Below are 144,179 nucleotides of genomic sequence, written 5' to 3' on the forward strand. Positions count from 1 at the left end.
TAATTATACGACCAGAGAAGGCTTTCAGCCAGTCACAGGAAGAAGAAAAATAAAAGATAATACCGAGAATCAACCTTGAAATCCATATTGACGCTGTGCCTAATCACATCTCTCATGTTCTGCACATACCACTCCTCCAAACAATTGTTCATTTTCAGTCATTGCCCTTGAACAATCTTTCCATCTTTTGTTCATCCATTTCCTGCATTATTTTGCTGGAACATCCTTGAAGGCAGCACTACAGAACTTCAAGATTTGTCAAAAGACAGGGGGGAAAGTGTCTCCTTAAAAAGAAAAGAGAAAAGCGTGATATTGCAATTCTCAAGTTTTCTCTGTCTCCTAGACAAATGATAAGCTTTACCCTGTAGTGGTTGGTGTGGGTTTGGGGTTTTTTTAAGCCACATTGCTTCACTTTTGGTCTAGTGATTCTTAAGTCTGCAAGTGGAAGGCTTGTTCACCTTGATTTTACAAAGCACTTAGTTTTGGGTATTAAATCCAAATAAGGATATTATTTATTTATTTATTTATTTATTTATGGTGAAATACCTCATGGGCTTTATGGCTGAGCAGAAATGTATGCTTTTTGGCAGCATTCTAGCCACTGCAGCATCTGTTCTGTTCAATCCGTTTTGAATGAAACTCCCTTAAGCTCAGTTCACTCACGTAAATAGCATGAATGGCATGTTGAGATTGCTACACAAGGCTATGCTGCCTATTTATTACTTATTTGAAGGATTTTTAGCTCACAAGGCAAGGGAGGCTCCCAGACCAGTTCAAAGTGAACAGTAATGAGACAGTACTTGCCCCCGTGGTTTCCATTCAAAAGGCATGACATGAAAGGGAAACTGATTGGAAGGGAGAAGGGGATGGGGAGCAAATTCAGGAACTTAGTTTTTAATTACAAAAAGATTATTCATATTGGTCAACAACAAAGATATGTATGTGCATATTACACTCCCACCCACACACATATATATATATATGTATGTATAGAATGGTCTGTAAAGAGTTATCAGAAAGGATATAAATAGCCATCACAAATCCTTGTACAATATGCAGTCTAATCATACATGTGCTTGTGTGGAGCAGTTCCCCTCAGTGATTTTTCACACCATTGGATTGTTTGGTGGTTAGCGTTTGATGGTGACATGAAAAATGCAAAAATAATTTTTTTGGGGGGGTGAAGAGCCTGAACAGTTTCACATGCTGGGCTACCTTACTTTTTCAATATCTTCTTGTTTGCATCAGGCCTGAGTCCAATTTATTAATATATCCTGTTGGCTTTATCACTGCCTTTCAGTTTGGGCAGGGTACTCTTACAGTTCTTTGATTCCAGTTTCCCCTCTTTTCCATCTTACACTAAATTCAATTTAAGCAGATGAAGTGCCTATAAGCTGGCTACTTTGAAGTCTGTAGAAGAAGCAGTGAGGTGGTAAACTTCAAACAAAAGAAGTGTAGACTGGACTGGAAGAAAGTTTTGTCTATAAATGTGCAGTAATAGAAGAAACCGCCTTGGATGCTGTCATATCACCTCCTTGGAGATTATTTAAATAAGCAATTGGGCATTTATCTGGGGGTGCTGTAGGCCTAGATAGACCATTCTCAGGACAAGGAACTGGACTGTTATTTCAACTTGAGACAGGAAGGGGGTCAAATAAGAAGCATCACTTTACCTACAATGATTTATATTCTGAGGCAGCCACATTTTCTAACAGTCCCTTTGGAAATACCGGACCCATTTTGTTCATATTGCTAGTGTCAGACCTCTGTACTAGAGAGATATGGTCAGATAAGGCAAGTGTGTGCAGCTTCTTTCAGCAATCTAATAAACCAAAATTGATGCTTTAATAAGACAATTGTCCTTGCATCTGCTTACAGCAGAGGAAGTGGTGAGCTAAAGTCTCAGAGTAAATCCTATTAACTCAGTCTGAGAGCTTTAGGGGCTTAGGTAGGGAATGTTAACCTGTGTGTTTATTCTGCTAATCGCATTCATCGCACAACTAGTAATCAGCAGTTTAGTCACATACATTTCATTGGAGCTGTCAAAACTACCATGCAGCAGGCCTGGGAGATGCAAGGCACAAAGCAATGCAGCTTTTTAAAACTATGGTGCAATATTTCTTTCCATCAGTATGCATAGAAAGTTTTACCACACCTGTCTTTCCAAAAGTGGAGGGGAAAACATCTTGCAGGATAGCCAGTAATAAAATCCTCTTATCTAATTAAAGTATCTACTATGTATTTTGGAAAGTTGTTTGTCTCTTCTCTCTGCATTTGGACACCTCTTAAGATACCTTCACAAAATCTTGCATGATGGTCCCTGTGGTCAAGGAGCAAGTTTTCATCTGTTTGGATACAATTGGGTGCCATTTGGAATCAAGATAGCAATCTGAACCTTACCAAAAATAAATAAAAATGGTTTCTTGGAATTCCTGAGCAGCTCTGGGTATGATGCTGCTAGTTTTAAATAAAGAATCCTACTGGCAATGTACCATTTCCTGCTGGAGTAATACATTTCATCAGACCAAAGTGTTCAAAGCAAACAGTTAAAGCAGGATGAAACCCATTTTTAAGGATCCAGTGTTGAATTGTCAACCACCTGCACTGCTTTGAGAACAAGGAGGGAGATCTGGGCATGCTGCATTTATTTTAATTGTCATTTATGTGGCTGTACCTGTATAAAAGGATTAGGATTGTATTTTAAGTTCCTTAGACGAAAGCTGGCAGAAAGTGGCCACGCTCCAAAATCCTGCCTACATGCTGTGACAAGGAATACACAATATAAATATTGTTTTATACATAGAATATTATGGCCTGTTGAGATTTGCACTGTGAGGATTTGTTTGTGTTTTACTGTTCTGTAATGGAGTCTTGAGCCAGTTAAAAGTAGTACAGAGAAACTGAAGAAAATTGATAGGTTCCCCCCCCCTTTGCACATACCCTGATCCTTCTTCACAAAATATAGGTGCAAAGTGCTCTTTTCTTTTTTCTGTTTTAGGATTGGGTTTCCATACCTCTAAATATAACGTTGCAAAACCCAAATCATGTATATAGTACAAACTGAATTTGTTCTTTTGTGTTTCCCAGTTTTGTGGCACATAAAAAGTTTTTCTTATGTAGTGGGGTTTTTTTATGAGGGCAGTGTCTGCTTTTCTTGTTCTTTCTTTTTTAGGGTTACTGTAAGATTAATTTATGTATGAGTTGCTAATAGATACCCCCCAAAATGATGATTTCTTGGTTGTTAGATCTCCACTAAAATTGAGATTTTCGTATTGCCTTACCAACTTTCTAAACTCAGTTGTGTGTAGCAAATAAAATCTCAAAGCACGCCAGACATTCAAAGCTCTCCTACTGTGTGCTTGCTGAGATGGTCGAATTTCCCCACTACAAATGGCAGTGATGTTCTTGGGAACAGGAAGGATTGGGACAAAAAGAGAGCAACACCACCTCTTGAGACCTATTAGAAGTAGAACATGCCATAGGCATGAACCGCACTTTGTCCAGGTGAAACACATAAGTCAGGAATCAGAATACAAGGCCCCCAGCTCAGAAACTCGCTGTGCCGAAGTGATAGCCACCAAATAAACTCTTAAAGGGCAAGTTAATCAGCAGACAGGAAGCCCTGGGCTCAAAGGAAGCACCAGTAAAAAAAGATACTGTTTCTAAGATTGCAATTATAGAGCTTTGATGACTGAACACATCATCTGTGTCAGCAGCCGTTGAAGGTGGAAGTCAAAACGTTTTGTTAATAACATTATAAATATTCTGTTTCGTTAGTCACTGGTGTGTGTGTGTCTTTTTAATAGGAATTCCCAAAACAGCTTGTAACAATGGTAATTCAAAACCAAACATTAATAACAAATGTTTTTTTTAAAAAAACAAACCAACGCATACAACACAGATATTCTCAAAGTAAGCAGTAAATATAACTGAACTCTCAGCAACTCATTGTCCAAACGCATGGCAGAAAAGTTAAGCTCTTATTGTTAATCCATCTCAACCCCCCCCCCAAGCCTCTTCTGGTTGCATAGTCCTGGGGTTTCTCTTGCTTAATCCAGTGAGTGCCCCACTTTCAGCAACTGCTGTAGTGAATCCACCACCATCTGTCTCCCTTCTTACACCTCATAAAGCACTATTGGCAGAATAGGAGTGCAGAAATTGTGGGCAACACAGGAGTGGAATGATCAGGGTCTAAGGCTCCTTGGCATCAAAGATTGTGTACTTGTACATGGATCTTAAAAGAGAAGTACCAGCACTTGGGGTCCATCATTCTAGAAACATTACTTCTTCAGACCTAGCTTTTATCTATAATCATTAGATTTCAATGTAATGTATTTTAAAATCCTTATTATGAGCAGACTTATTGTTAGGCAGGTGCTGAAATATGATAACTGCATGATAAAACATGTTTCACATTAACTGCATCTAGAGTTTGTGTTAAGGTCTTTACAATACCCCTCTTGTTTTATAGGCTCTCATTTTCCCATTGGAGTTGTGCCTCCCAGAACAAAGTCACCAACACCTGAATCTTCAACAATAGCTTCCTATGTGACGTTAAGGAAAACTAAGAAGATCGATCTAAGAACGGTATTTACTACTTTTGAATTGTATCCCTTGCTGCCTCCAGCTCTCCATCTGAATTGCACATCAACTCAGGGTATTGCACCAGTGCAACTGTGTGGCTACTCTTACACCAGCAGATGCCACCACTGCCCAACATGTAGTATAAGATCATCATGGCAATGCTCCTGCTTGGCACAATATTCAGAAGGACTGTGATGGGAAGACAGAGAACAATTTCATATAGTAGAGAAAAAGATTGACTTGTTGGATTGCCACCATCCGTCAAGTGTATGTTTTCCATAATGACCAGTGGGCTTCTGCATATTGTATATATGAGAACATCAACACCACCCTCTCACCCCCTGGATCCTTGGCCAAATACACAGGGATATGAATGCCTTACTGAAAAAGTGCAGCTGATTCATGATGAAATATGAAGAGCTAGTCTTTAAATAGCACAGCACCTATCTCTTCCCTGCCTCCTCTCCCCAGTCACATTTATCTGCAGCATCATTGATAGGCAGTAGACAAAAACCAACTTGCCTTACAAAATAGAGTGCTTTCACTCCATCAGTACAACCTCATTCTGTGAATCAGAGATGAGAGTTTGTTCAGCATTATTGTAATCAGTTCTAGTTCCATAAGGCTATTGGCGAGTTTTTTACATGATGCTCTTTGAATAGAGGCAGTGGTATTTTATGGAATTTATCACAGTGCAATGCATTCTGTGGATGGAAATCTTTGACATGGATTAAAAATTCTAGATTCACATTCTGTGTAGTTAACCTTGTTGCTTCAAATCATGCCAGTTTCTGTGTATTGGGAATAGCATGGTATATCCCATTGCAACAGCAGAGTAAAGGTGTCCCTCAAACATTGCTTCCTTTTTTAGAAGTGCTTTTTTTTTTACCATACATTTCTTTCCTTTCAAGGAGAGGCCAAGAAGTGCAGTAGAGCAGCTATGCTTGGCAGAAAGTGCTCGTCCCCGGATGACAGTGGAAGAGCAGATGGAAAGAATAAAGAGACATCAGCAGGCTTGTCTAAGAGAGAAGAAGAAAGGACTGAATATTATTGGTGTCTCAGATCTGTCCCCATCACAAAGCCCATCCCTTGTCAGAGAGAATCCTTTTAAGTTGTCTCAGGTATGCCACACGTTCATCCCCCCACAACCCTTGACAGACAGAAGCTCTTAGAGCCTCAGTTTATGGCTGAGGACTGACTTCTGTGCTGCCTCCAAAATCTGGAGAAGGATGTGGAAACAGATATTGTGAAGGAAGTTCTTTTGTCCAGTCAGGTGGAGCTTTTGTTCCTGTTGTGAGGGTAAGGAAAATGTTGGCCTGGAATGGAAACAGATAGTTTGTGTTTATATTAAGCCCCACTAATCCCAGAGGAGTGAGGGATATTGGAGACTCCTCATGGTCTTAGAGCAATCTTTCTCCCCAAGAAGATTAGCAGCTTCCTCCCTGCTTTTTGGAATGGACAGTAGCATCACTAAAAGATAGAGAGGTCTACTCTTTGGTTTTTAAAATGTGTTTTGAGCCGTTAGTCCGTGTGGACACATTTGGGGCACAGGAAAGGTACAGGCAATTGCAAGGTCCTGTGCTGCAGGTGTTTAGTGACCACCCATTATATCGGTACCTATGTGTCGTGTACAGGAGGAGTATCATGTAAGATAATAATAATAATAATAATAATAATAATAATAATAATAATAATAATAATAATAATAATAATATATTATTTATACCCCACCCATTTATACCACCCTCGCCCAATAATAATAATAATGATTTATTTGGGCGGCTTCCAAAAGAATATTAAAATATTGTGATACATTAAACATTATAAGCTGCCTTCAGATTTCTTCTAAAAGTCAGGGCTGCCTTCAGATTTCTTCTAAAAGTCTGGTAGTTGTTGTTCTCTTTGACATCTGATGTTTTCTACAAGGAAGTTAACAATCCGTGGGCCCCTCCAGACTGACGTTATATTGCGGGCATATTGTGCAATATGTTTTTGACACAATAATGGCGCTTTAATGGTAGATTTGTTTGGCGATGCCACGACATGCTACCACATTACTGCTGTCTGGAGGGGTTAGAGCACAACAGAAGTGGGACAAAAATAACCAGAACATTTTTGGTATAAAAAGTTACAGTATTTCAGCAGGAAGTTACAGAATATGCACTGAGTGCAAGCGAAGGAGTGTGACCACTCCAAAACCTTTGAAGGCACAAACAGTATTGAAGGCACCCAGACAGCCTCATGAGCACAAATCTTAGGAATGTGCTATAAAAATGATGTCCAGAGGGGCCCTGTTGTTTTGTTTCCTAACTAACCAGTGTCTTTATCATTGTACTGCCAGTTAGTTGCCTTGTTTGTTCACAATAAATCAAATATTCCCTGCAGAACCAAAGGAAGGATGATTTTGTTTGCATTACCAAGGAATTAGAGTATGCCATTAGAGGAAGTGATGCAGGCCAGAGCCATCAAAATTGTGCAGAAGACTCCCCTTGGATTAAAGATAATGATCGTCCAGAGGATAAGAATAATGATCATCCAAATGAACATCATGCTGGTTTTATTACACAGGTACTGCTTTTTCCTGATCACAGAAATTTACTGGCATACAATGAGAAAATAAGGAACTGGGGTCAGAAAATATAGAAGCAAAACCTTCCCCACAAAGGCACCTCTAGAACTTGCTTAATTAGTTAGCTCTTATCTACATTTTTACCACTTTTCTAGTCTTCTTTCTCTTTTGCAGAGCATGCTTTCAAACTGAAATTATAGTTTGGGTTACTGCAAATCACTGAGCAAATGTTGGGTAAACAATGCAGAGTTCAGATAGTCTACAATTAACTAGGAGAAAGAGGGATGTGAAATCTCAAGGGTACACAAAAATAAAGATATTGTTGGCCAAACATATTTCAAAATATATTTCTTCCTTAGAGGCACTTAGAAAACACATCTCTGTGTTCTCTGCTCATGACACAGAGAACACAGTGATGTGCTTCTTAAATGCTCCTGAACAAAAGTGTTTTTAGCGTGTGTACCATTGAAACTTTACCTCCCTGTTTTTCTTTCCTTGGTGCCTCCTGGTTGTCCCAAACTTAATACTGCTTGTTCATTAGAGACAGCTTTAAAAAGTGCACCAACCTAAATGCAGGAGATTGAGTAACTGAAATTAAAAACAGAAAATAAAACTCTGCTATCTACACACCTCTTCAACTTAGGTACTTCAAATAGCTAACATTTATTATTCACTTTTATTTTTTACCCTCAGTTACCAAAAAATGAAGGTCAGCTGTCACCAGATGTCTTAGAGCCAAAGGAGGGGACTCCCTATGAGGCTTCTGAAAAGCTAAAAAAAGTAGAAGAGACACAAGATGCTGACTTCAGGTAAAGCAACTCTAACTTACTAGTAACAGCAGCTGTGTGGGGCTTTGCAGTAAAACCAGAAGTCATTGCAGTGATTCCATATCTGCAAATTTAGGGGGAGACTTTACCCCTGCATTCTATTTCTTTTCACTTCATAGGAGGGGATTGACAAACTAACAGTTACCCCCCCTTCACATCAGCCCTTGCTTTACCACTTCAGGTAGTTATTTCTGGGACCTGAAAATAAAGAACCGAGTGCTAATTGGTTGAAGCTATTAAATAATATAGGTTTCAAGAGCATTTTTTTTTAAATGTAAAATTGTCCAGTTTGTTTCTGGATCACTGCCGAACTTTTAAATAAAGGAATTAAAGTAGCTTCACAGCCATTAAAAACCAGCTGTGTTGGCCTTTTACCTAGCATGTGAAAGCTAACGTAAAAGTTCCTGTCTTCCAAAAGCTTTGAAATAGATTTTCCCATTTTGAAAACGTTAGCATGATAAAGTGGGACACGGTTGGCACTGTGGGTTAAACCACAGAGCCTAGGACTTGCCAATCAGAAGGTCGGTGGTTCGAATCCCCCTGATGGAGTGAGCGCCCGTTGCTCGGTCCCTACTCCTGCCAACCTAGCAGTTCGAAAGCACGTCAATGTGCAGATAGAGAATTAGGTACCGCTCCGGCAAGAAGGTAAACAGTGTTTCCATGTGCTGCTCTGGTTCGCCAGAAGCGGCTTAGTCATGCTGGCCACATGACCCGGAAGCTGTATGCCGGCTCCCTCGGCCAATAAAACGCGATGAGCGCCGCAACCCCAGAGTCGGTCACGACTGGACCTAATGGTCAGGGGTCCCTTTACCTTTGCCTTTTAACATGATAAAGGTGTCAAAATTTATTCCAAATTCATTCCACTTCCAGTTGGAAAACTACAAGGCTGGGATCGAAAGAAGCCCGTGCCTACTTGCAAAGCACTTTGGTGTATACCTAGGAGGCAGCCGCTCTTGACACATTGCAAGCCTTTCCACGAGAGCCCTGACCTTCGGAAATTATTTTGGGGTAGGAGGAGGGGATGCAAAGGGCTGAGTCACGAAAGGAAAGTGTGAGAATCTTGGTGAGCCTGCAGTCTTTTGGATCCCTGTCCAAGTCTTTAATGACCCAAAACCAAAAACAGTATAGTCACTCACCATTCAGAAGGTGTGACTAGCAAGTTGATTTGGTTTAGGGGTTGCCTAGTCCCGTGAATCTGACCGTGCTTTAAGATCATCTACAGAAGCTCCTCTAGGTGTCTTCACTGCAGAAATAAGTTTGCTGTCTTCAGGAAGACATAGCCCTCGTAGTGGCCATACCCAAATTGTGGAATGCTCTTCTGAAGGACACCCATCAGGCACTCAGGATAAATAAAATGAAAAAATACATAATCTGATTTCTTAGGTCTTATTTTAAAAATGCTATGTGTGTGTGAAGTAGAAAGCAGTATCCCCACTCATCTAGAAAAGCATAGATTCCGAGACTGGGTTACGTGATCTCATAATCCTATATACACCACAACTAGTATTTTTGTATTTTAGGCTTTTATTGAAGTGGTGTACAATATCAGTTAACCCAATTAGAAGTTAGAGGAAACTCTAAACTTAGATTGTTCGCCCCCAGCCTGAAGAACGAGGCCCCAGTTGCAAACCACAAACCTGAAAGCAGCACAGAAGAGAGTGAAGAAACCAGCATTCATGAGCAGGAGGATACTATTTCTTCGTTTGAGATGCCAGCACAGACGTCAAGAGGAAACTCAACAGCAGCAGGTTTGATTTAGGAAATGTAGACTGCCAAAATGTATTATAACAGCATGCACTATAGTTTTGCTTCTAATATTAAAAAAAAAATCAAAAGAAAATTTTGAAATAAAGCAAACATCTTAGATGTTTCTGTGGCCAGGCCAGAGATATCATAAGCATGCACTGGCAGAGGTTCGTAAGCACTGCTGCAGTGTTACAGCAGGCACCTAAAACACCAGTTAAGGGTTGGTCTTGGTAAATAATTTGGAACGTTCAATTACTAACCTTTGGGATAACGCTGGAAACTGCCTTTTGCCAATACAAAGTATTTGTGTGTCGGGCTCAGTACGGTCTGTTCTGCCTGGCAGTGGCTTTCTCTCCAGGGTCTCTCCCATCATCTGCCACCTCGTCTCTCAAAGTGGAGATGATGGGGATAGAACTTGGGATCTCTGAAAAGCATGTCCTCTGCCACAGAGCCACCAGTCTTGAGTTTTATGCCTTTGTTCTTAGGATACAAGAAATGGCACCTTTCTGACCCAAACACAAGGCTTCCTACCACCTCTTAGAAAATAATGTACAGGAATCATGTCTGTGTGGTTAGCATCAAACTCTTTCTCTCCTGTGCCCTCAAGCCCCCCATGTGCTGTCAAAATCAGTGCCTGTGTGTTGAGTGACACACACCCCAGATAATATTTTGCGGATGCTAAAACCCAGTGAAAACTCATAGGCAGTTGATTCGGGACAGAGCCTAACTTTTAAAGAAAATTAGAGATTCATGGAGGATAATTCTGTCAATGGCAGACCATCAGGGAAGAAGATGACTGAGCTAGATGGGGCTTTGATCTGATCCAGCTACAGGGTTGCTCTTCCATTAGGATTACTTCAGATTATGGATAATCACATTTTACAGAAGGTGGTCCCCATTATCTCTGTCCAGGTTCAAAAAGAAAACCCCACATTCTTTTCTTTCAGTGGCTTGTTTGCAATAAACCTCACTCAGCTTTTTTTTCCAGCTCTTCCAGCTTCTGCTGAAACGATTCACGGCTAACAAAACGGACCTACGGAAAGAAGATACTGTAAAGTCAATTTTATTAAATCTATGAAATTCATAGTTCTGATGCTTTTGGCCACAGAGCATCATTTTTTATCACTTCATGGAAAATGTTTATTCCAAGAGAGCTTTAAATGCCTCCCACGGTACCCTCAACAGTTTGGAGATAGTTCTTCTGACACCAGCCTGCTGCTACTATGACTTCCATCCACATCATTAAGGCTTCTTTTTCAAATGTGCGGCCTACAATCGGAACCTTCGCAAGTGGTTTTTCTCTGGTGTAAGGTTTTTTTATTTTAAAAAATTGAATTTAATTAAGTTTGCTTCCTTTTTAGCCTTTTTCATGGGTTGCTTTTACAGATCACCACTTAAACCTCAGTTATGCTTCTAAAAATGAATCATGTATTGTTTTCACCTTTTGATTTGTAAATGTTTTATGCCCTATTTAAAATGTGCCATTTATTATTATTATTATTGCCGAGTTAAGATGTGTTCTATTTCTGATCTGTAATTATTTCTCGGTCAAGTTGCAATGTCAGTTTCTCCCATACTGTCCTCAACATAGACATGAATGTTAGTGTTTACTTCTCTCTCTCTCTCTCTCTCTCTCTCTTACTTTAAACAAAAATGAAGGGTTATGAATCTTGAGGTACTGGGCTCTTCCTCTTTTGGAATAGGGTATGTACAGCAATAAGCAGGTATTCAGTTCCCAGTTAAGTTTGTGTACAAATGTAATTATGTTCATTGTGTATATATTATACAATGAGCACAACCAATGTAAGTATAAGAAGCCACTTACTATTGTTCAAATAAAAATGTTCATATCTCATTTCTTTTATATCATGTTATAAATAAATGTTCTTAAGTAATTGTGTGGATGTTATCTTCATCTGCAAGGAAACTTTTAACTAGAAGAAAGGACTTCTGCCTCTTAGAGATGTAGGCGATCAGTTTCATGAAGTCCAAATGAAGAACACATGATATGGGGCAGTTCCAGTCCACATTAGACTGAGAATAGAATCAGAGGATGAAGATTACTTTGGAATCATTAAGAAGTGTCACAAGGCTCCCTTCTTCATAACACAGTTTCCATGTCTAAAAGCAGAAGAGTAGCATTTATCGTATGGTTAAGCTCCATAGATTTAGAGATTTTGTGCATGACACTTAAATGGCTCAGTTAATCTTGATAAGGCCTTCATTTACAGATTGTATTATCAAAGTCCCTCTCCCTCAAATTAATGCATCCACAGTAAACATGACATTAATTATTTTGTTCTCACATTCTCATGTGAACTAAATCAAATCTTTATATTTTTTAATTATATTAAACAGTGGAAGTGTTTTATAAATCAGTACTGTATCTGCCACAGATATTCCCAGAACTACTAATTTCAGAATAGTTAGCCCTCTGTACATTGCAATAGGGAGTTTTATATGCTTCACTCTTCCCTTTAGTTTCCACTAATAGAGCACCACAAGTGCCAATCTTTCTGTTGAATGTGGCAACAATGGGAGTTTCTTTCCTAACATGAGTTGTTGTGCCGAGGCAGTTTTCACCTGAATCTTGTTTGGGGCACAAAGGGTTTCTTCCCCCTATGTGCTGGGGTCCCAGTGAAAATCAGGACCACTTCCTCCACCAGTTGAGGACTACATTTTAAAAAGTTGCTAATGGCACAATAAAGGTAACAGCTTTGGATAGGCCCTCAGTGTTAGTTCCGCTGGATATTTTACTGTCTCCTTTAATATGTGACATTGTACCAAGGACAGGAGGATGTCTTTCCAGAAGCATTTTTAAAAAATGTGTTTTATTTATAAGACACCAACTGAATTTTTTTAAAAAATATTGGTGGTGTGTAATAAGATAATTAAAGCATTATAAAATCATTAAATACAGAGCAAATGACCAGTACTGAATCAAACTAGTTTTCTTTAAAAAATCGCAAAACCAAAACATTTATAGCAGTTTGTGGGCAGAGCAAGAACACACAGTCAAAAGGGTAAAAATCAGTCTAGCTTTGAAAGTATAGTTTTCCATGAATATTTTTGGGACATTGGAAACAAAAGCATATGTCAAATTGACGCAATAGATTTCAAGGCTTTAGTGAAAGGCAATAAATAAGCTGACTCATCAAATATAAATGCTTGATAAAGAGAACAGGAATTGCAGGTGTTGGACTTTATCCAGATGCTGGAGATTACTTACTTACACACACACACACACACACACACACACACACACACACACACACTTTAAAACTCAAGGCCCATTTCAGTCCGTGGTTTAAGCACATCTACAGTAAGTATGCACTGAATTGAAATCAATGGAATTTTCACTAGATTGTGCTCCTGATAAGTATATTGTTGCAATAAATACAAAAACAGGAATAATTTGGCAAGGGGAATTATAATTAAGAGATTCTGATCTGAAGCCTCCTATTAAAGAGCTGTTGGCTTCTCTCCCAGAACTGTCTTCTTTGGAGCATTTTTACCTGGCAACACTAGAGGGCGAAGTGAAACAGCAAGGCTCCTTCCATTGGCTCACTGCCACAAACTGCCACCGGGAACTTCCAGTATCAGCTCCCTCTGGGACCTTCCCACCTAGCAAGAATTAATATCTGAATTTGCTTATCTTCCTGTTCCCTCCCCATTCTTTCTTTTTTAAAATTATGTCTATTGAATTAGAAGTCTGCAGGCAGGGCCCCTCCATTTCTATTTTTGTATAGTAATTTTAGGTATGTGCTTATAAACAAATAATGTAGTCTCTGGTGGCTAGTAATACTGTGTCATCCAAAGTGCTTCACTTATTATGTGAAGCAACATTTTAACAGCCACCCTGTAAAGTAGGTCAATCCTTTTCCCATACAGTGGTACCTCGGGTTACAGACGCTTCAGGTTATAGTAGGTTTCTGGTTCCCAGGGACACTCCCCGGATTTGCAAATCTGTCCCTGGACAAATTCCGTCCCCGGAATGTCCCCAGATTTACAAATCTGTCCCCGGGAAACGTGGCAGTGGCAGCCTCAGCAGCCCGGAGCCAGCCTGGTAGCGCAGTTGGCTCTGGCTGGCTTCAGGAGCTGCTCACTGCCGTGGCACCCACCATTTTTCCTCGCCGGAAGTCCCCATATGATGTGTCTTGTGCGCAACACTTAAGGTGGTGAGGCTTGAAGAGAGAAGGCCATGAGCAGAGATTGATCTTGCTACAAAAGTAGAGAGATAGAGAACAGTGCTGTGGAGATCTTACAGCTCAGGTGTTGCATAACTATTATATGGCATAACCTCCTGGGCAACGGCTGCCTGCCTGCGACTCTTGAGCCTCCCCCGATCTGTCAAAACAAAGGAGGAAGGGGGCAGGAGATAAAGGAAGGCTTGGGAGTCACAGGCAGGCAGCACGCCATTGCCCAGGAGAGGTGCAAGGCAAGTGGTTTCTCTTCCGGGCAAGGTGCAAAGCCCTTCTTACCCTGGGAAACAAAAATCCGCAGAGGTTTTAAAAAACTGGGCAACTGCGACTTCCGAGCCCCCCCCCCCCATCTCCTGCCCCCTTCCTCCTTTGTTTTGACTGTTGGGGGGGCTTGGGAGTCGTGGGCAGGCGTTGCCCAGTTTTTTAAAAACTCTGGGCATTTATGTTTCACAGGGTGCAAAAGAAGGGCTTTGCACCTTTATGCAATATGCATATGTGCTTGGGCCCAGGGTCTTTTGCCTCACCATCCTCACTACTGACTCCTTGTTGCTACTCAGCTTTTTTAAAAAGAAGTCTCCGGATTCATTGAAAAAAAACTGGTAACCATAGGTTACAGTCTCCGCTAACCCAGAAATAGTACCTCTGGTTAAGAACTTCAGGATGAGAACAGAAATCATGCGGTGGCTGCGCTGCGGCAGTGGGAGGCCCCATTAGCTAAAGTGGTACCTCAGGTTAAGAACAGTTTCAGGTTAAGAACGGACCTCCAGAATGAATTAAATTCTTAACCCGAGGTACCACTGTATTTCAGAGGCTTGGAGGGCTGTGAATGAGAAATTGCAGCTTGTCCGAGATCATGCAATCATAGCTGGAAAAGGTTGAATGGGAGGCTCTGTAGTTCATGACTTCCACTCTTGGCTGCAGTCCTCTGGCCAACTCCTCCAATGGAAAAATGATAAGTAATAGACAATGCATCACTGAATCGTCCAAATGAAGAAGTGAAGAATGATGACCGTCCCCTCTATTTCCAGGTTCTGAGTGCCTGTGCTTCTGTGCCCATAAAGGCACCGGGCATGGAGAGGTATCATGCAAACTAATAAATTGAGGGGCAGGGAAGACTGCGTAGAAGCAAAATAGATGCACTCAGTGAGGCAGAGGTGCATCTGGTATCCCAAACAGGGAGCACTCCACACTGCAACATTTTGTTGCAGGTTGCATTTGTAGTTAGTTAATGAATTCTAAGAGCAGGGTGCGATTGATTCCACTTAGCCAATTTAAATGAGGTTCTGCTGATCCCTTCGTCTTGATATCGGTCATCAGTTAATCCCGAGAAAAGCCGCTTCACTTGAATGAACTGTGGCCTTTTCTTGCAAAACTGCTGCCTTGGGTTCAGCATGGTTTGCGACCGTCTCGGTTTCTTTAAGCATTCTTAAAAGTCCCATGCTGATGCTCTCAAAAACAATTTACAGTGCTTTACGGTGAAAAAGTGCTGGCTTGTTGCTTCTGCACAGAAGCTGTCCCCTCCGCTTATTTCACCCGCTTGAAATGCCTTTTAGTGATCTTGAACATACCTACCGACTGTCGAGCCAGGCTTTGGAGAGTAAGAAAGCACCTACTCTGTGCATGCAAATACAGGATTGTCCTTACTGTAAGGAAGTGACTGACTGCTCCATTGGTTTCTGCACACCATCCACACAAGGAGAAGGGGGTTTTCTTTTCCAAATCAGCGACCCATTGGGATAGTGGGACACATGCTCTACAGATGTTCATGCTCTTCAAAATCAATTACATCTTCCATCTGGAGCCATTGTTCTGAGAAGGCTGGTGAACGTGCTCTTTTCATATCCCTCACACGAGCAAGGCCTCTTAATAAAAAGAAAGAAAGAAACCTCATTCCTTTTTTTAATAATTCTTTATTTTATTTGCTCAACACATAACAACAAAAGACAAATTACATCATAATAAGAATATCATCAGTCACACCTTACATAAATAATTAATATAAATTTCATAATCCATAAGCTGTAATGGTCTCTTCCTTTTAAGTCCGACGTCCCATCTACTCCATAAATCAAATTACCATTCTTTGCTGTCAATACATGTTATTGCTATTATCTCAAATCACTTCAGAATATGTTATATAACTAGTGAACGATATTGCTGGTATTATTCAAATGCTGCTACGGATTTTAAGTCAGCATTATTAATTTTCAAGTATATTTTAAATGCTTCCCATTTTGAAATATATTCTTTCCTTGGTTCTTTAATTTTTTGGATAGGCTAATTCAACATAGTCAATCATTTTTTGGACCCACTCTTGTCTTGAGGGAACTTTTTCACTTTTCCACATTGTGGCTATAAGAACCCTCACTGCCACCATTGCATAGAGAAAAATATCCTTAAATTTATTAGAAAAGTCTGTATCAATAATACACAATAAGTATGCCTCTGGTTTGAAGTTAAAGGAGATTCTTAACATCTTTTTTTGGCTAGCTTCTGAGGAGTTAGGTACCATCGGTGTTCCATTTTAAGGAAATTCTCCCTGATGGTATAACAGGTAGTAAATTTCCAATTGTTCCTCCAGAGATTTTCCCATTGGGACAATGTTATGACAGATCCAAAATCTTGTTACCACTCCCAGTCAAGGAGAGGTCTGTATGCCTTGGAGAGAGTTTTGCATTTTGAATTTAATACCTCGGATTCCAATCTGGAGATTTCGCTGGAAAAGCCCCTTTTAAAATCTAATTTAAATTTCTCAAACACTTGCTAATACTGAAACCAGTCTGTAATCATCTCTCTAAGGCTCCCCAGCAGGTTCCTCCCACCATTCCATGTGGTCCAACCAGTCCATAACAGAACCTGTGGCCCTTTGGATGGTGATGATAGACTACAGCTCCCATCATCCCTGGCCACTGGCCTTGCTGGCTGGGGCTGATGGGAGATGAAATTCAGCAATGTCTGGAAGGCCACAACTTCCCTACTCAGTTCTCCAGCAAGATCTGGGTGCTTTCTGTCAATCAACAGCTAGCACTGCTTGGTGGCACTATATAAACAGTAGATGTGGGAAGCATTTCTCCTGCAAAGCCTGTTTCACAAGATGCTGAGACCACCTTGTTTTTAAAATATTAGGAAAAGAAGACAAACCAAACACACAGTGTTTCTTATTTAAGGCTGTGGGTTAAACCATGGTCGGTGGTTCAAATCCCCACGACGGGGTGAGCTGCCGTTGCTCAGTCCCTGCTCCTGCCAACCTAGCAGTTCGAAAGCACGTCAAAGTGCAAGTAGATAAATAGGTACCACTCTGGCGGGAAGTTAAACAGCGTTTCTATGCACTGCTCTGGTTCGCCAGAAGCGGCTTAGTCATGCTGGCCACATGACCCGGAAGCTGTATGCCAGCTCCCTCGGCCAATAAAGCGAGATGAGCGCCACAACCCCAGTCAGCCACGACTGGACCTAATGGTAGGGGTCCCTTTACCTTTACCTTAAGCCGCTTAAAATTTTATTTTTTAAAAACTGGTGTACAACCAGTGCCATTTTTTATAGAAAAAGAGGTCTGGAGCTCACCATGAACTTCTCCCTTGTTCTCTTTGAATGGCAATGGAGCCCACCTGGAGCTCCAGCTGGTGAAGAAAAAAAAGCCCTGTGTACAACATGAGAACTATAAATAGTGTCCTTTTTAAAATGCATAAAGCCAGTAAAACAGATGTATAAAGGCATACCATAAAGCATCTTAATGGGGACTTAAATAAAAAAAAGGTGTGATCTTAGAGGGCAAGCAAATCCTGAGCAAAAAGGTGTGTCTTTACAGAAGCCACGGGTGGGAGGTTTTCCGTTTATTAAGGGAAATTCCCTTATTCCGAATAGGATTCCTCACAAGAAATGGGAAAAGTTGACAGCGGGGGGGGGGAGAGATGCTGCTTCATGTACGGAAAAAGGGGAAAAAGGGGCCTGCACTCTTCTATCCACATACCTGGGAGTAAGCCCCCCCCCCCTTGAATTCAGTGGGTCTTACCTTCCTGTAGCCATGTATTGGATTGCACTGGGGGTGGGGGATAAGATACTTTAGGTTGGAAAGGAATCCCCCATTGGAGCCAGTGACGAGGGGGCAAGCGAAGGCTGCCCCACAGTGCCATATCAAACTTTGCCCCCTCTGGCAGGCACTGCAAAGCTGCCTTCTCTGAAAGATGCAAAAACCCAGCCTTTCATTTGCACAAGTTGAAGGTCCCTCATTCCCGCCCCCCTCCTGCTCCTAACCAGGCTTCTTTAATTTCCTGCTTGCACACTCCTTAGGCTAGGAGGAAATTGAGCTGGATTTAGAGCCTCCGTTGCTCTAAATTTGGTACCCCGTGACTTTTTATACGTATTATTCTCTGGCTTGCCTTGCCAGTCCTTGGAAAGCTACTTTCCAGAAAGTTTTATTTGCAAGTTACGGTCTGCCGGTGACCCGTTGCACAGGAGATGCCCGTTTCCAGTTTGGGACACCAGGGAGATTAGCAGCACCAGAACCAAAGGTGGCGAAGTGATGGGGCGGCTGGAGTTCTGGAAGTGAGGGGGAGAGTTGTTGGTCCGTTGAAGAAATCGAAGCTGAAAGGGCCGTAAGGACGGAGGTTGGTTTTCAACAGCAATTGCAGCTGCTTCCTTCCAGCGCTCGGCTTCCGCCCCCCTTCTCCTCCTCCCTCCCCAACTGCTTTTTGTCCTCCCGCTGTTTCCTATTGTCCAGGAGTTTGAGAAATGAAAGCTGGTGATTGACAGGATGGCACCTTGCATAGGAATGGAGATTGGCTCCCAGGAGCTGCTCCAACAACAGCCTGAGGAGGCGGCACAATGGAACCCCAGAGGACTGTCAGCCAGGAACGCAAGCAGCTGACAAAAGAGGTTGTGTTTTGTCACTGCTCAGAAATAACCGTTTTGGAAGGAGGGCTGGGAAAGCGGGAAAGTGGATTTCTTCCTGCGCTCCTTTGACCCATTTTTGAACATTTTTGCTGGGGGTTTTTTTTAGAGGACACGTATCTGCCCAGGTTTTTTAATGGCAAGGTTTGTTGAGATAGGGACATGGGTGGCACTGTGGGTTGAACCACAGAGCCTAGGACTTGCCGATCAGAAGGTCAGTGGTTTGAATCCCCGCAACGGGGTGCGCTCCCGTTGCTCGGTCCCTGCTCCTGCCAACCTAGCAGTTCGAAAGCATGTCAAAGTGCAAGTAGATAAATAGGTACCACTCCGGCGGGAAAGTAAACGGCATTTCCATGCGCTGCTCTGGTTCGCCAGAAGCGGCTTAGTCATGCTGGCCACATGACCCAGAAGCTGTACGCCGGCTCCCTCACCCTATAAAGCAATATGAGCGCCGCAACCCCAGAGTTGGCCACGACTGGATCTAATGGTCAGGGGTCCCTTTACCTTGACTTTGTTGAGATAGGGCTGGCCCAGGACATTTTGCTATTGGGGCAGGGCCATAGCTCAGCAGTGTGCCTCACATGCAGATGCTCCCATCTCCAGGTAAGACCGGGAAAAGCTCCCTAGTCTGAAACCCTGAGAGCTGCTGCCAGTCAGTGTGGACAGTACTGAGCTAGTTGGACCAACGGCCTGTCTCAGCCTAAGGCAGCTTCCTCTGTTCCTAGCTGAGGCAACGGACAAGATACACACCCAGAAGGGAACTGAACTTAGCAGCCAAATCTTACTGCCATGAGCCCCAGAAGAGGCATGAAGTGAGAGGAGCAAAGACAGCCACGCAGGCGCAGTCTCTCATTGCTGGGGGGGGGGGGAGCTGAAGAGAAGGAGACTTCGATAGCTGTGAGGAACTTCAGTCTCCGCAACTGCTTCATAGGGGCAAGACTTATCAAAGAAGAGGAGTTGCCGTGCTCATTACACCCAACACTCCTGTGCAGATCCTGTTTTTTTCTAATAAAGAGTTAACTCCACTTCCTTCGTGTCACTTACTGGGGAGGTCTCACGAAACAAACCCGCTGGGGAAGTGCAGTGGAAAGTGTGAAGTATTGCTTGCTTTGATGAAGTGTCATCTAGCCTCCCCGCAAACAAGTCAGGATGAATTAAATAGTACAGTGGTATCTCGGGTTACATACGCTTCAGGTTACAGACTCTGCTAACCCAGAAATATTACCTCAGGTTAAGAACTTTGCTTCAGGATGAGAACAGAAATTGTGCTCCGGCGGCGCAGCAGCAGCAGGAGGCCCCCATTAGCTAAAGTGGTACCTCAGGTTAAGAACAGTTTCAGGTTAAGAACAGACCTCCGGAACGAATTAAGTACTTAACCCGAGGTACCACTGTATACCTACCCACAAACAAATCTAGAGGGGTGGTTAATCAACTGGACACTTGGAAGTGCCTCATTTTCAGCTATGCTCTTCAGCTGCGAATCCACCATATACTAAAAACACACAACTTTCCTCAAATAATCCTGGGAGCTGTAGTTTGTTAAGGGTGCTGGGAATTGTAGCTCTGTGGTGGCTAAACTACAGTTCCCAGGATTCTTGGGACAGGGCATGTGGTTTTAAATGTATGGTGTTTATGTGGTGAGCAGCTCTTCAGGTGGAGAAAATACTTCTAGAAAGGTGTTATGGAATAGCCCCACAATCCAGCTTTTGCAATAAAGATTGCAGTCTGTTCTGGGGAAGGATAGAGTTGGGCATGTTCAAGCAAGCTACAATACTTCCATTGACTGCTGCCTCATTGACTGTAAATCTTTGCAGTCTTTTGTCCCTTGTAAATTTAAAGTTAAAATAACATAAAATTCCTTCCAGAAATGTTAACCCATTATGCGTACAACAAAACTTCACTCCTCCCTTCCCCACAGTGACTAATCAAGAAGTTTTGATGACCTGAAGCTCCCACTAGAAAATATCTGTTAATCTCTTTCCCTTCCCTCTTTCTGGACAGCAGAATGAAGATGCATTTTTAGAAGCCATTTCTAGGAGATTTAGGACAAACTCCACTTTCCCGCCATCATTTATTATTATTTTTAACATCCAACAGCTATCAGAAAGAAGCATACTAAGAGGGTATTTTTAGGGCAATTTACCCTGCCTCAGACATCTTAAGCCATTTATCACACTGCCCAGATCCTGACAGCCATACGGGAGGAGGAGTATTTTGTCTTTCATTCTTAAGCCCATCTTGAGTCTAAAGGATTATTCATTTCACCTTACCAACTAGGAATCATCATAATCTGTTAAGAAACCTCACTCCTTCCTTTTCTCTCTCTCTCTCTTTCTACCCTATGCTCTTTGTCGTTCTGGGATAGAAGAGTCTGAACACATCAAAACACAGCCTCAGAGAAATAAGACCAGTGTCATGGACTGGCTGGACTCATAGGAATGGTGGGGGGCAGCAGCTCACAGCTCAGGTCTTTCCCAAGCAATCCGAGACTACATAGCCACTTCCACCCTTTTCCTCACCCTCCCGCCCTATAAGGTTTTTGTTCCTTGACCTTGCTATGGACCGCGGTTGGTCTCCATTGAGGGGCCTGGTAGGAATTTTTCCACTTGGCAAATTGGCACCAGCCACTTGGTTTTTGCCTACCTCGTAGCAAATCGTCACAACTTTCTTGGTGTTGGTGGTTAGGCATTGGTACAGTTCTGTAGATGGAAGAGGGGAGGTAGTGCCATCACCTACCCCGCATATTGAAGGGTAGTCCGATAAAGGATTCTGGGGGCGTGGCCCTGTCTGAAGCCTGGGGAGGTGAGGGCCTAAGGCACGCCCCCTAGCGGTGACCCCAGGGGAGTTCCTAGTTGATGTGCATCAGCAGGACTCCCCCTACTTTTGGTTAACCTTTCCCGGAATTCAAGCGGACAGGCTGAAGTCGGATATAGTCGGTTAGGACCAATGCCTAAGCCAATACCGCTCATCACCTGTAACCAATAAATTTGTGGCCTTGTTTAGCCCATTAACCTTAATAATTGTGTCATGTGTCACTATTTCCACTGGGGGGCGGGAACTCGTCACACAACTGCTTTTCCTCCTCCCACTTCATCCCTCTCCTGGTCCTTGGAAACCAGGGAGGAGGAGAGGTTGTTGAAGCAGGAGGGGAAGACACCCATGCCTCATCTGACTCATCTCTGCCTCTTGGCCTCCCTCCTCTCCTGCTTCCGCTTCTGCCTTTGATTCTGGACTTCTCTCTGCCACAGACTCTCCCAGCTCACTAAACCCTGTTACCTCTTCAGCTTCTGACACCTCCCCCTGAGTCTGCCCCCTCTTCTCCCTCTGACCACTCATTGCTGTCCCTCCCCAGGCCCTGAGCCTTCTTCCTTGGGGGTCCCCCAGCTGGTTCCTCCTACTTCTCAGTGTCCAACTAGTTTCTCACATCATGCAACTTGAATATCTATTTGCTGGGACAATTTATATGCTGCTTATATTTAAGCAAAACTCCCAGCGGTTTACAACATAGCTTTAAAGCATCTGAAATAAACCGCAAATACGCGAAATACCAAATACGGAAATAAACAGCAAATAACCAAATAATACCACAGATCAGACCTTTGCACGCTTGTCAGGGGTTCAGGAGCAGAGATGCAGAGAAGGGAGGAGACAGAGAGCGAGGGGGAGGAATACGAAGGAAGGATGAGTGGGGATGACGACCCGAGATCACCGAGCCTGTCCAGTGAGTCCGAGGATTCCCAGAAGGGAGCGCCAGCGGTCAGAGCAAGGGGGGAAAGCAGGGGGACACCCCAGGAAGAAGGGTCCAGAGAGGGATCAGAGAGCAGCAGTTGGAGATCGGGACCCACGTGCCCAGCCGGGAGCAGCGGGGAGAAAGGGGACCAGACATCGGGTTCCGGAGGCTTTCAGCAGGAGGGAGGGCATGAGTCAGGAGTAGTCACGCCCACCTCGGGGAGCGACGAAACGATCAAGAGGAAGGTAGAGAGTTGGGCGCGCGCGCCAAGTTCAAATGCAGCGGAAGCTGGCGCAGTAAGCAGCCCGGAGAGTGAGCCAGGTCCCAAAGCCCGCCGCAAGGAGGCGGAAGGGTCAGGGGGGTCCGCGTCAGAAGAGAGTAGGAAAGAAGAGACCCCGGGGGGCAGAAGGACCCAGAGACGGAAGGAAAGGCGCAGGAGGTGGAGCAAGGCTAGGGTATTAAGCTGGTGTGCTAGAGGCGGAGACTCAGACAGGTCTTCGCCGGTCTGACATAGAAGATGTAGGGCTGCACATTGCAGTTTGGAAATGGAACCTGTAACCCAATAAAGACTCTTTTAACGTGAACGCTGGCTAACGTGGTCCTATGTGAGCTGGGACTGGGTAGCAGCCCTGACAGTAAGACCCGTCTCAAACATAGCTTCGGACACCTGATACCTCGCAGCGGAGGCAGAAGCAGCGAGAGGAGAAAATTGGTGTTTGGGAGCAAGCTCACAAAGGTTGGCAGAGATGACGGAAGCAGAAAAAATTTCAGCGCTGCAACAGGCAGTGACCCAATTGAACGCAGAGGTACTGGCATCCAAGAAAAGGGAGCAGGATGCTGCGGCCGCCTACAGAGATCTCCACGCCAGGTTTGAAGCGTTGGTTAAGCAAGGGCAACCGGGACCCAGACCGGAGGGGGTTGGGTTGGCACGGAGAGCAGGAAGGCTTGTGGCTCACTTCGATGGGAATTTGCAACAGTACCCCAATTTTCGAGCAGACGTAATGTGCGCACTGCAACTGCTGGCAAAAGACTTTAGAGATGAGGAAGAGAAAGTGGGGTTTATACTATCCCATTTGCATGGGGATGCTAAAGCGTGGCTGCGCAATTTGTGGAGGGATAAAGATCCGGCGCTTCAGAGTGCAGATGCCTTTATCAAAGCGATGGATGCGTGCTTTTTATCTACCATTGACGTGGATCTTGCCCGACGGGAGATACATGGACTGAGACAAGGGAGGGCGAGCGTACAGCAGTATCACGCCCGCTTTTTTGCGCTGGTCAGTGCCTTGGAATGGGACCGGGATTCACCTCCAGTCAGAGACCTGTTCTGGGAGGGTCTGAGCAGTGCTGTTAAAGACGAAATTGCGAGGGGGGAGAGGCCCCGGAGCACGCAGGAGGTGGTCCAAAGGGCGCTGACTGTGGGGGTGAGGCTGGAAGAACGTCCATGGTGCAGAGACGAAGGACGTGGAGGGCGCGAAGCAGCGAGAAGTTTCTCTTTCGTTCCCAGGGAAGCTGCGCGTGCGCAATCCACACCTCCGCCAGGAGGGGGAGTGGAACCTATGGAGGTGGGAGGCGCCAGGGCTCAGTCAGCTACCAGAGCCCCTGCACCGGGAGCAGTCAAGACTAAGCCTCCTAGAGGGACCCGGAAGTGTTACATATGTGACAGCCCTCAACACATGGCGAGAGAGTGTCCCCAGAGGAACTCCAAGCACACTGCAGCCTCCGCAACGGTGGTAGCAGCCACGCAGCACAGCGAACCCCAGCAGGGAAACGACGATGTCTGGCTGGAGGCAGAGGCACTGGGGCCCAGCCAGACGAATCAGTGAAGCAGTCCCCAGCGATCTTGCAACCCACAGACCCCCTCCCACCCAAACCAGTAGTGCAGCTCACCGCATCTCTCCAGCTACCCGATGGCATCACTATAGACGTGCCACTTTCTGTGGATTCTGGAAGTAACGCAGACTTTATAGCGCAGGATTTTGTGGAGCAGCACGCTATACAGCTACTGCCTGCCACTCTGCCCCTACAAGTCGTCACAGTGGATGGCAGAGAGTTGCTGGGGGGGCAGGTGGTGAAGCAGACGCCGCCAATGGTGATGCGACTTGGTAACCACAGGGAAGTCATCAGTTTTAATGTCACCCGACTGTCGGACACACCCATTGTGTTGGGCATGAGTTGGCTGGACAGGCACAGTCCGACACTGGCTTGGTACCAGCGACAGCTGATCTTCGGCTCTTCTTATTGTGCCGAGCACTGCATCCTGCCAAGACAGGAGGGAGAGGAGGAGGAATCACAGCTGCAGTTGGGAATGTTGCAAGCAGTCCCCCACAAATACGCAGACTTTCTGGAGGTCTTCTGCGAGAAGGAGGCAGACAAGCTACCCCTCACAGGCAGTATGACTGCAAGATTGACCTCCTACCAGGGGCGACGCTGCTGAAAGGGAAGCTGTATTCCATGTCTGAGGACGAACTACAGGAACTCAAACAGTTCATAGATCACAATTTGGAGCGCGGTTTCATCCGGGAGTCCAAGGCAGTAGGGGGCAGTCCTGTTTTCTTCGTGAAGAAGAAAGACACGCCCCAAAAAAGACTTGTAGTTGATTTTCGCCTCTTGAACAAGATGACCAAGCCCTCTGATTTCCCCATGCCCAGGATTGACGACCTCCTAGCGACGGTGCGCAAGGGACGCGTGTTCACCAAGTTGGACCTGCGAGGGGCGTACAATCTCATCCGCATGAGGGAAGGCGATGAGTGGAAGACAGCCATGTTCACGCCTCTGGGCACCTACGAATACAGAGTGATGCCGTTTGGATTGCAAAACGGTTCTCACTGTTTTCAAGCTTTCATGCATCATGTGTTGGCGGGACTCCTCTACAAGAAGTGCGTCTGCTTCCTGGATGACATCCTGATATTCTCCGAATCGCAGCAAGCACATGACCAAGACGTTCGGGAGGTGCTGAAGAGGCTGCAGCAGCATAGACTGTACGCCAAACTGGAGAAGTGCCAGTTCGACACGACGGAGGTGGATTTCTTGGGCTACAAGTTGTCGGACAAGGGGCTAGCCATGGACAGCGCCAAGGTTCGCGCGGTGTTGGATTGGAAGAGCCCGCGCAACCGGAAGGAGGTCCAGCGGTTTGTGGGCTTCGCCAACTTCTATCGCAAGTTTATCAAGGGGTTCGCGATGCAGACGGCGGCTATTACGGACACGCTAAGCTCCAAGAAAAAGAAATTCATCTGGACGGAGCAGGCGGAGCAGTCCTTTCAGGCACTCAAGCGTCTCTTCGCGTCGGAAGAGCAACTGCTGCATATCGACCCCAGCAGACCGATGCGGGTAGAGACAGACGCGTCCGATAGAGCCGTGGGAGCTGTCCTGCTGCAGAGAGACCCGCAGGGGGTCTGGAGGCCGGGAGCGTTCTACTCCAGAAAGCTCAGTAAGTCGGAGCAGAACTACACCATCTGGGACAGGGAGTTGCTGGCCATTCATGCAGCGTTCAAAGCGTGGAGGCATTTCCTGATAGGCGCCAAGCACACAGTGCAAGTCTGCACGGACCACAAGAATCTGGAGCACTGGCGCACGGCGCAGTTCCTGAACCAGAGGCAGATACGTTGGGCAGAGTTCTTTGCTGACTTCGATTTCCGAATAGAGTACGTCCCAGGCGACACCAACATCATGGCGGATGCACTGTCCCGAAAACCGCAATACCTCGAAGAGGCGACGCCAGCGGCAGCCATGCACATCTTCGCGCCAACAGCGTGGGCGTGCGATTCAGCCACAGTAGACCTGGATGCGGTGCGGCGGGCGTTGCAGGACGACTCATTCGCGCAGGCGAAGATGGCCGAGGTGCACAAGGGCACGGCGAAGAGCGACGAGTTCCAGATACGAGACGGCTTGCTCTTACGTAAAGGGGCCATCTACGTACCGGGAGACGAACTTCGCGCCAAGGTACTGCAACAGTTGCACGACGCACCCACGGCCGGACACTTTGGCACAGAAAAAACGGTGGAATTAGTCGCAAGGGACTTTTGGTGGCCCAGACTGAGAGGGGAAGTCGCGGACTACGTCGCGAGGTGCGACACCTGCCAGAGGGCCAAGCCGGTGCACAAACCACCGGCGGGACTGCTGGAACCGCTGCAAACGCCGTTTGAACCGTGGGAGAGGGTGGCCCTGGACTTTGTCACGGATCTACCCAGCTCGAGAGGCAAGACAGCTGTACTAGTGGTGGTGGACTTGTTCACCAAGATGGCACATTTCATACCGTGTGCGAAGGTGGCCACGGCGGAACAAACAGCCAAACTGTTCATAGATCACGTGTTCAAAGTGCACGGGCTGCCGCGGTCTATACTGTCCGACCGCGGACGCCAGTTCATCTCGAATTTCTGGCAGAAGCTGATGGGCTTCCTGAACGTCAAGATCAACCTGACATCAGCGAGACACCCGCAGACCAACGGGCAAGCGGAGAGGGTCAATGCCATCATGCAGCAGTACCTGAGATGCTATGCCAATCAACAGCCTGCGACGTGGGTGGATTACCTGCCGCTCGCCGAGTTCGCCTACAACAACACGAAGCACGTGTCCACAGGGGTGACGCCGTTCTTTGCCAACAATGGGAGGAATCCCAGAACCTTCCCGGGACTGGAGAGAGTGGGGGAAGGGGAACAGAAGACGGCGGACGCTTTCGCGTCTGAGTTGCAGGAGGTCCACGATCAACTCCGACGGCAGCTGGAGCTAGCGAAGCACGCATACAAGGTGCAAGCTGACAAGCACAGGCGGGTTGGCGAAGAGATCCGAGTGGGAGACTGGGTCTGGTTGGCAGCCCACGCAGTGCCGACCAGATCGTTAGCCAAGAAGAAGTTGGGGCACAAGCAACTCGGTCCATACCAAGTCGAAGCACAGATCAACCCAGTAGCTTTCCGGCTGGTGCTGCCGGAGGGTTCCAGGATGCATCCGGTGTTCCACAGGTCGGTGCTCACTCCCTACAAGGCACCTCACAGATTCCAGGAACCAGGAACGGCACCGAGTCCGTCTCAGGAGCGGACGGAGGCGGGGAGATTGCCACAGCAGGACCCCATCAACGAAGTCACGGAGATTTTGGACTCCAGGTGGGGGGAAGAGGGAGTAGAATACCTCCTAGCCAGAGAGGGCACCCGGGCCAGTGCTAATAGCTGGGTGCCAGACTGTGCTTTGGAGGAACCCCTGCTCAAGGACGAGTTTCATGCCCTTTTCCCACACAGACCCATGCCAGCAGGCTTCTTCGACGACTGGTTGTTCACGCCCACACTTTCCTCCAGCACGTTCCATGGATTCGACTCGGACGGGGAGCCCGCACCGGGCACCCGTTCCCCAGAGGGGTCACCGGAGGGTTCGGCGTCAGACACCTCGTATCGGTGGGACGATCGACCAGAGGAGCAGTGGCGCCGGAGGTGGCTGGAGATGCCAGGTCGAGCGACCGACGCAGAGACTGACATGGACGTGTTCGGGGAGGATCTTGGGTTCAAGCACGGCGGCACTGAAATGGAGGCGGAGCAGATCAACGTTGACGAACGCGAGGAGGAAGACTCGGAGGTCTTCAGTTGGCGGCCAGCGACGGGGAGCGAACTGTATCCGGCATTCACTCCCGTGATGATGGAGCACCCAGCACCCACACCTGAAAGCGGGGAGGGGGGAAGGGGGGGCTTCGAGGGGGGGATGGATGTCAGGGGTTCAGGAGCAGAGATGCAGAGAAGGGAGGAGACAGAGAGCGAGGGGGAGGAATACGAAGGAAGGATGAGTGGGGATGACGACCCGAGATCACCGAGCCTGTCCAGTGAGTCCGAGGATTCCCAGAAGGGAGCGCCAGCGGTCAGAGCAAGGGGGGAAAGCAGGGGGACACCCCAGGAAGAAGGGTCCAGAGAGGGATCAGAGAGCAGCAGTTGGAGATCGGGACCCACGTGCCCAGCCGGGAGCAGCGGGGAGAAAGGGGACCAGACATCGGGTTCCGGAGGCTTTCAGCAGGAGGGAGGGCATGAGTCAGGAGTAGTCACGCCCACATCAGGGAGCGAGGAAACGGTCAAGAGGAAGGTAGAGAGTTGGGCGCGCGCGCCAAGTTCAAATGCAGCGGAAGCTGGCGCAGTAAGCAGCCCGGAGAGTGAGCCAGGTCCCAAAGCCCGCCGCAAGGAGGTGGAAGGGTCCGGGGGGTCAGCGTCAGAAGAGAGTAGGAAGGAGGAGACCCCGGGGGGCAGAAGGACCCAGAGACGGAAGGAAAGGCGCAGGAGGTGGAGCAAGGCTAGGGTATTAAGCTGGTGTGCTAGAGGCGGAGACTCAGACGGGTCTTCGCCGGTCTGACATAGAAGACGTAGGGCTGCACATTGCAGTTTGGAAATGGAACCTGTAACCCAATAAAGACTCTTTTAACGTGAACGCTGGCTAACGTGGTCCTATGTGAGCTGGGACTGGGTAGCAGCCCTGACAACGCTAAATTAAGGAACTCTGTTTCCCAAGGAATGCTGAGACCTCATAAAACCAGATGAAGGTTCAAGCTCAAAAGTAAAGGCGGCCACACAGACCTTAAGGCAGTATCAATAGAAGACAAGACATGTCTCCTAAGTTGGACAGACCCCAGAATCGGCAAAGGAAAATTAAACTGCAATTTTCATGTCAAAGCACAAAATACAATCATAGGCAAATTAAATAAGCTAAGGGAAACATTTGCAGCTAGGCAAAGGCATGGGAGAAATCAACAAGAAATAACCAACAGAATACTGAAGAAGTGTTTCCACCCCCATCATTCAGCCCGGACACTGAGGTCCAGCGCCGAGGTCCTTCTGGCGGTTCCCTCACTGCGAGAAGCAAGGTTACAGGGAACCAGGCAGAGGGCCTTCTCGGTGGTGGTGCCCACCCTGTGGAACGCCTTCCCATCAAATGTCAAGGAAATAAACAACTATCTGACATTTAGAAGACATCTGAAAGCAGCCCTGTTTAGGGAAGTTTTTAAAGACTGATGTTTTAATGTATTTTTAATCTTTTGTGGGAAGCTGCCCAGATGGGCAGCGTATAAATAATAAATAATTCATCATCATCATCATCATTATTTCTACATTCTTTAAAGCAGAATTAACAACCAAGCAGAGCATCCTCATTCGTATTGCTATATACAAACATTTTGTACAAGTATCAGCTACACAAAATGCCAGGAACTTTCACAGCAAACATAGTAAACGAATAAAAATATCCTGTGAACATCAGGAAGTCTCACTGGTTTACTGATGGAGCGTCAAGGTAACAAGTGAGTTAGGCAGCAGACCAAGGAGACCAGCACCTTTTTGGAGGAGAATAGCCATTGTTCAGGTAGAAAGGCAGCAGGGATGTTGGGGCAATTCAGTGTGATGTACATATGAACATACATGTATGAATGAATGAACATGCATGAATATCTGCCTCCTGGACAAAAGCTGCCATGGTGGTGGAGACTTGCTGCAGAACATCTAGGCATGTACCTTGGCATCCCCATCCAAAAAAACAGTTGCAGCCTCTTGAGCAGCTGCCTAAAAGCATCAGCAGTTTAATAAGACTCCAAGACAGAGCATGGGGCAGAGCAGCTGGAAAAATTCAGAGTTCATTACTTTGCAACTCTTCCTGGCTTAGCTCCTGCTAACAATTCCCTTGATTCTGAAGAGAGTATTTGTGGTAAAAAGATTTTTAAAAAGATTGCTTTTACAATGTCAGAGCAAAATTATGGAAAGAAGAATAGCTGCTATTTTTGAAAGCAAAGCATAATAAGAATGAAATCTTATACACGCTTAGCTGGGAGTGAGTCCTATTGAAATCAGCGGCGCTTATTCCTGAGCAGGCATGTCTAGCGATTGTGCTGTAAAATATCTTGGCATTGTTATACAAAAATGTGCTCTGAGGCTTTCCCCCTTTTCTCTCCTCAGAAAGAAGATCCTTAACAATTGTCCTCCTTCCCTCATGTAGAGCACCTATTAGCATTCACTATTTTTTCGTGTTATTGAACATGATTGTACAGAAACGCTATTGTGCGAACTTTCCCTAGATTGCTAAGGTTGCAGTGTAACTGATGCAGACTCCACATTTCCCTCCTTTAACAGAATATTTCGTTCTGTTCTTAACAGCTCCCAGATATTCGAGGTTTAAGCTCTTGGGGCAGTCCCGCTGCATTGGCCGACGTGTTGAATAAAATCCAAACCCGTCATGAGTTTTGCACAGTAATCTGTGTAGACAGAGCGAAGCTTCTGTGATGGAGGTCATGGGGAGTTCAAGGCTGCTGACAAGGGCCAATTTCAACAGGCTGGGGGGGGGGAACCTGACACCACTGAGACTCTGTACGGGATCCAATTAACGTGTAGGGGGTGATTGCTGCAGAACCACATGCAGCACAGAATATTCTAGAAGGCTCCACGTATATGGTGTAGAATGACCTATTTGTTGCACCAGCAAGAGACAGGAAAGAGAGTTGTCTGTAGGCGTTAGTATCAGTCTAGACAGGATATGTTCCATTTACCTGAGACCCTTTCAGCATAGAACGCCTCTGCTCAGAGACCTGTGCTGCTTCAAGGTCTTACTCTCAGTATACAAAGCCCATAACAACTTGGGACCAGTTTACTTGCAGGATCGCCTTACCCGCACATGTGCCAACGCAGCCACTCCGACCTATGGTACTGGCACTAACTAACATGGGTGGCGCTGTGGGTTAAACCACAGAGCCTAGGACTTGCCGATCAGAAGGTCGGCGGTTTGAATCCCCGCAACGGGGTGAGCTCCCGTTGTTTAGTCCCTGCTCCTGCCAACCTAGCAGTTTGAAAGCACGTCAAAGTGCAAGTAGATAAATAGGTACCGCTCCGGTGGGAAGGTAAACGGCATTTCCGTGTGCTGCTCTGGTTCGCCAGAAGCGGCTTAGTCATGCTGGCCACATGACGCAGAAGCTGTACGCTGGCTCCCTCGGCCAATAAAGCGAGATGAGCGCCACAACCCCAGAGTCGGTCACAACTGGACCTAATGGTCAGGGGTCCCTTTACCTTTAATGTGCCATGTAATACTTGTTCCACATTTGTAAGAAATTGATCTGGTCTTGCAGCACTCGCACTTTGGAACTTCCTGCCTATTGACATATACCCTCCAAGGGTCCCAATTTTCCAGGGACAATCCTGGAATTACAGAATTCGTCCCAGTTTCTGATTTGATCCCAGAATGTTCCGGTTCTCCTTTTTCCCCTCCCCTCCACATCTTGGATAACAGTTACAAGTGGTGGGTGTGTAGGTGCAAAAACAGAGTCCTGTTTATGCTGGAAATAATATGCCTGCACCCAATGGAGGAAATGGTGAAGCTGGCATATGAAGCCCTTCCTAATTCTGAAGGAAAAGGTCACCAATCCACCTTAGATTCTTTAATTGCAATGCTTCAGCAGCCGGCCATTTCTTAGGTAATGCGTGGAGAGCTTATTCCTTTATTGTAGATGGAGCCTTACATTGTGCACTCTCAAGTAAGTCCCATTGTATTCAATGGAGCTTACTCCCAGGCAACTGGATAAAGACTGTGCAGCCTTACACTGCCATCCTAAGCATTTTTACTCACTCCCACTGAGTTGAATAGGATTTACTCTCTAGTAAATTCCTAATAATTCTCACTGTTGTTGTTTGTTACCCACCTTTTTCTCTGATAGGGACTCAATGCAGCTTACAGCTAAAAAATCAATTCCATTTATCTGTTGAAGGTGTTGCACATGATCCTTTCCCTCACACATTTTTGATTTACAGCAATATTGTGAGGTAGGTTAGGGCGAGAGGTTGTAATTGGCTCCAGGTGACAGATTTATATGTGTGTATTACTACAGGTTAGTGCAGACCAGGAGTGGGAAACCCATGGCCCTCCAGATGTTGATGGACTCAAACTCCCATCAGCCTCAGCCAGCATGGTCAATCATGAGGGATGATGGGAGTTGTAGTCCAGCAACTTCTGGAGGGCGGCTGGCGCCCCCATCTCTGTTGTAGACAATACTGAGCTAGCTAGATGGATGGACCAATGGCCTGGCTCATGATAATGTTCCTGTGTTCAAATTTCATAGTTCTAATGGCATACTTCTCAGCTATTTCAAATCAGATTGTGCTGGCTTAGTTCTGCTCCACAGCTGCTGCTGCTGCTTGAAGTTTGTACAAGCAAAGTATCAGTTTCTGGCTTGTTTGTATTGAAACACACAAACCAGCTTTTAGAACAGCAGCTGCACACTTTCTGTCAGCCCCTCAGATGAGGGTAGCGTTGGTTTTAGGGCCACTGATGTCTCTGCCATCCTGGAGAATGGTTGAGTTTGCGACATCAACTCATTTTCAGGAATGAATTCATCGTGGGCTGCATATATTTGCTCCTTTCCTTTCAAAACTGGAAAAGTGTTTTTGAAAGCTGAACACTTACTCGGATTCCCCAGCTTGAAGCTCTACGCTAGGTTCACTTTCGCTGAGAACGGTTTTAAGATGCCCCAGTTGTTCTCTCTTGCTGGTGGATGTGGGAGAGAGGGAGCAATAAAGTATGATTTCTCCCTTGCCTCCAGCTAACCCCATGGAAGTGTATTTCTAGGGAGGTTGCCTTCCCATTCCAAATCTCTTCTTGTCTGGATGTTAACAATCACCATTGGTTCCACCTTCTTCCTTAACTCTGTCCTTCTCCACCAGCTGCTGCTCCCTTTCCTAAGAAGAGTGCTGTTGGCTGGGTCAGGCCAAAGGCACATGGAAGCCCTCAACTTCAGGATCCTGCAACCACAGCGGCCAAGCAGATGCCTAGAGGAAGCCCACAAGCAGGACCCTCAGCGCAACAGCACTGACCCTGTTCCTAAGTCCCAGCAACTACAGTCCCCATGATTCTTTGTTTAAAGTGGTATGGTGCTGCTTCAAGTGTATAGATGCCGCCCTCCCAAATGGGTGAGACTTTTCCTCTGCTGTCCCAATGGGCATGACTAGATGTAATGGGCTTGAGTGAAAGCAGAGCAGATTTTAGTAGAACATTAGGAAGAACCTCTTTACAGTAAGGGCAGTTCAACAATTAACCGGAGTGTGTGTGTGTGTGTGCTTTCCCTCGCTGGAAGTCTTCAAGCTGCACCTGGAGAACCCCGTTGGAAATGGCCTGTGGAGGAGTGGGATGGGTTGTCTAATCCAACTTGCTGCTTGCTGCAAGAAATTCAGAGCCTAGAGCATTCATCCCGTTAGGAGACACCCCATCCCGAAGCTGAAATTCTCAGAGTACTAGAACCAATCAATCCCTCTACCCAGGGAACTCAGGTGAAGAGGAGTTTGGATTTGATATCCCGCTTTATCACTACCCAAAGGAGTCTCAAAGCGGCTAACAATCTCCTTTCCCTTCCTCCCCCACAACAAACACTCTGTGAGGTGAGTGGGGCTGAGAGACTTCAAAGAAGTGTGACTGGCCCAAGGTCACCCAGCAGCTGCATGTGGAGGAGCGGAGACGCGAACCCGGTTCACCAGATTACGAGTCTATCGCTCTTAACCACTACACCACACTGACTGAAGACGGTTGGAATATCATTATTTTTATAGCATATGTCAGATTATGATGATTCTTCCCATCACCACCCCTGTTACATTTGCAAGAATAAAATGCATTAAAATAAAATAAAATCGAGGTGATCTTAATCCTAGTATTTTAAGTTTTGTATGTTTTGAAGTAGGGCCATGAATTCCCCACATTTTATCATTACCATTATTATTTATTACATTTCTTAGTTGCTTTACTCGCAACCAAAGAAACATACAGCCAATAACCTCCCCGACCGAATACATTACAACCAAGAGGAAAGAGATATGCACTTATTTATCATTTTACAGCGTGACCTTTCAGGTGTGTGTGTGTGTGTGGTTTTTTTAAAACAAACAAACAAACAAACAACCGCGCCGGGTATTAAATTGCATGAAATAAATAAATATTATATGAAACGAAAAAAAACCACAACTGCCTTGCGAGGAAGGCTGGGGCTCACACAGATACCCATATCCAGCTTCCCGGGGATTAAAGGGAGGGATTTGAACCCGGCTCCCTGCGCAGCCTCACTCTGAAGAGAGGCTCCAGCACGGACTCCCCCCCCCCTCGCCGCACCCCCGGTTCCATCTCAGCCAATCCCTTCGCCCGGCAAACCCCCCCGTCCTCCTCCCGCCCCCCCCGTCCTCCTGCGGTTGCGTCCTCGGAGCCCGCTTCGCGCTTTTGTCCGCAGGCGGCTGCCGTAGCGAGCGGGGCGCGCGCGTGCCTGGCGCCGCCACCACCACCACCGCCGCAGCGGAAGCTCCTCCCACTTCCCTTCCTCCTCCTCCTCCCTCCCCTCGCCCGCGGCGGCATCTGGCCGGTGAGTCGGTCCGTCAGTCCCGTCAGTGAGCGAGCGAGCGAGCGTCGGGCTGCGTAGGCGCGAGAGGAGAGCGGAGGGCCGAGCGACGCCGAGACTCCCGACGCGCCATGGCGGCCGAGCTGAGCGACATGGCGGAGCCTCCCCCGCTGGGGGTGCCGCCGCCGCCTCCTCCTCCCTCTTCATCGGGCGCTGAGGAGGCCGAGAGCGAAGCCTCCCCTTCGGCCGAGATGGAGGCCGAGCCGTCGCCGCCGCTGCTGCTGCTGCTGCCGCCGCCGCCTCAGCCCCTCCTGAGCGGCGGCGAAGGCGCGGAGAGCATGTCGGAGCCGAGCCCTCAGAGCGCCAGCCAGGCGGGCGACGGCGACGACGAGGACGAGGGCGACGACGAGGAGGACGAAGACGACGACGACGACGAGGCCGAGGCCGGCAGCAGCGCCGGGTCCTCCTCCTCCTCCAGCGGCTGCTGCAGCGACGAGACCCGCTCGCTCAGCCCCGGAGGCAGCGAGGCCGACGCCAAGGCCGGCCCGGGAGGAGGAGGAGCAGGAGGCGGAGGGAGCGCGGGCGGCGGCGACGGGCCCGGGGGCAGCGGAGGAGGCGGAGGCCCGGCAGTGGCCGGAGCGGCGGCTGGAGGCGGAGGCCCGAGCGGCGGCGGCGGGTGCAACAGCAGCTCCAGCGCGGGCGGCGGAGACGAAGGTTACAGCACCGGGAGCGGAGGAGGAGGAGGAAGCGGCGGCAGCAGCACCTGCAGCACCTCGTCGGCAGGCCGGAGGGGCAGCCTCGAGATCTCCTCCGACGGGGAGCCGCTCAGCCGCATGGACTCCGAAGACAGGTCGGTTGGCGGGGGGGGGGAGGGGGAGAGGGTGCGCCTGTTCTTCTCTCTCTCAAGTTTAGGGGGCCCCGGGGTGCAAATCATCACAGTGGGGACTCGTGGTAAAGGCCGGGGCAGGGTGTTGGTGTGTGCCCCAGTCTCTTGAAATGTTAATTTAGCCTTTAAAAATCCGCACGCAAACTCTTAAAAGCGGATTATGCCCCCGGCCCAACGCCAACCCTCGGCATCTTTTCGCTTCCTCCCCACCCCGCTCCATTTTTTGTGATGCCCCCTTCCAATCTGCATCGTCTCCCATCTTTGTTCCAGGTTCAAAAGCTCCAGAAGTTAAGTTGCTGCTGCTTCACTTGGCAGGACTTGCCCTTGGCCTGAGCATGGCTCCTCCATATTGGACAGGGAGGGGGCTTTTCACCCCCCCTCCTTTTCTTCCTAGGCATGTACAGCAGTGTTTCCCAAACTTGGGTCTCCAGCTGTTTTAGGACCACAGTTCCCATCATCCCTGACCACTACCCCAGCTTGCTAGGCATGATGAGAGTTGTAATCCAAAAACAGCTGGAGACCCAAGTTTGGGAAACACTGATGCAGAGTAATTCCTGCAAAAGGATTGCTACTTGCTGCCCCAGGTGTGTCAAAAGTATTAAAAGGTTTCATGTGTGCCCATAGTAAGGTAGCACCAACACCCTAAAACGCCTTTTCCTGTTCTTCCAAGGCAACTGGGACTTTATGTATTGCATATCCTCATCTGTCAGTGAGAGGAACTTTATTTGGTTTTTCTGTTTGTTGGGATGGTTGTGGCCTGTTACTACACAAATCCTCCTTTCCCCCATCTGGCTAGAAGCCAGGCCGCATATAATCCATTGCTGGTTTGGGAGGAGTTGGTTTAGAGAGCCTTAGACACTCATCTTGTTGTATTCTCCCCCCTCATTTTTTTCCAACTCCTACCTTTTTTACCACACCCTGTTCTAGCAAACATGGCTGTCTTAGCTCTGGAGCTTTTTACGTTTTTTTACACTCCTCTCTAAAGTCCTCCTCAAAAAGCAGCTTAGCTTGGGAAGTGGGGAATGGTTTGCACTGGTTCCTCTTCTCCTTTACTCGCCCTTTAAGGGAGCAGCAAACACCTAATTGTGTGTATCAGCTGTGTAACTAAGAAGCATATCTTGTAAAATTTACTAACACAAGTGGGTTTATGCAGCTTATGAAAACCCAGTTATGCTTCTGAACAAAAGGGTATGTGTGTAAGAAATGCTTATATTGGCACAACAAACTTCTGCATGACCAATGGTTCTTAGTTGTGTTCTCACAAGCGTATGCAGCAGATAGTTACAATCTGTTGGGATTCTGGGCGTTTCTTAGTAGGTACGTTGTTTTTTTATGATACTTGTCTATTAGTATATAGTTTGACATGATTAAAAATAAGTTGTTAAACTAGTCCTAGTGACTATACTATTTTAACTTGCACGTGCTTTTTATTTAGTCACTATTAAATGAATAGTAACTGAAGGCAGATCGATTTCATGAAACATGCAAGTTGCAGTGTTGGGCCAATATTTAAATTCTTAAGGCTAGTTCAGTTCCTAGGAGACAGTTGCTGACTAGAAGAAAACTTGAAGCTTATTAGATGCAAAATAGTTTGTATTTTTTAACAAAATACTCCTGAAATATTAAAGTTTGTTAAAAAAAGATTACTTGGCCCAAGTCCCTGCAAGCCAGAATTTGCTAGCCTCTAGACTACATCTATCACATATAAAATCACATTGAATTGTTGAGGAAAGGAGGAATTTATTATGAGATACTAAAGCTTATCTTAGATAATCATTTTTTAAAGTTTCTCCTGTTTCCCCAATCAATTAGTACATAGAAATTAAGTTAAGTGTCTTCTGTGAGTACAGGGATAGGTGCTTTTGCTCATCACTGGGGGTGCCTGCAGCAGGAAACCCCCTTTTTGTTGAGCTATATGGAGGCAGGGACATGGAAATCCTTGGGGGAAGTTGAAGTGTAAGCAAATTTTCCTTTTAATAGTTTTACAATATAAAATTCAAACTTAGTGTTTTCAATATTTATGAATTTTGCGGAGGAATCGTATTTATATTTACTCAAAAGTACAGCCCACTCTATTTAATGGTGAATATACCCCCTGGTTAGCTTGCATAGGACTGCTGCTTCAAAGCACAACTGCTTCAATGACATTGGTTTGAAAATTCCAAATTGTGGATATACCCAATAGTAGAGAAAAAGAGCACTACAAACTGCTGCCTAAGAACACACATCTTAGTTCTTGCTGTTTTGCACATTTCATTGTCACTTGAGATGTATATTTTTAGGACCTATCTTATTTCTGTGATGTACTTGTTTTAAACCATTTCCCACACTATGTTTCAATTGTTGTATCCCACCCTGGAACCCTTGGATGAAGGGTGGGTAATAAAATATAGTAGTAATACATAGAGCACATTTTGAATAAGTAAAACTGTGTCTCAAAAGCATTTTGCTATTCAAAAGGAAAATTATTTAATATTTCCCCCCAAATTTCCAGTTTTACCATTTGAAAAAAACTGAATGAAAGAAAAAGCCCTTGGGGAGGGGGCTTCCCACCTTCACATTTCTGTAAGTCAGAAATCTTTCAAAATTTACTCTTCACTACTTCAGATCTCTCTGATGGAAAATATAATGCATGATGTGCCCCTTAGTCTAAATAAGAGTGGATGGTAGCAGCTCTTTGGGGGCATTGTTGACTTACTGCTCAATACTGCATTTGGGAACACTTGTCTCTTCTTGCCACATTTGTGTGATAGCTCAGGACGGCTGAGGCACTACACCTGACCAATGCCATTAGTGGAGGCAATTTCCAGTATTGCCCAGGAATGGAGTTGCTGAAAGCAGAAGAGCATGTCCTATTTTGTTAACATTAATAATAGCTCGTCTTAAATACAGAACTTTAATATTGATCCCAAATACTAAAAATTGAGCCAAGTTAAATTCCATCATTATTTTTTCTAACTATTTTCATTTTGGTTAATGTTCTGATTATAAATATTATATTCTTCCCTGGGTGCTATGGAGTCAGCAGTTGCCTTTGGAAGTTTTTAATGCTGCATTTATCTAAAGTCAGCAATCTGTTTCAAGGTATAGATTTTTGTTTATAAGAAGCAGCTACTAAGTGGCCACTAAAATCTGCTAAAACAGCTTGCTTGTTTAATGTGTTTTAAACACACATTTATGACTTCATAAAAGCCCCATAGGGCAACAAGTCACATAATGAATGTTCAGCAGATTAAATATGCTTGGTGTACTCATCCCTGTCATTTGATGTTCCTCATATCCCTGTGCCTTTATACATGAGCCATTTTTGATGCAGCTGACAGCTAGGTGGGTTTTGCTTTATAACTGTGAGGAACCCAACATCAAAACAGCCGACCAAGATTGAATTCTTTAATGGTCTTCTTCAAGTATGATGCATTTAAAGGTGCTAGCACTTGATGTTTATATTTGTGTCAGCTTTACTGACATTCAGCAGCTCATCTTTATCCTGCACATACTCCAATCTTCATTGAACATATGCTGTAATAAAGTTAAAAAACTCCATGTGCTGTTCCATCCGTTTTTCCTCCTCTGTCTTTAACTTAAAGTTTTCTTTATGTTCTACAGTACAACAGTCGTACAGTTTGTTCGACTTCCAAAAATGTTCAATAGCCAAGGCGCGGCTTCCTATTGACTGCAGGAGCTTCCTGCAGTCAATCGGAAGCTGCGTCGGATGTTTGGGTTCCAAAGAACGTTTGCAAACCAGAGCGCTCACCTGCAGGTTTACGGCGTTCAGGAGCCAAAACGTTCAAGTCACAAGGCATTCGAGATCCAGCGTACAACTGTACAATGGTTACAGACTAGCAGATGGAGATGGCTGTAAAAATGAAGGCTTCTTCGTGTGTTTTATGTATGTATACTTCAAGTGCATCTACATGCATGTGTACATGCATGTACATGCACTTGAAAAAACCATTAAACTTTTTTGAAACTACAAATTAAAAACAACAAACCCAGATGCAGAGGGTATGTTATTAATGTAAGTAGCTTACACACATGCCTTCTGAGCTTCACTTGCTCTTCATTAATAATCTAATTTCCACTTCTAGATCTTTATGAAAGTTAACTTTATTATAGACATTGAATGTCTATAATAATGTATAGACTCTGATGTGTGGCAGCTTGGTGTCTCAGTATTTCAGATAAAAGTGGTATACATGGCTCTGAATCTTTTAGCCTTTATATGTGCCACAACCCCATCAAAAACAGCTTACCGTATTTTTTGCACCATAAAACTCACTTTTTTCCTCCTAGAAAGTAAGGGGAAATGTCTGTGCGTGTTATGGAGGGAATGCCTCCGGGTGGCATGCCTACGGATTTTCCTCCTCTAAAAACTACGTGCGTGTTATGCCGGGTGCGTGTTATAGAGCGAAAAATACGGTACTAAGTTTTGGGGGAACTTAGGTTATGCTGAAGTATAGCATGGAGTTCCCTGAAGCAATTCAGACTGCTGGAATAAGAATGAGAATCATTGGTTTGTATTCTCTGAACTAATCTTCCCTGTAGGCCCACATTACCTCTGGGCCTCCCTAAAACTTTTTGGTTTGAGCTGAATGTTTTCCTGTAAGTGAACTGATCCCAAGTACAAAAACATACCGTAACTTGGCACAACTGAGCTTGAAATGATTAGTTACCATAATCATTTGTAGAGGCTACTGTACTGACATTTCTCTATCTGTGGTTAAAATGGCATAGAATTCTTACCCATTGTATCTTCACAGTAATAAATGGCAATCATTGCCCCAGTGCATTCATGGAAGAGCTGGGAATGTATTTATACCTTAGTCGTTCTCATTCAAGGGCCTCCAGAGATGCCGCTGTTGCTCTCAGACCTTGTATGTAGCAAGAGTGGTCAAAAGTTCACATTCTCCCTTAGAAAAGACGTTGACTACATGAGTGGTGTCACATTTATTTTAAATAACTGTTTCCCTGATGCTACTGTTGTTTTCTCTGGAAAGAGGGAGTTGAGGAATCTACCATTTGGGGACCAGTGTTAGTCATGCAGCAAAAACATACGTTTTCTTAACAGTGAACAATGAATAAATTGCCTTTAAAATGTCAGGAATATAGATAATGAAGCAAGATACTTAAATAACGTACTTTTCTATGTATTAGATGAGGTGTTTTTTTACTCCAAATTTTACTCCAAAATAAAGTTTAAAATGGGTGGGGTTCGTCTTATATGTGGGTAGTACAGAGGGGGAATGGGCGATTGGTTGTATCCACCAACAGGATCTAGCGCTTGGGTGGGTGAATGGTGTCTGCTGCAAGGGCTGCTTTGTATTGGCTGCTGCTTTGTCAGTTGGGTGGATTATTTGTGGATGTGGCAAGGGCTGCTTTGGATTGGCTGCTGCTTCGGCAATTTGGCTTGCATTGCTTGCAATTGTTAGTGTTTGCCAGTTGGGTGAGTGATAGATGGTTCAGCATTCTCCCCACCACCACCACCCTTGCTCATTTTCTTAAATTTGAGGCCTCCCTAAATAAGGGGCATCTTATACATGGGGGCCTCTTATAGATGGAAAAGTACGGTATACTGAAGTAGAAAGTGTTTTTTTTTATATTTTAACTTCCATTATTAGGATCGGCTTTAGTTTTCAATGAAAATGTATACAGATTGGCCCGACATTTCCTACACCAAAGTATCTTTCTTGTGCTTCAAATTGTGCATTTGAAGAATCGGAACCTTAATTCATTTGATGATGAAGATTTAGCAAGGGAAGATAACTCATGTTTTATGTAGTTTTTGAATGCTTTTTCTTGTATGTTCAGAGGTACTGATATAAAGCAAATGATTCTGCCATATGTACTAATCCAAAAAACCCAAAGACCAATTAGCTAAGAGGAGCTAAGTATATACAGGAGCATAAAATAGATTTAAGACTAGAAGAACCTTGTCTCTTCAGTTTGTAAACCTGTGATTTTCACAGTTGTGTTCATTACTGCATGATAATGAATGATTAGAATCATGGAATTTTAGAGTTGGAAGGGACCACAAGGGCCATCTGGTTCAACTCTCTGCAATGCAGGAATCTTTTGCCCAATGTGGGGTTGGAACCCTTGACCCTGAGATTGAGTCTTATGATCTGCAAAACTGAGCTATCTGAGGATATGTAACAGCAATATGAGGGAAATTTGAGCGTTCTGAGGTTTACACATTTGTGATGAATATGTCTATGCATATGACCAGGTGGGGGAAAGTTTTGGGGCTTTTTTGATGACACATATGTGAAATGCACTTATATGTAAGAATCAGAACTGTCTAGTGAGTCAAACCCTCTGCAGTGCAGAAATCTTTCACCTACCATAGGGCTCAAACCCACGAACCTAAGAGTTTCATGCTCTACTAGCTAAGAAGTAATGTTCATCCTTGTTGAATCTACATTTGAGTGCTTGAGCAGAGTGACATGAATGTAAGCTGCTGTCTTACCAACCTTAATCCTTTTGGCTAACTGGTTTAGAGACTGTGGAGTGCAAAGGAGCTCTAGTGCCATCAGCTTGCAGCAACCTGATGTCTTCAACAGAGGCTGCTATTTCCTCAAACCTTGTTCCTTTCTCAGTAACATTTACTTTTAGCTTCACACTGTAAAAGCATCAATATAGACACACAGTTTCTGGAAAAGACCAGTGTGAAGTGAATTAAACATGTGCCACTCCTATGAATTATGTGACATGTATAGGAAAGGACAGAATGTTTTCTGTAATTTTGCGCTCTGCTTTGGAGAAGGGGGAAAGTGGCTGGAATTCTTCTTGCTGTTTTCTCCAATTCCTAAGAGCAAAGGGAGAACTGAAGGGAGAGCAGTGGTTGTCACTGGCCATGAATAAGCAAAATCCAAATTCATAGAGGCCTGCAAATGCTGCCAACAGTGTGGAGATGGTGGGAGGACAAATTCTCTGCTTCCCTCCAAAGGGAACATTCAGAGGAATGCAGAGACGATTGGCTGTTACCAAAGGAGGAGATAACTTTTTTCATTAGTGTACAAGTCAAGCTCCAAGATTTTCTTAACTCACTATCTGATTGTGTACATTATACCAGAAAAGACAAGTGATTGGAAACTTCACTCAGTTCAAAACCCAGCTGGGACTGGCTAATAGGGTTTCTAATCTCTACCCTGTCCTTGAACAGCTATCCTGAACTATTTGTCTGTTTCTGGGAACAGCTGAAACCAGAAATTTGGTGCTCACCTCTGAATTCTTAAATGGCTTGTGCCCTACATATCTATTGTGCTGCCTCCTTCCTCATGAACCTGCACAGGTCGTCTTCAAAGGCATTAATCCGAGACCCACATATCTTCTGAAGTTTGTTAGGTTGACTGGAGTTGTGGTGATCCTGGTTGTACTGTTGAGTTCCTCCATTTGTTTTCTTATATCGGGTTGAGTTTAATTGTATGCATTTTATGAGTTTTATTTGTTTACTGCCTTGGAAGTCTTAGAACTGAAGGGTCGCAGACAAGTTTGTCAATTGCTGTTTGGAGAGCTTTACTTAAAATGCAGTTAAATCTTTAAGTGGGGCCAAATGGGAATGGAATCCTGGAGTTAATTCTAATGCAGCTCCAAAACAGTCTTGTTTCTTTTTTCTTTCCTCCCTAATAACTTATTTTTGGTGTGCATTTGACCACTCCCTTGACATTTCATCTGGTTGTCATTTAAGCCCTGGACACCAGAAGAAAGTGAGCAGAACTCCCAAAGGATGGCTTTCAAGCGAAGCTCCTGAGCCTTGGGCTCTACAAAACTAGTGTGTGGAATATTATAGTTTAGCTGCTGTTATGCTATAAACTGCTGAGCTGACCCTTACCAGGGGGTGGGTGGGTACAGGGCAGTTTCTAAGTGTGAATTCGCAGCTGTGTTTGGGAAAGCTATTCCACTACTAGACTGAATTAAAACTCTTAGATAGATTATTTTATATGCTGCTTGTAAGCTACACCCTCCGCACATGTCCTATTATAGTACCAGTCTTAGCTCAGATTAGTGGGGAACTTAACCTGAGCTGTGCCCTGTCTTTGAGGGGCTCTGTCTGAGCAGTGACTAATGTCCAGGACTTGAGCTGGGGGGGGGGAGTACAATATGCCCTATGTGTTGTTGTTCATTGCCTTCTACATATGTTCCAAGGCGTTGTATGGAATCTGATACAACAGCAACTAATCAGCACAAATAAAACCAAAATGAATTTCAAACAATACAAAATGGACACATGTGCCAGAGACGAATTCATCCAGCTGGGCAAGCTTGTCAGAACAAACATGTCTTCAGTTGTTTTTTTTGAAAAAGCAGATAATGCCCCTGTTCTACAGAATGGGGCATCTACGCTGAAAACCGTACTTCAGGTTTTCATAGAAGGGCTACTAATATCTTTGGAACTTGAAGGAGTGTACTGACCTACTGGGTATGCAAAAGATACTGCAATCATTCAAATAAGCTGTTCCCAAGCTGTATAGGGCTGTATATGTTAGTATCAAAACTTTGAACTTGGCCTGGTAGCAAATTGGCAACCAGTGCAAATCTCTCAGACTCTCTAGATCCTTTTCATGTGTAGAACTGGCAAGCAAAGGGTCCCCATCTTATAATAGTGCAGCTGGTTCTTCCTGCCTAAGTGTAGAACCTGACATTTGTCCCTATTGAAATTCATTTGTTTGTTTGGGCTCAGTTCTCCAATTTGTTAAGGTCTCCTTGAATCCCAATTCTGTCTTCTGCGGCATTAGTTATCCCTCCCAGTTTGGTGTCATCTGCAGATTTGATGAGCATTCCCTTAGTTCAAGCATGGCCAAACTTGGCCCTCCAGCTGTTTGGGGACTACAACTACCATCATCCCTAGCTAACAGGAACAGCGGTCAGGGATGATGGGTATTGTAGTCCCAAAACAGCTGGAGGGCCAGGTTTGGCCATGCCTGCCTAAGTCATTTATAAAGACAAACTAGCAGCGGGCTCAGGACAGAATCCTGCGGCACCCCACTTGTTACTTTTTTCCAGGAGCATGTGGAACCAGCTACAAATCCACCTGAATCCTAGCAGACATCAATAATACAAAAAAAGTCCATACCTTTGTCAGCATTACAGTGATTGTGGGTGGATGGTAGAGCAGAAGTAGAGGTCTGTATGCTGCCCCTTGACCCCATTGGAGCATGTACAGAACTGGGCTGAGACCATATGATTCTTAGCATAGGCATATATTTTGTGAATCCCAAAATCTACATCAGCTTTGACTTAGTGCAATTCTGTGTTGGCTCCCCCTAACCGAGCCAAGATACACTTTGGTTGCAAATAGTTGTGTGTGTGCCCAATGGAAGGTTTGCATCTCAGGAATACTGTTCTATGAACAAATGCAGCCTGCATGTTGACCTCCAGGGCCGCTGGTGTAATAATCCATCTGTTAGATCTGAAGTGTGCCTTAGGGAAAGCTGCCCTGATCAAACACTTTAGTAAGGAAGGTTTAAAGGCGGAGGACAAAAATACTTAAAGGTTGTTTAGGTTTTTTGTATTTATCTGGCATTGTTTTGCAATGTTTTGTCTAATCAGCCGTCACAGCATTTATTTGATGAACACTACAGTCAGACCTCGGGTTGAAGTAACTTCAGGTCGAGCATTTTCAGGTTGCGCTCTGTGGCGACCCGGAAGTAACGGAGCTCAAAATGGCGTCATGCGCGGAAGCGGCAAATCGCGACCCACGCATACTCGGGTTTCGTTCGCTTCAGGATGCGAACGGGGCTCCGGAACGGATCCCGTTCGCATCCAGAGGTACCACTGTACAATGAATATTTTTGTATTTGTTTTTGACTGACCTAGCCATTACAATTTTAACAAATGCAATACAGGCCGATTTTTAGATGGCCGGCCTTTTCATTACATTTGCCAAAAGGGATTGCTAGTAATAATGATGAAATCTCATCCCTTGAAGGAATAAACTGCAGATCTTGAGTGCAGTGTGTTTCTTTCCTTTAATAGAATAAAATACAGTAGATGTAGCAATACTGTTTCGTATTTCTTATGTGTCCAAAATAAAGCAAGGTGTTATGTGACATAAAGAATAAAAGCAACAATCACCAAAACATGCCCCAATGCTTTTACAGTCTTGCATAGGGGGGTGGGGGGTGGGGAGAAGGTGCACAAGGGGTCACCTGCAGTGCAATCCTGTTTCTTTGTACTTGGAATTAAGCTCCATGGTGATAGTAGTGTTTACTCTCTGTTAAGTGTTTCTGCAATTTTAGTCCAGCCTAAGTTAAATTAATACTAATTCTGAAGTGCCTGGAATGGTATTTGGTTGCTTAGAGATACCTGTTGATGCAGCCTAGGATAGCATTAGCTTTCCCCTCCTGCTGCATCAACTGTTGACTCATGCTAAGCTACTGAGAACTCATAGATCCATTTCACATGTAGTACTGGCCATCTAGGTGTCCCCCCCATCTAATATTTGTGCAGCTAGTTCTTCCTTCCTGAGTGTAGAACTTTACATTTGTCTCTAGTGAAATTCATTTTGTTAGTTGGGGACCAGTTCTCCAATCTGCTAAGGTCATTTTGAATCCCGATTCTGTCTTCAACGGCATTAGCTATCTCTCCCAGTTTAGTGTCACCTGCAAGTTTGACAAGGTTCCCCTCAATACCTCCATCCAAGTAATTTATAAAGATGTTGAACAAAAATGGGCACGGGATAGAACCCTGCAGCACTCCACTTTTTACTTATTTCCCAGATGACAATGAACTGTTAGCGAGCACCCTTTGGGTACAGTCAGTCAACCAGCTACAAATCCACCTAACAGTTATCTCGTCCAGTCCACATTTTACTAGCTTCTTACAAGAATATCATTGGGGAATTTGTCAAAGCCTTACTTTGATACGCTAAGTCCACAGCATTCCCATGATTCGCCAAGCTTGTAACTAAAAAAATAAAATAAATAAATTAAGAGATCTGTCTGGCTTGACTTCTTTTTCAGAAACCTATGCTGGGTCTTAGTACAGGTGGTGAACATTTTAGGCATGTTCTAATGTTGTGTGATAACTGACATGTGGGTCCTTTTGGACCCAGAAGAGGGAAGAACTGGGAACTGGCCATTGCCTGCAATCACAGTCATTCTTTTCTATGTGCTCAAAGACTGAGCCAGTGTGCAGTTGTTTACATATTTCCAGAAATGGCTGTGATGTATATTATGTGTACATCAGTTTTTGTAAAGAATCCCAACAGTTTTTAGTAGCCTGTTGGAGACTGGCAGAGAAAGGGCAAACAATCTCATTTTCTGTGTTCAGAGGAGGGCTCCCTTCCTCTGGCAGCCCATTTTGTTTCTATGCTGGGCACAGTGGAGGGGCAGACTGCTCCATCCCTTCTCTGCCAACCCACCCACCTGCATGGAGTTCCTTTGTTACACTCCTGGTCTGTGTGAAGTAAAACAAGCAATGATCGTGGGTTTGCATGTAATGACAAGCCAAGGCTTGTGGTTTGCTAACTCCTGACATGGAGCCAGGGAGTAGTGAAATGGGGACTTTTGAGCACTTTTAATGGATCACAACTAGTTTTCGCCCATATTGAGTCAACCAACATTTGCCTCATTTATTTGTGTATTGAGATTTGTTAATTTGCGTGCTGGGATTTAGAGTGCTGTCATTTATGTTGAAATATAAATCTGCTTGAAAACACAAGAAGGTTCATAATTAACTCATTTCTCTCTCTCCCCCCTTCCTGTAGCATCAGCAGTACCATAATGGATGTAGACAGCACAATTTCCAGTGGACGTTCAACTCCAGTTATGATGAATGGACAAGGAGTTACAGCTTCATCAGGAAAAAGTATTGGTTATAACTGCTGTTGGGACCAGTGCCATTCTTGCTTCAACTCAAGCCCAGATCTGGCAGACCACATTCGCTCCATACATGTAGACGGCCAGCGAGGAGGGGTTGGTTTACTTTTTCATTGCTCTTCCATGATATTTGTACTGTGTGCATTGAGAGTTAATAACTGCTGCTGCTAAATAAAATGCCAATCGTTTTTGGAAGCCACCTGGTCCTCTAGTGGTCCAAATGCTGGATCTAGGAGCACCCCCAGATGACAGACCTCTTCCTTCAGAGGGAGTGCCATTTTGTCTAGAGCAGGCTGAAGTCCCAATTCCTGGAAATGCCATCCATCCATCAGCATTGCCTCCATCTTGCCTTTATTCAGCTTCCTGTCTTTTTGAGAGAGGTGGGGATTTTTATCACTCTCACTTTGGTTTGTAGAAAGTAAGAAACACTTACTGTTTCTTGCTGCCTCCAGACCACTGAACGAGAGAATTGGGGGAAGGGATATAAACTGACACTTGCCACTAGCAAGTAAGATTTGTAGATGTCTGAAGTTAAGAGATGAGTTATCTAATTTGGAATTTTGCAGCTTGATGAAGAGAAGGCAGGGAGCAGTGTCTAGGACTGGTTCTCTTTCAAGTTAGTTTGTGTTCCTTAATGTAGCTTTTCTTCTTTTGCATCAGCAGTTTAGATTTTGGTTTTGTAACTTGGAGTTTTGAGACGAGGCAACCTGTTTTTAACATACATATATAGAAGTGGAAGAATACATGAAAAGCAAAATACTCAATTTAAAAGAGGAAAAACAGCTGCCTTTATAACCTGAATAATTAAAGCATAGAATCCTTTTCTAGTGTAAGGCTGTTGGACTTCAGCTGCACCAATGGCAGGGGTCTCCACACAAACAAAATGGTAGCTATCTGCAGTTTCTATGATTGAACAAGGAGACTGTTATCAAATAGAAAAGAACGTTTCTCCCTAAATACACCCCAAGTATCCCACAGTTCTGTGAAATATACTGTAGCCCTTTCTCAGGACTGCTGTTAAGAATGTAAGTGCTGCCATTCTTCACCAGATCAGCAGTCTTACCTAACTGAAGCGGAATCCTGGTAAGTCTGAGAAGTTGTAGCTTGATGGTTTCTGGGTCTAGGAATTGTGTGTTCTTGGTGGAGTTCTGCCCCCACCCCAGGATCATCTTATAGCTATCAAGGTACTGCCTAAATATGGGCATACAGGTTTGTTCCGTATCCTTCATGGTAACCATCAACAGACCTGTGTTTGCTTAATTTAGTTCAGAGGTGGCTAATCAGCAGGCTGTATATGGCCTCCCAAAATTTGGCATACATATACATGTACACACACACTTGTGTGTGAATTTTTGACATACCTCTCCTGCAAGTCCCCTGCTGTTGATTCTGTGATGCTAAAAGGCTTTTGTGCTCTCTAAGGACTCCCCTCCCCCAGTTTCCTTTCTTAAAAGGGGAGGCACGTTCACTTTGATGTGGCCCTGAGAGTCTTGATTCCCTAGGCTCAAAAAAGGGTGATGATTATTACGTACCCTTCACTCTAGGGCTAGCCACCCATGATTTATATCTTTTTAAAGTTGTCCTTAATCCCATGATTTTTCACATAATAGCTAATTAAATTTTAGAGCTATATGGCCATCACAAATATTTGCTTCCTCTAATGATGAATATTTAGGATCCCTATGTTAATTTCTTGATTTTTATTTTTATATTCTTCCCATTTTTAAGGAGTTCATTCCATTTATCATGATTTAGCCATGTGGCTGCCACAAGTATTAGTCTCTTGCAACAAAAACCATCAATCCTGTGACACCTTAAATACTAATGATTTATTACGGCATCAGTTTTCATGAACTCAAGTTACCAAACTTCCTCAAAAGCCTTTCATAAGGAACTGAGTTGTATGCTGTCCATACATTGTTGGAACAGACTTAGCTTGTGCAGTGGGTCTCAGTCTTCATTTTGTCCCCCATGCAGCCCTTTGTGCACCCTCAAAATCAGCTCTAGAGGGTTTTACGTGTATTTTTAATAAAGCTGTTGATAGTGTACTGTGTTACTTCCTTGGATTGTGATTGTCCAGTCCTCAAACTAGAAATTGACTAGCATCCTTAGTCTTTATAACCTGCTGGTGGTTCTCTTCTGTTTGCATGTTTTCTGTTCTCTTAGCTCAAAAGTGGTTTTTTTAAAAAATGCATGTTCTTTCCCAACAGAAATCTGTCATGTTTTCTAACACCAAATTGAATTACAGCTGTAGAAAATCCTTAGAGGAAACAATTTCACACTTCACTTGAGAGTTTTAACAGTTGAACTGAGAGTGTGCTTGAGTTTGGATATTAAAATCATGCAATAGGTGAACATTCACCCTACCTTAATGGCTGTGTTTTCTTTTACTAGGTATTTGTTTGCTTATGGAAAGGCTGCAAAGTATATAACACCCCGTCAACAAGTCAGAGCTGGTTGCAGAGGCATATGCTGACGCACAGTGGTGACAAACCATTTAAGGTAAGATATCTTTTGGAATATTGTGGATAACTCCTAATCATCCTAATTGGTTAAATTTGGTGGCTGTCCATTGCCTGTGTCCTCAACAACTTCTGACCTCAGTTTGAGGGCTATCAACAACCAAATCCTCACCCCAGCCCATGATATTCTGAACCAGATCCTTCCGTCCATTTGATTCCATGAAAAGTTTCTATTTTGGTTCTATTTTGGTTTGGTTCAAGTAGAACCAATATCTCTTCTACAGTCTTAATTTCTCTTAAATTTAATTGCCCAGTTCTCCCTACGTAGTCCTATGCATGCAGTTCTGCCTGTGCAGATAGCCCTGAGGGTGGAAAAGACACATTTCTGAAGATCTTTATCCTTTTTTATTTCATGACTACATTTCCCAGTAGCTGTGTGTATCACTACCATGGGCACCACATGCAGCCACTCATTTGCAGCCTATCTAATCGGGCCACTTAACTCATGTGATTTTGCAGTTTGGGAATTATTCAGTCAGACTAGATTACTCAGATGCCGCTTCTAGAACAGGAATTGAACCCACTTTCAGACTTAATCTCATTCTCATTTAGATTAAGTGTTCAATTTAGGATAAGCGTACAATGGTGGGTTTTTTTTGTTTTTTTTTACAAAAATATTCTAAGAATGTAAAGATGTTTGTGTTTAGCTGTCTAACTTAAAGCGAGAGCTTTGTAAAAGGTAAATCTTAAATGCAGACACTCATCTTCACAAGTGACCATGTTTGGATGATCACATATTGGCTTGATAAGCAAAGAGAAGAACAAGTCTTTTGGCTACAGCCCATTTCCTCTTCTGTTCACATGAGCAAGTGAGCAAACCAAGAAGTCTTGCTTCCTGTTTAATTTGAACTGGGCAACTGTGGTTATGAATTCATGGTTTCATGAATTCATGGTTTGAAGTTGTCTTAATTGTTTGGCTTGATGTAGAGCTGCTAAATATAGTTTTCTGATTCACATGAAATGAGAAAGTATTCTTGAACTTCCTGGTATTTCTACTTTTTTTGGAATGTTTAGAATGTATATTTTTTCAAGTATTGACCCTCTTCAAGGTTTTCTTAATAGTGAAGTGGTACGAAAATGTGGTTGATGGAATTGTTGGCTTCCTCCACAAAGGGAGCAGTGAAGGAGCTATGTGCATGCCCACAAGATTCATTCATATTTGTGTTTTAAGCCAAAAGATTATTGTCCAAACCAATTTGGGGTGGTGTTTTATTAACCTTCAGGTCTAAAAACATCAATATCAAGTTTGGGAGGAGCAAAAATATGCTGCTGTAGGCTAAGGGCAGTATCCAGCTAAACAGTTTTGCTAGTTCAAGCACTTTGGGATGTACAATGGTGCTTCCCTTCCTTCTCCCCACATGCCCCCTGAATCTGTTCTGGAGGGTTGTTGGGAACCCATAACAGATTTTGGGGGAGGGGAAGTTCCTTTGCACAGCTGAAAATGCGTGTGCTAGGAAGGTTGGATGATACCCCAAAACTTTAACTAAGCTACAGGAAAATTCAGCTTAGCAAAACCTTCAGCCTTGATTTAGTTTTCAGTATAAAATGATTTTCAGTTAGTAGGTAGATAGCACATGCTATTGTGGCTTTCAACTTCTATCGTTGGGGTCCTCTGCTCAGGTTAAATAAACTTAGCTTGTGTGTGAGATGGTATATTAAACGCATATAAAGTTAGGAGCAGGTTAGGGTGTGGGAGCTGGTATAATACTAAGTATAATACTAGATTTGAAGTTCTCCTAACAATGTCACTTTTGGAACCCAAGCAGACAAAATTATATTTTGATAAACTGGGTTACAAAGTACATGCTTCTATTCAAAGAAAACATTTCAGCACAGATGAGAATTCAAAATATCCCTTACTGAAAAACCTTCAGGGAGTAGTAAGGATATGCGTAGCAGCTTTTACTTATCTACTGTATTGACGTTTTTTCTCAGCAGCTTGATGCTATTCAAGGGCAACATGCCCTCAACATCCTTGAACAGCAGACTGCTTGACGTAGTCTGTTCGCTCATACTGGTCTTTGTAATGTCTGCAATTTTTGATGCATATGGTTGGGGCTGGCTCATGTTGCTTCTTTGGAACATAACCACCTAATCCACTTTAACCACAGTACTCAATGAAATGTGTAGAAAGGAGCCTTAAATTGATTGTAATAAAATTTTCTTTAATAGTTAGTTTTCTTTAAGGTTTCTTCCTTGGTCAGGAGAACAAGTATTTTACCCATGTGAAATACTCATAGGAATGGGTGGTGGTTGTGTAGCTTGCAAGAAAATTGTCCCTTGCATGTGATGTGATTTCAGGATTTTTAAAATTAGAACAAGGTGTATGTTTGCATGGTATAATTGGAATGGATTGAGTGCTCGAGTATTTGGAGGTCAGCTTTGATTCAACTATCATTCCTTGTTAACGCACACAGATCTGCATTAGGGACATCCAGGGAAGAGGAAATTCTTTTTGAAATAAGCAGTTTTTAATATGTTGCCTGAATTTGTTGTTCCGTTGTTAAAGGAGCAGCACTGCAAAGTGAGAATGAATCGGTAGCTTCCTTATGATGCCTTAATTGAGCATTTCTGATTTTGTATTTCTTAGTGTGTCGTCGGAGGGTGCAATGCGAGCTTTGCGTCTCAGAGTGGGTTGGCTCGTCACGTGCCAACACATTTCAGCCAGCAGAATTCTTCAAAAGTTACCAACCAGCCAAAGGCTAAAGAAGAATCTCCTTCTAAAGCTGGAATGAACAAAAGAAGGAAGTTAAAGAACAAGCGGAGGCGCTCTTTACGTAAGCACATGAAACTTCGACTGTTCTGTAATAAGCAGCATAAAGAAACTTCGACTGTTCTGTAATAAGCAGCATAAACTTTAAAAACTCCCTTTCTTGACTACTTGTCCACTTTAGTTATTGATTTTTTGCTAGCCTATAAATTCCTTTGTTTTCAACTTTTGATTTAAGATCTTTTATGTAAGGTGCAGGGTGATAGAGATGCTTATATCAGCTGGTCCATTTCCACAACTCGGCCAGCCAGAATAGATGCAAGTACTTCACAGTAGAGGGGAACATTCTGTGGGCCTCCTGAAAAACAGAAGGGATCTGTTCTTTTCTGGACTCGGAGCAGTTATCTAAACTAATGTGTGTCTATAATCATAATATTGTCTAAGTCCAGAAATTGGGTGCACCACAGTTTCATAGATGGTAGCTGTACCACACTTTATGTGCTACTGACTTCACAGTAATTTGTTAGGTTTAAGGAGGTTGGATGTATGAAGGTTTTGGACCCTGCTCTCTTATAGGGCTGATGCCACACTATGTTGGGGAACATTTAACCACTGCTAAAAGACTGAGCCGCAAATAGATAAGGCCAGTGCTGATGTAAAGTTTAAGCATGGTTAAAACTAGCAAGAAGGGGGCATGGGGAATTCATTCTGGACAGGGAGCTGATGGTAGGGAGCACAATACTGTGCCTCCATGCTCTTGCTGTCTTAGCCATAGACAAAACAAGTTCACCATTGTGCCTGTACTAATCCATATTGTCAGTGATCTTCAAGGCATGTAAAACTCAATGGGAGGTGGGGAGAGCACTCCCAAACTCATGCACCTGAAGCCCAGTCTAAATACATTAACTGGTGGAAACCCTTCTGACTCACAGTAACCCAGCCTTCTGCCTTCTCATGCTCCCACTGTTGTTCCTGTCTCCCAGTGAGAGTGGCAAAACGAGAACCCTTGTGCTCTTGTGCCAAGGTGCAGGCCATACATAACCCGGGAAGGGAGGGAGATGAAGCAGCCTCAATCAGGAGAGTGCCATTGCATCCAAACACCTTCCAATCAGCTCCATCCATTCTTGTTTGGTTCATCTTCCTTTAAAAAACAAAAACAGAGCTAAGCTTGAATAAATGTTCTTATGGGCTCCTCCTTTATTCAGAATCCCAACATGGCTAATCTATTTTGGGAACTAATTTAAAACTATTACTTCAGAAATTAAAAACTAAAATGGCCCTTCTTCCTATTTGTGCTCCTTTCAACTTTCCCCGTTTTGATGTCCTCCAGGCATTTTTGAACTATAACTCCCATTGGCACAAGCCACAAACATGGCTGCACTGGCTAGAGTTGATGGGGGTCATGCTCAGTGACACCTGAAAGGGCACCCAGTTGGGGAAAGCTAGACCTAAATAATTGTAACATGGTCTCTGGACAAACTGTCAGGCTGTGGGGCCGGTTCATATGGGTATGTTTGGCATTCTTCACCTGCAGCTTCAAGTGATGATTTGCATGCATTAGCTGACCATCGCAAATCAGTGCCACAAGTAGGGTTTTCCTATCCCCTAATGTCAACGTAATTAATATATGTCAGCATTGGAACTGAGTTTGCACATTTGACTGAAAGCAGTATATATGTATATGCGATCAAACTCGTTAAATCAAGCATTTTTAAAAAGAAAAAGTGTATGTCATCCACTTTTACCAGCTGAATGTGATACACAATCAACTGCACCACTACATCGTGTTCCATCGTTTCTCCTTTACAGTATATTTTATTTATTGAAGGCATATCCTTCTCTTTCTCCCATGGCAGTCCAGGGTGGCAAGCAACAATAAATACCCCTTGAAACACTGTTTCTCAAACTAGGGTCCCAAGCTGTTGTTGGACTAAACATCCCATCATCCCTAGCTAGATGGGAGTTGCAGTCCAGCAACAGCTGGGGAGGGAAGTTTGAGAATCACTGCCTTAAAAAACAATTCCAATATAAGATGCAGACTGGGAAAGAGCTCAGCTTAAAAGTCTTGTTGTCCTCAGTAGGCACTGAAAAGACAGAGATGGCGCCTGTCTAGTACTTAAGGGGAGGGAATTCCCAGGGTGTGTGCCACAACACTAAAGGCCGGATTCCTACAATGTGTGGAACAGACCTCCTGATGAGATGGTATTGGCAGGAGGCCGTCGCCTGCAGTGTGCAGTGATCAGTTGGGTATATAAGGGGTGAGATGATCTTTCAGGTATCCTGGTCCCAAGCCATATACGGTTTTATACGCCAAAAGCAGCACCAGTGGCTAATCGGCAGCCAGTGCAATTCTTCAACCGTGGGGTAACTTGTCAGCGATATCCTGCTCCAGTGAACAGCTGAGCCACTGCATTTTGCACCAGCTGCAGCTTCTGGGCCAACCTCTAGCCCAAGTTTGGAGGCCACCGAAAGTACCCAGCCTTCTTTCCTCTTTTTTGTGTTTGACTTTAGATGAAACTTGATAGTGATGAATTAAACACCCTAAGACTTAAAAATTTAGGTTTACAAACATAGGAAAGTGCAGTTCTGTCCTCCTTTGCAGAAGAATTTTACCATTTTTTTCTGCTAGAATTTTAGTAATACTGAAACTACTATGGCTTATTTTCCGAAATGGAAGGTACTTTTTTAAATTTAATTATAATTTCAAGTGTTGCTTCTGTTGCAAACAAAACTGCAGAGTAAAGTTTGTTCCTATAGTTTCGATTAATTTCATTATACCAGTTTTGACTTCTTGGCATTGAACTATTGCATAGTTATGTTATATAAACCAGCAGTACTTGATGTGCAACACGGTTGAGAAAGCAAGCTTGCCACTCTTGCGGTTGTTGAAAATAAGAGGGAAGCTTGCTAAACAACAAGCTGTAGCTTGCTTTAAAAAAACTACAAGGTGATGAATAAGGGTTTAAAGCTACCTCTTTCAAAAAATCAAGGCTATCTCAAGCAAAAGGTTTAGAATTAGTTTCCAGTGTTTACATTAGTAGTATCCAGAGAATTGAAACTTGATTCCCCAGTTTTACGTCTTTGTTTCCCTTACTGTTGCAGTAAATGAGTCAGTAAATATATTTATGTGTTCGCTTGTATAGTGAATGTATAAAGTTGAATCAAATGTATTTTTTCCTTTTTCTTGCTGTAGATACCTTCATAACCCAATTACATAAGCAGTCACATGGATGTTTGCTTCCTTGAAAGTTTTTAAGCATATTTGCTCAGTCTTATTTCTGTCCTCAGATTCTCTTGTTCTCAGTACTAAGATTCAATTCAGAGGCCTGCTCTACCCCCTTCACACAATCTTCTTCACTTTCTTTTTGCAGTTTAGCACTGAGCATAATTGTAGTGCCTAAAATTGCTTGTCCTACCTCCAAACCAGAAGATGAAACTTCAGTTTGAATTGTGGTTTCTAATTGTCCGGGTGGTAAGCACTAATTATGGTTTACCGGTTTTGATGTCACAGCAAACTATGGTTGGAGCTAAACTTAAAAGTGGAGGGAAGAAGAGATGTGTGTGATTCCAGTTTCTGATTTCCCAGACCATGGTTTGGAGAACTGTTTTAATTTAGCTAAGACATTGGTACAGTCTGTTGAAGTAGAATATCAGTAGCAGTTGAACAGTGCTGAAGTAGTAATCTGCAGTTTTTATTCCATCTATTCAGAATATTTTCAATTTCTAGCATTTTAAGCAAACTAGCATAATGTGAGTGGAAGGTATTTTAGGCAGAACTTGCATAATTAAAAACACTCCTAGTGATGTAAAATTTTTATACATCTAAAATGAAATGTTCTGAAGATTTGGCAGTTAACATTATATATAGGTAAGAACTCATCTAAGTTTAATCTTAAACTGTTCTAAATTGCTTGTTTTTGAGGTATGTATATTTAAAGATTTGTCTAGATCTTTTAAGATTTCATTTCCCAAGGTTGCTCAAAAGTTTTCTCTTAGTCAGTCGAATACAATTATATGGTCCATAATAATAACTTTTAGTACAAAATGAATGAAAGCAAATAACACTGATTCGTATAGACTGCCAACTAATGATTTCGTAGGCCTAGAAGGATGTTGATTCTTCCTCAGCTAAAACTGTAAGTTTAAGGCTTGTTTTTATGAAAAGAACTGGCACATCCCGTATTTTTCCATGTATAAGCCTAGGTTTTTAAACCAAAAATTCAGGTTTAAAATTGGGGCTCGTCTGATACACTGGTAGTGCTGAGGGGTGTTTTCCTTAATTTGGAGTACAGAAAAATAGGGGGCGTCTTATACATGGGGGCATCTTATACACGGAAAAATATGGTACTTATTTTGCTTTTGTTTATGTGTATCATGTGATGTAGAAGACTTAGTTCACAGTATTCTGTTTTGTAAATTGTAAGATGCTTTAGGGGGGTGTTCTGTTTAAGCAACTATAATTTTCTTGGATGAATCTGCCGGTTTGTTGGTCACCTTTTTATTACAATATCATCTGAAATATATTATAAGATTCATTGCTAAGTTTGCCCCCAAAGCAGAGAGAATACTGGAATGTTACGCAAATCAGAATGTTGCTGGTTGTATATGTGATAAACCTGTTTTTTATTACTTTTGTTTTTGTTTTGCTTTGCTTTAAGTGGAATTTGGGATATGAATGACTTGTGCATCTTTGCTGATGTCTTTATTGTGCAAATTACAACTGTTCTGAGATTGGTCAATAACTTTTTCTTTTCTTTAAGAACTGATGCTGATTAGATATTGTTAACAAGATTCCACCAGGTGTAAATGATTAAGAATTTCCCCCCATCATAATGCTCATAAAATACATTGATTTTGCCTACTTTGCTTTCCTGCTTTTTAAGTTTATAATTCAAAAGGGCAGCCATCATATTAATTTTAATAGAGAAATTTAAATTTATATAATGCCCTACAGGCAAGGCTTGCATGTGAATAAAAACCTTTTGTACTGAGTATTTGGTTATTATTGCTCTTTTGAGTTAATATAGTTGAAGCAATTCTAGTATGACTTTGTTCTTCTGTAACCTTCTGAAAGAGTCTGTATATAAGACAGAACCTTCAGTTGAATGTACTATCCTGAAGAAATTGCTCATTTCCAAAGGTTGTCTCACTGCTACTTAAGTGCAGTTAAAGCGACTGCTTGTCTTCAGTTTATAAGCACCATTTTTCTTAGTATTGGTTGTCTTAAGTTTGGACAGAGTAGATTTAGAGAGAAGCACAGTTCAAATAGGATGACATCTATAAGATGCTTGCCCATCATAAAAGCAAGTGTATTGAACATTTCAGTTAGTTTAGGGAGTTGTTCCGAAGCTGATCAGAATTTAACTGGTAAACTTTGCTTCATGATAGAGTATGACCCTTGTAGCTTGAATATTTGAATACTTAACATGCTCTTCCATTAGTTCTGAAGGCTTTTTTCCTTTTTTTAGCAAGACCACATGACTTCTTTGATGCGCAGACTCTGGACGCCATACGACATCGAGCTATCTGCTTCAACCTTTCTGCTCACATAGAAAGTTTAGGAAAAGGCCACAGTGTCGTATTTCACAGTACTGTAAGTATTCTTCCGTACTTACCTTAATAAGATGTTCAGCTTTTAAACACTGCTTAGATATGTGCATGTCCACATGTTCATGGCAGATTACATTTTCACAGCATTTGCTCAAAATGTTCCTTATACAGGAATGGTAGTAAGACACTTTGCAGGAGGTTATATTTTGCTCTTCTTGACAGCAATCCTGTGAAATAGGTTAGGCCGAGAGGAACTGACTTGGACCCAAAGTCACTAAATGGGAGTCATGGCTAAATGAGATTTTGAACTTTGCTTTCTCAGGTCTCTAGGTTTCCTTCAAACCCAATTGCCTGTGATGTCTCAATTGGGCATACTATGGTTAATGCTAACCTCAGTTTGCCAAACTTGGACATCATAGAAACTATAGTCTTCTGTTATTGCTTGCATTTGAAGAGGGAAAGAAATTACAAAGTAGCAGTGGGACAAAGCTTTAGCTCTGTTCCCTGTGTTATACTGCTCCTGCTGGATGCTTATGAGTTCAGCTGTAACTTCTGCAGGGGGGAGCCTTTTTCTATTTGCCGAGGCACCTCTCCACCACACAGAATCCTGACCTTCCATTGCTCTAAATCACTCAGGAGTCTTCATGACTAGAAAAGGCTCCCATCACAGAAGTTGCAGCTGAGTCGTGAGTGAGCAGCCTGCATGAACCAGCCGGAGCATTGCAACAGTAGGGCTGTGGCTTCAATTACAGCAGTGCAGCCCTTTGTACCTCCTTTCCCTCTTCATGTGAGTTATTACTGAAGTGCTTGAGGTTAGAGGACATCTGGGAATGGAGGAGCTACGTGTGTGAGCCCTCAGCACGTTCCAAGCCTTCGGAACATGGAATAGAGCAGGGGTGGGGAATCGTTTTCAGTGAGGACTTCATTCCTTTGTTGACAAATTTACAGGGATTGCATGGCATTGGTGCATGGAGCACTGATCTCTATCCTGGCAAACGACAGATGTTTAGGCCAGGCACACCAACCTTCGGCCCTCCAGATGTTTTGGACTACAATTCCCATCATCCCTGACCACTGGTCCTGTTAGCTAGGGATCATGGGAGTTGTAGGGCAAAACATCTGGAGGGCCGCAGGTTGGGGATGCCTGGTTTAGGCAGTGAAGGTACCAAACTCACCTGCCCTGCAGTGGACATCATATGTTTTCATTAAAAACCTGGCTTATCTGAAAGGGATTTGCCAACACTGCAAGTCACATGATTTGTGTTTTTTGAGAAGCCCCGTGCAAAAGGCTTTGTAAGACTATGATCAGTTTGGGACTTGCAGAGCACTTTGAAACAGCTTTGTGGGCTCTACATTTCAGACTATTCAGGGAAAAAGGGGGTCACTTGGCGTCATTATGATGGCAAGTGATTGACAAGTCTACCTACCTGTCAAACTTGGCCCAGGTGAGGGTGGGGGAGATAACGATGGGGCCCACTAGCCAGGTCCCATTAACCAATGGTTTAAGGACACATTCTAGACTGGCAGAAGTACTTGAGGATGGCGCAGAGCATGGCTGGTGAGATGTGTGGGATGGGGAGACACATGTCCTGGGGAGAGTCTGGAGGGACACATTGAAAGGCTTTTAGAATGGCTGCATTTGACTCCTGGGTCTGAGGTTCCCTTCCCCTGATCAGAGCAGTAGCAGTTGCAAAGGAAACTTGGAGGTGCACCATGAGAAACTTGGGGGAAGGAATTATGTCAACCCCACTGCTGTTCAGCAGGGGCAGCAAGGATAACTGGGTCTAAGCCATATAACATACAGAATGACAGACTTCAAAATAAAAATAAAAATGCCAGCTCTTTTATAGTTTCTGCACTTGCATTTCTGCTCTTCTCCAGAAGAGGTCAGCAGAATTCCATTTACTTAGGTCAAATCTTAATTCCCAGCTGGAGCTGACCTTTTATAGATCTGTGCTTTTAAATTGAACAGTTTCTTTTGCATAGGAGAACTCCAGTTCTTCTTCATGATGTTTGTAGTCCCACCTTCCCCTTGAGCCAGTTCAGAGTCAATTCCAGGAACGTTCTAGAGCTTCATTAAAGGAGGTGATTCTTCTTCCACAAGAGTTTTGTGGCTGTCTCCCCATGCCTTCCCTCTCAATTCTGCACTCGTGCATCCCTTACAACCAGCAAGCTTTGGACAGAAATTTAAAAGGCAAACTGCATAAAAACATTGGGGATAAAAGCACGTAGTCTTGTGTTACCATTTCCTTGGTGCAGCAGTAGGAAAGCAAATGCAATACTGACATGTTACATGTCTTTTCAACTATTATTTTTCTGAGGAGATGCTGTCTAGCAGTGTCCCCTTACAGCAATAGAACTGTAGCGCTAGTAGGGACCACAAGGGTCATGTTCCTCTGTATTGTCTCATTTGTATCTAAGACTCCCATACATATATTGTATACAAACACAAACACCCCATATTGTGTTAATATTGTAATGCATTAGACTGGAGGCAGAAGCTAGTAGTGGTCCCCAGCACCACCATATTCACCCAGGAATTGGCTGCAATAATGTAATAAATAACTTCCTTGCCATTTTCAAGTTTGTAGTTAACATTAATTATAAAGAATATTTTCTGGTAAAAGGTTATAGAATTGTAGAGTTGGAAGGGACCCCTAGAGGAATCTAGTTCAACCCCACTGCAGTGCAGGAATCTCAGCTAAAGCATCCATGGCAGCTGGACATCCAGCCTCTGCTTAAAATCCTCCAAGGAAGTCCACAACCTCCTGAGGGAGTCTGTTCCACTGTTGAACAGTTCTTACAGTTAGAAAGTTCTTCCTGATGTTTAGTCAGAATTTCCTTTCTTGTAACATGAAGCCATTGGTTTGAGTGTTTACCCTCTGGAGCAGGAGAAAACGAGCTTGTTCCCTCTTCCATGTGTCAGCTCTTAAGATAACTCGAAAATGGCTATCATATCTCCTCTCCGTCTCTTCTTTCCCATGCTAAATGTACTCAATTCCCTCAACTGTTCCTCATGAGGTTTGATTTCCTGACACAGCTCTGTCCTCCCTTCCCTTTACCTATGTATTCCCCCCTGCAAGTATCTCACACAATGAAGAGACTTGAAAACAATACCAGGCCTCCAGATATTAAAAGTGTGTGCGAAGTCTATACTTCTGTGCTTATTGATTCAATTTGCCTAATTTATTCCAGTTGCACAGTATTGTTTGCAGAGTGATTAGACACTTTCCATGCATGGTCATGAGTGCCAGTCAACCAATTTTAGCCCAATAATTTTGACTGTTGTTTTTAGGTAATAGCTAAGAGAAAAGAGGAGTCTGGAAAGATAAAGCTGCTACTTCACTGGACACCAGAGGATATGTGAGTATGGGAGCAAGCCTATGCACAAGAAATGCCGCAAAGCAAGCCGGTGTAAGCTACACCAGATTCAAACTCCATTTAGCAGTGGGCTGGCTGCAGCTGCACTACTTAAGCTTGGCAGAGGCAAAAAAGAGTTCTATGCCATATTGCCAGTTCACGTGAACAGGCTTAGTTAGGATCCAGTCTGGTCCCTGTAGCACCCCTTTTTGGGGACTGAAAACTGGAAGCAGTTTAGAAATTAGCAAGCTATGCCAATGTCTCTTCAGCTGAGCTGAGGTTGGGGATGCCAACTTGAGCCAGAGATCTGCTACATCCTAAGTCTATCATCCCAGCAGATTTTGCTGTGGGATTGCTCATGCATGCATGCACTGAAGAGTCAACTGTATATTAGTGCATCTTCGTCCGTTGCTGTTTCGTGTGTTTTGCTATCATTATGAAAAACACTGGCCTGGGAAGATTGCAATTTCCTTACAATTCTCCTGACTTGTTGAAACTGCAATTCATTTTATATGCAATATTCTAAGCTATTTGTGCTTATTGCATGCAGGACAGCTTTTATTTCTGTTTAAAGCTAGTTTTTTGTGGTGTGCAAATGGAAGTATGGCCACTATGAGGAAGAGGCACTTCTTAAACCAAGAGTAGTTGCATTGGTTGTCTCATCATGATATACCGGTAAGTTGAATTATAATGGATGCTGATGGTTGAATCCATGCTCTTGCACAGGCTAGGATTTTCATTGCCAAAAGAAGTTAAAACATTTCTACTTTATGGCTTAGCATCTCAAAAACCTATGAGAGTCAAGTGCAGGATCTAGCAGTATTCTCATCTTTCGGATGACAAGGAGAACAGGAAAGCCCTATACTCTGATCCTTTTGGTAATTTCTAATGGTCCATGGCTGTTTCATCAGGTGTATACAGTGCCTCCTCGTGTGCAATGCTGCCATCACTTTGCATTAAGTAGAATCCTGAGAATACGCATGTTGTCATTGTCATTGAGTGGTTATCCAACATTGGTTCCCTTAGTTCATGTGTAAGCTAAGCAAGGCTATTACTACTGAAAACCATTCCACTCATAGGCCATCTTCATTGTCTAATCTGACGGTAGTTCACATTCATTGGTGAGAATTTTGTTTTTAAATGTTGTTTAGAACATCTATGGTTGGGGGAAAAGGTTGACATTTTTTTTTAATTTTTTGTAATTCATAGTCTTCCTGATGTGTGGGTAAATGAAAGTGAGCGACATCAGTTAAAAACTAAAGTAGTTCATTTATCAAAACTACCAAAAGATGCTGCCTTGCTTCTGGACCCAAACATATACAGGTAACTTCTAAATTTTTGATTATTCTCTTCTCATTATGACCTTAACCCTTGCTTGACTTTTTGAAGCTGATGCCAAAAATAGTAATACTGGTAGCTTAAGTTTTATTTATCATTTGATTAATTTGATTTATATCCTCACTTTCCTACTGAAGGAGCCATGGGTGGAAGACCCAGCAGTGATAAAACATAAAAAACACAACTAAAAAGAATTGAAAAATATTCAATGCCTGCATATGTCTTCAGTTTCTTTTTAGTCAGTCAAGTAGACCTCGAAGTATTCTTAATTTCACCTTAGTTTTATTGCCAGAAGTTAGAGAAAGTAAATAGCATTTGATACACCAATACATCAACTTCCAACAAAAACAGCATCAAAAAGTTAAGTTTTGAGGTTTGATATCATTTTAACAGTTCTTAAACTGTAGTGACAGGAAAAGGGAATGTGTATATTTACCAAGTGTATTTTACTTTTTTGTGCTTGGTGTACAGAAAGTCTAGTAAAGGAGGTACACACAGTGGAATCCTGAAAGATCACTTCTGTTAAGATCATGCTGGTTTGTATACCAATTTTTGTATACCAACTTTTAAAAGTCCAAATTTATCTTCTCATATATATTTTAATAAATATATGCTAATTACTCTTGGCCTGTAATACACGTGGTATTACTCTGAAATCTGTTCTCAGTGCAATTTTTAAATTTGAAAATAACTTTCTTTCCACTTTGGGGAGAGGGGGTGGTCAGCTCTTGTAACCTGTTTTTGAGCATCAGGGGCTGCTTGAGATTTGATTCTCTATCTAAATCTGCTTCTTAAAAGCAGATTTGCTTCCTTTATATTAATGCCTAAAGGTGCCCACCACTAAATCTTCTGTACATTTCCCCCCCCAAAGATACTCTGAAATGTTTTAAAAGAAAACTGTTGTATTGAATATATGGTGCATATTCAAAACAAAACTTTCTCCTGTCATAGGAAACCTCTGTGTTCCTGCACTTTTTAAACTGCTGTTGTCAATCAGAGATTAAGAGCAGGAACTGCTTAACAGAATAGCATAACTTCTTTCTTTTTCTTCTTTTGAATACTGGAAGCCCTTGGTTCAAACCCCAGTGAGTCAGTTAGTAGGCATGGGAAGAACGCCATCCTTAAACCATGCAGAGCTGCTGCTAGTTAAAGAACTCCATCAAGCCCAGCACTAGCTAAAGAGATGCTATATCAGGAAGCTTCATGTGTTTACGTATCATTATACCACACCTTTTCCCCTGACACAATTTGATATATGATAAATGTGGCTATATACTTTTATGGACTTTTGTATGGGACCCCAAGCCAGGTGGGGAACACGTGAGTTGGGGGTCCAGTAAGCCTTTCCACTTACCTTTTATTTCTCATATTTTCGATTAATCAGCTTCAGTTTTGCCTTGGGAAAGTGCACGCTGCTATCAAATGCGCTATGCAACACAAGTAATCATGACTGATATAAACACAAAGCAGTCAGTCACGAGTGTTTTACCCTATTACACTGGCCCTGTGGGTTTTCAGATGTACATGATGCAGTGGTGAAATGTGTTCCAGCTGTTTTGAAGAGATTTAAACTGCAATCCAAACCACACTTGCTTTGAAATAAATGGCATTACAATAAATGGTTAGGATCCAACCCCTCACCCTCCTGGTATCAGTTTTTTAAAACTCCTGAAGAGCTTCCCAGCAGCTTGGAGGACCCCTCTGCATCAGCACCCCATGTGGTGTAGGGCTGCCACTGAATTGAAAAAATCACCCAAACCCAATGTAGCACTGAAACACTGTGTGCACTAGACCAGGTATAGGCAAACTCTGCTCTCCAGATGTTTTGGGACTACAACTCCCATGATTCCTAGCTAACGGGACCAGTGGTCGGGGATGATGGGAGTTGTAGTCGCAAAACATCTGGAGGGCCGATTTTGCCTATGCCTGCACTAGACTCTCTGGATTCTTGCCATTAAGATTTCCAAGTTAATGTACTCACTTTTGGATAATGAAACTTTTTGTTGTTGCTGCCAGCTTTTTCAGTCTTCATAAAATACATTTGCTAATATTTTTTTGAAATGTTTACAGTGTTTTCTTAACATTTTGGCTCCTGCAACCAAGGTAAAGTTCACTTTTGGTTTAAAAAAAAATGGTGAGCATCAGAAATAAAACGGGAACGCACATGGCTGAAGACATGTACTGGAGATTCTGTGTTGGCCATGAATTGCTGCCACGTGAAAAACGAAAAACAGAATCCTGTTGCAAAATTGAGGTTGTGACTCCTGATCTTTATTTGGGTAGTGTGCACATTTTCTAAGGGGCCACTGCTCATAATTTCTGAACCACATTAGAACATTTTCACATGACATATCCATGTCTGAAGAGCTGTCTAGTACCAGAGTGCGACATTTCTGCACAGCTGGAGAAAGGACTCTGGAGGCTCTTTACTGTTCCGAGTTTCCCTTAAACTTGGCTGCTTGTCCAAACTCGGGATTGTGGTTTATCACGTACTGTGGTTGGCTTCAAAACGACCCACAATAATTAGTGATAAAACCACAAGCCCGAATTCATACGTAAGGGCAAACTGAGTTGCAGGGGAAGCAAAATGAAGATTTCTGAAGCCTTTCTCCTGGTTGCATGGGACCAGGAGAAAAGGAAGCGGGCCTTTCATGTCCAGGGCTCACATGGATGATTCCAGCTTGCACACATCAGGCTGAATGCGATTTAACGTGGCACGCAGACACAGCCATTGGAGAGAGTGTCATTTGTGAACCTGTTAACCAGCGCATGTTAAGTTTCCTTGACGTTTTTTGGGGAAGCCACCAATGCAATGTTTCCTTTTCCTCCCTAGAACAATGCCACAGAAGAGGTTGAAGAGGTAAAAGCGAGCTCAGCGCGGGCACCTCATCTATCATCTTATTCACTGACTGTGGAATTAGAATTGAAAATGCACATTAGTCAAGCCCCTCCACCTTATGTTCTTCCCCTGCGCCCGGCTGCCACCAACTATTTACGCTTGGCAAACCATTCTGTGAATGAATTCGGTGCATCTATGGAATATAGTATATACATGGAACAGATCCTATATATCTGTACGATGGGAGATGAGGAAAGCAAAATATACCGGCAGTATAGTGGGTGTTCTCAAAGGCTTTGCATGCTTGCGGCTTTTATTTTAGCAACCTCTCCCACCCCACCCCCCTGGCGTAGTCTGTATCGGATGAACTGGCAATTAATACATTGCCCTGTACAACCCTCCCTGTAGTGGTGGTTGTTGGGGTTTTTTTTGTAAGCAAGCTTCTTGGGATCTTGTCATTTGGTAAATGAAATAAATACACACTAGAGAGGGAACTCTTCTCTCAAGAGTATGGTGCGAAGTAATCCATTGTCACTTTCGTGAACTTGTCGTCGCATAACAAGTGGTGGTATCATGTTTAAGCAAAATGGTGGTGGCATATTTTCATTTCTGGTGGAATATACGTTCAAGAGGAACAGGTCGGTGTTACGTGTTACTATATATCTGCTCCTCTCCATAAGGACTATTACTGTATGTTAGTAAGACTTAACTTTAATAACCTCTACAGAAGAAGGTAGCAATGTTGTTTTGTTTACTACTTGGCCTTTAAAACTCCTCTTTGCTACTAAAGAAATCTCCCTTCTCCTTCCCCCTCCTTTTGGCCTAAATTTTTCTAGTTGTAAAAAAATTTGTATTTTTTAAAAAAGAAGCATTTAAAAATACAATCGTTTATGCACCAAAGTTGGCTATGAAAAGAAAATTAAATTGCTTCCTGGCTTTACTAAGCAAGAAATTATGGACTTCTTTTAACCTACAGGAATAGAAAAATATGTGTTACCATGTTCGTCTTATATGGAGACAAGAGAGAGAGAGAAACAGATAGATAATGGGACATTGCTTGTAAAATAATTTTGCAGATTTGTAATATATTTTTATATTATGAAATGTAGATGTTTTTTCTAGAGGCATGGAAGTTGAGATGTATATATTATGGTAGAAATAATATGGAAGGATACTGTAATTCATTAGTGCTGCCAGAAGAATTTGTTTAAAAGCAAGCACCTTTCCTAACAATAATAAAAAAAAATGTCTCTTGGATTTCTAAGAGCCTATATACTACTGTTGTAAAAACAAAAAACACATTGAACATCCTTCCAGAAATCCTTCGGATTTTTACAGCGCTCATTGCTGGTAAGGGATATGAAATCATTCTTTTCCTTGCTTGTTGGAAGGTACAAATGTAAAAAAATAATAATTATATGGTGGCTATATGCAGTCAAACTGCATGATTAACCCTCCATGTTTAGGAGGATTTTTATTTTTATTTTTTGCATTACTACAGTGAATATAAATACCAGCTGTTTTTACACTAATTTTTTATTATTAAATAGCAAAAAAACAAAACTCTAGACTCTCTGCTTGGAGATCTTAGCTTTTCCAATACCATAAATTGGGGTCTACCTTAATGAAGATGAGATGCTTGCTTGGGTCCCATTGAGTCTAGAATGGTCTATATACATTTGAATTCCTCATCAATGTGTGGATTATAAGCACCACTAACATGGAATGGTTCTGGAATAGTCATTTAATAATGGTATTTCATAAAGATCTGTAGCAATGTTACTATTTAAAAAAAATGCAGTTCGTTATTTTTATTTCTTATTTTTTAATTTTGCTTGAGCACTTCAGTTACCGCTTAAACTTATATGGTCATCTGCAATTACTTTGATTCTTTTTTTAAAAAAAAAGTTATAAAATTGCCAAATAGGTGTTTTCAGATATAGTTTGTATTTGTATTTTTTAATTTTATTTCTTTTTGCATTCATTGTATACCATTCTTAATTGACAGATGATTGTAGACCCTGCCTGAGTATTTTTTCTAATAAAACAACGCAAATATAAGTATGTCTCGAGCGTCTAAATGTTAGCTGCTGTAACAGGCTTTTTATAACTGGCGTCAAAGATACAAATTACCGTATTTTTTGCTCTATAACACGCACCCGACCATAACACGCACATAGTTTTTAGAGGAGGAGAATCCGTAGGCATGCTACCCGTAGGCATTCCCTCCATAACACGCAGACATTTCCCCTTACTTTTTAGGAGGAAAAAAGTGAGTGTTATGGTGCAAAAAATACGGTAAATACTAGCTTTCGTCTGATTAAGTGTTCTGTGCACTAGGATAGCACCGTTTGTGTATTATTAATAATAATTATTATTATTATAAAAAGAGGAAGGTTTTGATGGCAGCTATCCATTCATAGAGAGGGACGCGGGTGGCTCTGTGGTCTAAACAACTGAGCCTTGGGCTTGCCAATTGGAAGGTTGGCGGTTCGAATCCACGCGATGGGGTGAGCTCCTGTTGCTCGGTCCCAGTTCTTGCCAACCTAGCAGTTCTAAAGCAGGCCAAAGTACAAGTAGATTAATAGTTGCCGCTCTGGCAAGAAGGTAAACAGTGTTTCCATGCACTGCTCTGGTTCACCAGAAGCGGCTTAGTCATGCTGGCCACATGACCCGGAAAAACTGCAGACAAACGTCGGCTCCCTCGGCCAGTAAAGCTAGATGAGCGCCGCAACCCTAGAGTCGTCTGTGACTGGACTGAACTGTCAGGGGTCCCTTTACCTTTTTTATCCATGCATAGAGATGTGCAGCCAAGGAATTGAGAATAATCAAGGCTAAGCTTCCTAATGGCTTGTTCAGCTCAACACCTATTTCAGCAGATCAATCCTACTACACTTAGAAATGTGTACTTCCTGGGTAGCAGAAGGAAAGGTGCAGAGTTTGTGTGAAAACAGCAGAAAAGAGGAAAAAGTGAATTTCCCATCAAGGCAGGGGATAGGAACCTGTGGTGTTCCAGATGTTGGATTCCCAACCTCAAGTCAGCCCCAGCTAGCATAGCCAGGTTGTAGGGAAGGGTGGAGTAAAGGGTAGTCTCTCTCCTCTTCTTCAGAATTCTCTCCTAAAATGTAGGATTCTTGAGGGTCCTTAGTAGTTGTCTGTTGCTTTTCCTATTTGTTTCAGGGCCTTGGCTCTACATGTCATAACACCTCCAGACAGGACACACACCTCTCTGCTGCCCCTTTGGTATTTATTGACAGGTCAGGAAAACTTTCTTCTGTGCTTGCTTTGGCAGCACATATACTAGAAAAACTTGCTTCAAGGTCAGGCAGCTCCTCAGTGGAGTTCACCCCACAGGGACCCTCTGTTTGGGTCAGTTGAGCCAGTTTACAGTTAAGAACGGATGCGGGTGGGGCTGTGGGTTAAACCACAGAGCCTAGGACTTGCCGATCTGAAGGTCAGCGGTTTGAATCCCCGCGACGGGGTGAGCTCCCGTTGCTCGGTCCCTGCTCCTGCCAACCTAGCAGTTCAAAAGCACTTCAAAGTGCAAGTAGTTAAATAGGTACCGCTCCGGTGAGAAGGTAAACAGCGTTTCCATGCGCTGCTCTGTTTCGCCAGAAGCGGCTTAGTCATGCTGGCCACATGACCTGGAAGCTGTACGCCGGCTCCCTCGGCCAATAAAGCGAGATGAGCGCCGCAACCCCAGAGTCGGCCACGACTGGACCTAATGGTCAGGGGTCCCTTTACCTTTACCTTTACAGTTAAGAAAAATAAAAAATTGAATGCCTGAAGGGATCATATTTGCTAACTCCAGCCTATTGCCATATTATCACAGAATTTCTGACTTTCCACTTTATGCAAAGACAAGAGAGCCCAGTTTAAAAGTTAAGGCAAAGACAGAATAAAATGAGAAATTAGGCATTACATCAGGGTTTTCCAAACTTGGGTGTGCAGCTGTTCCTGGACTACAGTTCCCATCATCCCTGACCACTGGTCCTGCTAGCTAGGGATGATGGGAGTCGTAGTCCAAAAACAGCTGCACACCCAAGTTTGGGGAACACTGCTACATGATAAAATAAGGTGTCTGGGTAGGCTTGCAATAGGCTAGGCTGGGTAGGAACAGTACCCAGCGTGTGGCGGGAGGGGGGGGAGAGATTGGGGGCTATACAGTTGACCCAGCCCTGTAGAAAGATGCTTCCTTTTGCACTCAGGTAGAAGGAATGAGTGTGTATAGGAACCTACGAAACTGCCTTACTCCAAGTCAGACAAATGGTCCATTGTGTTCTGAATTATCTATATTGTGTCAGTATTGTTCCTCAATACTGACGGTCAGATGGGGTGGGCATTGGAGGCAGGGCTTATATGAGTGCCCCTATTTCCCTCTCCAGTTTAAACCCTTAAAATCCTAGGGGACATTTGAATGGGGCTAGATCATTGGTGGAATAGATCTCCACGTTGACTGACAAAATAAAATACGGTGTTGCACTGCAAGTACACAGCCAGACTAAATGATCTTACTCTCAAATGAATGATCAGGTACACATTTTTTTTATCAGTCTTCTGTCTGATGATTCTGCTGAGTATTTAATCTTTAATAATAACCAACCCTCAAAAGAATGGCTGATTGCTCTTAACCTTTTTTTTATGGGAGTGGGGAGGGTTAATTTGAAGTTCCGACATGCAGGCAAGATTCACCATAGCTTTCCCCCCCATCCCTTAAGTGGAAGGAGTAGATCGGCAGGAAGCAAGTGTCACTCGACTTGTATGCATTAATAATAGGTTGTCTCTGCGGGAAAGTTCCCAAATGATGGGCAAGTCACTCGGAAAGCTTATGTACAACAAAGCAACATGTTCACATAAGCAGTGCCACAAGAGGGTGCACTTCACCTTTGCTAGGATCCTTCCATTCGCCAGAGGTGCCTTGTGGGGGGGGGGGCTTCCTGACTCTCCCCCCACCCTTTCCCCAGCCATTGCTTAGAGCATAAAGCCCTATCTAGCAGTCACGAGAGGCCCCCTTTTATTTTAAAGAAGTATTTGTATACTGCCAATATTTTATATCAAGGTGGTATACAAAGTTATGTATCCAATAAAACGTGAAACACCATTTTAAGAGTACAAGATAATCATTAAAATGACTGGCTAGTCAATAACATTTTTTTAAAAACAGCTGCCTAGGCCTCTTGGCATAAGAAGGTCTTTAGGAGATGCCTGGAAGTTGAAAGTGAGAAAGCCTGTCAAATCTACTGGAAGAGTGTTGGGACCAGCAACACTCAATGCCCAACTTGCAGCGGAGTGCATCTCTGGGTGATGTCGGCGATGAAGCTGGGATAGAAAGGCTCAGGTGGGACTTAAGGTATCCTGGACCTCAAGTGGTCTATCAACACAAGAGCCTTGAACTTGGCAGCATCTGGGAAGTCAGTGTAGATTTTTTAACAGAGGCACCGCATGCAGTCTACCTGCTGCATTCTGCAACAGCTGGAGTTTCTGGACCAGGCTCCAGGGCAGCCCCACATCTCGAGTTTACCAGTGCATGGAGTAAAGTGGTGAAGTGGCTTATGGTGGCAAGTTATCCCAGTTACAGCTCGTGTATCAAACATACCAGCCACAGAGATCAGTTGTGTCTCCAATGACGAAGATGTATCTAGGAGTCTCCCAAGCTATGCACGTGTTCCTTTAGAGCAGGCTTTCTCAACCTGTGGGTCCCCAGATGTTGTTGAACTATAACTCCCATCACCCCTAGCTAGCAAGGCCAGAGCTCAGGGATGATGGGAGTTGTAGTCCAACAACATCTGGGGACCCATAGGTTGAGAACCGCTGCTTTAGAGGGAGCGCAGCCCCATCCACAACAGGCAGCTGGCCTGTATTCCAGAGGTGGGAACCACCTAACCATCAGTGGCCACCAGCATCAGAGAAGGATGTCATCCCTTCACCAGCGCTGAAGTAGAATTCAACTTGTTAAATTGGTGGCATTTCAATGGTTTCACTGTGGGGGTTTTTTTGTGGTACATTAGTGTTTTAAGTCACTCAGCGACTTTTCCTTTGGAGGCAGAAATGAATAAATTTAATAAATAATGCTAAAAGACCCTGATGTTGGGAAAGATGGAGTGCACAAGGAGAAGGGGACGACAGAGGACGAGATGGTTGGACAGTGTTCTCGAAGCTACCAGCATGAGTTTGATCAAACTGTGGGAGGCAGTGGAAGACAGAAGTGCCTGGCGTGTTCTGGTCCATGGAGTTACGAAGAGTCGGACAAGACTCAACGACTAAACAACAACAACAAAGTCTTTTCAGGCTGCCTTTCTGAGCAAATCTATCTCAAGGGCAGCTTACGTTAGGGATTGGGAGAAATTAAAAACAAAACAATAGCAATTCAAAAATATAAAATAGGAAGCAGTTTCTGCAAAACACAACCCCAAAATGAACCAGCAATGAGGAAACATTTTCTGCCCCGCTCGAAATATCAAAATAATACTGAAACAACAACAATAACAATAGTAGTAGCAATAGTAATCGTGTTCAGTCCAGTGGACTTCTGGTTTTGGAATATGTGTGAGGAAGTACAAGAGAGAGGTGCTCAGAATATCTACAGCAGAGAATCCTTGTTAGACAAGCCTCCAGCAGGCATTTTAAGAAGGTTTTCCTGTTCTTACAATTATTTTTGATTGATCTTATCTATTGTATGCTTTTAATACACACACACACACAGAGAGAGAGAGAGAGAGAGAGAGAGAGAGAGAGAGAGAGACTTTTTAGAAACGTTGGCTTTTATATGGTAAATAAAGGAACGCGGGTGGCGCTGTGGGTTATTTTTTTTAAATAAATTTTTTATTAAGTTTTAACAATGAACAATATAACAAAAAGAATACAAAAACAAAAACAAAGAAAATATAAAAAACACGACACACATACTACAAAATACATTACAAACATTAAACACAAAAATACAAAAATACATACATTAAAAACTAATAATAATAAAAGAAAAAGCACATATAAGAAAAACACAAAAAATCCCTCTTTCTTGGTTTTATATCTTAAATTCACATATTTTCCTGACTTCCTCACATCCCCCGTTCTTGTATCCCTTTTAAAAGTTGATTCAGCAAATTCATAGCCCTTAGTTTATCTATTTGTTAATTTAATCTTAAATTTTATCTTATTGCTAGAGCCCCCACAGTTCATTTCAATGTCATCAACATTCAGAAATTTTACAGTGTTTCTGCAAATAGATTTTAAATTTCCCCCAATCTTCTTCCACTTGCTCTTCTCCCTGGTCTCGAATTCTGCCAGTCATCTCGGTGGCGCTGTGGGTTAAACCACAGAGCCTAGGGCTTGCCGATCAGAAGGTCGGCGGCTCGAATCCCCGCAACGGGGTGAGCTCCCATTGCTCGGTCCCTGCTCCTGCCAACCTAGCAGTTCGAAAGAACATCAAAGTGCAAGTAGATAAATAGGTACCGCTCTGGCGGGAAGCTAAACGGCGTTTCTGTGCACTGCTCTGGTTCGCCAGAAGCGGCTTAGTCATGCTGGCCACATGACCCGGAAGCTGTACGCCGGCTCCCTTGGACAGTAAAGCGAGATGAGCGCCGCAACCCCAGAGTCTGCCACGACTGGACCTAATGTTCAGGGGTGCCTTTACCTTTAAACAGCACAAATAAACAGAACATTCACTGTTTGCAGCACTGGGGAGTTTCTGAAAAGAAGCAAGGAAATATGACCAGTAACATATCTACTGCAAAAGCTTCACTCCTGCCACACAGACAATGTATTAATATCTGGAGGCTGAGGTGTTGGTGGGGACTTAGCTGCCTTTACACAGGCTTTTTCATTTGGTCTGCGTCAGTCAGCCTTTAAAAGACTCGGAGCAATGCCCCACAGTGCCTTTGGCTGGGCTGTGTGTACCTGTGATCCATTCCTAGAGAATGCTTTCCTGGGAAATCTGTGCTCGTCTTTTTCTGAGAAATACTTCCTTCTAGGGAATGACCTTTATCGGACAGCTCTTGCACCTGAGGGAAGGAAGAACCACAATTGATGTGCTTTGTAACTTTGCCACTGTCCTCCAAATGAACATGGGACCTTCGCTGACTTAATACCACTTAATCTGACAGCTGCCTGGGCAGGCTCCATTCCTTGAGAGAATCGCCCCCCCCCAAAAAAGACAGGACTGCAGGAACTGAACGTTAGAAGAGGAACAGGCTGTAATCATTAGGGTTAAGGCTACTATACAAGTATTGCTGGTGCAGGTGGAATGAAAGAAAGTGAATAGTGCCACTCTATTCTGCCTTGGTCAGACCACACCTGGAATGCTGTGTCCAGTTCTGGGCACCACAATTTAAGAAGGATGTTGACAAGCTGGAATGTGTGCAGAGGAGGGCGACCAGGATGATCAAGGGTCTGGAAAGCAAGCCTTATGAGGAAGGGTTGAAGGAGCTGGGTATGTTTAGCCTGGAAAAGAGGAGACTGAGAGGAGATACGATAGCCATCTTCAAACATCTCAAGGGTTGTCACATGAAAGATGGAGCAAGCTTGTTTTCTCCTGCTCTAGAGGGTAGGACTCAAACCAACGACTTCAAGTTACAAGGAGATTCCGACTAAACATCAGGAAGAGCTTTCTGAGAGTCAGAGTTGTTTGACAGTGGAACGGACTCCCAAAGAGGTTGTGGACTCTCCTTTTTTTAAGCAGCTGAAGCTGATGGGAGTTGTATTCCAAAACATCTAAGCACATAAGAAGAGCCTGTTGCATCAGGCCAATGGCCCATCTAGTTTAGCATCCTCTTCTCACTGACCAACCAGGTGCCTGTGGGAAGAATGCAAGCAGGACTCGAACACAACAGCACTCCGCCCCCCCAAGTTTCCAGCCACTGTCTGCAATGGTGTATGTAGAGCATAGCCATCAGGGTTGATAGCCATTGATAGCTTTATGCTCTACAAGGCACCAGGTCGGAGAAGACTGATTGAACTAGAAAATATAATTTTAGTCAGTAGTATTGCAGGAGGGAAGGGACGCGGGTGGCACTGTAGGTTAAACCACAGAGCCTAGGACTTGCTGATCAGAAGGTCGGCGGTTCGAATCCCCATGACGGGGTGAGCTCCCATTGCTCGTTCCCTGCTCCTGCCAACCTAGCAGTTTGAAAGCACGTCAATGTGCATGTAGATAAATAGGTACCACTCCGGCGGGAAGGTAAACGGTGTTTCCGTGCGCTGCTCTAGTTCACCAGAAGTGGCTTAGTCATGCTGGCCACATGACCCGGAAGCTGTACGCCGGCTCCCTGGGCCAATAAAGCGAGATGAGCGCCGCAACCCCAGAGTCTGCCACGACTGGACTTAATGGTCAGGGGTCTCTTTACCTTTACCTATTGCAGGAGGGCAGTGTTGAATCAGAAGTGCTCAGAGAAGAATTTGGCAAATGATAGATGCAGATCATTTATTTAGCAGACATTATTGTATGCAATTTTGCCCTATATACACATTTCCCCACGTCCATTGTTATCTTCACAATGTTAGTTGAGCGGGGCAGCTGCCTTGCGAAATTGGTGGAAGTACAAATCGGAAGGGTGGCTGTATGTTGCTCTGCGTATTAATTTGGAAAGTGTGGATTTGCCTTTCCACGCAAACGGAGTCGAATTTCTCCCTCATCTCTACTGGAGGGCAAGACCTGTTTGCCTTTGGCATATTGTCTCCTTCCCGATTCCATCATGCATCTATTCCCCTCATTTTTTTCTTTGAAAGGATCCAAGTCTGTCCTTTTTGGAATCGCCGTACAAGCAGCGAGCGTGTGTGGGGTGAGGACCACCCACCCTGGGGGCAATTGATGCCGGCAAGAATGACGTGGGAGGTCTATGCTGGCTCAACAGAGTTATTTATTTGAGTTTTTGTGCTCTCTGTCCCTGGAGCAAGCCAAGGCACTTTGGAGCCGGGATCGCTGGCAGACCCCTTTCAGGTAATAGATGGAAGTTAAGGGAGGATGTTAAGTTGCAAATGCTTTTGACCCAAATGGAGCTCCACTTCTTTTCCTTTGGAAACAAGGAAACAGCAGCATGACAATGGCTTCTCTGTTTCATTTCGAACCAAAATATGCTAGCAATTGGCTGTCTTCAGAGCCATGGAAGGTCTTTTCAAGAAAAACACTTCTTCTCCAGACGCGTTAGGTAGCTTGTAATAGAAGCTTTTAAAAATTAAAACTGGAGTAAGGATTACATTATTTAAAATCCAGACTCGAATGTAAACAGAAGAGCACACATTTTTATCCATTAGCAGAAGAGAGCAAACACACGTGAAAGTTAAACCGAGAGAAATCAACCACTCTTGGCATTTGTAGCAATAAATTAACTGGCCAATAGGACGAAGGTCAACTGAACGAAACCAAGCTAAGCAGATTAATCCTAGCTCTTCAGATCAACTGAACATCATGCACTCACCATAATTTTAGCTACCATGGCATTAGCTGAGGATCTGTGACACACACATAATATAAACTCTGTAGCTTTCAAGAGTCTTCAGGTACCCTATTTCATTGAAGTTACTGTCAAAATGAGGGACGCGGGTGGCGCTGTGGGTTAAACCACAGAGCCTAGGACTTGCCAATCAGAAGGTCGGTGGTTTGAATCCCCATGACGGGGTGAGCTCCTGTCGCTCGGTCCCTGCTCCTGCCAACCTAGCAGTTCGAAAGCATGTCAAAGTGCAAGTAGATAAATAGGTACCACTCTGGCGGGAAAGTAAACGGCATTTCCGTGTGCTGCTCTGGTTCACCAGAAGTGGCTTAGTCATGCTGGCCACATGGCCCGGAAGCTGCATGCTGGCTCCCTTGGCCAATAAAGCGAGATGAGCGCCGCAACCCCGGAATCAGCCACGACTGGACCTAATGGTCAGGGGTCCCTTTACCTTTACCTTACTGTCGAAATGCTTCAAGTGTGCAGAAGCTTCCTTTTGTCTTCTGCACAGAGCAATGCTGCAGTGTGTTTGCCAGTTCTCCATGGCACACACGGAGTGCTCCCTTGCTCTTCAGAGAATAACAGGACTTGTGCAGAACTCCACGAATGAGTTGACCTGCAGGCATTCAGCGGAAGCAAGTGCTGCTGAAATCAATAGGGTCTGACTTCAACAATCAGACCCATGCATTAAGCCCCATCGATTTTGATGGGATTTAAGTGTGCATAAACTGAACATAGGATGGTGGCCTTTGTGTTTACCACCTCGGTGTTAGTGTTAGAGCGGAAGCAGTTCACACAAGGAATTTAGCACAAAGAAGCAGGCAGCCTACAGCTAACTCCCTGTTGCCTAAGGAGGGGGCAAAACTAATCAACCTGCCATTGGCTTGCGTGCCACTAGCCTGCCTTCTCCCCTTCAAGTCCCAATGAACACCAACCACCACCACTGTTTCCTACAGAATCCCACCCTACAGATATAGAATAGGGGACCCAAAGACGCTCAGACCAATCCCCTCAACTGACAAATCAGGGGCGGGGAACCTGTGGCCCTCCACACATTGCTGGACTACAGATCCCATCATCCCTGATGATGGGTTGTGTTGGCTGGAGCTGATGGAAGGAGCAACATCTGGAAGGCGGCTCCTTGCCTGCCTCCTGATCTTCAGTATGACATTGGAACTCTGTTTATGGTGGGCAGAAACCGGGCACGATGGTGGTTTCCACCCTCTCTTTGCAACTAGTGTCCGGAGGCCAAAATGCTGACAAATACTATATGTGCACCACCCTGAAAGTCATTGGAGGAAGATTGGGCCAGAAATATGTCAATGACGGCAGATCTGGGCCTTTTCCACCCATGAGCTTTGGAAGATCAGTGTCTGATCAAATATCAAAAGTGGCATAAAACTGCTTAGCGCTCTTGACATTCTCTTCCCCTCCCACTAGCCTTGGAGGAAATATATACATATATTGTTTCTTACGAACACTGACTAATATGATTACTTCACTTGCCTTCAGGCCTATTACTCTACTTATAATCATCACAGTCGTTCAGTTTCAGTTTGACATTTTCCTTGCCGCGTTCCAGATCCAGTGGCCTGCAACTACTTGGATTTCAAAAGGATGTATCTCATCGTAGGTTCCTTTCCCTTCTGGCAGCCGACACTCACTGCAAACATCTTGAAGGGGTCCCCAGAATGTATGTGCTTTCGAAAAAGTGAAAGGAAAATGCCATTCTATATAAATTCTTTCTTTCCTTTTTAAGTCTGAAAGGTTTATTCCTGGCAATGATGGATTCAGGATTTGGGGGGTTCCCTCAGTGCCCCCTGCCAAAATCCCACCGGACGGAGCAGTACCAAATTTATTATCTTGCACCTGAACTTATTGAAGGCAAAGTGGAGATGGTTGTGTTGTTCCATTCATATATCATCCTTCATCTGAGGATCACAGAGCAGTTTACAGTATAAAAACATGAAAATGCACTACATAATTAAAAACAAAACAATACCCCCCTCACAGTTTAAAAGGCCATAGATAGTTTAATCGGCCAAAGGCCTGGAAGAAGAGGAATGTTCTTTCCTGGGGCCTAAAGATGTGTAATGAAGGTGCCAGGTGAGCCTCGCTGGGGAGAGCATTCCACAAATGCAGGGGAGCCACTGCAGAAAAGTCCCCGTTCTCATGTTGCCACCCTCCAGATCTCTCACTGTAGCTCTTGCAACCTAGCTCATTCCTTTGAGATGCTCAAAAGAGCACACTTAAGTGGCCAGCTAAAGTCGCTGTCTTTCAAAGAAACTTGTCTGACTAGTTCAGTAAACCCCCATGGGTACAGGACCCCAAGAACTGGAAGGAATTCAGGGCAACGTTCAGTCTGACCCCCATCCAACCCAAAACATTATGAATCCAGCAACATCTGGAAAGCACCAGATTCCTCACACCTATTTCATTCATTTATCTACTGCGAACCAAGATTGTGAACATTTACACAGTTAAGGGAAGTGTGCGTTTTACAGACCATCATGCAGCGTAACTTTGTTATGCCTGCTTGGAAGTTGGTGTTTTGGCTGTTTTTAATGTTATTCAGTCAATCTAAAGGTTAATACTGAGGCATGTGCTTTAGCCACCCCCACCTTTGCAACACCTTTTTGGAGGAATATATTAAAAAATAATAAAAAATTGTCCAGTAGCACCTTAGAGACCAACTAAGTTTGTTCTGGGTATAAGCATGCACACTTCTTCAGATACACTGAAACCGAAGTCACCAGACCCTTATATATAGTGGGAGGGTGAGGTGGGGTTTTTCTCAGGAGGGTAGTAGGAGATGGGTGATTGACTCAATGGGTATGGTAAACCTGTTGACGACTGAGTGACTTCTGGTCTCTGAGGTGCTACTGGACAATTTTTTATTTTTTATATATATATTTCGACTGTGTCAGACCAACACGGCTACCTACCTGAATCTAGAACCTTTTCAGGGTTTTTTGTCATTTCCACCTCCTGTCCTTCACCCCATGTCAGGGCAATTACAGAAGCCAAGGTTAAGCCCTCCCCTCTGAAACAGTAATTTTGCTTTGCTCCTTCTCTTCCTAACACAAACTGCAAGGCCGCAGCTGCCCTGTGCATTTCAAACATTGGATGGATTCGGATCAATTAAGAGGCCTCTTGCATCAGCAGCCGTTCTTAAGTGCCTCCGAGGGGCTTATTCAACCTGCTGCCTCGGCTGCCAAGTTATTTCTGGAGCAGCTTTTCAGAACAGCAAAGCTCCCAATTAAAAGAATCCAAACAAAGAACCTGAAATCTTTTGTATCCTTGGGATGGGGGCGCAACTGCAAAACACAAGTTGCGAATGCGGACACAGCAGAGCAAGCGGAGGCTGGTTCACGAGGACAGAGGGGGCATTGCCTCACTCTGCACACAGCCAGACACCACCTGCCAGCCTTCTCCTGTCCTGCCATGTGATGCCCAGTTTAAATGGATCTTGGAAATGGTAAAGGCTCTGGCTGAGACCCTGAATAACCAGTCAGAGCAGACAATACTGGGTTATATGGCCTGGTAGAAGGCTGCTTTCTATGGCTGGAGTGGGGTATGTCCAGCTTAATGGGTTTCAAATGGGGATGAAGAACCTGTGATTCCCACCCCCAGATGCTGCTGGACTCCAAATCCCATCCCCCTGAACCAGCAATGTCAGGGATGATGGGAGATGTTGTTCAACAATCCTTGGAGGGTCACAAGTCTCTCACCAGTGCCAGAATTTAACTATGCACTGTGGGAAGAAGTTCCTGACAGTCTATCCTGTCAGGCTGGGATAAATTCTGGTACTGACAACACAGTGTTCTCCAGATATGGAGGACTCCAACTCCCATCAGCTCCAGCCAGCATGGCCAATAGTCAGTGATGATGGGAGTTGTAGTCCAGCAGTATCTGAAGGGCCACTGGTTCCTCGTCTCGCACTTCAAAATTGTGCAGGTTTACCCTGTATCTTAAATTTCTTGTTCCATCTTTCTCTCTCGCTCTCTTTTGGCTTTTTTCAGCTTCCTTCCTTAGGTCTTTAGAGATTTGCCTTCCACACAGCGTTTTAGATATTGGCCTTGGGCAGACCTCTTGGAAAAATATAGCAGTTGTTGTCTTTGGCCTGATTATTATAAATAATGTCTAGGAGGAAAATGAGAAATTGAAACGTAGCTTTGAGCTGATTGGTGGCAACTTGAGCTTCATGTCTTAACTACTGACCTGACTAGCCGTCTCTGTCTGACCAAATTTGGAGAGATCCTGCACTTGGGAGCCTGAAGCATTTTACTCGGAGAATCTGAATCACACGAGCATCTGTGCTACTGGCTTTCTGTATACAGTTTTACCTCGGGTTAAGTACTTAATTTGTTCTGGAGGTCTGTTCTTAACCTGAAACTGTTCTTAACCTGAAGTACCACTTTAGCTAATAAGCCAGTGTGGTCCTCCACATGCAGCTGCTGGGTGACCTTGGGCCAGTCACACTTCTCTGAAGTCTCTCAGCCCCACTCACCTCACAGAGTGTTTGTTGTGGGGGAGAAAGGGAAAGGAGAATGTTAGCCGCCTTGAGACTCCTTCGGGTAGTGATAAAGTGGGATATCAAATCCAAACTCCTCTTCTTTTCTTCTAATGGGGCCTCCCACTGCTGCTGTGTTGCCTTCTGCACGATTTCTGTTCTCATCTTGAAGCAAAGGTCTTAACCCAAAGGTTATTTCTGGGTTAGCGGAGTCTGTAACCTGAAGTGTCTGCAACCCGAGGTACCACTGTACTTGATTGCTGTATGCTTGAGAGCCCTGTTCAGACAAACAGGATACCAGGAACGTGTGAGATGACACACACACACACAGAGAGAGAGAGAGAGAGAGAGAGAGAGAGAGAGAGAGGCTGGCCCAAGACATCTTCCAGCTTGAATATGCCTGCTGCCACCACCTCAGTGGCGTAGCGTGGGTTGTCAGCACCCGGGGCAAGGCAAGTAATTTGCGCCCCCTAACCCATGGATTTGCGCCCCCTAACCCTAACCCCCAGATGTTGCGCCCGGTGCGGCCTGCCCTCCTGCCCCCCCACGCTACACCACTGCACCACCTCCACCTTCTCTTCCTCTACTGCCTGGGGTGTCCAGGGGCGGCCCAAGGAAGCCTTGGTGTGCTGAAGGTGGTGGAAGAGAAAAAGGAGGACAGAGGTGGCGGCAGCAGAGGCCCTTCTCTTCCCAGGCAGCAGGAGCAGGTGACAAGCGCAGGAAGGCGTTGCACAGTGTGCTCCTCAGGGGCCCCAATCTGCTGTCCCTTCCAGCTGTCCCCAGTCTGCTGCCTGAGGTCAGGGGCGGAGCTTCATGCTCTGGCACCGGGGGGGGGGGGCAGAGAGCAGGCGGGGGGCAGGGCTGGGGTGCGCCCTGGGGGTGGGGTGTGCGTCCTGGGGGGTGTGGCGCGTTGCCCGCAGGGGCATGAGGCATGTCCAGGCGGCATGGCGCCCAGCACGGGCGGGGAAGCAGCCACGATGGCACTCTACCGGGACCGCACTGCTGGGCGCGGTGTGCTCCCTCCGCACTCCTCTTCCTCCCCCAGTGCCTGAGGTGACTGCTTCATTGAGGCTAATGGGTGGGCTGGGCCTGACGCACTCACACCTCAATTTGCGTGGCGAGTTCCCGCCCCCCACCAGGATAAATATAGACACGTGACACCATAATATAAGGTTAATTGGGCGAATTAGGCCACAACTTTATTGAATTCAGGAATGAGAGGCATTGGCTTAGGCATTGGTCCTAACGACTATCCGGCTCCAGCCCATTTGCTGGAGACACAGGGAAGGGTTAACACTATATCGGGGGAGTCTCCTGCCGAGGCACGTCGACTAGGAGCTCCCCCGGGTCACCGCTCTGGGCCGTGCCTTTGGCCCTCACCTCCATAGGCTTCGGACAGGGCCACACCCCCCGGAGTCCTTTAACGGACCACCCTTCGCTCACTGGGGGGAGGTGATGGCGTTTCTCCCCCCCACATCCTCTTAACCCCTTCTTACCAATGCCTACCGCCAATGCCGAGAAGTTGTGACGAGTTGCTACGAGGTAGGCAAAAAACCAAAAGGCTAGAAATTGCCAATTGGGGAAAATTCCTACCATGCCCCTTGTGGCAACAGACCGAAGTCCATAGCAAAGTCAAAGACCTACCTAAAGCCCACTTAAAGGGAGGGAGGGAAAACGTTAGGGCTAGCCGGCGAAAAGAGGGCGAGCCCCCTCTGTGCCGGCCCTAAATAGGACAGGCCATGCCCCCCCAGCCAGCTAATTGGCTGGCTGGGGGGGGCAGGCCCGGCCGGGATTCCCCTGCTCTCGCGGGGGCTGCGACCAGCCCCCGCTCACGTGGGGTGGGCGTGAAGCCCACAACCCCACCTCCTGGGCAAGCCGGAAGTGGCTTTCTATGAGTTCCATCAAATATTTGTACAGAGTTTGCCTGTGCACCATGTGCTGGTTTGTCGCCTTTCCCTACATGATAAGGGATTCTGTTTTTGCTTAGCCTGTATCATTTCCCCTATTCCTAGGGGGAAATGGGCAACCGAGCCTTTTGTCCTGCTCAGTCTACATGTTAATTTGGTACGTGAGGAGCTCTGAGCTGCTCCTTCCAGCCATATGGCTTTAACCAGACTCTTTTGTTTAAGAGAACAACTGAGTCTGAAACCAACATTTTCCTATATCTATAGTTTAGGAACCTTTACCATGTTGTAACCAAGCAACATTTTACTGCCTGCGCAATTTTCCCCCTCACTGCTGCATGGAGAAGCACATGAATTTGACCTTTGAAGAGTTTTGTAAGTAAACCATTTCATAACTTACTAAACATGCAGTCTATCTGTGTGCTAGGGAGGTGGGATATGCTGGGGTTCACTGGCAAGGGCACATTTTACAGCCTATATTTAACGCTGCTTGTTTTGCCATGCTAAATCTCTACTGGGGTTCTCTCACTAAAGAGTGCTTTCCCCAAACGTGTGTCCTGGCACCCAGGATTTCCTGCATCCTCAAAAATTCTGCCACCGCTCCATGCTTACCCAGCTACCTGGGGGCGCTGCCTCACTCTACTTAATGCCTTCGTCTCTCCCCTTCCTCTTTTGCAACCATAGCTGGGAGGGCCACCACCGTAACTGAATTTGTGCAAGTAAAATGCACGTGCAATGTGATTACACCATATAGCAGAAATGGTTAACGGGTAATTTATTTTGATTTTAATCCGATTTTAAGCTGTATTTCAGTCAATTGTTGAATTTTATGTCTTAATGTATTGTATATTTTGATGTTAGCTGCCCTGAGCCCGGTTCTGGCCGGGGAGAGCGGGAAATAAATAAATAAATAAATAAATATTATTATTATTAATATAGAATCATTAATGTGTGTTAAGTAAGGGTAGTATTGTGGATAGGGTATCGGTCCTGAACTAAGGAGAACCAGAGTTCAAATTCCTGTTCAGCAATGAAGCTCACTTGGCGACATGATTTCTCTCTTGCCATTAACATACCTGCTCTTTTGTAAGTTTATGCCATCCTTTATTAATGGCTTATTTATTCATTGTAGGTTTTGATTACTTTTACCTTCGTCACCACACAAAGCTAAGAGATCATCTTGACTAATGTCAAGATGGAAAGAATCCTTGAGGTATAAACTAATGTATTATTAGGCCAAGGCTCATGAGGCCAAGGCATGGAATAATACAATATTTCCAAGGAATTTCAATCCAAGAATATCCCCAGTATATCATAAAGGAAGTGGGCAGAACCATCAACTCTGGCTGTTTTTTTTCTCTGTGAGCATCAGGCCAAAGACACTAATTATAACATCTGTTATTTTCATTTTGTGATTCATTTACCATCCACAACGTTTAGATAGGATCTCTTCTTTGCGTGTTCTTGGCTGGTACCAGGAGATCTGAATTGGGATCTGAAAGGTGAACTGATGGATAAAGTAGATTCCAGGGGATACTGGAAAGATTCTAAAGGGTTTCTTTTTTTGGGGGGGGGGAGGAGGGAGTTATTATCAGTTTGTTGCAAAAAGGCATGCAAATATATGCAAATCAAGAACATGGGGGAAAATACATGCCAATAGAAAACTGAGTCATTTTTCTGCACTAGACATTTCAAGCAATATCATACCACTTTAAACAGTCTTGATTCCCTCTCCCCCCAAAAAGAACCCAGGGAACTGTAGTTTGTTAAGGGTGCTGAGAGGCTCCAATCCCCCTTGCAGAACTACAGTTCCCAAAGCAGTGTAAGTCAATCACTATTCCAAGAGACCTCTAGGACTCTCCTAACAACTGTCACTTCACTTTGATTTTCAGGAAATGCAAAGCTTCGGACAACTGGAGGTCTGCTTGTTCCGCGATTCTCTCCTTCCCTTGTCGTGTTTAGCCGATACAATGATCAATTATGTGCAGGGCATGAGAGCTTTATTGGATGATGACAAATGGATCTTTGTACAAACATTCCCATCTTTCCCCTCGCCCAGACGCTTTGTTTTTAATCAGAGGAGATGTGTGAAAAACCAACTTTAAACATTTCCTCTCCATGTTATCGGCATAGCGGGCTTTGTCGAAGAGGCATATGGTTTATTCAAAGACAAAGCTAATCTGGGAACACTGACATAGTTAAGCTTTAATTTAAAAAGCCTGTGAAAACAGTCAAAAACAGATGGAAAGTTGCCATGGAAACCACGAACGTGGTAGGGTTGAAAGTGTATGCTGGAGCAGAGGGGGAGATTTAGGCATCTACAGGGTCTTCACCATTCTTTCAAAGAGCAGCTCCTGGTTATAGAAGAAACAGGATCCATCCTTCCTCAGCTCTGTCAGGAGAGCAGTTCACATTGCCCGCGCTTGTTTATTTCTCCATCCATTACATTCAAGAAGTTTGCACCCCATTCTTTAAACCCCCACTGATTCCACAAAGAGTCATGCAACTTCAAGCAAGCTTCATGAAACTGGCTGGGGTTGATGGGAGTTGTAGTCCATAACATCTGTGGGAGACCAGGTTCGTAAGGACTGAATTACAGCAAACGAACACAGGTTGCTTAAAGAAAAACTGAAACACGAAAAGACACTTCTGTGGGAGGGGCAGGGGAATACAAACCCATTAAGAGCCCCTGAAATTAAAATTAAAAATAAAAACATTTCTGCATCCTGAAAATGAAGACAAGCCTCTCTAGAGAATGGATTTCACAACCAAGGTGCCACCACAAAGAAAGCCCCGTTGGGACTGGGGAAGACCCACTGCCATTCAGTGTATTAATTTGTTATGGGTATTCCATATTTGGTTAACGTTTTCAAGGGGATGTACAGGTATATGGGTGATAGTATGGAAGATGGAGCAATTGTCTGCTTATATACGGGGGAAGTCTAAGAGTAATGAATTTACTTGAAATTTACTTTTATATAACATGGATGGCACAAGCTATTTTGAGAGTCAGAGTATAATTTGGAATTTATCTTTTCAGCTTCACCCTGTGTACCTGGCTGCTCTATACCACTCTGTTGATAAATTTCCAGTGTCCTCGTTAAGGTAACGACTGAGGGCAAATGCCTATTGATGACTGAAAGCGAGTAATCTTCCACGTTCATTTTTGCACGAATGAATGTGCTTCCTATGCATAGGCTTAGCTATTCAGTAACCTTATGCTTTTCTATAGTTGGCAACAAACTTCTCAATCCCCTCGATTTCTGCTACAGCTACTGTACTCGGGTGCTTTCGCGATTGATGACAGACGAACCTACAGTAAAGGGACTTAGAGCGGGAGATAAAGTGGTTTTAGTAGATGGAGATTACATTGTTTTGGAGGTGAAAAGAGGTGGTTTAATAAAACATAAAGGAGGGCTTATAATATTTTAGTTGTCCTCAGACTGCTTAATAACAAGGTGGCCGTTTGAGATACGAAATGGCACACTTGTTTCAGGCTAAGCTTGGGGCCTTGCATAACGCTCCTAAGGTATTGCTCTTCCACAATCAGCAAAAAGAGGAGTTAAAACAGTGGTCCACACTGCACTTAAAACAGTGCTAGATTATTCAACAGTACCCAGTCCTTACAGCCAAGATCAACCCAAAATGTTCTCTCACAAACAAGTTCTTTTCAGGAAAGGTCTCCTGCAACCTTAATTAGTAGCTTCCTTCTTGCACCTGCTGTGTCTTTAACGGCTTCCTGTTTAAAATGGCGGGTGGATGAATGGTGCCTTAATTGCCACTTAGATCGTCTGTTTCTGTTCCCTGTAAGGAAGTGGGTTAATTACTGGCTCCCTTTCATTATCCCCACTCCCTCTTCTTTCATTCATTGCAAAATAGCCCTATTTTTCAGTAAAACAAACAATAGTGAAAGGAAGGCAGTGACTGAAACTCCCTTCTTCTACTGCTCCACCATCTGTGGTAAATTCTGGACAATTTTTTTAATTCAGATCTATGAAGCCTTACTTCCATGATGGTTTTCTTTTTCTCTGTCAAGGGCTACTTTTTAAAGGGATAATCTGTATACCAGCAGAGGGCAGAGCTACCAATGAGTGGAGCCAGAGACAAAAGTGTTCTGGATTAACTATTCCAGAATAAAGACCACCTTGTTTCAGTATTCACAGCAGCAACCTCAGATTAGAATGGTTTGATGGTTATTGTTCTGGAAAGAAATTCCTTTCTTACTTTAGTGTGCTCCACACTCACACATGACAGGAACCTAACAATTTGTTCTCAGACAGCTGACAGCAGAATTGGGGAAACTCAACCATTTATTTTTTAATCACACAAAAAACTGATCAGAGGAAGGCAAACTGCCACTTTTTAGATGCATACAGTTTGCATTTCTCAGAGTAGTATGTTTGTTGTGAAATAAATAAATCAGAGATGAGTAAAAATGAATAAATAAATGCTGCTCCTTCCAGTTGTTCTGAAATTACACAGAAAGAGGGATATGCACTTTTGAAAGCCAAGGAAAATATGGAGGAAACTAACTTAAAGGAAGACAGGGCAGTTTCAGGAGGCGCCAGACTCAGGGATTGCAAAAAAGAAGTTGGACATTGTCCTGTACCCATTTGCAGGATTTACTTTCCTCCAGTGTTTGAAACTCGCATTGTTCTAGGTGCATTTTGCGACAGGGAATTTCATTAATGTGAGCAGTTCCTGAGCTCTGGGTGCAGTAGAGAGCCAGTGTGGTGTAGTGGTTAAGAGCGGCAGACTCGTAATCTGGTGAACCGGGTTCGCATCTCCGCTCCTCCACATGCAGCTGCTGGGTGACCTTGGGCTAGTCACACCTCTGTGAAGTCTCTCAGCCCCACCCACCTCACAGAGTGTTTGTTGTGGGGGAGGAAGGGACAAGGAGATTGTTAGCTGCTTTGAGACTCCTTCAGGTAGTGATAAAGCAGGATATCAAATCCAAACTCTTCTTCTTCTACTGCACCTAAGATTTCAGATTAAAACTGCCACTGCTGGAATGAAAAGAAGGAGGACTTTTTTTCTGCCTCCCCACTTCCAGCCACTGTCTGAGGACTTGAAAAGGGACCCTCATTAAAATATTAGGGGGCAGGCAGGGGAAGTATGGCTTTGTTTTTGCAATCTTCAGATGAGGACTAGGCCATGTGAAAAATGAATATTAGATTTTAGCTGCAGTTCATTCATTTTCAGCTTTGTATTCTTGTTTTTGTTTTTTAAGTGTGCCTATACATTCTGTCGTGGTGCCCATAGGTTTAAAGTGCCATTTAGCTCCTAGCTTTCATATCTCAGTTTCTAACACTCCTTTCCCCACATGATCCTGTCAGAGTGTTAAGATCACCCTCTGATGTCTTGCTCTGGATCTCTCCACTGTCTGAAATAAGGCAGGTGATGACAGAATGCAGGGCCTTTTTTGCTATGGCACCCTGTTTCTGGAATTCCCATTGCCTTTCCCTCCCCTGGTGCTGTCTTTGTTTTCTTTCTGGTGCTAAGTGAAAATCTTCCAATTTGCCTGTGCCTTTTAAGGTGTTTGGTGCAATGCTGGGATTATTTTGTTGTCGCTGCTGACTTTTTATTCGCTCTGTTCTCTGTTCTGCTCTGTTTCATTGTGGTTTCCTTGTGAGTTTTTTATTTGTGAATCAAACACTTTGAGAACATACACTTAAGTGTGGCTGGCAAATGCTGCAAATAAATGAATGAGTAAATACACAGCTTGGCCCCTGCATACTTTCAAGACCACCATAAAGCAATATAGGCAAGAGACAAAACATTTCTTCATCTCCCTGCCCTCCCACTTTTATTCGAAAATAGAAAAGAAACTGTTTTGTGCCTAGGGCAAAGGACGTTCTGTTTGCTGTAGCCGTACTCGGAGATTACTTTCTGCTTATTGATTTCCTCCCGAAGAAGCACAGAACAGTTTTGCGTGAGAGGGCAACCAGTTTGAGCCATTGATAGACTTTCAGAAAACAGGGTCACTCTACTTTCTAAAGCCAAGTTCCATATGGGTCACGGCAGGATATGCTTCATATGTGTAATTGAATGTTTTTATGAATGGCACACTCCCATGCATTTTTCATTGAAGATCTCCTAGTGTTTTCATTCATTAGGAGTTAGAGGCAAGGCTGGTATTCAAGCCGATTAAGAAGCATGGCTTATTCATCGAAATCAGTAACTGCTTCCAGCCTGAGAGATTATATACATTAGCAGGATACTTCCAAAAGGGCTTTCAGCCATTGCCCTTGAAGCACCTCATCTGTAATTCCCACCCCCCATGGGTGAGGGGTGGGAGATCACTCTGATGTCGATTCAATGCTCAGGTTTGGATGTGATCACCTGGACCACTTGACTTGTATCCCCAATGCTGCTTCTTATGGGATCATCTGCACCATGCCTCGGTTGCTGGGGGTCACAAGTTCAAGTGTGCCACTCATGTCCTGCTTGTAGACATCTGTTTGGCCACTGCTGTGTGGACAGGATGCCGACCTAGATAGAAGTGGATCTCTGTGTACCCAGAATGATGAAGCATATTGGAGTGGTCTGGGGCATGTTCTTGAACAGGATTGTGCAGTTATCAAGGTCATGGCGCCATATATTTTCTTGCCATGGGGAGTGCCTTGAAATGACCAGTTTATTGAGCATTTGCTTGCAAAGGGCTTACGTGGAGGTTAGGTGATGCCCTGTATTTACGGAGCCTTCGTGAGAGTCAGTGTGATGTAATAATAATAATAATAAATTTTATTTATATCCCGCCCTCCCCAGCCGAAGCCGGGCTCAGGGCGGCTAACAACAATCAAATAATCAGTCAAATGATCACAAAATCTAAAAATATTTCATTATAAAAATTAATTAAATCAAATATGGCAACCAATTAAGCAAAATTCTGTGCAGGTTGCCAGAGGAGGGAGTCAGGCTGCGCCCTGACCAAAGGCCTGGCGGAACAACTCTGTCTTGCAGGCCCTGCGGAAAGATGTCAGGTCCCGCAGGGCCCTAGTCTCTTGTGACAGAGCATTCCACCAGGTTGGAGCCGCAGCCGAGAAGGCCCTGGCTCTAGTTGAGGCCAGCCTAACCTCTCTGAGGTCTGGGACCTTGAGGATGTTATTGTTTGCAGACCGTAGGTTTCTCTGTGGGGCATACCAGGAGAGGCGGTCCCGTAGGTACGAGGGTCCTAGGCCGTATAGGGCTTTAAAGGTTAAAACCAGCACCTTAAACCTGATCCTGTACTCCACCAGGAGCCAGTGCAGCTGGTATAATACCGGATGAATGTGCTCTCGCAGCGAAGACCCCATAAGGAGTCTCGCCGTGGCATTCTGCACCCGCTGGAGTTTCTGGGTCAGTCTCAAGGGCAGCCCCACGTAGAGCGAGTTACAATAATCCAGTCTGGAGGTGACCGTCGCATGGATCACAGTGGCTAGGTCAGGACGAGAGAGATAAGGGGCCAACTGCTTAGCTTGGCGGAGATGAAAAAATGCCGCCTTTGTTATAGCTGTAATCTGCGCCTCCATAGAGAGGGAGGTATCGAAGATTACACCCAAACTCTTAACGGACGGTGCTGGCACTAATTGCACCCCCGCAAGAGATGGGAGTTGCCCCCTCGATCCCATATCGTCCCGCCCCAGCCAGAGGACCTCTGTCTTCGAAGGATTTAACTTCAACCGGCTCCCACGTAACCATCCAGCCACAGCTTCCAGACATCTAGTCAGTGTGTCTGGGGCCGAGTTAGGATGGCCATCCATCAACAGATAGAGTTGGGTGTCATCAGCATACTGATGGCAACCCAGCCCAAAACTCCGGACAAGCTGGGCGAGGGGGCGCATAAAGATGTTAAAAAGCATCGGGGAGAGAATTGCACCCTGAGGCACTCCACACACCAAGGAGTGGCGTGATGACAATTCCCCCCCAAGCGCCACCCTCTGTCCCCGACCAGAGAGAAACGAGCGCAGCCATTGAAGGACTGTGCCCTGGATCCCCACGTCGGCAAGGCGGTGGTCCAGGAGTTCGTGATCGACCATGTCAAAGGCTGCTGACAGATCTAGAAGAATCAGCAGCCCCGACCCGCCTCGATCCAGCTGCCTGCGGAGATCATCTGTTAGGGCGACCAGAGCCGTCTCGGTCTCATGACCAGCGCGGAAGCCGGACTGGAATGGATCCAGAGCAGATGTTTCATCCAGAAACCTACCAAGCTGTTCAGCAACCGCTCTCTCAATCACCTTACCCAGGAATGGAAGATTCGAGACCGGGCGGTAATTGGATAGATCTGAGGGATCTAATTATGTTTTCTTTAAGAGCGGACGCACCACCGCCTCCTTCAGTTCCCCTGGGAATATCCCGGTGCCAAGGGACAAATTGATGATATCCCCCAGGGGGCCCCGCACCTCGTCTGGACACGCTCTAATCAGCCATGACGGGCACGGGTCAAGAGGACAGGTGGTGGGCTTTCCAGCTTGGAGGAATCTGTCCACATCGGCTGGAGATATCCGGTCAAAGTGGTCCAATACTGGACCCGAGGACAGTCGAGGGACCTCCAGTTCCTTTATTGTATCCAAATTGGCAGGGAGGTCATGGCGGAGCAACAGGACCTTCTCCGCAAAAAAGCTCGCAAATGCCTCACAGCTGTGTGTCAGATTGTTATTTAAATTTGGCTGTCCTTCAAGGGACGTTAAAGACCGAATTATACTAAATAATTGTGCCGGGCGAGAGCTAGCGGATGCAATGGAGGCCGAGAAGTAAGACTTCTTAGCGGCCTTCACTGCCATCTCATAGGTTTTCATAAAAACCCTATAAGATGTTCTTGAGGCTCCGTCACGGGCACCCCGCCATACTCGCTCTAGCCGTCTGAGGTCCCGCTTCATTTTCCGAAGCTCCTCGGTAAACCAGGGAGCCCGGTTTCTGCGGGGTCGCAGAGGGCGCTTAGGTGCGATCTCATCAATGGCTGCCAGGAGCTGGCTATTCCAGCCCTCGACAAGCTCAGTCAATGAGTCGCCAGGGGGAGTAAGGTCCCGCAAGGCTTGACGGAATCTATCCGGGTCCATCAGCCTCTGCGGGCGAGCCCAAATCGGCTCGCCACCTAAGCAGGGTGGGGGTGGAAAGTCAATCCTGGCTTTCAGAGCGTAGTGATCAGACCATGGCACCTTCATTGAAGGAGACATGATCACATCTATACCGGCGCCAAAGATCAAATCCAGCGTGTGGCCTGCTTGATGTGTGGGGCCCGAAACAAACTGGGAGAGCCCTAGTGTCGCCATGGAAGACACCAGGTCCAGAGCCTGTGAGGAGGGAGTGGCATCAGCATGGAAGTTGAAGTCTCCCAATACCAATAGGTTAGGGAACTCCAAGGCCCAGCCGGCCACCGCCTCCAGCAGACCTGACAGGGTGGCTGCTGGTGCGCTAGGTGGCCGGTACACCAGCCAGACAGCCAAGCTCTCCTCGGAGCCCCACACTAGGCCAACACATTCAATGCCGGGGATCGATGGCGATGGTAGAGCCCTGAAAGAACAATCTTCCCGGATTAATACTGCCACCCCTCCCCCCCGGCCCACAGTCCGTGACTGGTGGAGGACGGAGAAACCCGGGGGCGCCATCTCTCATAAGGTAACAGTTACCCCTTCGCGCACCCAGGTCTCCGTCACAGTGGGCTTAAAAGCAGTGGTTAAAAGCAGTGGACTTGTAATCTGGTGAACCAGGTTCGCTTCCCCGCTCTTCCACATGCAGCTGCTGGGTGACCTTGGGCTAGTGACACTTCTCTGAAGTCTCTCAGCTTCACTCACCTCACAGAGTGTTTGTTGTAGGGGAGGAAGGGAAAGGAGAATGTTAGCCGCTTTGAGACTCCTTAGGGTAGTGATAAAGTGGGATATCAAATCCAAACACCTCTTCTCTTCTTCTTCTTCCTAGTAGTTCTGCTGCCTCCATTTTTCCAAAAAAGTGAACACAACTTTGATAGCTGTCAACCACCTGTATCAGGTGATTTACAGGTGGTGCTCCTGTCCACTTGTCAAAACTGGGAAATGGAGGTCTGGCCAACCAGCTGGTTTTGAATCCCTGAGCTAGTCCCATGTTGGCTGCTCTGACTTGCATTGGTTCTGCTGGCTGTCAGGCAGAGATATTTCACATCGACAGCATCTGCATGTTTGACACCACCTCCTTTTAACTGGGACTGAACCTGGGACCTGCTGTATGCAAAGCATTATTATATATTATTAGTAATAAAATTTGTATCCTACCATTCCTTCCAGGAATGAGTGTACAGTTGTGTACACAGTGACACAGACTGTACACTCATTGAAAGGGACGTGTGGTCACTCCTGTTCCTCCCATGTAAACAGGGATTTGTATGCAATATACGTAGCCATACAAAGTCCTGTACAGTGGTACCTTGGGTTGCATATGCTCCTTTATTTTTTTATAAGATATTTATTAAGATTTTTAAAGATATTACAATACAAAATGAAAAAAAACAAAAACAAAATAAAAATGATTAAAAACCACTCCATTTTTCTATTACTTATTTTCCTTAGCTTGTTTCCCGGACTTCCTCATACCTCCCTTTTTTGTATTCCAGTTCAATTTGTTGGCTCAGCAAATCCTTACCCTCTTTGTTTATCCTAATCTTTGGTCTTAAAATAGTAACATTAGATTTTTTCCTATTAGCAACCCATTTTTTCATATTCCCTTAAAGCATTACAGCTGGAAACCACTTAATTTCTATCCAACATCATTCTAACATTCATTAATTTTACAATATTTCTGTAGATAGTCTTTTAATTTCTTCCAATCTTCTTCCACCGACTCTTCTCCCTGGTCTCGTATTCTGCCAGTCATTTCTGCCAGTTCCATATAGTCCACCAGCTTCATCTGCCATTCTTCCAGAGTGGGTAAATCTTGTGTCTTCCAATACTTTGCAATGAGTATTCTTGCTGCTGTTGTAGCGTACATAAAAAAAGTTCTATCCTTCTTTGGCACCAATTGGCCGATTATGCCCAGGAGGAAGGCCTCTGGTTTCTTCAAGAAGGGATATTTAAATACCTTTTTCAGTTCATTATATATCATTTCCCAGAAAGCCTTAATCCTTGGGCACGTCCACCAACGGTGAAAGAATGTACCTTCAGTTTCTTTACATTTCCAACATTTATTGTCGGGCAAATGATAGATTTTTGCAAGCTTGACTGGGGTCATGTTGCATATGCTTCAGGTTACAGACTCCTCTAACCCAGAAATAGTGCTTCGGGTTAAGAACTTTGCTTCAGGATGAGAACAGAAATCGTGCTCCAGCGACACGGTGGCAGCAGGAAGTCCCATTAGCTAAAGTGGTGCGTCAGGTTAAGAACAGTTTCAGGTTAAGAACAGACCTCCAGAACGAATTAAGTTCTTAACCCGAGGTACCACTGTAGCTCCATGGGGTAGCAAACCGATCTTGCAGCCATCCTTGGATTGCTTTGCTTTCTGTCCCTCCTCCCCCGTTAAAATAGGACACAAAAGTAGCCTAGTGGAAAGCAAAGGGAAGGTCATGGTAATAAACTAAAAACCTTCCGTGCGCAATTTGCTTTGTGCCTGAAGAGAGAGAATGATAAACCCAAGAGACATTTCTAGGAATTCAGAAAGCTTTTGTTTGCTTTGTCTTCCTGCCTGCGACAGGAACAAAGCCCCCGTTCATTTCTCATTAGTAATTATCAAGGGGCCTATAAAGAGGTGTTCTTGAGATAGCATTGAACCTTGGTTGCACTCATGACTCTGATCCTGAATGCGAAATCATAACTGCTGGGATCGGCAACTCAACATTGCCGTGTGGAGTCCCAGCTGCTCCATTCCATCTCCTCACAAAACAGTCACTCAGCCTTCGGTGGTGACAGAGCAGGCTCAGCCTTCGTTGTGTTGTTTCAGGGTGTCTTCTTCTTAGTTTTCCCTCCATTTTTGGGTGTGTGTGTGTTTCTCCAAAGCTTGGGTTCCCTCAAGCCTACTGATACCTCTCTTTTGTTTGTGGGAGCCAATGTAGTAGCCATTTTGTGCTCCACATTTTGTGTCCCACCCATACCAAAGCAGCCATTTTGGGACTGGCGCCCACAGCCCTTTCTCGAAACGCCAAATTAACACACATTAGCACATTAACACACTTTTGAACAGTGATCCCAAATTATTCAGCTCAAAACACCTCCCTCCCTGAAGATTAGTGAAGGGTCTGTTTTTCTTCTTAAAAAATCCACCCTAAGCCTTGCTACTGAGTCATACTTTCAACTGCTTAGCCATAGTCCTCAGACAGAGGACTCAGCTACTACTACAACAACAGTAACAACAACACGTTATAAATGTGTTATAACATTGTGACACTAGATGGTGATGTAGAGCTAAAATTGGAACTTTAGGAAATTTTCCATAGTGAGCTTTAAAATGGTTTTTTCCAGAGTGTTTATTATAGCTGTGTAGATGCAGCCAGAATTTCCCCAGGAAAAATGACTATCTCCTGGATTTCTCTGATGTCGTCTATGAACAGCTTTTATTCTGGACCAACCCCAGTAGCTGAGGGCAGTTTGTGAGTCTAATTGTTACAAGTCTGTGGGGACAGATGAATTTGCTGCTTGTTCAATAAACACATGTCGACATTCGAAGCAATGAAAGGTGTCCAGGTTATTCTTAAGAAGCTACAGAGTAAATAAAACACTGCATATCATTTTGCTGAAGAAGAGCAATGTGGCAGCATTTTCCTGTTGGAAGTTATTAAGATGTGGATTTATCTGCATAGTTTAGGGGTTTGTGAGTTACAGATAGGTAGCCGTGTTGGTCTGCCATAGTCAAAATAAAAAAATTCCTTCCAGTAGCACCTTAAAGACCAACTAAGTTAGTTCTTGGTATGAGCTTTCGTGTGCATGCACACGAAATCTGAAGAAGTGTGCATGCGCACGAAAGCTCATACCAAGAACCAACTTAGTTGGTCTTTAAGGTGCTACTGGAAGGAATTTTTTTATTTTGGGTTTGTGAGTGTGTGTGGAGTTGGGCTTTGCATGTTTATAGGTACAGAGGTTGGTGAAGGAACTGTATTTATTTACTTACTTCCATGAATCAAAATATAATCTCTGGTTAATTAGTGCTAGATATAACCTTCTCCAAGTTCTGTGTATTTGGATTGGGAGTTTAATATCACACCTGTGTTGGTTTTTCTGTTTAACTTGCTAATGAAGAAGAGGTCATGAGGTGCTTTTTCCAGGACAGAGTGGAGTGTTTGTTCTGAAGTAAAGTAGGCCTTTAAAGAGCAATATCTTGTGAATGACCTCCAGATTCCACACACAATTTATTTATTTAAATTTCTAACCTTTAGGCTCTGCCGTTTTAGCATTCAAAATATATGCACTGGTCCATGACTCCTACCAGCTGCTCCATTTATTTTTTTCATTTTTAAAAGCGCTATAAAGAAATTCAGGACAATACACAGCCTTAGGCCACATCTGCAACATGCATTTAAATAAATAACATGGCCCCCACCTACAAAAAATAATAATCCTGGGAATTGTAGTATACCCTCTCAGGGAGCTACAGTTCCTGCACCCTTAAGAAACTAGATTTCCCAGGATTCCTTGGAGGAAGCCGTGCACTTTAACTGTGCATTAATGTATGGTGCAGGTATAGTCTGGGACTTCATAGGTTTTCCAGATACACAGGTGGCAACATTGCATCATTGTACACAAGTGACCAATCTATGCACAAACTCAGGACTCAGCTACACAGCTGCAAATAAAATGTTTTAAATGTGTTGTAAAGTGCAATATACAAATGTGACACTAGATGGTGACAGTGAGCTATGTCAAATTCAATATATATTTTTCACAACATTTTTTTAAAAAAACATTTTCACAGCATTTTTTAATATGTGGGTAGATTCCACCTAAGCTACAGTTTAGGGCATCAGATTGGGTTTGACAACATATTTGGGTGGCATGCATATCTGTGGTATGGCAAGGTAAAAGCACATAAGGCATTTAAAAACCATATTGTCAGGAAAGCATTGTTTAATGTCTGGATAAGATATAAAGACTTTTTGGAGAGTAAAACTCCAAGGTGGCTATCACCTATGGAAGCGAAAGCTCTGAAAAAACTTAATATGGAGGCCAAATGGCCAAAATACTGGGAAATTCTAGAACAGGAAGGTGACAAATTGAAATTACAGAGTTATGACAAGCTCAAAGAGAAGGTGCGAGACTGGTTACACTATTTTCAAATAAGAGAGGTTTATAATTTGGATAAAAAAATTGGTTTCCAGGTGGAAAAATCAAAGCTAGAAACAGAACTGTTAGAACCCAATGCTAAGATATTATCAAGAATGTACAATCTGCTGTTGAAATGGAATACCGAGGAAGAAACGGTAAAATCTGCAATGATAAAATGGGCACAAGATATAGGATATAATATTATGTTTGCTGGCTGGGAGAAGTTGTGGACCACCGGGATTAAATTCACGGCATGTAATGCCTTAAGAGAGAATATTATGAAAATGTTGTATAGGTGGTACATGACTCCAGTCAAGCTTGCAAAAATCTATCACTTGCCCGATAACAAATGTTGGAAATGTAAAGAAATTGAAGGTACATTCTTTCACCTTTGGTGGACGTGCCCAAAGATTAAGGCTTTCTGGGAAATGATCTATAATGAAATGAAAAAGGTATTTAAATATACCTTTCTGAAGAAACCAGAGACCTTTCTCCTGGGCATAGTTGGCCAATCGGTGTTAAAGAAGGATAGAACTTTTTTTATGTATGCTACAGCAGCAGCAAGAATTCTTACCGCAAAGCATTGGAAGACACAAGACCTACCAACTCTGGAAGAATGGCAAATGCAATTAATAGACTACATGGAAATGGCGGAAATGACTGGCAGAATCCGAGACCAGGGAGAAGAGTTGGTGGAAGAAGACTGGAGGAAATTTAAAATTTATTTACAGAAACATTGCAAAATTTTTGAATGCTGATGATGTTGAAATGAATTGAAGGGGTTTTAGCAACAAAGTAAAATGTAAGATGGGATTGATAATAGAGAAATTAAATTGGATATGAATTTGCTGAACCAATTTTAAAAAAGGGATACAAAAAAGGGAGGCGTGAGGAAGTCAGGAAAATAAGTTAACTAAAGATGAGAGACTAAAAAAGAGGAAGCTTTGTTTTTTCTTTATGTGTTTTTCTTTTTTCTTTGTTTTCCTTTCTTTTTATGTTTAATGTCTGCATTTTTGTATTTTGACTTTGTATTTTTCTGTTTTTGTATTTTTTTGAACTCTTTCACTGATAAAATTTAATAAAATATTATATATAAAAAAAGTTTAGGGCATCAGATTATTTGTGAATTTCAAGTATTACATACATTTTTTTTTAAAAAAATAAAGGATAGAGGGGAAATCGGCTCTAAAACAAACTATTACATAATTGTTGGTCAGCATAAGACTCAATGTCAGGATTGTGGATTTGAGATGACCTCATGGTCCCTTCCAATGATACAATTCTATGATATTGTTGTGTGTGCTTTTTAAAAATAAATCTGTGCAGAAATAAATATGATATGGTTTAAGTAATAAATCATAAGGTATTTTCATTTGAAGCTGTTTCATATGCAGAGAGGCTTCACCTCACACTTTTATATGCATTTATTTCCCCATTACCTTTCTAACAAAAAATCCACTTTAATTTTTACTATGTTGGATTTTTTGTGTGCTAGAGCAACAAGAACACTTTAGTGCAGTGGTTCCCAGTTAGCTAAGGATTGCAGATCCCTTGTTGTTTTCTTAAAAAGCCAATCCATGGACCTCCTACTTATGAAGATTTTGATATCTCTATGGCAGTTTTGATAACTCTATGGCTATGACATACCTAGACAGCATCTTAAAAAGTAGAGACATCACCTTGCCAACAAAGGTCTGTATAGTTAAAGCTATGGTTTTTCCAGTAGTGATGTATGGAAGTGAGAGCTGGACCATCAAGAAGGCTGATCGCCGAAGAATTGATGCTTTTGAATTATGGTGCTGGAGGAGACTCTTGAGAATCCCATGGACTGCAGGAAGATCAAACCTACCCATTCTTAAGGAAATCAGCCCTGAGTGCTCACTGGAAGGACAGATCGTGAAGCTGAGGCTCCAATACTTTGGCCACCTCATGAGAAGAGAAGACTCCCTGGAAAAGACCCTGATGTTGGGGAAGATGGAGGGCACAAGAAGAAAGGGACGACAGAGGACGAGATGGTTGAATAGTGTTCTCGAAGCTACCAGCATGAGTTTGACCAAACTGCAGGAGGCAGTGGAAGACAGGAGTGCCTGGTGTGCTCTAGTCCATGGGGTCACGAAGAGTTGGACACGACTAAACAACAACAACAACATGGCAGTTTTTTGATATGTGAATGGTGCCATGGACCACCTGGGTGGATTATATATGCCCCCCCCCCCGGGATCTGCGTACCACCGATTGGGAACCACTGCTTTAGTTCATTTTGATGAAGTTAGGGTCCATCACACCTGGAGGGCGAGAGGTGCACTGTAGCACAGAATGCTTGTTAGATACGTATGGACTCCTTTCTTCTAAGTTTATTCCACTAACCGGTGCAGAAGTTTTATACGAAAAGACCAAATACAAGATCCAGGTGTGGTAAACGCACCATGCTAGGTTAAATAAACTGCTCTTTCCCAATGATTGCTGGGGTGGTGGTGGACAGGGGGAGCTGGAGAGAATAAATAAATAAATCGAGCGATGTTAGGAGCAGCCAACACTCTGGGATAAACAACTTAGGAATCCGGGAATGTCTGAAAAAGCAGCGCTTGTCACTTCCTGAATTTTGAGCAAACAGGTTTGTGCAGCTGCATATAATTACACAAAGCTAAAGGACTGTTTATTTAAACCGTGATGTATTATAAATTCCCTGGGATACAAAATGTTAGTCCGAGAGGCATTCCAATATCTATTAAACTGCCCTCCTCTACAGTGGCAGGCACTGTGGCTGGAAATCTGCATAATTCCAGATCGGAATAAAGGATTGCAATGTGTGGGGTGGTGGTGATCTAGAGAAAAGAAAGGGTGATGATGGTAGGGCTACGCAGTCTGCCTCTACCTCATATTCTAAATCCCAGGCTGCTACTTCACTTCCCGCAAAGCTTTGCCATGAAGAGCATTGTGCTGGGGGAAGTGTCTAAGTGGGAGAAGAGAGAGGTGCACAACTCTCCCCCCTGCCTGCTTCTCTCCCCTCCCCCACCCAGGCAGCCTCTTCCCCCGCTACACACAGCAGTGTCATTTGCTTCTGGCACGAACATGAAACTTAGTCCTCTGGAACAAATACATTTTGCCAACTTGACACTCTTGCAGGTGGCGCTGTGGGTTAAACCACAGAGCCTAGGACTTGCCAATCAGAAGGTCGGGAGTTCAAATCCCCACAATGGGGTGAGTTCCCATTGGTCAGTCCCAGCTCCTGCCCACCTAGCAGTTCGAAAGCACATCAAAGTGCAAGTAAATAAATAGGTACCGCTCCGACGGGAAGGTAAATGGTGTTTCCGTGCGCTGCTCTGGTTTGTCAGAAGCGGCCTAGTCATGCTGGCCACATGACCCGGAAGCTTTCTGTGGACAAATGCCGGCTCCCTCGGCCAATAAAGCAAGATGAGCACGCAACCCTAGAGTCGTCCGTGACTGGATACCTTTACCCCCAGCTATTTGGGGAATGAGATCCGCTGATGGGTGGGCTTTTATAATATTTTTAGGAGGACGACTTTTCTCTTCTACCCTCTTGCGCAGCCTGTGTGGTGTTGTGCTTAGAGTCCCTACTGGGTGACCTCAGACTAGTTTCTGCCTCTCTGCCTAACCTATTTCACAGGGCTGTGGTAGGGATTATAGGAGCAGGATTTGAATTCACGTTCTCTCTGTTTTCAGCCCAGCACATGAACCGCCATGTCACACCAGTGTAGAAAGCACAGCTCAGCTGGAGCTGACATTTGCATGGAAGGTCACTGCCCATCGCTGCCCCCCTCCATCACTTCCACCCTGTCCACCCCTTGCCTCCACTAGCCCTGGGTAATTTAGGACCCTGGGTGTTCATGGTTCGAAATCCTTCAGGGAGCGTCCACAAGTAGAGGAGTCTCTCTACCTCAAGAGTTCATCCTCCAACTTGCAGACAGTGATGGAAGCAGCAAAACTGAGCAATCTTATTCCCTCAGGCCACAATGCTCACTTTCTCTATCGCTCGACCTTACCTGCCTCACAGAGGAGTTGTGAGGATAACATGGAGAGAGGGAAGGCCATGCTTTGTCTCCAGAGCAGATAGGTGATGGTTCAGAATAATAAGTTAACAGAGGTGGAAAGAAGTAAGAGTCCCTACCAGAGAAGAATGGCAAACTAAGCTGATGGACTACGCCAAAATGGCAAAACTGACTGGAAAGCTCAGGAACCAAAAAGACAAAAACTTCCAAGAAAGAATAGGAAAAAATTACAATTTATTTAGGAGACCATTGTAAGCAGATAAAAACATTGCCAGGATTTTAATAACACTTGTTCCCCCCCCCATTAATATTTTATTAAGTTTTATCAATAGAAAAGTTCAGAAAAATACAAAAACAGAAAAATACAAAATTACAAAATACAAAAATACAAACATTAAACACAAAAAAGAAGAAGAAAAAACACATATAAAAGAAAACAAAACTCCCTCTTTTTTGATTTCTCATCTTTAGTTAACTTATTTTCCTGACTTTCTCACGCCTCCCTTTTTTGTATCCCTTTTAAGAATTGGTTCAGCAAATTCATATCCTATTAGTTTATCTATTATTAATCCCCTCTTACATTTTACCTTGTCTCTAGAACCCCTTCAATTCATTTCAATGTCATCAGCATTCAATATTTCTGTAAATAAGTTTTACATTTCCTCCAATCTTCTTCCACCGACTCTTCTCCCTGGTCTCGGATTCTGCCAGTCATTTCCTCCATTTCCATATAGTCTATTAGTTGCATCTGCCATTCTAGGATTTTAATAACACTTGGAATGTAACAAATACTGTGGATAATATGGAGAGTTATATTACATGGATTATGAAATAATATGCAGTTGAAGATGTTGACAATTGGACCCATGGAGGGGATGGTGGGAAGTCAAGAGATTCAGAGAAATCTCTTATGTATTTGGTATTGATATAATCTTTTGTTCTGTAAAATCCAATAAAAATTATTTTCGAAAAAGGAGTTATGTACAAATAAGTTTTAAGTTTTAGGGCTTTTTATGGTAAGATAAGGTTAAAATAAATTAAGACAATTTAATGACAGAATATAGTGAAAGATGGAAAGGATTTGCTGAGATAATTAATAACTAGAAGACAAAAAAGGGAGGTGCGAGGAGGTCGATGAAACAAGTTAACGAAAGATAAAGATTAGGGAATATTGGATTTGTTTTTAATTTTTTGTTTGCTTTTGTTTTTGGTTTTGATGTATTGTGTGTTTTGTTCTCTTTTTTCTTTTTATTGACTTGTATTGTTTAATTCCTTTTTTGTTTCTCTTTTTTCCTTTTCCTTTTTTTCTTTGTAATTTTAAATTCTCAATAAATATCATTTTTTAAAAAAATTTTTTTCCGAAAAACAGGATAGTAAGTTAAAAAACAACAAAAACTATTCTAATATAAGGTCAATTGTAAGGAATGGAATGTGAATTAGAAATAACTAAGAAAATAATGCAACAAGAGGAAATTTTGGACACATCAAGAACTGAGTGTCGGAAATCATTTTTTGGAAAAATTGTATTAAATTTGTGACTGGTTTGGTAGAATTTGGCAAAAAAACAACAACCCCATGATTTGGCAAAAAGACCAAAATAAATTTGCTCGGAGTAGACCTGTGGCAATTAATGGACCTAAGTTAGTCAAGGCCGTCCATTTTATTGGGTCTACCCTGAGTAAACGTTAGTTGAAGACAACCCTATGTACCCCATCTTGAGTTCCTTGAAGGAAAAGTTGGGGTATAAGTATAATAATAAATAAAGTGGGCTTGAGTCAGAATCACATGCTCACAAGCCGATCTGTGCACCTCTTCGCTTCAGCACGTATCACCCAGGAGGTAATGGGGCATCACTAAGTAATCTTTCCAAAATGGGTTGAGATCTCCAGATGAAAGGCGATGGAAGTGCAAAGCACACATTGCCCGGCTACTCAGCCCCATGGCAGTGAAAGCCCCTTCATTTATTTCAGGTTAGATGTGTTTTAAACAAAATTAAGTGGTTAATCATTAGAAAAGAGTCGGGGCTGCTTGTGCCCCCTCCCCTCACTCTCTGATGCCAGAGAACAAGATTTGCCACTAAATATAGTCCAAGAAGTCCTCAAAAAACCAGTGAATGAAGCATAATTGGCGCATACAGCTGGAAGTGCATTTTGCCTCTTGTTGTAACCATTTTTTGATGTGTTTTTTTCACTTTCTGGTAATAATTCCATTCAGCCTGTAAACGGGTCTAATGAGACTTTGAGCCAGCGCCGACTTCAGAGAGAGGTGTGGATTCCGAAGCCCTTTTGAAGTCTTTCTCCCCCTTTTCTCTTGCGGTCCCTGATTCAGAATTCCCTCTTCCCTTATCCACCCTAATGCTTTTGACTGACTTTGACCGACTGTTCCAAATCCCCATGGTCACATTTTGTTATTTTAGCAAAGCTCTCCAACTGTGTGCAGACAATAGCAAAGGACATTTCCAGACTGTTTTCGGGAGGGATCCAGTCGCACACCGGCAAATTCAGGTCACACCATCGGAGCTGATTGGGAGGTCTTGCAAACTCTCTTCCAGATAGCTCAGTTGGTTAGCATGGTGCTGGTAATAGCAAAGTCGCAGGTTCGCTCCCCATTTGGGACAGCTTAACATTGCCTGCATTGCAAGGGGTTGGACTAGATGAAATTCACCAGAAAGTGTGGAATAAAACTTGGCTGCCAGTTTATTTCCAGGCCCAATGCAAGGTGCTCATGCTAGTGTTTAAAGCCCAAAATGACTTAGGCCCCAAATATCTGAGAGACTGCCTCATTCCCTACAGACCATCTCAGGTATTAAGATCAACAGAGGGAGTCTTCTTGGTAGTTCCACTTCCCTCAGAAATTTGGGGTGATGGCAGCAGCCTGGAAGCCAGCATCTGACCTTTGCATGGCCTTAAAGTGTGGAACTCCCTCCTCATTGAGATGTTGCTGGGCTCCCAACTGCCCCAGTCAGCATGGCCCAAGGGTGAGGGATTATTGGAGATGTAGATTATTGGGTATACAGGGTTAGGGGAGGGGTAGTACCTCAGGTGAGAGACACAGTGTGCTCCTCCTGCGGCAGTTTGCCTGCCTTTTGACCCCACTAGGCTCTCAGCTCTGGCTCCTAGAAGTTGTCAGCATGCAGCAGTAGCTGTAGCCTGGGAAATGACTTTGACTGCCTGGCTAAACCAGGTAAGGGTAGCCGTTGGTTCTCAAACCCTCAGTGAGTCACATCAAGGGCTCCTCTGCTTGGGAAGACAGGCTCCGTTGGATTGAGTGGATGAGATCAATAGTGGGTCCAAGGTGGTTTCTGCATGTGTTGTAGAAGGAAGTGGGAGGCAGATGGGGCTCATCAAACAGGGAAGGGAGCCCATCTAGGAGAAGGAAAACTCGTATCCTAAACCTCCACTGAGAGCCAGTGTGGTGTAATGGTTAAGAGCGGTAAACTCGTAATCTGGTGAACCGGGTTCGCGTCTCTGCTCCTCCACATGCAGCTGCTGGGTAACCTTGGGCCAGTCACACTTCTTTGAAGTCTCTCAGCCCCACTCACCTCACAGAGTGTTTGTTGTGGGGGAGGAAGGGAAAGGAGAATGTTAGCCGCTTTGAGATTCCTTTGGGTAGTGATAAAGCGGGATATCAAATCCAAACTCTTCTTCTTCTCCACTGCCTTGCAGGACATCTTTGGGGGAAGTAAAGGCTAAGGAGTAAACCCTATGCAAGTCTGGATTGGCTCTTTGTACGCCTCCTTCCAGCAGCTCCTGCAGCCAAGCTGGTGCCAAATATCTTGCTCTGCTTTCCTTTGGACCTCATTGGTGAGTTGGTCTTGTTGTCTGGGCAGCCCAGGACCTCCATACACAATGGCTAGGCTTGGGCCCCAGGGAGGTCACTTTGCTCCCCTGCTCTTATAGGTCTACTGAGACCTCATGTTCTTGATCATGTTGACTTCCCTTATGGGAGGATGTGCTTGTCATGATGAAGGTCTTTGGGTCGTTCCCTGGCATCCCCAGGCAGGGCAATGAAAGACTCATGGAGAGCCTCTGCCATTTGGTGTGGACAATATTGGCCTCGATGGAACAATGGTCTGACACACTGAAAGGGAGCTTCCTATGCTTTCTTTTCCTCACCCTATTCCTACTGCAACCCTGAGTCATTTCCCCGCTCCCCCTTAGCAATTGTGTTTTGATTTCTTCATTGTTAACGAAATCTCCTCTTCCAGGGTATGTTCCACAGCTGCTGGTAGGCTAAACACAGATGTGTTATAGAAGCAAATGCTTCCAAGTGTGAAAGAGTGAAAACAGAATCGGAGCCAATGGTCCATTGGCAAAAACTATTATAGGCACAGCCTATTCTGTATTGGAAAGCAGAAGAGGAAAGGCAGAGAATTCAAGTCCTTTATCAACATACATAAAAGCTACAAGGGCATTTTTGTGTTTCCAAACCCTTTCAGTGCAAGCAGCCCATTTAAGTGTCCTGAGCGAAGGCTGCTTTGCACAACTGTTGGAAGAAGCGGCTGAATTTTGTCTTCTGACACATTGCTGTAAATGTTGTAGTGGTGACCATAGATCAATTAGGTATTCTAAGTGTGCACCAAGTGCACTCATTGTTCATCTGATGGAGTGGAACACAGTCCACAAAACCTTGGGCCATAATAAATTTGTTTGTCTTTTAAGGCCCCACAATTTACAGAGTGATAGCTTATAGCAGAGGTTTTCAACCTTTTTGGCTCCCTTGCTCCCTTGACCAACTACATTCTTTCTGCAAAAACCCCTGTGGGGCTCAGGAGCCCAGTTATGTCACCCCTTGCCTGCAGAGCCGGCAGCCCCTCACCCTTTTTCAAACACCCTGGAGTGTTCCCTCAACCTTCTCTCTTTGGGAATCCTCTGGGCAGCCGCTGCTGCCCCCCCAGGCCCCAAAGAGAGGTGCCTCCTCACATTGCCCCACAGGGGCCTGGGAAGCGCCTCCTGGCCAGTCCCAGAGGCACCATTCGCCTGGGGAGCTTGTAGCCAGAGCTGCCACAACAAACAGCCAAGCAAGCCTTTGGGGGACCGAGACAAGAGAGGGCATCAGAGGAGGTAGGGGAAGAAAGAGGGATAGAGACCAGTGTTGCCAGTGGCACTCCTGACCATCATTCAAGCACCAAAGAGACAAACAAATGGCCCGTGGGGATGTAATTTTAGTTGGCTTCTTCATGTTTTCTTGGTAGTTTTAGCATACTAGAATCAGGAGCGTTCCTCACCTGGATTTTCTTTAAGAATTACTGGGCTCCTCCAGTTGACCTTTTTATTAAACATCCAACCCAATTTGCTTGCACAAATCTTATGCGATGGTGAGATTATATCCAGCCTCTGTTTGTTAGGATATAGTTCTGTTCCACCTTAAAAGGGATCAGGCATGTCTGTTGTGTGTCACATGCCTGTTTACTTCCAGCACAGGCTTGCTGGGAACTTCCGTTTGTATATTGCTTTTACTATATTGCTGTTTGTTTGGACACAAAGGGAAGCAGACATGTTTTTCCTTTCTTCCTGAGCTATGCTGAATAAACGCCTGTAAATAATGCTTACACATGTCTCTGTCCGCCACTTCCGTTGTGAGAATATTTATTCACTCTGCTGATAGAGCGTGCCAAGTCTCTAAAGGTATCTGAGGCTTGTCTTGCTGTTTGATGATGTTCCAAGGGAGATCGGAGTTCGCCGGGCTGCCAGCCAGTGGCTGGAGCCAGCTGGGGGCCTGCCTGATGCCCCCGTCTCCCTGGCAGTATCCCAACACTGTTGAGCACTTATTCTGGTTTATATACAGGGCAGTTATACAACAACAAGTGTTCATCTTTCATTCATCCGAATTTGCTTGATGAGTACTTATATGTATACGGAAGAACATGAGATGAGTCTGCTGGTTCAAGACCATGACCCACCCAGTCCAGTGTCCTGTTCTCACGTGTCTATGGTAAGCTCACAAGCGGGACCTGACCACAAGAGCACTTTCTCCTCTTGTACTTTCCAGCTGCTGGCATTCAGAAGCATTCTTGCTTCTGATCATGGAGGCAGTGAATAGCCACCATAGCATTGACAGCCTTCTCCTCCGTGATTTTATCTCACCCTCTTTTAAAGCCGCCCAAATGGTGACCACCACTGCATTCTCTAGGAGTGATTTCTTCTTCTTCTTCTTCCATCTATTAATCTGACCCCAATTCGTCCATCACGTTGATGGGAGACTCCACGAAGCTCATCAGCTTTGATAAAAATCAGATCCATACTGCATACAGCTGCCCAGATGAGAGCATTTGTTTGGCAGGTAGAATGGCATTGATTAGTAAGTGAACTAATAGCTGTGTGGCTGGCAGCAGTGGGTGGAAATCACTCTGACAAATTTCCCCTTGGGCCATCTTTGAAGAGGAAGTAAGGTGACCTCAAGTCACCTCTTATTACAACCCCCCCAAAAAAAACCCACCCTTTGCCTTTGAGCTTTGGGAGAGGGGATTTATTTTCCCCATTAACTCTTCATTGCAGTGACAAATTGACGTTTGGGAAGGAGACGTCCTTTGAATCTATTTTTAAGTAGCAGTTGACCCAGTTCCTTCCCCTGTCTCAATGCACAGCATCTTCTGCAGAGTTTTTGTGGATGATGGCTCTACACTGACCTGCAGTGACCTATCTCTGTGCCTTTGAGTGCCTCTGCAATGCATGGACTTGAAGTTGTTTCAACCACTTGCAAAGTCATTGCAATACTGAGCTTGAAAGGAGGGCCATGGGCATGGAGGAGAAGAGGGCAGAGAGTTCTGTTAATGATGGGTAGAGAAGCAGAAAAGTCAATGGCCCCAACTAGATGTACATTTCTTTTTTGATTAAATGGATATCCTTCTCTTCCTCTCGAAGGAGCCCACAGCAGCAGAAAGAAAACTGGCTTGGGGAGGGGCTGGAATGGTGGGAAATGGAAGGGTTAAGCAACCTCTCCCCATGGCTGATGAAAAATGTATATAACAGCATGCCATATCTACTTTGAATGTGAGTAGACATGTAGTGCAGAACAACTGAAGGCCAATTTACAGAATCAGTCTTAAGTTGTATGACCAAAGGCTGCAGGTGAGAAGTTGCATGTATGAACGTTCCCTAATGATAAAAAAATACTGTGCACCTAGAAAGCTAACACCGCAGGCACAAGGGTTCAGACTAGCCTTGCCCCTGACAAGCTAGCTTTCTATGTGCGAGCGGGAGCCTCTCCCCTCTGCATTCAAGCATGCTTCTTTAGCCAGGCAGAGTTTTACCACTCACTTGTGCTGGTTGTATAACAGAGCTCTATGTGTCTGGACACTTGAAATATGCAGAAGGCAGAAAAATCACCACAGTAACTTGCTGGGCACCAGTAACATATTCTCTTTCCAGAGTCTGGCTTTGTGATCTGCAGCTGAGAGAATAACAGAGGGAAACAAATTGGACTAAACAAATTGTGTTGGCTGTGGATATATTTCATGTTATTTGAGCTGGGGTTAGCTGGTAGCAAATTGTTTGGTTTATTTATTCATTCTTTGTTTATTCCCTGTTTCAAAGTTTCTACTGAACTTTATCGGTTAAGCTTTATTTATTTAAAACACTTAATATCCTGCCCTTCGGTTGTTGTTGCTTTTAAAAAAACAAAACCCCAGCAAACTTCCAATGGAACTTACACATGAACAATAAACACATCTAAGAAATATTACAAAAGGGTGAGTAAGCCAAGCAACCTAAAATGAGCAACAGCATTAAGCAGATCTGAAAAGCTATGTGCCCCCAGACTGCCACTATTTTGCAAGAGAGTTTCAAAGCACTTGCTGCAAATTAAAGTGGATTAAAGCACTCTTGTCGCTTTAGCACAACTAATCTTAAAAAGAGAGAGAGAGAGAGAAACTGGCTTTTTGCAGTTTGGCAAGTGACACGATGAACGAATGATGAATCAATGACTGGGAAGATGCAGAAACACAACGCGAGCAGATCAGATGAATGCTCATTGTCACGGAACTTCCTTGCAGAGAAACCAGAATGAATGCTCAGTAAACACCTGATATAGGCCCCATTGGCATGATATAAACATGTGAAGCAATATCACACCGCTTTAAACAGCCATGGCTTGCACCAAAGAATCCTGGGAACTGTAGTTTGTTAAGGGTGCTGAGAGTTGTTAGGAGGCACCTAAAGCCCTCGCGGAGCTACAATTCCCAGAGCGGTTTAACAGTTCATCCCTCTTCCCAGTGAACACTCTGGAAAGCCCAGCACTGCCATGGGAAAGAGTGGGGTGTGCCTGCATTTAGGGGAGAGAAAATGGGGTGTGTGGCTAAGCATTTGTGTATGAGAAAGAGTACGTCTGGACGTGTGATGAGTTGTGATGTGCTGCGGTGTGCACACAATGTGTGGGGTCCTGGCTGACTCCAGCTACATAAGCTCATATCCTCCAACTTTTTCTCTGATGAAAGAAAGGACATCATCATCCTCATCATCATCATCATCATTATAATACCCCATCCATCTGACTGGGTTGCCCCTGCCACTCTGGGTGGCTTCCAGCATATATAAGAACATAATGAAACATTAAACATTTAAAAGCTTCCCAGTACATGGCTGCCGTCAGGAGTCTTCTAAAGGTTGTAGAGTTACAGTAGCACCTTGGCTTACATTACCCTCAAGTAATGTAAACTTCAGGTTGTGAAAGCCAGAAGTGTTTTGCCACGTTCGCATGTGCAGAAGCACTCTACCGCTCCGCGCGCATGTGCAAAAGCAGTCCCTCCAGTTGCAGAAACCTCGGGATCCAACCAGAGCTCTGGAATGGATCCCGCCCCAAATCGGAGGTGCCACTGTACTTATCCCCTTGGCTCCAGGGTCCCATAACTCCATACCCTTCAACATTTCTCTGATACAAATAAGGACGTCCCACAGAAAAGCGGGACATTGCAGGATCAAATCAGAAACTAGGACGGCTTCTGTAAATCTGGGACTGTAAATCCTTGGAAAACAGGGCCTGACAAAGAGCACATTCCCCTCCTGTGATTTCCAGAGACCAGTATTCAGAAGCCTACTGCTTCTGGCCCTCGGTGGGCTGCCCAACCATGAATGTGGCCCCTGTGTCCAAAAAGTATAGACAATACGGAGGTCAATGGGCCAATAATCTCACTTGGCTTCTCTGTGTAACCTAGACTGGTTCTGAATTGGTTGCAGATTCACCAGCGAAGGGAATGCTAACAACTTGATGCTGCCAAGTTGTAACCAAATGGATGGAAAAAGCCATTGCTTTGGAGCTGAACTTGTTCTGTTCTAGGAAGGTTTTCAGAGTCGCCTTTTGTAAGGATGCTGGATAAAATATCCAGGCATGTTCCAAGAACTGACTGGAAAACATTTCCGCCAATGCATCTTGGAAGAGAACTACCAACTTAAGAGCCACTGGTTTGTGTAAGTGGATTTGTGTGTGTGTGTTGTTGTTTTTTTAAACTGGGGAGGCGGGATCACAGTGTTCTTTCGTCGCTCCTGATTTTTCAGTGGCTTCTAAGATAACACACCACAAAAGGCTTTGCAGATTTTATTCCATGCTCCGAGGTGCAACCAGTTTGAAAGGGCCATACTATTACGAACTGGTGTGGCTCAGTCCCGGCTACACTTACCTTTACAGTCCGGGCCATATGGCAGACTCATTAAAGCAAATGAATGCCATGTGGATCCAGCCGGGATGTGAGTCACGTGATGTCTGTGGATCAGTCAGCACTGCGTAGAAAACAGACTTGCCCTTCACTTTCTCCTCCTAGGAAACGGCAACTTAGGAACTCCTGGAAATTAAATGTGGGCCCAGGTTACCTGGAATGCACATCAGGCCTTTCGGCAGTTGTTATAGTGGAAAAAGCTGACGGACTGCAGAAGTGGCCTTAATGGGGTGCTTTAACGATCCATGTTCTTTGTGCAAGGTTTTATATAGGTTTCACAGGCAGGGCTGGCATAAGGGTGCCAACAGCCTTGTTGTTTCAGTTGCGGAAACCAGAGGCTGAGGTGCAAATGAGTTTGGGCTTCTCCGGGTGACCTATTTCTTGAGCTTTCAGCGGGATTTGCTTGCACAAAACTTATGAGCTGTTTAGGGGCTCCTCAGACAGGGTCTCTCCTTCCCTTTCCCCTTGGCTGTCTCCAGCAATATGTCATCGACATAATAATACAGTGGAACCTCGGGTTACAAACGCTTCAGGTTACAGATGCATCAGGTTACAGACTCCGCTAACCCAGAAATAGTACTTTGGGTTAAGAACTTTGCTTCAGGATGAGAACAGAAATCGCACGGCAGTGGCATTAGCTAAAGTGGTACCTCAGGTTAAGAACAGTTTCAGGTTAAGAGCAGAGGTACCAGTGTAGGGCATTCGTGGTGGATTTACAGTGGTACCTTGGGTTAAGAACTTAATTCCTTCTGGAAGTCCGTTCTTAACCTGAAACTGTTATTAACCTGAGGTACCACTTTAGCTAACAGGGCCTCCTGCTGCCACCGTGTCACCGCCGCACAATTTCTGTTCTCATCCTGAAGCAACGTTCTTAACCCGAGGTACTATTTCTGGGTTAGCGGAGTCTGTAACCTGAAGCGTCTGTAACCTGAGGTACCACTGTATACTGAACCATCTGCCCACCATCTGCTTTATTGTTTATCCCATGATGCATCCCCAATGTTACTAAACTGGAGGGTGTATTAGGAAGTGTTACTGGAAGTGTTGCCGCCATCTGAAGGTGCAACAAAAGCGAGACAAAAATCACTGGGACATTTGTGGTATAAAAGGTTCTTTAAGAAGAGTCCTGCCCATCTAGGCTGCTATAAAAGGGAGTGGTTGGCACTGTGGTCTAAACCACGGAGCCTCATGGGCTTGCCAATCGGAAGGTTGGCGGTTCGAATCCCTGCGATGGGGGAGCTCCCGTTTCTCTGTCCTAGCTCCTGCCAACCTAGCAGTTCGAAAGCATACCAGTGCACGTAGATAAATAGGTACCACTGTGGTGGGAAGGTAAACAACATTTCCATGTGCTCTGGTTTCTGTCACAGTGTTCCATTGCATCAGAAGCGGTTTAGTCATGCTGGCCACATGACCTGGAAAGCTGTCTGTGGACAAATGCCAGCTCCCTTGGCCTGAAAGCAAGATGCGTGCCACACCCCATAGTCGCCCCATAACTGTCCAGGGGTCTTTTACCTTTTACCTTTACCTTTCACAGCTTTAAAAAACACTCTGAAAATGCTCTGAAAAAAACCATTTTGAAGCTCACAATGGAAAATTTCATAGGGAACTATTTCAGCTCAACAGAGCCATCTGGTGTCACAATGTTGGAACGCATTTATAACATTTCTTTAAAATTTAAAGTAACAGGTAGGTAGTCGTGTTGGTCTGCCGTAGTCGAAACAAAATAAAAAAATTCCTTCCAGTAGCACCTTAGAGACCAACTAAGTTTGTTATTGGTATGAGCTTTTGTGTGCATGCTCATACCAATAACAAACTTAGTTGGTCTCTAAGGTGCTACTGGAAGGATATTTTTTTTGTTTTGTTTAAAATTTAAAGTAATGTAGCTAAGTCCCTAGTCCAGCATCCAGTTCTCACAGTGGCCAATCCATGGGAAACCTGCAAACAGGACATGAGGGCAAAAGCGCTCTACTCACCTGCAGTTCCCAGCACCTGCTTTGGAGGCATACTGTGTCTTGACAGTCAAGGTAGCACATGATTTCAGCAGGATGCTGTGAGGCATACACCAATTGGAAATTGAAACAGTATGTCCGCTCCAAAACTTTCACAGGTGGAAACAGGATTTTAGATCAGTGTTTCCTAACCTTTTTTTTGGCAAAGGCACACTTGTTTCATGAAAAAAATCTCGAGGCACACCACCATGCCAGATGGGGAAAGGTCACTTTTTACTTATGTAAAAAAATAAATAAAAAAATAGTAACAGCATAGAAGGTAATGGTTAGGCTAGCATCCCTCTTCCAAATATGCTAGGTTTTTATTTGCAGGGACTGTTCTACATGGGAAGGGGAAAGGAAAGTTAATAGAAGGAAAGGCCTGTGGGAGAGAAAGAGAAAGAAAGAGGGAAGGAAGGGGGGAAGAGAAGTGGAAAGGAGGGAGACCGAGGCGGGAGAGAAGCGTCTGGAGAGTTGCTCCGAAGTTTGGGGGGCCGCGGGGGTGGGCGCGCGTCCCAGGAGGCGGAGGCCAGTCCGGGCTGGGAGCCGTGCCGCGGCCCGGGGGCGGAAGGCGGACCGTGGCTCCTAGGATGTGGAAAGGGGACGGCGGCGCAGGGGGAGGAGACCCGCACGGCTAGGGCAGCGCGCAGGGGGAGGGGAGCGGGCTGGAGGCGGGCGAGGGGGGCCGCGATCCCGCGCGCCGCAAACATGGCCTCCTTCCCCGCGGGCCCCGCCGAGCCCCCCGGCCGGGGAGGGCGGCGCGCCCCCACCGCCGGAGGAGAGCAGAGGCAGGAGGAGGAGGACAAAGGCGCTGCCGAGGAGGCACGCCAACTTCTGCCAACTTCGGCGCCCGCCCCGTCGCCACAGGCTCCTCCCGGCCAAGAGCCAGAGGATGGCGGCGGAGCAGGAGGAGGAGGATCGGGTTTGGCGACAGCTGCTGCGTCCTCCTCCGCGCTCGCCGCGCTTATCGGCGGAGCAGGTCTCGTGCGTGTGCGAGGCGCTGCTGCAGGCGGGCGACCCCGGCCGGCTGGGCCGCTTCCTGGGCTCGCTGCCGCCCGACGCCGAGGCGCCGTGCCTGGAGGCGCAGGCAGGCGAGAGCCTGGCCAAGGCGCGCGCGCTGCTGGCCTTCCAGCGCGGCGACTTCGCCGAGCTCTACCGCCTGGTGCAGAGCCGGCGATGGGATGTGGGAGGGAGCTCGCTCGCCCGTTACAGCCCCGTGACATCAGCGCCACGCAGGCAGCCGGCAAGAGTCCCGTGCTGGGCGGCCTCTCCTCGCTGCCGCCGCCCCGCCTCTCGCCGCCCGACTCGCCCGCCTCCCTCCCACAGCACACCACGCAACGTCTCACGGCACACAAGTGTGCCGCGGAACACCGGTTGGGAAACACTGTTTTAGATAACCACCTCAATAGAATCGTGAGCACAAATAATCACTAATACACAATGAAAGACGTATAAGGGGGTCCTTAGACCATCAGTTCATCCACACTTCTGTTTGTCCATGATTTCCAGGTACAGGTCAAGGAGGTTTTTTTGTGTCTCGCTGCTGAACTGGAACAAGCGTCAACTGGGTTTTACGCAGATTGGAGTTTGTAAGCAGTGGGTTTTCCCGGGGAAAGTGGTGGGTCAAAAGAGGAACCTCTTTCATACCCTCCCATATTTCTCTGTTGGAAATGGGGATGTCCATAATGATAAATTTTACTATTTATACCCCACATATCTTAGTGGGTTGCCCCAGCCACTCTGGGCAGCTTCCAACATAGATAAAAACATAACAAAACATTAAACATTAAAAAACTTCCTTATACAGGATTGCCTTCAGGTGACTCGGGGGTTGGACCCTCCAAAATTTCTCCAATGAAATTAAGGACATCCTAAGGAAAAGTGGGACATTCTGGGATCAAATCAGAAACCAAGACGGCTTCTCTAAATCAGGGCTCTTCCTGGAAAATAGGGATACTTAGAGGGTCTGCTTTTGGACTTGTGCCTAGAAATCATTTGATTATTCCATTTCTACACTGCCAAATATGTTAAAAATATGTCTAATCGGATATCTGCTCATCCTCACTGAGTTCAAACCTACCTGATTACTTCCAGGTAAGTGTGAAAAGGATTGCAACCTGTGTCCTGCTATTATAGACCTTTATGAGAATGCTGCTCTTTTTTATTTTTTTTAAAATGACACTTCCCCCAAAGTATTCTGGATCGCATATAGAAATTATTTTGCCACAGGCCCTCAATCTATAATCCCCTGAAAGCGCTGCAGCTACTCTCTCTGAACCTGTGATGCTATTTTAATGCTCTCTGCTTAAATGTCTGTTCAAATGTATTGCAACCATCTCTTTTCACCCTCAGAGAGTTCTCTCTCTCTCTCTCTCTCTCTCTCTCTCTCTCTCTTTCTGCTGAGATCCACAGAAAGGCATATAAAAAGCATGCTGTTATTCTGTGGTAATTAGGCCCCGGAGAGGTCCTGAGGAACATGGTTTTACCACATTACCTTGTAATGAAGGTCTCAGAAGTATAATTAATAACAAAAAAGTATCCATTCATCTGTTTTACATAAGCCTTTTAAAGTTCATATAGGAACATAGGAAGTTGCCTTATAGCATGTTGGACCAATGGTCTTTATAGCTTAGATTGTCTGCACTGGCTGGCAGCAGCTCACCAGGGTTTCGAGTTGGAGTCTTCTCAGCTCTACTGGAAGCCTGAAACCCACTTGGGCCTGCAGAGTATGTGGTTTTCTGCTGAGCTTTGGCATATAGCGCAGCCTGATATAACTCAACAACTTTGCTGAAGTGTCCCCAGAAAAAGCTCAACAACTTTGGGTCTTTCTTCCCCAAAAAAGCTCAACAAGTTTGGTGAAGGCGGCCCCCAAAAAGCTTAACAACTTTGGTCAATCCAACGGGTAGATCACTGCCAGTTTTTTTATAGTGGGAGTAGATCGCAGTCTCTTGGGAGTTGGCCATGCCTGGACTAAATGATCCTCATGGTCTTTCCCAACAATTCTGTGATTCTATGGTCTTCATTACCATAAAGAAGGCTGATTGAAGAATTGATCCTTTTGAATTATGGTGCTGGAGGAGACTCTTGAGAGTCCCATGGACTGCAAGAAGATCGAACCTATCCATTCAGAAGGAAATCAGCCCTGAGTGCTCACCAGAAGGACAGATCCTGAAGCTGAGGCTCCAATACTTTGGCCACCTCACGAAAAGAGAAGACTCCCTGGAAAAGACCCTGATGTTGGGAAAGATTGAGGGCACAAGGAGAAGGGGACAACAGAGGACGAGATGGTTGGACAGTGATCTTGAAGCTACCAGCATGAGTTTGACCAAACTGCGGGAGGCAGTGGAAGACAGGAGTGCCTGGCATGCTCTGGTTCATGGGGTCACGAAGAGTTGGACATGACTAAACGACTAAACAACAACAACAAATGGTCTTCATTGTACAGCTGGTTGACTGTACATCAGTCATGTGCACCAAAGAAGTGTAGGATCTGTACCGATTTTGTGATTCTCTGAAACAACCTTCTGCTTTTTCTTTGAATACCCAATCCTGTTTTAATCCCCTCACCCCAGGAAGTAAGAATATATTCATTGTTATTTAATAATACTATGAAATGTGGCTGATGCAGAGAGCTTAGCAGCTGTAAGGCCGGAGAGAAAAGGATGCAGATGGATGGAGTAATATTAGCAATAGGAGTTTGATGGTGTTGATGGGGAGGCTATTTATTTTTCTGCCTCTTTGCCAGCCAAAGTGTTTGAGTGCACGAGAAAATCTGAACATATTTGAGCAAGCTGCAAGCAAACAAATTTCTTCCTTTATATCTGCAGGACTAAGAGCCACAATGTTTGCAGATGGTGTCAATACGGAAAAATCAGCTCTCATTGTATGTTTTCTCAGAGTTGGCTTCTCTCCCCCCTACGGCTGGTTTCTTGAATTTTGGCACCATGTTTCACACCTCAAGGCTCTAAAGAAACAAAAAAAGGCATTCTTACTGTCGTTGCTGACAAAAGCCTCACACATCATATTGTCAAAAAAAGTTAGCGGCATTACTGTATAGCCTGGCAAACACCTATTCCATTTTTTAAAAAAAGTATTTTCTGTTCATTGAGGAGGAGAAGTTGGCACTCACACGTGTTGGGGTGAAAATGGGATGATGTAAAACTTCCATAGGTCCTGTTTGCTTTCTGCAGGATGTGGCACCTTGCTTTTCGAGAGATGCATACCTTTTGTTTTCTCCATAGTGCTGCATGTTGTTGTTTTTTAGTCGTTTGGTCGTTTCCGACTCTTCGTGACCCCATCCATGGACCAGAGCACGCCAGGCACTCCTGTCTTCCACTGCCTCCTGCAGTTTGGTCAAACTCATGCTGGTAGCTTCAAGAACACTGTCCAACCATCTCGGCCTCTGTCGTCCGCTTCTCCTTTTGCCCTCAATCTTTCCCAACATCAGGGTCTTTTCCAGGGAGTCTTCTCTTTTCATGAAGTGGCCAACGTATTGGAGCCTCAGCTTCATGATCTGTCCTTCCAGTGAGCACTCAGGGCTGATTTCCTTCAGAATGGATAGGTTTGATCTTCTTGCAGTCCATGGGACTCTCAAGAGTCTCCTCCAGCACCAGAATTCAAAAGCATCAATTCTTTGGCGATCAGCCTTCTTGATGGTCCAGCTCTCACTTCCATACATCACTACTGGGAAAACCATAGCTTTAACTATACGGGCCTTTGTTGGCAAGGTGATGTCAGAAATAATGGGGTGTCTCCAGTGGCAGACCTAATCAGAGCAGTCCAATAGAAGTTCATAGAACCGACTAGGGCGCCATTTGCATTCAAAATGGCACCATCATACCACTTTTAACAGTCATGGCTTCCCCCAGAGAATCCTGTGAAGTGTAGTTTGGTAAGGTTGCGGACAGTTAGGAGAGCCCTATCCCACTCACAGAGCTATAATTTTGGAGTGATTTAACAATCCATCCCTCTTCTCTAAGGGGTAGCTCAGTCGGTAGAGCACAAGACTCTTAATCTCAGGGTCCTGGGTTCGAGCGCCACATTGGGCAAAATATCCCTGCATTGCTGGGGGTTGGACTAGATGACCCTCGTGGCCCCTTCAAATTCTACAATTCTATGATTCCCTTGGAACCTGGACTAGACAGCCCTTCAAACAGAAGATAGCTTTAGATAAAGGACCATACTTTGAGATATATGAATTTTTCAGTTTTTACAAACATCAAATAAAAACAGAAAACAACATGTATATCCCCTTTGACTTCCCTCCCCCCTTTTGTGGATCCTTATGTTATGATTTCCCCCCTGCATCCCCTTTATAATTCCAATTTTTAACAAATCCTTAAATATTCCTTCATTCAGATTTTTAACTGCAAGTTTTATATCAATCCTGCTAATGCATTTAATTGTATGCACTAGTTTTTCATATATGTTATATACTTTCCCCATTCTTTATTAAAAATTCCTTCTGGTTTCTAATTCTTCCCATACATTTTGCCACTTTGGCCTAGTCCATTAACTTGGTCTGCCATTCTCCCTTGGTCAGAAGGGTATCATCCTTCCGTCTCTGGGCTAACAAAATCCAGGCAGCTTTGGTCGTATACATAAACTGTTTCACCGGGTCCTTTGATATCTTTGCACCTCATACTGCTGTAGAGCAGGGCACAGGACTGACCTGTCCGTTTCTGCTTCTACAAGTCTCCTCTGGACAAGCGGGGGGCCAGGCAGAGCTTGCTGAATCCCAGCTACAACAAATCATGCTGAAGCAACTCAGGCAATTTCCAAAAGGCCCTTGAAATGATTGCCAGTATTAGCCTGTTTATGTACATACTGGCTGAAGCCTTCTCTGAGGACTCCAGTGGATTAGTACTCCATAAGCTTCTTTTTCCGGAAAGCCTGGTTTGGTACATCAATAAGCAAGCTGTTCAAATAGTTTGGTTTGGAAATAATAATAATTTTTTTTTTAAAAAGCGTTTAAGCAAACATGCCTGTAAGTCTCAGGTTTTTCTTCGGACTCTTTCAGAACCGATGCACAACACACCTGGACTTTTTCCATTTCTCCATGTGTTCTGTGGAAAACAGGGAAGCTGTCAGGAAGGTTCACGCCAAGGGCATCCCTGGAGCACAGCTGCAGCGCAGACATCTTCAACCTGTAGGAAGTCCTCTTCAACACTTGATTTAAATGTTCTTTGAAAAAACATAAAACCATTACTCAGATGCTCTGGGTTCCTCTGCTATCCAGCAGAAGCAGAATTTGTTTGGAGATCAAACGCCCTGCTTGGGCTACTTCTGGATCTGGCACGATGCAAGTCAGTGTTCTGTGCAAAGGGAAGGACCCTCCAAATTCTGCATCTGCCTGTCTGTTCAACAGCCTTGGTCAAGCTGGTGCCCTCCAGATATTTTGGATGTTGGCAAATCCAGAGGAAAATGGGAACGCGAGGGAAAACTGCCAGTGCTTGCTCATTCGTCCCGAATCCAGAATGGAAATCAATCCAGCGTAAAAGATTGGTATTCACTGTCATTGCTGCTTTTTTTAAAAAATATATATTTTTATTAAACAGTTTCAACAAAATCCAAATAATCAATTACATTTTTTGCCCCTTTTTATTCCCCGCCGTCCCTCCCTCTCCACCCCCACCAAAGACTTCCCTCAGCTCCCCTCTCTGATTTGTTTGCACATATTATTCTCTGCATGTTAAAAGTTGTACATATCATTACCTTATCTGTCATATATCCTATTAATAAATTTGTGGATGTTTATTCAAAACCTGCCAAGGAGTCCAAATCATTTTGTTGTTTTTTAAAATAGTTTGTAAAAAGTTCCCAATCTTCCTTGAAGTCACGATTGTCCTTCTCACATAATTTATGTGTCAACTTTGCCAGCTCTGCATAACTCATCAGTTTTTCTTGCCATTGTTCTTTTGTTGGGATTTCCTCCTTCTTCCATCCTTGTGCTAACAAGACTCTTGCCGCTGTTGTGGCATACATAAATAAATTCTTTGTTTTTCTTGGCAGGTCTCAGCTTAAAATCCCTAACGAAAATGCTTCTGGTTTCTTTACAAATGTCATTTTAAACATTTTTTTCCAATTCATTATATATCATTTCCTAAATTTTTTAAACTTCTCTACATTCCCACCACATATGATACAAAGTACCTTCTTTTTCTTTACATTTCCAACATATACTTGACCCAGTTTTGTACATTTTTGCCATTTGTACTATCGCTGCTGCTTTTGGTCCACAAAGGTGCTCAATTGATTATGTTGCAGTTGCCTTTTGTTGAAGTGAAGCAGGTGGAATAATGGAATGACAACATAATTACACAATGTATGAAATTTGCCTAATTAATTACGTACATAACTTTACCGTAGAGACAGATAATGTTGCTTTTGGATGAAGTATAACAGCAGTGGAATGGAAACAGTGCTGCGTGAGATGGATACAGGGTGGAACAGAAAAGGATGCCTTCTTACACGCCTGAAACCCCACCAGCCCCAGCCAGCAAAGCCATGCTGGTGGATATTGTCCTCCAATAGCTTTTGGGGGGCACCACTTTGGTAAAAGCTGTTGTGCCCTAAAGGCGCCATTGCCGATTCCTCTCCAGATACATCTACCAAATAAAGTGGATGGCAATAATGTGGTAATGTTGGGGGAAGCATCACAGAGCAACGAATAAAGTGGAATGGTATCTGGATGGTCCAATATGAATCCACCTCTAATCCACTATTATTGAATCAGTGGTATATTGTAGAGCACACCTGGGGAGGGGGAACCACTAGTTTGGAAGGTTCCTGCCAAAAGTGAATTTCCAAAGTAAATAAGTAGTATACCTCTGAATGAGGGATAGAAAGTACTGTCAATTTTGTTTCTCTAGGCTCCTTATGATGTATGGAAGTGAGAGCTGGACCATAAAGAAGGCTGATCGCCGAAGAATTGATGCTTTTGAATTCTGGTGCTGGAGGAGACTCTTGAGAGTCCCATGGACTGCAAGAAGATCAAACCTCTCCATTCTGAAGGAAATCAGCCCTGAGTGCTCACTGGAAGGACAGATCCTGAAGCTGAAGCTCCAATACTTTGGCCATCTCATGAGAAGAGAAGAGTCCCTGGAAAAGACCCTGATGTTGGGGAAGATGGAGGGCACAAGAAGAAGGGGACGACAGAGGACGAGATGGTTGAATAGTGTTCTCAAAGCTACCAGCATGGGTTTGACCAAACTGGGAGGCAGTGGAAGACAGGAGTGCCTGGCGTGCTCTGGTCCATGGGGTCACGAAGAGTCGGACACGACTAAACAACAACAGGCTCCTTATTTTCCCAGTCTTAAATTCAGTTTCCCATATTTCTGCAACAATTTGTGATTTTTTTTTTTTAAAAATCTGCATGAAAATTAATCAGCATATTAGTGTAAATTTATCTGAATAATCACATTTTTATATGTGCACTTTTACCTAATGTGCACATTTTTGCAAGCTATTTCCTGTAATGAAATGCATTTATGTATGTTATTTTTATAAGGCATTCTTTTTTTATGTACCCCCCCCCAGTCTATGCATTTTTGTGAACATTGCTTGGCTGTGGAACTGCATCGCAAAATTCAGAAAATTGTGAATTTCGAAGAACGGCTGTGTTTCGGTTCTCATATTGTTTTGGAAAGTGCAAATTCGGAAGATCGGCCTTTAAATGCGAACTGAATTGAATCACTTCCCCATCCCTACGCAGTAGTCAAAAACCAAGGGAAAGGGGTGTGACATCAGTATGTGACAAAATCTGGTTTGCCACTTCTGTGGACCAGTCAAAGTGGTACTGGAGTGAATGAAAGAGTTTTGGGAATTGATCTATAATGAATTTAAAAAGATGCTTAAATATTCTTTCCCAAAAAAGCCTGAAGAACTATTGCTAGGTTTGATGGGAGAGGATATCAAGAAGACGGACCAATGCTACAACAGCAGCTAGAGTCTTGATAGCCCCAAAGTGGAAAACACAGACGATACCGACTGTAAAGGAGTGACAGACAAAGTTGGTCAAGAACTAGCAAAACTGACACATAGAATTCGCAGTCAGGAGGAGACAAAGTACCAAAAAGAATGGAGTAAATTTATGGTTTATATAAGTGAGAACTGTAGAAATTTGAAGATGTTAGCAGGACTGAAATAAATCTTATGTCATGGTTTAGTCTTTTATTAATGAAACTGTGAATTAAAGATTGGAATAAGAAAACCTGCGGAAGGGAAGGAGGGAAGTCAATGGCTCTACGGAGCATAAAGTAGGATACATGTAAAAAGACTTGATGTTTTTGTTTGTTGGTGTTGGTGTATTTAAAATGAAAACTTAATAAAAAGCATTTAAAAAACAAAAAAAACCCCCAAAAAACCCCAAAGTGGTACTGGAGGCAGAAGACACCTCCATCAGCAACTTCCTACATCTTTAATTGCTTCCACATCCACTGGCATTAAGTATTCTTTCTGCTCTGTAGCCTTTACTCTCTACCCTCTTTGTGGCATTGCTGTTTTTCCTTCATGCAAAAAGACAGAGAAGTAAATCGCATATATGGGTAGCCTGGCGTACAAGCAAGAGAGAGTCCTATTTGCTGCCTTTCGATTTGGCTTATCTGTGAACCCTAAACTGCAAGCACACTTTGCTTTAGTAGTTTTCCAGCTGGTCATTTCGGGGGGGAAATTCTGTGATCCAAAGTGTGTGGTGCTAGTTGCTCAAGGCAATGCTGTTTAGCCTTTAATGTTCTCCATCGTTTCTCAGCTCCAGTGCTCCTAATGGCCAGATGCTCTCCTGCACTTCAAAGGAATTTTGGGTTTTAAAAGGAATGGTGAGTGTTAAAACACTGTAGCTGCTCTTTGATCCTCGTTCACTTTCCATTTAAGTCACATTAATCAATTATTTCCCCATTTCTTTTGCCCTTTTTGGCGGGGAGGGTGTGCGGGGTTTGGGGACAAAAATATGTTTCGATTTAAAGGTTGCATAGTTCAAACTGCACATGTGCAGACCTAACAGGGCTAGTATATGTCTTTAGCAAGAGCTGCAGATGTCAGTTACCTCATCAGTTTCACTTCAGCTGGGGGCACCTCCAGACTGTGGCTATTTTCAGGTGGGATTCAAACACATCCCGGCAAATTCGGGGTTGCACAATTATTGTTGACTCTGAGGTCTTGCGCAACAAACCCATTTCTCCCCCAAGCTGGACTTTTTGCGATAAGGAAAGCAATGGTGGAATGCTTTGGAAACTGAGGGGTTAATATTTGCTTTGACACAACAACATCGCAAAAAAAATTGGATGAATGCTCATTAAATAGCCAACATTGTTTGACCGCCCTGCAAACAAATTAAGATGAACGCTCAATAAACAGGTCATCTCGAATGACCAAGAGTAAGATGCTAAACTATGCTAAACCATAGTTTAGCATTTTCAGCTACAATACTTACTGGAGTGGCCACCATCCCTTAGCTTAACTTACCTCACAGGGTTGTTGTGAGGGTAAAATATACCTGGGGGTGGCCAATTATGCTGTCTTGAGCTCCTTAAGAGGATAAAAGTGTATGTAAAAGGGCATTTAAAGGCAGATCAGAGCACGTCTGCTGACACTGGGTGATAGTATTTCTAAGTCCCCCTGGTATGAGTGGGAAAGTTTTAACCACATACTTTACATTCCGTTTAAAATCAGTGGGACCTACAAGTACTTCACTTTGGCTATCCGTGCCTAAGCCTTGTCAGTTTTCAGAACATGCTGGGCCAAAGTACTTTCTCTCTCTCCCTTCTTAAAAAGTATTTGCACAGCTTGTGGAAATTACCCGACATGAAATTAAATCCATTAGTTTTGTAAGTTTGCCTCTGCCAGCTCCTTTCCCCACAGTCAACGTCTTCATTGCAAAATAAGCAAAACATTTGTCTTATTAAGTTCTAATGAAAGGGGGACAGGAAGCACAGGAGAATGTAGCGCCTTCCACCTGGTTGTTTGCGTCGCCTTTCTTAAATTTGATTGGTCAGCTGAGCAAGTGGCAAAATGCTTTGGCTTGTTGGCTTATGATCCCAACCCTCCTTAGTTGGAAAGTTGAGAGTGTCTAATATACAGGGGCATAGAAACTTTTTAAGACTAAGGGCCGCAGTCTGAAAGGTTTCCTGAGTTCGTGGAGAGCTGCTGCCAGTCAGAATAAGGAATTCTGGGCTAGAAGGACAAATAGCCTGACCTGGAAGAAGGCAACTTCTCTATGGGTGCATTCAGACACGGGGATTATTGTGTTAGTTTTCCTGGCTATAATGCTAATTTCCTACTCTTATTTATTTATTTATTTATTTATTTATTTATCTCTATTCCCCCCCTTTTGTTTGGTCAGAAAAAGAGAAAAAGATACTTAGTTTGGTTAAAAAAAAAAGGAGGAAAGATACTAATCTTTGTATTTTTCTCTATAAACCTTAATTAAATTTATTTTTAAAAAGAAGATGCAGAAAGCTTGTAATTCAAATTGCAAGAAAGGAGATGTGGCGATCACACAGGTTCCCCGGATGTTTCACCATCTATTGATCCCTGTGCCACCACTTGATTTCTCGCTTCTTCTTCTTCTTCAAACAGAGGTTGGATAGCCATCTGTCATGGATGCTTCAGCTGTATATTCCTGCCTTGCAGGGGGTTGGACTAGATGTCCCTCAGGGTCCCTTCCAACACTACAGCCCTATGATTCTAGGACTGAAGCTGCTACTGTGAGTGACGTTACCGAGACAGAAACCAAACTTGCCATTCAGTTTTATGATTCTCCCTGATTTTGCTTTTTTCATCTTGTCGTAAATGTCTTCCATTCACATCAATGGGAGAGGAAGAAAAAAAGTAGCAGATTGCATGTTCCCTCTGGAGTGCAGGAGGCCCTACACACCAGCTGCATGACCTAACTAAACCATGGAAAGTCAGCAAACAGCTTTTTATATAGATGATAAACTTTGATAAGTCTGGCTGCTAAGTCTGGATGGCTCAGAGCTAGCGTCTTGGAAGCAGACCTTACAAGAACTTAATTCCTTTGCCAGCAACCGAGCGGGAGGTGCCTGGATTAGAACTTACAAACAAAGCCTTGAATCGATGTTTTGGTGTCAAAGACTGGCAGTATACAACATCTTAACGGTGTTGCTTTTAGGATCCATTTTGGAACACGATCGCCTGGAGGGTATTGTTGCAATATCCGTTGTGGTTATCTTGGCTCTACTCCCATTCAACTCGTGAGGGATGCCACGGTCAGAAGAAGGAGTCTAAATCTCTTGCTCCTGAGATTCTTTAAAAGTTGATGACTAGGGGCTACACTCATAGCCAGCGTGTTGAAAGGCACGCACCGACTTATGCACAGTGCGTGGTTAACTTGAGAGAGTCACAGCCGCAAGATGGGGTGATGACCACGATCACAGATCCCTTTAAAGAGAGGTTAGGCAAATTCAAGGAGGCCAGGAACTGTAGCTAAATGACACAGAGAAGCAGGAAAAGTGTGCAAAGGGGGGGGTGGGATTCCTGAAAACAACATGCAAAAAATCATTGTACAGTGGTACCTTGGGTTATGGGACGTGGGTGGTGCTGTGGGTTAAACCACAGAGCCTAGGACTTGCTGATCAGAAGGTTGGCGGTTTGAATCCCCGCGATGGGGTGAGCTCCCATTGCTTGGTCCCTGCTCCTGCCAACCTAGCAGTTTGAAAGCACGTCAAAGTGCAAGTAGATAAATAGGTACCGCTCCAGCGGGAAGGTAAACGGCGTTTCCATGTGCTGCTCTGGTTCGCCAGAAGCAGCTTAGTCATGCTGGCCACATGACCTGGAAGCTGTACGCTGGCTCCCTTGGCCAATAAAGCAAGATGAGCGCCGCAACCCCAGAGTCGTTCACGACTGGACCTAGTGGTCAGGGGTCCCTTTACCTTGTACCTTACCTCGGGTTACAGATGCTTCAGGTTACAGACTCCGCTAACCCAGAAATTTACCTCGGGTTAAGAACTTTGCTTCAGGATGAGAACAGAAATCGTGCTCCGGCGGCGCGGCGGCAGCAGGAGGCCCCATTAGCTAAAGTGGTACCTCAGGTTAAGAACAGTTTCAGGTTAAGAATAGAACTCCGGAACGAATTAAGTACTTAACCTGAGGTACCACTGTATTAGGGAAAGGTGCTTTGTAAGGAGGTGCAAAGTTGTATACAAAGAGGGGTGTATTAGGAGAAAACCACACTGGAATGCTACTGAATTTTCATGAGGCCTTTTTTAAAAAAAGACAACACCACCTCATGTGGAAATGTGGAGAACTGATTTTAAGATTAGGAAAATGAGAAATGGAGAGAAATCAAAATCGACAGATGCCCTCATCCCTGCTTGAGGCTATATACACATACACATACACACACACATACACATGCACATACATTACTCAGTGCCAGATCCTGACAACAAACTGCAAGGGAAGGATGGCACTTCGAAGCCCGGCTTGTGAGCTTCCCAGAAGCATCAGCTGGCCAAAGACTGGGCTAGACCAAGTTTGTTCTGATCTAGCAGGCCAGTTCTTATCATACAATGCCTTCGGCGTTTGGCTCAAGAAACCATCAGTCAATGGGCAAAGCCTTTTGCATGCTGCCAGACCTTCTACCGACTGTACACATACATTAATAGACACCCCCTCCCAAGTGCTTTGTAAACAGGTTTTTCTCCCCGGCCCCTTTAAAGCAACCAAGAAGTGTAAGAGGTTTTGACACAGGCTGTTCTTTCTGAATGCACTTAGGCATATCACACAGTACATCATGGCCAAACCTTTCCATGCTGTTCCTTTCCCAGGAGCCCTGCTTGCCAAGCACAACATGGTCTGGGTGGTGGGGAAAATAATCAGGAGGAATCGGGTTTTAACCTAGATGTCTACCCCTGTGTACATGCTTGGCACTGGGCACCCTGTGCATAAATCAACAGGATCTGTCTCCAGTTTTCCAGTTTGCAGAATGCTAAGAGAGCAGCAGCAGCCTTTGGATTGGACAGTATTTGCTGGGGGGTTTTTGGTTTGCTTTTTTGTTGTTGTTTTAAAGTCAAAGTGGATTTGGAACTGCTTGTTGTTTAACGTTAAGCTAGTTCTCTAAGCCACTTGGGACCTAGTTGGATAACTTGTAGACGTAAATCACAAATATGCACGAAGCAGGAATTGGTCACCTTGGCACCAGGCTTTTGGGATCATCGGGGTCTTCACTCTGTGTAGCAACACACACACACACACAGAGAGAGAGAGAGAGAGAGAGAGAGAGAGAGAGAGAGAGAGAAGGGGAAGAAGAAGAGTTTGGATTTGATATCCTGCTTTATCACTACCCGAAGGAGTCTCAAAGTGGCTAACATTCTCCTTTCCCTTCCTCCCCCACAACAAACACTCTGTGAGGTGAGTGAGGCTGGGAGACTTCAGAGAAGTGTGACTGGCCCAAGGTCACCCAGCAGTTGCATGTGGAGGAGGAGCGGGGAAGCGAACCCGGTTCCCCAGATTACGAGTCTATCGCTCTTAACCACAACACCACACTGGCTCACCACACTGGGAGCAGAAGAGGTTGGATAAAGGCAAAACATTTGCACAGCTGGGAGGGGGGATTCCCTAGAAAGAGATGGAACTCTGGTGACACTTTTATTTGTCGAGGCCAGCGCTAAACCTGCCTGCAAGTGATCTGAAGCACAGCAATTTCTATGATTCGCTGTGAGCAGTGAGTCTGTAGAATGGGAAGCAAGTACAGTGATCCTCAAGCTGACCCAGAATAAGCAACTGAGAAGGCTCATAGCTCAGTGGTACAGCTCAGTGGTCTGCTTTGCGTGCAGAATGTCCTAGGTTCCTTCCCTGGCATCTCCGAGTAGGCTTGGGAGAGAATGTTGGGAATCATTCTGCAAAGAAACAGTAAGGATGTTTGTACCTTTAAAAACTGTTTCTGTGAGCTTTGGGCAGATTGGGTACAGCTGGCCATGACTACAAAAGGAGGGGAAGTTGCAGTTTGAACTTTGCCTGCAAGGAAAAACACCCACAAGCTTTGTTGTTTTGTAATAAACCTTTATTTGTTTGGTTTTACACCGGTCTCGTGGTGTCATAGCTTCTGTCATCTGCCACCAGAGGGGAAAAAACCCCTCTAATAGGGGCCTGAAACCCTGGAGAGGTCCTATGGGGAAGCAATTACTGCTAACCCAGTTTAAATCTGTAGATCCCCTAAGAACTCATCACCTGGAGAGACCCCTATGAGCAACCTGCCAAGTGCAGTGGGATCAGACTCAATAAGGGCTGGCTATTGTTTTGATATCTTGGGGAGATTTGATGGCAGGGAATTGAATTTTATTATTTCGGTCACAAACCAGTTCCAGCCCACATGCAATATCAAGGAAGTCATAAAACACGATAGGGATACATTTGAATTTGCAATTAGGTATAACAGGGACAATACAGATATACCAACAGTTAAAAAATATAGAAATTAAAACTTAGTCACTAACATATAACCTAAAATTACAGTGGTGCCCCGCAAGACGAACGCCTCGCAAGACGGAAAACTCGCTAGACGAAAGAGTTTTCCGTTTTGGAGGTGCTTCGCAAAACGAATCTCCTATGGGCTTGCTTCGCAAGACGACAATGTCTTGCGAGTTCCTGCTGGGTTTTTCCCCCTCCCCCCTTTTTCTAAGCCGCTAAGCCGCTTATCAGCTGATCCGATCAGCAGATAAGCCGCTAAAAGCCTCTAAAAGCCTCTAATAGCGCTAATCCGCTAATCCTTCAATGGGCTTGCTTCGCAAGACAAAAAAACCGCTAGATGAAGAGAATCACAGAACGGATTCTTTTCGTCTTGCGAGGCACCACTGTATCATTTAAAACCTTAATCATTATGATAGGATTCATTTGGAGATTTTTGCATAGCAGGGGTAATAAATACTGAGTCTATATCCCCATAGAAACGGTAGCATAACAAGGCATGAGAGACAGTTTCTACCTCCATCAAGCCGCAGGGGCAGACTCGTTCCGCGTATGGTTTACCCTCAAATCTGCCCTGCAATAAGGCAGATGGTAGCATGTTGTGTGGCAGGGAAGGAAGTGTGTGGCTGTACCAGGGGCTAAAGCATCAATATAAACTAGAGTAGCTTCTCTTTTGTTGATAACTGGGGCTCTGGGTTGGGTATATTACCCCATAGAACCCATAAATTAAGGGGCATTCAATGTGCTACTCCCCCACAGAGTCGCAGAACTGTAGAGTTGGAAGGGACCCCAAGAATCATCTAGTTCAGTGTTTCTCAAACTTGGGTCCCCAGCTGCTTTTGGACTACAATTCCCATCATCCCGACCACTGGTCCTGCTAGCTAGGGATGATGGGAGTTGCAGTCCGAAAACAGCTGGAGACCCCAACCCCCTGCAATGCAGGAACCATGGCTGAGGAATCAGGATGATAGATGGCCACCCAGTCCCTGTTTAAGACCTCCAATGGAGGAGATACTGTAGCCCACTCAGTATTGTCCGCATTGACCCTTCAGTGTTGCAGGCAAGGAGTCTAACTAACCTAGCTTTTCCTGCAGAGGTCAAGGATTGAACCTAGGACATTCTGCATGCAAAGCAGGGGCTCTTTCACGGAGCTGTGACCCTTCTTCCTACCTTCTTCCGGTGCTTACCATTAATTTTCTTATGCACGGATGGTTTCAAACGAATCAACAGCAACTGTGCCCAGCTGCACGGACAGGGGAATGCAAATCTTGCCTTCTTTCCCCAGAAGCTCACACAGTACAGAAACACAGCAACCTGCCTTGCAAATCCAAACCTGTCATTCCCCATAAATCAGTAGCCGAGTGAAATTGCCTACCCTCTTCTACCTTTGGTACTGATGAAAGGGAGCAAGCTCTCCACATTCCCTCTCCTGGAGGCACATACGACTGCCCCCTTTTAAAACAAACAAAAACTTTGCAACAGACCCAGCAATACGAAGTTATGCTTAGATCCTCCTGGAGCCGAAGAACGAGATAGATACATGTGTCGATTGCCATCAGTCTGTATGGCTTTAAAAGAAATTTAGGGAAAGTAAGGCTGACAAAGCTACTAAAAGGTAAAGGGACCCCTGACCCTTAGGTCCAGTCGCGGACGATTCTGGGGTTGCAGCGCTCATCTTGCTTTATTGGCCGAGAGAGCCGGCGTACAGCTTCCAGGTCAGGTGGCCAGCATGACTAAGCCGCTTCTGGCGAACCAGAGCAGCGCATGGAAACGCCATTTACCTAGGTTGGCAGGAGCAGGGGCCAAGCAATTGGAGCTCACCCCGTCGTGGGGATTCAAACCGCCGACCTTCTGATCAGCAAGTCCTAGGCTCTGTGGTTTAACCCACAGTGCCACCTGCATCCCTGACAAAGCTATTAGCTGGAGGCAATAACACTTCTGAATTCCAGTAGCCAAGAATCACAGGTGAGGAGAGGGCCATCGCACTCAGGTCTTGCTTGCTACAGGCATCTGATTGGCCACTGTGAGAAAAGGATTCTGAATGAGATGGGCCATTGGCCTGATCCAAAAGGGCTCTTCATATGATCTCATGCAGGCATAGGAAAACTCCAGCCCTCCAGATGTTTGGGACTACAATTCCCATCATCCCTGACCACTGGTCCTGTTAGCAAGGATGATGGGTATTGTAGTCCCAAACATCTGGAGGGCCGGAGTTTGCCTATGCCTGATCTCATGCATCTGGTGTTTGGTATTAGAAGCCTATTGATACAGCTCTTTTATTCGAAGAAGTGAGTTTGCTCATGCCTCCTTGGAATCGGGACTCAGAACTTATCTTCAGGGTCAAAGCTCACCCTTGAAATATGTCGTAAGAGGTGCACTCTCCAAATGTCCAGAAGCACAAATGTCCTATAACACTGGGTTGTAAAGCAAGGTTGGAAAACCTGTGCCCCTCCCCCAAATGTGGTTGGACTCCAACTCCCATCAGCCCTAGCCGGCATGGCCAATGGGTAGGGATAATGGGAGTTGTAGTCCAGCAAACTCCTGGAGGGCTACAGGCTCTCCATCCCTGTTATCATTTGGGATTGCTTCCAGGACAGTTGTCACAACTTTCGGGTAGCCCAGATCTAGGTTTTGATTGGCACATAGCAATGTGCTTCCTAGTGGGCTCACTCCAACACTTGTGGGCTCCCAGCCATGGGATTCCTTTCTTTTTTCTTTTCTTTTTCAAAAAAAATCATTTTATTTCAAAATTCAAAATTACACTGTATCACTCAACAGTTGTAACCTTATTCCACAATACTAATGACTTCCCACTAACCCACCCTCGATGTTTAGAATCACAATTACATACAATTGCATTTTAAAAACTCCAGTTTCATCCTTTTAAACAGATTTCTTACTGTTGTTTAGTCGTTTAGTCATGTCCGACTCTTCGTGACCCCATGGACCAGAGCACACCAGGCACTCCTGTCTTCCACTGCCTCCCGCAGTTTGGTGAAATTCATGCTGGTAGCTTCGAGAACACTCCAACCATCTCGTCCTCTGTCATCCCCTTCTCCTTGTGCCCTCAACCTTTCCCAACATCAGGGTCTTTTCCAAGGAGTCTTCTCTTCTCATGAGGTGGCCAAAGTATTGGAGCCTCAGCTCCAGGATCTGTCCTTCCAGTGAGCACTCAGGGCTGATTTCCTTCAGAATGGATCGGTTTGATCTTCTTGCAGTCCATGGGACTCTCAGGAGTCTCCTCCAGCACCATAATTCAAAAGCATCAATTCTTCGGCAATCAGTCTTCTTTATGGTCCAGCTCTCACTTCCATACATCACTACTAGGTTCTGCGATTTTTTCCTTAGACTTCAACCCTGCTGTGGACGACACATTTGAAAAGTGACTTTTTAAGTAGACTAGCAAAGGTTTCAAGTCCTCCTTGAATGAGTCTAATATTGTGACTCTTATCATCACTGTCAGTCTTGCCATCTCTGCATATTCCATGATTTTCACCAGCCATCACTCAGGAGGAAATTGATAAAGTAGCACACAGTGGAGGTGTTCCTTTAAATATTTTTCCTAGAGGAAAAGTGGGGAGCATATGGCTCTCCAGATGTTGATGGACTACAATTTACATCATCACTGACTATTGGCCATGATGATTAGGGATGACGAGAGTTGGAGTCCAATAACATCCAAAGGCCACAAATTCCCCACATATTTCCTAGAGAAATGCCACACAAGGGCCATTAGGTAAAATTTAAATGGCTACCAGTCAGGTGCAGGTATCTGTGCTGTTTTGTTTTTTGTAGTGGCGGTCATGTGTTTGTTACCCACAATGCACTGGAATGTGTCTTGCTGAAGCCTATGGCTTCAGAGTTCTCTTCATCCAACTTACGGAAAAGTTAAGATTAGAGGAGGGCTGCCGCAGTTGCATCCTTGACCTTCCTTTTTTCAAAACACTATTGAGATTGTTATCTTGAAGAGCATTTAGTCTTAATGTATTCAATTGTACATGAAGAGGGATAATCTTAATAGCATTCATAATTTTTCGGGGCACTCAAGGCAGGATGATGACTCTAATCAAATGCCATTCTTCTAAGGGTACACAATCATTTGGATCGAGAAGAAGATGATCCCATTCAGTAAATTGGGTGCTCGGGATAATAATTGTGTTACAGAACTTTTAGACCAGCTTGTTTACATGTAAATCTAGGCCGAGGGTTTCGGGCAGTCTACTTAAAATTCTCTTTCTCTTTGAAATCTTGTTTGGTCTACCATTGTATTTTCCCATTACGAAACAAGAGCACAAACCCACCATCTAGTAACAGTTAAAACATAACTGCAATAGGTAATCTTAATATGCATTCTTGGTCAAGAACACAAAGATGCTGGGAGAGACCATGGACCAGAAACTCAAGAAGTTGCCTTTTGTGCTTCGCCAGTGACTTCTTCTGCAGCCATCGGAAGCCACCTCTGTTATGACGGCACATATACCAGGAGTAAGCTTTGCTCCCGAATACAAGTTTTGAGTCCCAATTCCAATGAGGCCTGAGCAAAGTTAGTTCCTCAAATAAAAGAGTTGCATCAATATGCTTCTGCTCTCCTCCTGCTCCTGCCTCTGTTGGTCCATCTGTCTGAGCACATGGACTGGCAGGCATGACTTTTGCACTTCTGCCCTGGGCCTTTGGTGGGGCCAACCGCTAGATATGCCCCTGGTCAAATTAGTGGTTTCTTGTTACTCTTCTGTTCTTTCTGGAGAGTAAGGACCATCAGTGGTCCTGACTAGCTCCTTCACTGGCATGCCCTCTACATCTTCTTTCTGATTGACGTGTATCCTATGCCAGAGGTGTGCTCTAGTTCAAGAGAAGGCATTGCCTAGGAAAAGTAATCATTAAGGTCTAGAACAGGGATGGGGAACTTCAGGCCTGGGAGCCAAATGTGAGCCTCTAGGCCAGGCTGCCTCAACCTTGGCCCTCCAGATGTTTTTGGCCTACAACCCCCATGAACCCTAGCTAGCAGGGATGATGGGATTTGTAGTCTCAAAACATCTGGAGGGCTGAGTTTGAGGAAGCCTGCTCTAGGATTTTGCATCTGGCCCTTGAAGCTCTCCCCAGGTCAAAGCCCCTCTCCCTAGGATAGCTTTGCTTCACAGTCCAGGTGCTTTTGCCTGACTGGAATGCGCTATTTAACTCTGATAACGCCGCTTTGCTTGTTTGGATGAAAGGCAGAATGGGGTAGAAATTGCAGAGAAGCAGATTTTGGCTAAAGTTCCAAAGAAATATCCAAGCAGGAAGAGCGGCCCTGAGCTGCCATAAGGGAGGCCCCATAGGACACAAAAGTCTGCTCCCCCCCGAAATAGGTGAATGCATGGAGTGTATGTGGCCCTTTTTTGCACCCCCCTTCACCTGGTGAAATCAGAGGCAGTTTATCCAAAGCCAGATTAGAAATGGGAATGACTTGCTCAGGATGAATGTTCATCATCGTGTGAATGCCCTGCAAACCAATTGCAACGAAGAAGAGGAAGAGTTTGGATTTGATATCACTACCCGAAGGAGTCTCAAAGCGGCTAACATTCTCCTTTCCCTTCCTCCAAACACTCAGTGAGGTGGGTGAGGCTGAGAGACTTCAGAGAAGTGTGATTAGCCCAAGGTCACCCAGCAGCTGCATGTGGAGGAGCGGGGATGCGAACCCGGTTCACCAGATTACGAGTCTACTGCTCTTAACCATTACACCACACTGGCTCTCACGAAGGCTCCGTAAATACAGGACATCACCTAACCTTCACATAAGCTCTTTGCAAGCAAATGCTCAATAAACCGGTCGTTTTGAGGAGCGCCTCATGGCATGAAAATATATGGCCCCAGTTACTTTTTTCAGTTATCTGTTTCGGGAGCGGAAGCTGGAGTACAGGAGAGAGTTGGCGGGCTATGAGCTTCCTTTCCTGGCATGTGCAAGAATATTCTCTCACTCTGTTGGCAGGCCATCTGGCAAGTGAGCATGCAAGAATCAAAGTGCTGAGGCTGGAGACTCAGACATCTGCCGCCGCCGCTGCTCCTCCAGGTACAGTGCGGAGCGTGTGTCAAAAAATTGATTTAGATTCATTCCTTTCTTAAACAACAACAACCTTTCGACAACTCAATAAGGAAACACATTTTTTTTTCTCCTGCAGCAAACACACACTCCAACACAACACCATCAGAATTTGTTTTATATTCCCAAGGAATTCAGAGGCACCTTAAAACTGTAGTATGGACATGTTAGGGCTGAGCTGTAGGCAGCTACAGTGGTACCTCAGGTTACATACGCTTCAGGTTACAGACACTTCAGGTTACAGACTCCGCTAACCCAGAAATAGTGCTTCAGGTTAAGAACTTTGCTTCAGGATGAGAACAGGAATCGTGCTCCGGCGGCGCGGCAGCAGCAGGAGGCCCCATTAGCTAAAGTGGTGCTTCAGGTTAAGAACAGTTTCAGGTTAAGTACGGACCTCTGGAACAAATTAAGTACTTAACCCGAGGTACCACTGTATTGAGCAGGATCCAGGACCCAGGAGTCACAGGTCAGGATCTGCAGGAGCCAGAGAACTAAAAGCCAGAGCCTGTAAGCCAGGGGTGGACTACCTGTGGCCACTCCCATCATCTCTATCCATTGGCCCTGATGACCGGAGCTGATGGGAGATGTGGTCCAACAATATCTGGAAGCTTTATGTTGGAGAGGATGTCAACAGCTAGGTTAGTATCACCATATGTGTTGAGAATACAAACCTATTTGAGAGAGCCAGCGTGGTGTAGTGGTTAAGAGCGGTAGTCTCGTAATCTGGGGAACCGGGTTCGCGTCTCCGCTCCTCCACATGCAGCTGCTGGGTGACCTTGGGCCAGTCACACTTCTTTGAAGTCTCTCAGCCCCACTCACCTCACAGAGTGTTTGTTGTGGGGGAGGAAGGGAAAGGAGAATGTTAGCCGCTTTGAGACTCCTGAAGGGGAGTGAAAGGCGGGATATCAAATCCAAACTCTTCTTCTTCTTCTATTTTGGGAAATGGTTATGGAAGAAGTTTTTTTCCTAGGAGGAGAGGGGAAGATCATTCCATTGTGCATCCTTGTGCTGACTGGACAATCTGCTTAGTGCTACATCAAATATAATAATAATAATAATAATAATAATAATAATAATAATAATAATAATAATAATAATAATAATTTATTATTTATACCCCGCCCATCTGGCTGGGTTTCCCCAGCCACTCTGGGCGGCTTCCAACTGAATATTAAAAACAGTACAGCTTCAAACATTAAAAACTTCCCTAAAGAGGGCTGCCTTCAGATGCCTTTTGAAAGTAAAATAGTTGTTTATTGCTTTGACATCTGCTGGGAGGGCGTTCCACAGGGCAGGCGCCACTACCGAGAAGGCCCAAATGCAACCCAAATTCTGATTAAGTGTAGCATTCGTGCTGTACATCGTGATGTGTTGGTTTTTGTAGTCTCTAGCTTTCACTTTTTAACTTGGGTCGGCGCAGACAGTCTGAATAACACGAAATCCATTGTGCAGTGCGACTCCCAGTGCAAACAGGATGTGTGCTAACAACAACATCCATTTTGCAAAAGACACGTTTTGCATAGTTGTTGTGGTTTTTCAGTGCAAGAGATCCCATGGAATCAGTGTGTAAGCCCAGAGGCTGATCTGAAACCAATTTCCACATTAAAGGAACCCTTTAGGAAGAATTTGAAGACGACTCTAAACCTGATGCGCAACGGTGGCATTCGCTTTAGGTAAACAATGCCTTCTGGATATTTGATTACTCCTTTTCCCATGTATCTTCAAAGAGTGTAAATAATACAAGAGTGCCCAGGGCAAACTTCCTTTGATCCAGCTGCTCGTTCCCTGAAAAACATGTAACTTATTTATCTGGGAGCAGTTATGGCCATGTGTCTCACCGCCTGCCCAAGAAAGTACCATTGCACAACGAAGCCCATGCAAGGAGACAGCGGCCCTGATAGATGAGAAGGCTCCAAATGGCTGGCTGTATTGTAAACCTCCAGCTTTAAAATAGGTTTTGACTTTACTGGGGCGCTGAGAACCTTGTCCAAACAACTGTCACAGGCATCGGTTATGTGCTCTAATGCTAAGCTTGCTGTTAAGAGTTTCACTTGGGAAAGATTTAACACCAGGAAGTTTCCATTGAGCTTTTGGGCCTGGCTATACATGATGCATGACTCCCTTTGACTATTTTTGGTTTTCCTGGCTCACAATGGAACATCCTGAAATGTCACTAAGCCCCTTTGTTTATATTAGGTAAGGAGTGGCTCAGTTGTCTTTATCAAAACTTCAAGCTCCAGAGAAGAACTTGGGTTGGTAAACTGCAAGTTCCCTTGGTCAGCACCCACGAAAACACAGTATGTTTTGTGAGAGTTCTCTCCCAGCTTGCAGTGCTTGGGCACGTACAGCAATGGTGCCCTTGGAATGTGTATAATAGCAGCGTTCCCTGGGGATTGCAATCCCCAGTGCCAGCCCTGGCAGAGAGCCACAAGAAATTCACCCCCAACTCTATATGCGCACATTCCCAAAACAAACTCAGACAGGAACAAGAGGTTTTCGATAGGGACACAGAACAAGAATAACATAGAATCTTGCAAGAAACCGTCAAGGGAATTGACTCAGCCAGAGAAGATTCTTAATTTAATCAAGTGAAAGGTTGTTTCTTGAGTAATCCAGTCGTGTAGTTCCCAGAGGTCAGTCAAGAGGTAAGGGGTTAATATTTGGTCCATGAGTCATGTCTAGGATATGAGATTACCTTTAGACATTTGGAAATTATTATTGTGGCATATCCCACAACTAGGGATGGCTGAATCCATCCATTTCTGTTTCTCTTGGTTTCTCGTTTTTTTCAGCCTTAAGTTCACTTCTTCACATTTTGCAAATTCATCATTTCAGAACAAATTCCCTGAATAGGAATATTATCCATGCAATTTTGCCTAAGATTCACATTTTTTTTTTTTTTGCAAAGCAATTTCCTCTAAATGATGCATTTTCACCCATATATGCATTTCTTAAGCCCAGAGTCTGTATTTCCATACACATAACTTGACTGGAGTGCTGCCCTGCAAAATTTGGAGAAGTGTGAATTCTGAAGCAAGTTCATATTTCAATTTACAGGTTAACCTGTAAATGTGAACTGATTTGAAATCCTCCCCCCCAAAAAAAAAATTCCTACCAACAAGACACCATTGGGATGAATATGAATTAAAGCTTGTACAATCAGATTTTTTTGTTGACATTTGACACCTGTAAGGCTTAACGGTATTTATGCAGGGGCAAGCAGTATAATGTCGTAAACACAGGGAAAGAAATGCTCTTATGGAACACATATTTTGGTCTTGTTCTAAAAAACACACCTTCTGGATATATATAATAAAAAGAAATCAAATTCATGCTGTATAGATATTGCCATTTGATTCATCACGATAAATTTCCAGGAGAAAGTCGAAAACATTCCTGTTTTCCCAGGTATTTTAAGCTCCTGGCAACTCTGAGACAACTAAATGCATTAACGTGTTAAGATATGTTTTTAGAATGTTTTAAATTTTTCTTAGAATGCTTTAAAAATTGTGAATGTGGGCATAAACAATCAAACAAACGTATGAATTGGATAAAGTAAAAGAGTTTTATTTGGGGGAAAACAAGCCCCCTCCCCAACATATACGTATATGGCACAATTCACTAACAGGGTGAGGGTGAGGGAAGGCAGGGAACAAAATAATATTTCCATTAAGAAAACGAAGTGCTTTTGTCATGTAATAAACTGCAAGGAAATGCAGGACCATCTGTGCACATTACATGATCATGGAACTAACATCGTGAGAAAATATGAATTACCCCATCACTTAAGACTGCTTCCTCAATCCAGCTTTAAAGTCATATCTCCTGTATCGTCTCTCATGGGTCCCTGAGTTACCATATCTTTTTCACAAAGTCACTTTTTATACCACAATTAAACCTTTGAATCTAGGACATGGTCACCATTACTGTGTACACATATCAGATGGAAAGAAATGCTTCCAGCTACATATTCCCTCGGAAACTCTCAGATCTAATCCCCAAAGAGTTTTGGGCCCAGATGCCAGAAAATCATGGAATATTTATATATCAGGTTTTATTTACAGATGCTGGTTTCCTGTGAGAAATACCAGCCGGTGCCAGATGTTACCAAGAAGGTGGCCAAGAACTGCAGAAATGGCAAAAAGCTTTAATGCATACTTCTAAATTTAGCCCCGTCACATAAATGAGATTGGTACTGGTAGCAAGATGTCTTGCAGTGGTTCAAGAAACATGAAAAAGACCAACAATGTATTCTGTGATATAATTTATTTTTTCCTAGATCTGGAACTCTCCCCCCAGCTAAATACTAATTGTCGCCTAAACTCATATGATAGTATCCCACTGTTTCTGCATATTCCAGCTGTGTTGCCTCTGGGCTGTGCTATTTATTTCATTTATGAATTGCTTCCCATGAGGCCAGAGTGATTTACATGATAATAACATGCACAAAACGGTTACATATGCAAAAGGATGAAGCAATTGCGTATGCAAAACCAATTTTAAAAGACAAACCAATTATAAATATAAAAATGTTTCAAGTGTGTACATCAAATCAAATCATCTCCAATACATATATCAACTGGGATAAAGATTTTAGGAGGCTTTCATCCAACAAAGTTGTCTCATTACATCTCTGAAGGTTAAGCATCTTTTGGCAGGAGATTCAGAAGGTTATTCAATCAGTGACTAATCCTTTGGAACCTCAGTTTATGGTCCTAAATGGAGAATAGAAAGAAGTGACCTTTTGGGCACTTTAGAAATGAGAATCTGAAGCAAAACATGACATTGCTTGAGCCTGCAATACCTCACACAATGACACAACGGTGTTCAGACCTTTGGGATTTTTTCCATTATACACATATTCTTACTAAGCGAGCTCAAAAACTGAGAGGACCTTGCAAAATAAATGGATTTATGAAGGTTACTTTTTGTTTTTTATGAAGACAATGACAATGTCAACACCTCTTAAGCCTGAAATGAACAGGAATGTCCATATTGTTCAATTAATAGACTGTACTTTACACTGCATTTAATTAACAGACTAAGCAGTACATTGCTTTTAATGTACCCCATGCAAGGTGTGTGTGTGTGTGTGTGTGTCTGTGTGTCAATTTTCTTCTTTTTGTTTCTCTTTGTTAGTTTTAATTGATGATTTCCTGCTGAGACAAGTCTTATGGAGCGTCTATTGTCATTTGTTTTGGTCTATTTATTATATTTTTTTTGCATTTTTCTATGTTCCTTGTTCTAGAGCAAATTCTTTATATGCCCAACACTGCCCAAGAATTTAAAGAAACAAGTAAATTATGTGGGTTGTTGTTGTTTTTTAACGGAAAGTGCAATTTGTGAGTTTGGACCCACCACACACACACACAAAAAATCAGGTGGAGTCATGCCAAAGTCACATTCAAAATAGAACCTGGAGTACAAACATTGACAAACATCACCGTCCCCACCTCAGGAACCCTTCTGCCAAGTTTAGTAACAATATCTCAAGAAAAGACAGACAGACAGACAGACAGACCAATTTCCAAAATATATAGTAGATAATTTAATTTACCCCTCTCCCCCCCCAGCAATAGAGAAAAAGCCAACCTACCCATTCGGGATTTGCTGAGACGAGACTCACAATAATATGTTTTTATACATATGCATTGATGATTCTGCCAAATTTGGAATAATGTCTACAGAATCTGCATGCACACGAAAGCTTATACCCAGAGCAAACTTAGTTGGTCTCTAAGGTGCTACTGGATGATTTTTATTTATTTATTTATTTCGACTGCGTCAGACCAACACGGCTACCTACCTGAGTCTACAGATCACATTACAGATTAGCTCTTGTGAGATCACTTTATGATGGGATATGCGAAGTTTCTGCTTTTTCAAATGAGTGATGGAGCAGGAAAAGCTAGGATGGCTTTTTTTTTTTTTAAGCAGCCAATTTATTGTTAAAGCCAAACAAGACTTTAATTAGGAAACCATGATATGGAATCTAGCTTTCATTTGGCCATTATGCTGCTTTAAAAAAAAAGGAGAGAGAGAGAGAGAGAGAGAGAGAGAGAGAGAGAGAGAGAGAGAGATTATTTCTAGCAATTTGTCCCAATATCAACACTCAAGGTTTCCTTAAGCTCCATCACTATCTGCTCTTGTGGTGCTGAAGGCTTTGGGCAGTGACACTGATTGGCTGAGCTGGCGCAATGGCTTGAAATGTTCTGCCCCTGGCCGTCAGAGCAGATCACAATTGAAAGCTCATTGGGCTAACTGAGAACTAATGGTCTGTTACTGTACTCCGAGGCAGCTCTCTACGTTCATATGACTTGAATAATGCAGCTCCAAACTAGTTCTCAGTGTTTCCCATTTAAATTATAAGAAGGAAGAACAATTCTTTAGGCAATGAAATCGTACAGCAAAGTACAAGAAGTTCCCAAATGCTGTTGAAAAGGAACAAAGGAAAAGGGGGAAAAAGCCACAAACATTTCTGTCATTTTTATAGCAACGCAGTGTTTGTGTCGTCAGTTAATGAATCACCGCTCCAAATGGCAAGTATATCACCAAGGGAGCTCAGCATGGGAGAAAGTCACATTCGTTATGTTGTATTTCTTTTAATACAGAGACATGTTTAGGCAAGAAAGGGGGTCTTGTGGTAAAAAATGTGCCCAGAGCTTTGGAGCAGGTCTTGGCCAGGGGCACGAACAGAGGCAAAACAGGCCAGGGCTTGGGTTGAAGGACACCAGGCAAGGAATATTGCCCAGATGGGAGTGTGGCTCTTGGATCTCAAAACCAGCACCCCCTATGCTCTTTGTCTTCATTGGAAGAAGAATGCTCAGGGAACCATTATGGACCTTGGGATCACAAAGGAATTGCAATAGCTGCAAAGTTTTAGGTAGCCCTTGTGAAATATACTCGGAGTTGAGAGCGGATTTCAAGCTCTTTATTCAGCTCATAGTGGTGAGGAGGAATGGAAGTTCCCCCAGAATGTCTGCCTTATATACATTATTTACACAATGGGCCCCAAGTGATTGGATAATTCCGGGATTCTCCTGCAGGCCAATCAGGTTACGGATTCCCTTCCACCTGGAGCTGGATTGGGTGGCTCCTGTGGACCAATCAGACTGCTGCATTCTGGATCCTATTGTTCTAGGACCAATCAGACTGTTACATTCTGAATTCTATTGTTCTAGGACCAATCAGACTGCTGCCTTTTGGATCCTATTCAACTCAGTACATAACACCTTGACTGGGAAAAGGGGGGTGAATCTTTTTTTGGTCTATATCAGTTTTGTATGTGTTTATTCCTAATTTTATTCCTGTTTCCATATTCATCTGTTTGTTGGTTGGTTGGTTGGTTTTTCCCATGGAAATCGTTAGTAAAAGGCGAAAGATTTATATGATCTGAAGAGAAATCTGTTTGTTTGGTTTTTTAAAAACAAACTCCAAGATCTGTATTTCAACAGAATTTTAAAATCGCAAAATACTATTTAAATGTACATTTTATTTCAACGGATGGATGATCTAAAATGAACTTTAACCTAAAATACACATTTTATTACTTTATTACTTTGCTACTTTTTCCTTTTCCTTTTCCTTTTTACCCTAGAACAGTTATCGCAACATTTGGAGAAGTGTGAAATCCAAACGATAACTATGTTCCAATCCATGTTTTCGTGCGTGAGACATTCAGTAAGTTGAATTCAGCGAGTTTGCTTGGAAATGCAGACTCTCCTAAACTCTCCTCCAAACCTAGCCGTTGGAATATTGCTACCGAATGTAATGAGAGCCAAACAGAGCTAGAGTCTGTGTGTTTACTTTACTGCAATGCTGGCCCCGCCCAAATGCAATAATTAATTGGCTGTAAAATGCAGCTCCGACTGGTTTAGCATCTTGTTCACAGGGAGGGTACTTGGCACGGGAACAATGGAAGCTAGTGTCTGCAAATTGTCTCCATAATTCCATTTTTGTTAGGGGGCTCTTTTATTTAATTCCCTATTTTATAGGTGTTGCATAACAATGCCAATAAAGCAAGCTGTATTTCATTCTGACACTTTGGGACTGCAGAACAGCTTTGGCAAGCTGTTGGGGTATTTGCAAAGGGAGGGGAGACTGGGGATAGAGTCTAGGTAACTGGACTTCTTTTATTGCATGGCAGCAAGAAGTTTTCAATCCATTCCCTCTAGCAGAAGCTAATGTAATTAACATTTCAAACACTCAGGTAAACCCAAATGTAAGGCACTTTACATTTAGCATTATTTGTTCTCTGTTATCACTTATTTTAAAAAGCACAATCTTTTTTTAAAAAAGCCCCTGGTGCTACATTGAAAATGGCATGTGCAGGAACTGTTCACACTGCTTTAAGACTCCAAATCCTATGGTGCAGTGTGACCTACAGGGAAATTATGGTGCAGTGGAAGGTGTGTGATATGTTAGCTATGGAGACCTGGTCCAAATCCATGCTGAAAATGTATGCCACCTTAAAAGTAAAGGTAAAGGGACCCCTGACCGTTAGGTCCAGTCATGGCTGACTCTGGGGTTGCGGGCTCTCATCTCGCTTTATTGGCCGAGTGAGCCGGCATACAGCTTCCGGGTCATGTGGCCAGCATGACTAAGACGCTTCTGGTGAACCACAGCAGCGCACAGAAACGCCATTTACCTTCCTGCCGGAACGGTGCCTATTTATCTACTTGCACTTTGATGTGCTTTTGAACTGCTAGGCTGGCAGGAGCAGGGACTGAACAACAGGAGCTCACCCCGTCGTGGGAATTCGAACCACCGACCTTCTGAACAGCAAGCCCTAGGCTCTCTGGTTTAACCCACAGCATCACCCGCGTCCTGTATGCCACTTTGGGTGCCTTGAAAAGCAGGTTGGGTATACAGTGGACGTATACCCACGTGCGGGATGCACATTCACAACCCGCAGCGTTCGCAACCCGCAGCGGCGCGTCTGTGCACGTGCAGGTTGCGATTTGGCACTTCTGCGCATGCGTAACCGCTGAAACCCAGAAGTAACCAGTTATGGTACTTCCGGGTTTCGGCGGTCCGTAACCCGAAAAAACGCAACCTGAAGCGTCTGTAACCTGAGGTATGACTGTATATCTGCTAAGGGAGTAAGTAAAAAAGAAGCACATATATACAGGCCCATGGGCACCAGCTTATAGCATTCACATATAGAGGTATCCAAATGGGCTCAACTGAGATCACTGTTAGAAGCTGCTGGAATCAGTATGTGGCTGCCCCATGTGGTGAATGACTATAGTGCAAGTGGTAGCTTTCTCAGCAAAGAACCTTCTGGCAATGGACCTTTCAGTCACCCATTCAGGCTCCCTGTTGAGTCCTCCATGAAGTTTTTTTAGATGTGGTCATTGCACCTCATGTAAAAATGAATTGCAGGTGAAAGAGTCTTCTAATAAAGAAGGCTTTAAGTTTGTTTTACAATCATTCGCCACATGCGCCACTTCATGCGTAATTTTCGTGATTATGTGCGCTTGTGGTTTATTGTATGTAGGACACACCCGTCAGGGTCAGGATATCTGAGCATTGTTCCAGAATCAGAAATGGTGTCGTTGACACACCTTTTGGTACAACACTTTACTCAAGCGTCACATTCTGATGAGGATCTAACATTTTTTTGTCATCTGGGCATATCAGGGACCTATAGAACAAGCCAAAAAGATTCTTTTGCAGAAAGAAACCAGATTTTTCTACTCAACATTTTACATCCTTCAGGCTTGAATACAGAATTAGGTTACAGCTGTTTTTTTATGAGTTATTATGTAGTTAACATCTTAAAGGAATATTATCAATTTCTTAAAAAAATTATTTATGGTTTATAGTTAAAATATGGTCTCTTTAAAGAAGCATTTACGGAAATTATAGCCAGCTGTGGTTGTAGTCAATGTTGTCTCTATATAAAGAGGCATTAGGTTAATGGTCATGATGACTGAATCCATTATGTTCCATGTTTCTGATATACAAGAATACAGTATGTAAATTTATTGTTTAGTATGAGTGTTATGTTACTTGGTTTTGTATGAAATTACATCACATTATGTTCGTTTATATAATCCAGAGAATGCACGGCTGACGAAGCCCGGTTGGGCGGAACAAGGAATATCCTGGAA

The 144,179-nt window shown here is 44.2% G+C and overlaps 2 protein-coding genes and 1 long non-coding RNA gene across 24 annotated transcripts in view; all 3 read left to right on the forward strand.

Annotated features, from left to right (window-relative positions):
- The window catches only part of PLEKHA5 (pleckstrin homology domain containing A5), a 174,392-nt gene extending 162,771 nt beyond the window's left edge, over positions 1-11,621 (forward strand). For all 20 annotated transcript variants that reach the window (XM_082238750.1, XM_082238771.1, XM_082238765.1 and 17 more), the window contains 6 exons: positions 4,472-4,587; positions 5,496-5,705; positions 6,970-7,152; positions 7,847-7,962; positions 9,583-9,728; positions 10,715-11,621. In XM_082238750.1, coding sequence (XP_082094876.1) covers positions 4,472-4,587; positions 5,496-5,705; positions 6,970-7,152; positions 7,847-7,962; positions 9,583-9,728; positions 10,715-10,749 — 806 coding nt within the window. In that variant the 3' untranslated portion in view covers positions 10,750-11,621. The remainder of the gene's footprint in view (positions 1-4,471; positions 4,588-5,495; positions 5,706-6,969; positions 7,153-7,846; positions 7,963-9,582; positions 9,729-10,714) is intronic.
- Positions 11,622-34,809: 23,188 nt separating this feature from the next.
- Positions 34,810-67,940, forward strand: AEBP2 (AE binding protein 2). 3 transcript variants are annotated; one of them, XM_082239061.1, is made up of 9 exons: positions 34,817-35,705; positions 47,449-47,656; positions 49,955-50,062; positions 52,673-52,859; positions 58,261-58,385; positions 61,638-61,705; positions 62,912-63,025; positions 63,512-63,576; positions 65,874-67,940. In XM_082239061.1, the coding sequence occupies exons 1-8, from the start codon at positions 34,987-34,989 to the stop codon at positions 63,564-63,566; spliced, it is 1,584 nt and encodes a 527-aa protein (XP_082095187.1). In that variant the 5' UTR covers positions 34,817-34,986; the 3' UTR covers positions 63,567-63,576; positions 65,874-67,940. The 3 variants fall into 3 exon arrangements, with proteins under 3 accessions (XP_082095189.1, XP_082095187.1, XP_082095188.1); XM_082239062.1 differs by lacking the exon at positions 63,512-63,576 and having other exon boundaries at positions 34,819-35,705; XM_082239063.1 differs by lacking the exons at positions 61,638-61,705; positions 62,912-63,025; positions 63,512-63,576; positions 65,874-67,940 and having other exon boundaries at positions 34,810-35,705; positions 55,986-58,389.
- Positions 52,910-55,482, forward strand: LOC309541486. The gene is made up of 2 exons (XR_014223734.1): positions 52,910-55,020; positions 55,119-55,482. It is a non-coding gene; the product is annotated as an uncharacterized lncRNA (long non-coding RNA).
- Positions 67,941-144,179: the final 76,239 nt, after the last annotated feature.

This window comes from Podarcis vaucheri (genome assembly GCF_965113315.1).
Source record: "Podarcis vaucheri genome assembly, chromosome: 10".
Classification (NCBI taxonomy): domain Eukaryota; kingdom Metazoa; phylum Chordata; class Lepidosauria; order Squamata; family Lacertidae; genus Podarcis; species Podarcis vaucheri.

Coding starts and splice junctions, on each gene's coding strand:
- AEBP2 (XM_082239061.1), top strand. CDS start 34,987: ATGGCGGCCGAGCTGAGCGACATGGCGGAGCCTCCCCCGCTGGGGGTG. Junction 47,657..49,954: donor TAGACGGCCAGCGAGGAGGG/GTTGGTTTACTT, acceptor TTCTTTTACTAG/GTATTTGTTTGCTTATGGAA. Junction 52,860..58,260: donor CAAGCGGAGGCGCTCTTTAC/GTAAGCACATGA, acceptor TCCTTTTTTTAG/CAAGACCACATGACTTCTTT.